The sequence below is a fragment of the Sus scrofa genome, chromosome X (genome assembly GCF_000003025.6).
Source record: "Sus scrofa isolate TJ Tabasco breed Duroc chromosome X, Sscrofa11.1, whole genome shotgun sequence".
In the NCBI taxonomy this organism is placed as follows: Eukaryota; Metazoa; Chordata; class Mammalia; order Artiodactyla; family Suidae; genus Sus; species Sus scrofa.
In genome coordinates this window covers 39,238,513-39,379,823 of record NC_010461.5, presented here as the reverse complement: position 1 = coordinate 39,379,823, position 141,311 = coordinate 39,238,513, and the positions used below count along the sequence as shown (strand labels likewise).

General features: G+C 44.5%; 1 pseudogene; it reads right to left on the bottom strand.

The window, feature by feature from the left end:
• LOC100621560 lies at window positions 50,773-121,438 on the bottom strand (annotated as a pseudogene).

The following is a 141,311-nucleotide window of genomic DNA, read 5'->3' as shown; positions in this document are numbered from 1 at the left end:
CCTGTTGAAGGAGAGCCTGGCTGGAATGATTGCTGTGTTATTTCTCTTTGACCTGGAAAAAAAAAGTATGCCTTTTCAGTAGGAACTAAAGAGGGGGAATCTTTTGTGATTACAAAACCATAAAAGGGCATTGTGTGCCCTTCTTAACCAGACAGATTGAGTTATTGCTTGAGCTATGCTGCATAAAATTAAGGAAAATAAAGATGTACATGGACAAGAATTTACTGGGCATATGGATATTTTTCATAAACAAAGAAAAATAATTAGCTTGAAGAGCAGGCTACGGTTGGCTACACCAAGGGATTTTTCAGAGTTGCTTTGTAGATTAAATACAAAGCTGTTGTAAAATGAGTAAGTACAAAACCTCATATCAGACAGAAAGACTAATGGGGCCAGTATTGGCCCTGGGCTGGAAAGAACAAATCCGCAGGGCCAGCTCGGCCCTTTTAAAGCTCCCATAGCAGAGGGGCCACTGATTGTGGCCATTTCCCTCCACCACGTCCTTGGCTTTTACAGCATTGTTTCTGGTTGTCATAACAACCAGCTGTGGAATGACCTATCTGGGTACTGAGTGGTCTACTCAGTTCAGTCATTAAAAACTAACACAGATTTTAACTATTTCAGTGAGTTTCATGACTTACATGAACAAATCTGGCAGCCATGGGTTTGATTGCTTAGTTGTCAACAGGAGGGTGGTCAGAGAACTGGGCAAGAGGCCCCAGAGATTGGCTAATCCAATTTCTTCTTTTTCTAGAACTGAGGCCCAGAGGGGAGAAAGTAACACCAAGTCACTTGGCTAATATAGAGTAGAAACAGAATGAGACTCCCAGGCCATTTTGCCCCTCGTCTTTCAACCATCTGGTCAACCCAAAGCACCTACTCTTTATTCACAGAAATAAAACAAAGCTATTTTTAAGAATTCTGCTTTTTTTTTCCAACAGAATTTGATCCCCCAAAGACATGTCTTAATTAAGGTAGCATAAGAAAAATAGCAGCAATCACTATAAAAATGATGCAAGATAAATATGGGCATTCTTTGCAGCTTAATTTATTATGACTTTAAAAGGGTTGCAAGAGCTCGCCTTTCTTCTGTGAAACATAGTGCATTTTTGCAATTCCCCTCAGTTATAAATTAATATAGGCCATTAGGGATGAGGCTAATGGTGGATGAAGACTCTCTCCTGGGGAATATGCAGCACCTGAGAAAATGAACAGCTGTAGTCTATGGACCCCCAACCAGTCCTACAAATGACACAACTTGTCACAAAACTAGTCCCCGCAGAGGCGTATTAATTTCTAATAAATAAACCCAGCCACTTAAAAAAATTGTTTTCCTCTATAGGCATGTTCCCATGTTGCTTTACCCAGAGGAGTTTTGGTATAGGTACCATAGTTACCAAGGAGCTCAATAGGTCCATCTTAAGCCAACCTGCATGAATCCTCTGTGCTGACACTTGGCTCTTCCCTCTTGGAAAGTCGAAATTCCCAGCTGAGATCATGCACTAATGAAAAGAAAGCTGATGTATTTGCAGGCTGGTTATTCATTACGAGCATACTCCAATTTTTCCCTTTCAAAAACATGAGGAAGCCTCGGAATCTTTCTAATTCCTGGTGCAATAAAGTAAAATCTAGGGAGCTTTAGGAAAACAGGGATTAGTTGAAAGAGTTTTTCTCCTTCCCTGGTACAGTCTGTTGCAGAGAGAGGCTGGAGGGAACTTAGCAATTTACTGGGGAAGGCTTGAGATGAAAGAACCTATGCCCCTACAGATTTCTGGTTAGAAAGTTTCACTTTGAAACTGAAAAACCGAGGCCAAATCTGAGACTTCCAATAGCCTTATGGACTCAGAAAAACAAGACTACGCTATGCCTGAGGAATGGAGATGCATGCATGGAGATGCGGACTGAATCCATCTCTGGGCAAGCCATGCCTGGGAGAGCTGGTGACTTCAAGGCCTCTTATCCCCCGTCCCCACCTCCACCCCCAGTGTGGCTTCATTCTTCCTTTGTGCTTTCATTAAAGTGATTTAAATGTCCAGCCTTGCCTTTCCTCACCCAGGAAAATAAATGTAGGCTCCCTTTGTGTGAGTAATAATAATAGTATCCTACAATAACGTAACACGGAAGGGTGAACATACATCCGGTGTTAGGGATTTTGATTTACTGCAGCAGCCCTGGGCTCCCAAACAACCCTGGCCACTTGCTTACACACACACACACACACACACACACACACACACACACACACACACACGGCCAAAGAGAAGGGCTAAGTGACTGGAGGTAGATGTGCCCTCGGAGAGCTGTGCTGTATCTGCTGGGCAGCTGTGGGTATCACATCATACCAGGTGATCATCTGGGCTGCTTGGAGTCTGAGCATGAAGGGAACTGCCATTTGGAATACTTTCCATTGAATGGAAGATGAGTTTGATTTTTCTCACTTTATTTCAATTAGGAACAATTGACTACAAAACAAGGCAAATGACAAATGTTGGTGAAGACATGGAGAAAAGAAAACCCTTGGACACTGTTGGTGGCAATTTATATGGGTACAGCTACTATGGAAAATAGTATGGAGATTCCTGAAAAAATTAAAAATAAAAGAGTTCCCGCTATGGTGCAGTGGGTTAAGAATCCAACTCCAGTGGCTTGGGTTGCTGTGGAGGCAAGGATTTGATCCCTAGCTGGGTGCAGTGGTTTAAAAAGGACCCAGTGTTGCTGCGGTGCAGTGTAGGTTGCACCCATGGCTTGGATTCAGTCCCTGGCCTGGGAACTTCCATATGCCACCAGTGCAGCCATAAAAATTTTTTTAAATTAAAAATAGAACTACCATATGATCCAGCAATTCCACTCCTGGGTATTTTTCCAAAGAAAACAAAAACACTAATTTGACAAGGTATATGAACCCCTGTGTTCATTGCAGCATTATTTATAATAGCCAAGATATTGAAGTATCTATCAATATATGAATAGTTGAAAAGTTTTATATGTATATATAATATGAAATATATGGAATATATATTATGTATTAGATATAATGGATATCTATTGTATACATTATATAATATATATTATGATATATACATATATATTACAATGGACATATATCCATTATAAATAAATGGAATACATATAGTATTCCATATATATGTGTGCGGAATATTACTCAGCCATAAAAAAGAAACGAAATCTTGCCACTTGCAGCAACATGGATGGACCTGGAGGGTATTATGCTTGGCAAAATAAGCCAGAAAGAGAAAGACAAATACTGTATGTTTTCACTTATATGTGGAATCTAAAAAGCAAAGCAAATATAACAAGACCCATAGATACCAAGAATAAGCTGCCAGCTGCCAGAGGGAAGGGGGCTAGGGGGATGACTGGAATGGGTGGGGAAGATTAAGAGATAAAATTTTCCAGTTATAGAATAAATGAGTCATGGAGATGTAATGTAATGGATAGGGAATATAGTCAATAATATTGTGATAACTTTGTATGGTGACAGATGATATCCAGACTTATCATGGAGATCATTTTTGTAATGTGGAAAAATATTGAATCACTATGTTGTACACCTGAGACTAATATAATACGGTGAGTCAGTTATACGTCAATGCAAAGATAAAATAACCAGCTCAAAATAATCCTATGCCAAAGAGGCATATTTTGGGTAATGTATTCTGCTCCCCTTCAGAATTCAATGTAACAATGATCTACTCCCACAACAATGCCTAGTGCAGCACTGCTACAGTAGTTATTGTCTCTGAAGTCCCAGTGTTTTTCCAGTAGCAAGCACATAGGAGACTTTGATGAGTGTCTATTGAATGAGTGGGTCCTTGGGTTCAAAGGGAGCTCAGAGATCACCCATCTTGTCTTTTGCTTCCTTATTTCAGAGAAGAGGAGACCAGGGTGTTTGTGTTGAGGTGGAGTTGGTTTATCAACGATGAAAGCCACCTGAGCAGTGTGGGGCAAAACTGAGGCCGGAACCAGTTCAGCCCATCATCTATCCAGCACTCTTTCCACCACCTCGTAATGCCTTTGCCATCAAGTTCTGTCATTCATTTTAAACCTGCTATCCTGGAGTTCCCATCGTGGCTCATTGATAACAAACCTGACTAGTATCCATGAGGATGTGGGTTCAATCCTTGGCCCCACTCAGTGGGTTAAGGATCCAGCGTTGCTGCAAGCTGCGGCATAGGTGGCAGATGCAGCTCAGATCTGCTGTTGCCACTGTGGGCTGTGGGGTAGGTCTCAGCTGTAGCTTCGATTTAACCCCTAGCCCGGGAACTTCCATATACCACAGGTATGGCCATAAAAAATAAGTAAAATAAAATACCTGCTTGCCTAAGCTTTGCTAAAATGAGTTAGTTCTCTATGACTTTGCCTAGTCTTCTGTTTCCTTGCTATCCCAAGTTTCATAGTTCAAACTGTCACCATCAAAACAAGATTCAAGCTTTCTTTGGATGAAAGATATATTCCTAGACTTTTTTTTTTTTTTTTTTTTAATAGCTGCACCCGAGGCATATGAAAGTTCCCTGGCCTGGGACTAAATCCCAGCCACAGCTTCTACCTACACTGCACCCGCGGCAATGCAGAATCTGGGGATCAAACCCATGCCTCCACAGCGACCCAAGCTGCTGCAGTTGGATTCTTACCCCCCCTGTGCCACAGCAGAAACGCCTGAATTCCTAGATAGGACTGACTTCCATTTCAGACCTTCTCTGTGAAGCGGCTTGGGCATGCTAAGTATCCTCATGGCTTGCTACCTGCAAGCTGGATCTCACAGTTGTGTATTTGTTTAGGTTATAATTCATACTCTGAGTTGGAAGATACTTCTGATACCAATCAAGCCCTTGCAAAAACTGTTAACATGCTAAATGCATTAGGAAAGAGAAAGGCACACTGAGGCAAAACCTCTGCTCTCAAGGAGCTTATAAATTCGTTGGTAAGACAAGACTAACACACGTGAAACAGGGCTCAGTTGCGCAGCCGAAAAAGGATAGAAAGAACCACTCACCGTCCGCTGCACCCCGAAGTTTCACATATATGGTCACATCTATTCCTCTGAATAGTGCAGATGAGCTGGTTGTGCTTCTTCGGATTTTAAAGATGAGGAAATGGAGGCTCAGAGAATTCAAGGCGGTTCCCTAAAGTGGTGTAACCAAGCAGGGCCCCGTAGGGCTCCTGGGCACACCAGCCATCCTGCGTCCTCCATTGCTTGTTTCTGGGGAAGAGGCTTCAGCCCGTGTGACCTTGCCTGAGTTCCAAAGGGCAGCTGCTAATCAGGGAAGGGAGGGGAGACCAGGGAGGAGCAGTCAAGAGACAAGAGTTTAGACTCGGGGCAGGATCCTGGTTCCTCCTTAAGGAATAGACATAACAGTATCTTTGAGCCTTTCTGAAGGACGAAAACCCCCAGCAAATGGAAGAGCTACTTGATGAAGCATCCTTCATTCCGGGAAGAAGGAGGACCACCGGAACCCATCCTGGGGCCACTGAACGCCACCTTTGAAAGACAGTGCAAGCTGGCCTCTACCCCGATCCTTATCTACGGCCCTATGTTCCACTCCCCAAACTATAAAACCACCTCCTAGTCTGTGCCAAGGCGGGGCACAGTCTTTAAGGCCTTAGCCTGCTGTGGCCGCCCCCCTTTGCCTGGCCAAGTAATAAAGCTGTCTTTTTCTCCTTCACCCAAAACTCTGTCTCCACATTTCTTTTTCTTTTTTTTTTTTTTTTTTTTTTTTTTTGTCTTTTCTAGGGCCGCACCCACGGCATATGGAGGTTCCCAGGCTAGGGGTCCAATCGGAGCTGTAGCCGCCGGCCTACACCACAGCCATAGCAACGCGGGATCTGAGCCACGTCTGCGACCTACACCACAGCTCCCGGCAACCCCGGATCCTCAACCCACTGAGCAAGGCCAGGGATCGAACCCACAACCTCATGGTTCCTATTTGGATTCGTTAACTACTGAGCCAGGACGGGAACTCCTGTCTCCACATTTCTATTTGGCCACAGTGGACAGAGGCCAAAGAATTTCGGCAACAGTAGTAGAGCTGGAAAGTCAAGTGCAGGCAGTCTCACCCCAACGTCTAAGTGAGCTTCGCCACCTCACATTGCCTTCTGGACCTTTGCAGCACAGGCCACGTGCATGATGGGACCCCAGATGGCAAGGAGGTCCCCTGAAACTTGGAGTACAACATCTAGGGAAGGTCACAGAGAATGTGTGCTGTGGAGGAGGAAGATATTTACACAGGTGGCTGTGGAAATCCCGATATGGGACCATAGACAGAGAGGGGAGCCTAGGGGACTTTGGGAGATCCCTGTGGGTTGGCGATGGCTCAGGAGCACTGTCAGAACGAGGCAGGCTTGCTTGACAGTGGAGATGTGAGATGTGCCTCAGGTCATTGGGTGGGGGATGCGGTGAGGCCTGCATCCAGGAGGATTTTTTTTTTTTTTTTTTTTTTTTGCTTTTTAGGACCACACCCGAGGCATATGGAGGTTCCTAAGCTAGGAGTCAAATCAGAGCTACAGCTGACGGAGGTTCCCAGGCCAGGGGTCGAATTGGATCTGTAGCTGCCGGCCTACACCACAGCCACAGCCACGCCAGATCCGAGCCGCATCTGAGACCTACACCCCAGCTCATGGCAATGCCGGGTCATCCACCCCCAGAGCGAGGCCAGGGATCCAACCCACAACCTCATGGTTCCTAGTCGGATTCACTTCCACTGCGCCATGACGGGAACTCCAAATCCTTGTTTTTTAAAATTTAGAAATTGTTCTCTCTTGGCTTTGTCCTGAAGCCAGCCCCAGTCATTGATCTGCACTGTAGTGGCGAGAATGTTGGTGGTGATGGCGACACCTGAGCCTTGTCTCTCTGACTAGCAGCACAGGAAGAATGGGTCCTGCGTGTGAAGACTGTGGGAGATATCCCCATGTTTTCTCTTACCACTTCACCCTGAGAGTGGCTTCAGTGACCCAGAGCTGTACAGCTGTGGTGGGGGAGAGGAGAGCTAAAAGTCTGAGAAAGTCCATTTTTTTCTGGCCAAAGGAACTGGGAAGAGGGAACCTTGGGAACCAGAGAATGTGGAGAAAATCCCAGAGAGAAAAGAGTTGGAAAAGGGAAGCCCTCTAATTCTGTGTCTGAACGAACCCAAGTCCTGGGCTCACCCCCAAGCTGTGCACAAACAGCATAGCCCCAAAAGGAGTGGAGTAAATTCTCTGAGAACTGAGCTATGAGACACACCACTCCTAAGTCCCACACACACTTGTGAGTGTCACGTATACTGGGACAATGGAAACAGTGGCATTGAACCCGGAAATGTTATTTGAACCACTGCCCACAGAAATTAAGACCAACCTTGCATTCTTCACCTCACTGTATTTATTTCCTGCTAAAACAACAACGAAATCTGGTGACATTCCATCCTCAGGAAGATTTCAAAGGGACCCAGTTCCATCATAATAGTTTATGTCCAGAAGGCAATCTACAGTTATTTAACATACAAAGAACCTGAAAAATCTAATTCTCAAGGGAAAGATCAATAAACAGATGCCGACACCACGATGATCCAGATGTTGGAATTAACAAAGACTTGCAAGCGACTATCATAACCACGTTCCATGAAGTTAAGAGTGAACATTCTTGAAATGAATGGCAAGAAAGAAACTCTCAGGAGGCAAATAGAAACTATTCAGAAAAGAACCAAATCACAACTTTAGGAGTGAAAAATACAATATCTTAAAATTAAAAAAAAAAATCACTGGAGAGCTTCGACAGCAGAATGGAGATGATAGAGAAAAAAGTAAGTGAACTTAAAAATGTATAATTAGAAAATTGGGAGTTCCCGTCGTGGCTCAGTGGTTAATGAATCCGACTAGGAACCATGAGGTTGCGGGTTCGATCCCTGGCCTCGCTCAGTGGGCTAAGGATCCAGCGTTGCCGTGAACTGTGGTGTAGGTTGCAGATGCAGCTTGGATCCCGCTTGGCTGTGGCTCTGGCGTAGGCTGGCAGCTACAGCTCCGATTAGACCCCTAGCCTGGGAACCTCCATATGCCACGGGAGTGACCCTATAAACGGCAAAAAGACAAAAAAAAAAAATATATATATATATATATATATAAAATTATAAAATTATCCAATCTGAAGAACTAAAAGAGGATTAACATTTTAAAAGAAAGAGAATCAACAGATGGTGCTGGAACAATTGGACACCCAAAATGCAAAAAAAAAAAAAAAAATTATCTTGACTATACCTCAAGCTTTATAAAATAGACCTAAAGGTAAAAACATAAATCCATAAGACTTCCAAAAGCAGGTAAAGGAAACTGTCTTGGTGACCTTGGTTTTTGCAGTGAGTTCTTAGATATGAAACCAAAATTATGCTCTGTAAAGGAAAAAAAAAATGATAAACTGGGCTTCATCAAAATTTAAAACTTTTTTTCTGCCAAAAACACTTTTAACAGAATAAAAAGATAAGCTACAGACTTGGAAAATACATTTACAAATCTTATCCAACAAAGGACTTGCAAGCAGACTCTATAAAGAATTTTCCATGCTCAAAAATATGGAAATAAGTAACTCAGTTAAAAATGGGCAACAATTTTAATGGCTAGCTCATCAAAGAAGATATTTGTATGGAAAATAAGCACGTGAAAATACACTCAACATCATTATTCATTAGGGAAATGCAAATGAAAACCACAATGAGATACTATTATACACCTATTGGAGTGGTTACAAAATAAGTGAAAAAAATAATTTTCCTCTGATATAGAGGAAACACAAAAGACTACAGCTGCTCTGGAAGACAGTTTGGCCTTTTCTTATAAAGTTAGGCATATAATTATACTGTATGACTCAGCAATCCTACTCGTCATGATATATCCAAGAAATCTGAAAACGTTACACAAAAGACCATGAATGGTGATACCAGCTTTATCATAATTGCTAATAAGGGGAAATAACACAGATGTCTTTTGGTGAGTCAATGGGTGAACAAATTACATCCCTATAGTGGAATACTACTCAGCAATAAAAAGTAATGAACTATTGGAGTTCCTGTCATGGCGCAGTGGAAATGAATCTGGCTAGGAACCATGAGGTTTCGGGTTCAATCCCTGGCCAAGCTCAGTAGGTTAAGGATCCAGTGTTGCTGTGAACTGTGGTGTAGGTCGCAGACGCAGCTTGGGTCTGGTATTGCTGTGGCTGTGGTGTAGGCCAGCAGCTACAGCTTTGATTGGACCCCTAGCCTGGGAACCTCCATATGCCGTGGGCTCGGCCTGAAAAAGATGAAAAAAAAAATGCACTATTGATAAACATGACATGAAGGAATCTCAAATGCATGATGCCGAACAAAAGAAGCCAGATTCAAGTTGCTACATACTGTCATGATTTTATTTATAGGACATTCTGGAAGAAACAAAACTCTAGGGCTGGAGAATAGATCAGTGGTCCACCAAGGGCTGGGAATGAGAGGTGAGTTTGATTACAAAGGGATGACATGAGGGATTTTATTTGGATGATGAAGCAGTTCTGTATCTTAACTGCAGTTTTCTTTTTCTTTCTTCTTCTTCTTTTTTTTTTTGTCTTTTTAGGGCTGCACCTGTGGCATATGGAGATTTCCAGGCTAGGGGTTGAATGGGAGCTGTAGCTGCCGGCTTATGCCGCAGCCACAATGGCTATTCATTTTTCAAAGCTCATAAAGCTGTACAACAAAAAGAAAGATTTTTTTTTTATGTTAGTTAAGAAGTAAAGCTAAAAATTCTTCCAAATATAGATCTCCAGATCAGAAATCTCCCCTTCTGTCATATATCTATCTGATAGCTGCGCTTGGATGCTTAACAAACATCTTAAATCAAACGTGTCCTAAAGCAAACTCCTGATCTTTTTTCCCAAATCTGTTCCATCTACAGCCTTTCCCATTTCAGTTGATGGCAGTTCCACTCTTCTAGCTGCGCGGGCCAAAGTGCTAGGAGCCATTCTCTACTCCCTCTTTTTCTTATATCCCATATCCAATCTATATCATAAATCCAGTTGTCTCTTTGCCTCAAAAACATACTCAGATCATTTCCTGGGAGCTCCTGCTGTGGTGCAGTGGATTAAGGACCTGGTGTTGTGGCAGCTGCGGTGTAGGTTGCGGCTGTGGCTCAGATGTGATCCCTGGCTCAGGAACTTTCATATGCTTCGAGCGAGTGGAGAAAAAAAAAAATCTCATTTCTTTCACTCCTATCAACCTGGTCCAAGCCATCATCATTTTGTAATGACATTTTACTGGACTCATTGCTTGGGTTGGGCACAGAGATGTGCCATTCAGTTGACTCTTCCAGGAAGAGTGGGAGGTGCTGTCAGCAGACAGCCTTCAGCTGTTAACTCCTTCAGAGCCGGCTCCAGCTGCAGAGCCCATTACTCCCTCCGCTGCAAAGACGACAGGCTTCCTTTTTGCTCTTGTCTACGCAGACGAGTAAAAGACCTGCTTCGGGGGCCTTTGTACCCGCTGTTCTCTTGCGTAACCACCTCTTAGATACCTTCTGTATTAATCTCCTAGGGCTGCCATGGAAAACACCACAAGCTTGGTGGCTTAAAGCAAAAGAAATTGATTCATCGTTCCAGAGGCCAGAAGCCTGAAATCCAGGTGCCACGAGGCCGAAGTCCCTCTGAAGGCGCTAGGAGAGCATCTGTCCTTGCTTCTTCCAGCTTCTGGTGGTTCCAGGTGTTTCTTGGCTTATGGCCGCATCACTTCCATCTCTCTCTCTCTCTCTCTCTCTCTCTCTCTTTTTTTTTTTTCTGACGGCAGCATGCAGTGGCTTGATGTGGGATCTCAGTTCCCAGACCAGGGAGGATTGAAATGGGGCTGCAGCAGGGAAAGCGCCAAATCCTAACCATGAGACCACCAGGGAACTCCACCTTCACACAGCTTTCCCTGTGTCTGTAAAAAGGATGCTTGCCATTAGATTTAGGGCCCACTTGGATAATCCAAGATGACCTCATCTCAACAACTTGAACGTCATCACATCAAAATTGATCGAATCTGAGCTGCAGCTGCGAACTATGCCAGAGCTGGGGCAACGCCAGGTCCCTAACCCGCTGTGCCCTGGTGAGAACTCCCCAGAATTGACAGGGTTTTTTAATCTGTTGTGTTCGCTGCTGTATCCCCATTCCCTAGAACAACTCCTGGTGCAGAAGTTACGTTGGATGCATGGTTACCCCCGTTTGACAAATGCGTAAGCAGGCTTAATGAGGTCCAGTCATTTGTCCACGGATGGCGTTCCCTGCAAGGTTTCTCATCCCAAAACCCTCATGGGATGATGAACCATCTGGACCAGGACAATTCCCTAATCCATGGCAGTGACCTCCGGGAATGTCTGTTTGTCGCAGGGTTGAAGAAACATTGACTGACTTCTTTTTGTGTGTTTGTTTTTGTCTTTTTGCCTTTTCTAGGGCCCCTCCCGCGGCATATGGAGGTTCCCAGGCTAGGGGTCTAATCGGAGCTGTAGCTGCCAGCCTACCCCACAGCCACAGCAACACGGGATCCAAGCCACGTCTGTGACCTACACCCCAGCTCACGGCAATGCCGGATCCTTAACCCACTGAGCAAGGCCAGGGATCGAACCCGCCACCTCGTGGTTCCTAGTCAGATTTGTTAACCACTGTGCCACGACGGGCACTCCGCATGACTTCTTACCCTTAGACTCTCTGGAACCCACAAACGACTTCCCTCATCTAAAGATCTTCCCTGCTCTCGATTTCTCTCGATAACAGTCCCTGTTAAAGACGTTTCCCTCCTCACTAGCCTAACTCTGAAATGCTGCAGTGGAGGTTCGGTCCTTCTTCCGTCCTGAGCGGCAAGAGGGAGCAGCCTCTCTTTCCACTGACCTGGCGTTTGGAGATTATTATCAAGTTGCCCAGTGGGCATGGCTTGTCCAGGCAAAACAGGCCAGACAAGTTCCTCTAGCTTTTTCCAGAAGTCTCATTTTATGGTTTCCCTCCCTCTCCTTTTCTCCCCTTCCCTGCAATGGGTTTCTGATAAAATACAGGATGAGATTTTTGGCTTGTAGCACACGCTGCCCTTAGGTGATGTTCTATAAATAATGAATGGAACAGAACAACATTTTTTAAAAATGCGTGTTTTGGCACAAATTCAATTAGTGGTGTTTGGCACTTGCTCGCTTAGCAAATAAATGCATTTTCCCTGGCAACCAATGCCGCACTCCAGCTCTTAACGCTTATTTTCCGGGAGTCCTATTTACCAAGTGTACCTTTCAGAAGCAGTGGAGAAGGCTCCCAGGGAGAAGGGAGAGGCAGGCGATAGTCTTAATTCTCAGGTAGGAAGACTGAGGTGGGAAGGGACTTTGCCCCTCGGGGATGGACAGACAGCCTGGGGCTTCCCATACTGGGTCACCCTGATTCACAGAGCTCCAGAGGCCAAAGGCATTTGCTCACTCCATCATGCAAGCTGCTCTGGAAATCGAGGCCAGATAAAATCCAAGCTGATGTTTGGATGGACAGGATTCTGTGCTCTGTCAGCCAGATTCTCAGCCTGTGAAGCTTTGTGGCAATGTGTGCAGGCGGCTTGATGGGAATTTCTACAATAAGTGAAGCCAAAGCCAAATTCTCAACCAATATAGCTCTGTGAATTCCCATCGAATTACGTCAGTTGAGAATCTGGCCTATGCGTACATGCATGTATATAACTCACATTATTTTATGAGGTCCATCATAAAGATGACCATAAAAGTCTCTTCGTTATGTTACTTTCTTTTTTTCCTTTTTTTCGGGAGGGGTCGTGATCTTAGTCTGAGATTCCATAGTGGAATAAAAGGGAAATTATATGTGTGTCTGTACGTATACCCATGTGTGTGTGTGTGTGCGTGTGTGTGTGTGTATATATAAATGCATACACACACATGTACACGCAAATACATTTATAAATAAATGCTGGATTCTGTACAAGAAAGAAATTCTCTATTATTCGAATCCGCTGGGGGCAGTTGCAACCTTTATTTTATTTTGTTTCTGTCCAGGAAGTTTTCTTTTCCTCCATTTTTTGTTTGTTTGTTTGATCGAGGCACGAGGAGCCCAGTTTTGGACAGTCCTCATCAACCCTGGACAGATGAGTTCTTTAAATTGTTCAGAAAGCGCTTGAGAATTCCATTCAGGAAGTTCCAAACACTAGAGCAATTTAGAGTTGGCTGTGGGGGCGGCGGTGGGGGGGGGGCTCCCCCAGGGCAGGTGGCTTTTATCTTTACTATGGATGGTTCAGTGAAACATTTTGGTCACTTGAGTTTATTTTCAGTGTAACATTTAAACCTGTAAAGAATAAATCCCATATGTGCAAGAGGGAATAACAGCAGAAAGAGAGACATGGAAAGTTCCACCTTCTCCCTCCAGCCATTGGTTCAGGGCCAGCCCCCCTCTGCATTGGCAGAACATATCAGCCTTTCAATGAATGCCATGTCTTGTGCTGTGTTTAAAAAAAAAAAAGAAAAAAGAAAAAAAGGGTTGGTGGTCTTGGCCTGATGGGTCGATGTGGGTAACTGCCTACATCATTGGCCTTGAGCCCAACAGAGCTGACTCCTGGGCACAGAGGCTGAAGAGTGGTCGGACCCAATGGAGAGCGTCTCCCGTGTCTCTAGGTCAAGGCTGATGCGAGGCGTCCTCAGATGGTCTTTGGGCTTTTCACCACCTCCTCTCATCTGACCGTAGAGACAGCTTTTCTTTCCCAGGGGATGTGGGTGGTGTCTCTCCTCTAAGGTTTCCAGCTTCTCTCACATTTCAAAGGCACGGGACTCGGCCAATTGCTTTGCCGATTCTACATTCTCCCCCACCCCCACCCCCCAGGTTGGGCTCTAATCTGAAAGAGAGTCCAAGTCTTAAGGAGCTCATAGCCCGGCAGGAAGGAGGAGGCCAAGGCCATGGCCAGCTCATGGCATCCTGGAGTTGAGCAGCCTTGAGATGCAGTGAACCATGGCTTGTGGGGCATTGAGGGATCCGGCGGAGAGGGCATAGCCAAAGACGAAGACCGTAAAAGATGAGTAGGACTCATCAGGAGGTAGGGGTGGGGGAGAATGTTCCAGGCTGACAAAACCCCATGTACAAAAGAACAAACTAGTCAAATATGGGTGTGATTTGGGAGATCCCTTGGTTGGCTCCCCTTAGTTGGTGTGCTAAAGGTCAAACAGGGCAGCATGCCTACAAAGCCCCCTTTGACTGGCCTCTTGGCTTCTGGGGTTTTTCTTCATTGTTTCTCTCCCTATCTCCCTAAACATTCTTTTTTTTTTTTTTTTTTTTTTTTTTTTGCCATTTCTTGGGCTGCTCCCAGGCTAGGGGGCGAATCGGAGCTGTAGCCACCGGCCTACGCCAGAGCCACAGCAACACGGGATCTGAGCCGCATCTGCGACCTACACCACAGCTCACGGCAATGCGGGATCCTTAACCCACTGAGCAAGGCCAGGGACTGAACCCGCACCCTCATGGTTCCTAGTCGGATTCCTTAACCACTGCACCGTCACGGGAGCTCCTCCCTAAACATTCTTAACACCATGAGCCAAGCCTTCCCACACTGCTGCATATTCGCATTTGCTACCTTAATCACCTTTTCCCTGCTCCTTTTTCTGGTCAATTCTCTTATGGTTAGAACTTCTCCCAAGCTTTTCCAGGATTCCCTCCCTGACTCCTTCTCCCTTTGAGCAAAAAACAAATGGGCACTTAAGAGAAGCGAGGGGAGATATGGTAGTTTTATGCTAATACCTGTTTAAGTGATTTCTTATCCAGATGCTGACTTGTGTTTACTTCACCTCTTCAGTGATAAGAGCCCATTGTCCCTGGTTGTGAAACTCCTGGGAGGAGATGTACGACCATTGACTTATTTGGAGAGGTTTTGCTTTTAGCAAGATAAGGGGGAGGCTAGACAAAGACTCTTCCTGCCGCTGTCAAATCTCAAATCTTGCCAAAACAATCCTTATGTCACGGGCCCATATTCTGAACCCCTTCACTGGCACATAGTAGATGCTCCAAAAACCTTTGCTGTGAAAAACAGAACAAAACAAAACCCCAACCCCCCCCCCCAAAAAAGAAAGAAAACAAAAACCAAACAAGTAAAAAACCTACAAAAACCTCTGGTGAGCACACAAGTATTCCAAACTTGCTCCTCTTCCAATGTTCTCCCTCCACTAAATAGCAAGTTGCCCAAGCCATAAACCTAGGAGTCAGCCTTGATTTCTCTCCCGCGCCTCAACCAGTTCATGAGCTGTTCTTGTCAGCTCTGCCTCTAAGACCCAGCAGGGATCTCTCCACGCCCCCAACCCCAGCACTATCCCCTCCTCTCCTGAACGTCGTCGTCTTCTGCCTGGACAACTGAAAGAGCTTCATCACGTGTCCCTGCATAATCACCACCTGCGTAGAAGCCACAGTAACCTTTGTAAAGGGCAAATCTGCCCGTGTCTGTTTTAGCCCCAGATTCCCCCAGAAAAATAGTCTGTGGTAAAGGCCACATGGTACTGAGATATGAGGATGTGCGATCCCAGGAAGTTGGAGGGAGGGACAGAGGAAGCCAGGCAGGAAGGAGGGTGAGCAAATGGAGGCTGTGTCACAGAGTTAATAGCAAGCAGAACTGAAACCGAGCCGGACCCTGTGGTGCTCCCAAGCAGGGAAGCGGAAGCCTTCCTGTATCCTCTGCTTCCTGTTTGTTAGAGAATAGGTTTCAAGCTCCATGACCTTCCCTGAGGGCAGATGCAAACAGTTGCTAATTAGGGCAGGGAAGGGATGCAGAGACGAGGAAGGAGCAGTCAAGAAACAATAGTGCAGCCTTGGGGCAGGGTCCTCATTCCTCCCCAAGGGATACATATAATGATATCTTTGAGCCCCTCTGCAGAACTAAAACCCCCCAACAAATGGAAGATGTTAACTCCTTTTTTTAATTGTCTTTGTAGGGCCACACCTACAGCATTTGGAGGTTCCCAGGCTAGGGGTTGAATCGGAGCTGTAGCCACTGGCCTAAGCCACAGCCACAAGCCACACCAGATCTGAGCCGCGTCTGCGACCTACACCACAGCTCATAGCAACGCCAGATCCTTAACCCACTGAGCGAGGCCAGGGATTGAACCTGTGTCCTCATAGATACTAGTCAGATTCGTATCCACTGAGTCGAGATGGGAACTCCCAAGATGTTAACTACTTGATAAAGCAGTCTTCATTCCAGAAAGAAGGTCATAGTTTGATAGCCTCTGGAGAACCGGGAAGCCTATCAGGAGACCACCTGAGCCTCCCGGGTGTTTGAAGGCGTGAGCCCGCCATGTCCCCCTTTGTCTGGCAAAGCAATAAAGCTCTTTTTTTCTCCTTCATCCAAAACTCTGTCTCCGAGATTCAATTTGGCATCAGTGCACAGAAGCTGGGGTTTGGCAACAAAACTGACGTCTCAAGCTGATGGGCTGGCTTCCAAGAAGCCGTGTGAGGGTTGCATCTCAAGACACTCTGTCCAAGAGGAGGACGGAGGCAGAACCTATCAACTTTTGTGGTTCACAAGACATCAACTCCCCATAAGATGTCAACTCCCCGCACTTAGGGGCCGCCCATGCCTTAGAGGTGCCTCCTTGTCAAGGGAGGAGAAAGCCTGGGCGGGGGGGGGGGGGGGGGGTGGAGGTGAGAGGCAGGTGGAAGAGACAGAATGGGAGGTGATGTTGGATTGTGTCTATATGAAGTTATCACAAGGGTCAGACAGAGCCCAGTCACAGTTGTACCAGGGCAGGCCAGCCTGCCAGCAGCGCAGTCATGGGGAGGCTGAGAAGATCCTAAGTGGTGTCTAAGAGGCACCTGCTTCTTACGTCACCCTCCCATCTCAAGCCCTCCAGTGGCTTCCTATTCATTTTATCTAACAGGCCTGCCCTCCAAGGCTCCTTCTTATTCCCCAACTTGTCTCCTCCTATTCCTTCTTCAGACACCTACCTCTGCCACACTGACCCAGCTGTTTCTTGAAAATACCAACCTTGTTTGGGCCCTCTGAGCTTCATGTTTATTGGTCACCTTCCCTGCAAAACTCTCCTCTCAAGAGTTCCCATTGTGGCTCAGCAGGTTAAGAATCCGACTAATATTCTTTTTTTTTTTTTTTTTTTTTTTTTGCTTTTTTTAGGGCTGCATTCGCGGCATATGGAAGTTCCCAGGCTAGGGGTCTAATTGGAGCTACAGCTGCCGGCCTACACCACAGCCACAGCAACACTGGATCCTTAACCCACTGAGCGAGGCCAGGGATCAAACCCACAACCTCATGGTTCCTAGTCAGATTTGTTTTCACTGCACCACGATGGGAACTCCCCAACTAATATTCTTAAAGAGGCAGGTTCAATCCCGTGCCTTGCTCAGTGGGTTAAAGGATCTGGTGTTGTCGCGAGCTACAGTGTAGGTCACAGACTGAGCTGGGATCTGGCGATGCTCTGGCTGCTGTGTAGGGCGGCAGCTACAGCTCTAATTTGACCCCTAGCCTGGGAACCTCCATGTACTGTGGGCGAGGCCCTAAAAAGACAGAAACAAAACAAAACAAAACAAAACAAACAACAAAACCCCTCTCCTCTCAGATTCACATAGATGCTTCTCCTTGTTGTCATGGAGGTCGTACTCCAAAAGTCTGGTAAGAGAGCCCTTTCCTGATCACCTACCCCCACCCGATCACATGGTTTTATTTTCCCCACAGCACTAACCTCCATCCCTAATAACCCCAGTCATCCCTTTGCTCACCCATGACAAGAACGGAAATGTCTGGCAGGCTAGGAGCTGGAAGTTCAGAATGCTGGGCTCAGGAGGAAAAGACCTGTTTTTATCTCACCTCAAGGTCAGGCTTTTGATCCAACCATCCCACTCCTGGGCATCTATCCAGAGAAAACCATGACTCGCAAAGACACATGTACTCCAGTGTTCATTGCAGCACTATTTACAATAGCCAAGACATGGAAACAACCTCAATGTCCATTGACAGGGGAGTGGATCCAGAAGCGGTGGTACATATACACGATGGAATATGACTCAGCCATCAAAAAGAATGATATACCAGCATTTTTAGCAACATGGATGGACCTAGAAACTATCATGCTAAGTGAAGTCAGCCATACAATGAGACACCAACATCAAATGCTTTCACTGACGGGTGGAATCTGAAAAAAGGACAGAAGGAACTTCTTTACAGAACAGATACTGACTCACAGACTTTGAAGAACTTATGGTTTCTAGATGAGACAGGTTGGGGGCTGGGGGGATGCACAGAGGGTTTGGGATGGAAATGCTGTAAAATTTGGTTGTGATGATTGTTGTATACCTATAAATGTAATAAAATTCATTGAGTAATTAAAAAATGAATAAGTACCAAAAAAAAAAAAAAAAAGATCAGGCTTCCCGAGGTGTTGATTAGTGAATCAGATACGGTCATTGGAGACAAAAGGAGAAAGCCCCACCCTTCCTAGTCCACCATAGCACTTTTATTTCCACTAATAATAGTAATTTCTAATTTTGGTTCTTTGTCCTCCCCAGTTAAAATTCTTTGGCAGGGGAGTTCCCTGGTGGTCTAGTGGTTAGAATTCGTCTCTCACATCACTTGGGCCTGAGTTCAATCCCTGGTGTAAGATCTCAGATCCCACATCCAAGCCCTGGCACGCCTTGGCCAAATAAATAGATTAATTAAATAAAACCATTAATAAATAAAAACACAAATAAATAAATAAAATCCTTTGGCTGTTTCCCATTGCCTCTAGGATGAATTTCCCCAACCCTCAGGATTTTGTAGAAGACTCTCCTTTTTTTTCTTGCTTGCTTTTCAGGGCCATACCTGCAGCATATGGAAGTTCCCAGGCTAGGAGTCAAATCAGACCTACACCATAGCTCACGGTAATGCTGGATCCTTAACCCATGGAGCAAGGCCAGGGATAGAACAAGCATCCTCAAGGATACTAGCCCTGTTCTTAACCCACTGAGCCACAATGGGAACTTCTTCATCTGAGCTCTGGCAGTATCGTTGCTGAGCAGCTCATCTCCCTGCTTTCTTCCCCAGGTTCCTTCCTATGAAAGGACTGCTGAAGACGGATGAGCAGGTTGTACATGGCGCCACTGTCCTCTTGCGAGTGGCATCCTCTAGAGCTCAGAGTGCACAACCTGAACCAGGCAGCTGTGCCCTCCTCTTGGCAGCAGCTCTCCAAGACATCCTGCTGGCTTTTGCCCCCACGGCCCTGAGGCTTTCGGCTCACTCAGCCTGGAAGGCGGTTCATGATGCCTGCCTACCTACAACCCATCAGCTCCTCCAGGAAGCCTCCCCCCTCCACCATGCCCTCAGAGCGTTCTGGGGCATTCTGATCGCAATACCCGCAATACACTGTGCTGTAACTGAAGCAACCGGGCTTTGACCTCCTCTAGCGCGGGAGATTGGATCAGACATGGCTGCAACACATGGGCAAGGCGTGCAGTGCGATTATTATTCAGCCTTCAAATGGAAAGAAGTTCTGACGTGTGCTACAGCATAGGTGAACCTTGCGGACATTCTGCTAAGGGAAATAAGCCAGCCACAAAAGGGCAAATACTATGTGGTTCCACTTCTCCAAGTTTCCTAGAGCAGTCAAGTTCATGGAAGTAGAAAGTGGCATGGTGGTTGCCAGGGGCTGAGGGGAGGAGGATTGGGGAGTTAGTGTTGAACTGGTACAAAATTTCAGTTTTGCAAGATGAAGAGAGTTCTGGAGATTGGTTGTCCAGCCATGTGAATGTAATTAGGGCCACTAACTATACACTTAAAAATGGTTAAGATAGTATGGGGTTCCCGTCGTGGCGCATTGGAAACAAATCCAACTAGGAAACATGAGGTTGTGGGTTCGATCCCTGGCCTCGCTTAGTGGATTAAGGATCTGGCATTGCTATGACTGTGGTGTAGGCTGGCACCTGTAGCTCTGATTCAACCCCTAGCCTGGGTACCTCCATATGCTGTGGGTGGGGCCCTAAAAAGACAAAAGACAAAAGACAAAAAAAAAAAAAGGATAAGATAGTAAATTTTATGTTTTGTGTTTTTTACCACAATTTAAAAACTTAAAACGGCCACCCAATATATTGCATGCCCATATGTTCTGGTCAATCCACCATCAAGTGATGGAGTCTCTCCTGCTCCCCTTGAACTTGGAAAGGCTGCTGTGAACTGCCTTGGTCAAAGAGAAGGTGGAGAAAGAGCCTCTATGTGGCTTTCTGAAGCTGGGTCATTAAAGCAAACGTAGCTTCTGCCTGACTTTCTTGGGAAATGATGGGCTTTGGAATTCTGGAGGTATCATGTAAGAAGCCCGGCTACCTGAAGGCCACCAATAGAGAGGCCATAGAGAGAGACACAGGAGACAGAGACATGCCAGAGGAGTCACAGCTGTCCCAGCACACAGCTGTTGGTAGTCTCCCTATATCTGCTGCCAGATGTTGAGTGAGCCTAGGATGGGTCCAGCCCCCATCTCTTCACACAATCCCTGGCCTCATTCAGTGGATTAAGGATCCGGCATTGCTGTGAGTTGCAGTGTAGGTCACAGATGCAGCTCCCATTTGGTGTCATCGTGGCTCTGACGTAAGCTGGGGGCTACAGCTTCGATTGGACCCCTAGTCTGGGGACCTCCACAGGCTGTGGGTGGGTGGGCCCTAAAAAGACTTAAAAAAACAAAGAAAAGTAAAGAAAAAAGAAGAGGAGATGAAGACACAGACAACACATAGACTGAGGGTGACTATGTGGGGATGAAGCAAGGGGACAGCCACCTGCCAGCCAAGGAGAGAGGTTAAGAAGAAGCCAAGCTTGCCGGCACCTTGATCTCAGACTCGGAGCCTCTACCACTGTGAGAAAATAAATTTCTGTTGCTTAAGCTGCCTGGTCTGTGTTATTTGTTACAGCAGCCCTAGCAAACTAGTACGGTTGGCCACTGTTGGGGAGTAAATGAGTCCTCTCACCCCAGTTCATATGTTCCAGTCCTAATTCCTCATGTGATGGTTGCTGGAGGGGAGGCCTTTGGGAGGTGATTAAGTTAATTTAATTTTTGTATTTTTTTGCTTCTTAGGGCCCCACCCGAGGCATATGGAGGTTCCTAGGATAGGGGTCCAATGCAAACTACAGCTGCCAACCTATACCACAGCCACAGCAAAACAGAATCCAAGCCACGTCTGCGACCTACACCCCAGCTCACGGCAATGCCGGATCCTTAACCTGCTGAGCGAGGCCAGGGATGGAACCCGCAACCTCATGGTTCCTAGTCGGATTTGTTTCCACTGCACCACGACAGGAACTCCAAGTTTATATGATGTCATGAGGGTGGGGCCCTTCGTTAGTCCCCTTATAAGAAGATAAGAGGGTGAAATTTCCTTTTCCAGGCACACACAGAGGAAAAGCCATGTGAGGACACAGTGTAAGCCAGTAAGGGGGCCCTCACCGGGAAACAAATTGCTGCCACTTTAATCTTGAACCTCCAGCTTCTGGAACCATGAGAAAGAAATTTGTTTTTTTTTTGTGCCTACGCCACAGCCACAGCCACAGCAACATGGGATCTGAGCCGCCTCTGCAACCTACACTGCAGCTTGTGGCAATACTGGATCCTTAACCCACTGAGCAAGGCTAGGAATCGAACCTGCATCTTCAGGGATATTACATTCTTAACCCACTGAGCCACAAAGGAACTCGGTTGTATTTTTCATTACTTTTCCAGCACTTCGCTTCATGCATCAATATTCTTCTTCCTTTTTTCAAAATTTTCAAATATCAGGACCGGCTGAACAACTGGATGCACTGGGGCCGAGGACAGTCCTGTCCCAAATGGGCAGCGTCTTAGGTGAATTCCATCACCAGGCCTTCATATAGCAGAGTACGTAAAGCTATGTGACCAAACAGTCTTGCCTCGAACAGCTTCACCCCGGCTTTTCCCTTCCGGCGAGCACAGGCAATCTGATCGCTTCTGCCTCTGCAATTGCTCAGTGGCCCGAATGTAGTTACCAATCAGCCCTCTCGCTTATTTCATCTCCCACCCGGCAGGGGCTATCGGAACATATAAAAATCATCCTGGCTTCCATCTGCTTCCCCAGTCGTCCCTGGCTGGGATTTTGGACCATCATCTGTCTGTAATGATGTCTCACTTCTCTCCACAGTGTCCAGATTTATTGAATGTGAAAGTCTTGGATCCTTCGAGCTGAGGATAAACTTTCCGGGGTTTTCAACTCCTCACCCGGGCCTCCGTTCAGAGTCACCAGCAGCTGCTCAGCGCGCACTGTTTAGGCTGCAGGTGTACTTTGCTAGTAAAATAAACACCCAGTTCACATATGCGTGTGATCCAGAGTGTTACACAGATGCCAGGACACATGCAATGGTATCGTCTGTGAGAAAAACACATGAGCTGCCGCGATGGGCAGAGGCCCTGGCCAGAGTTGACGTGCAGCCTGGAGTGTGACGCGCTAGGGTGGTAAGTGCCAAAAAGGCCACACCAGTGGATCCCACCCTGGAGCCACAGCCTGACTCTGTCATGGCTGCAAGATTGTTGATTTAGGGATAAACGATCTAGATTAAAAGAAAAAAAAAATCGCACAGCTCTCTGCCCAGTTTGGAGCTAGACTCTGTTTGTAGTCTTGGGAGATTGATAGTCAGTAGAATTGTCTTGGTCCCGGCAGACAGGCCATGAGACGCCGAGTCCCTTCCAGCCTATGTACAGCTACCTGAGTGGAGGGCCATGGTGTGGGGTTGGGGGGGACAGTGAAGAGGACCAGAGGGGTTTCTGGACTCGTCCAGCTCCTGACTCAGCAGTGTCGTGTCAAAGCCCCCACTCTCCCAACTGCAGAGGGAAGGAGGCAGCAGCTGAGGAAGAGAAGGTAATTTTTATGTTGTAAATATTTCAGCGACGTATAGGCAAAATTGAAAAGTCCATAAACTATACATGTACACATTGGGACATTTTCTCAAACGGGACACCCTCACATACCGCATCACATACCCGGATCGAGAAACAAAGCATTGGAGTTCCCACTGTGGTACAGCAGGATCAGCGGCATCTCTGCAGCGCCAGGATGCAGGTTTTAACCCCAGCCTGGCACCGTGGGTTAAAGGATGCAGCGTTGCCACACTTGGGGGCGCAGGTTGCAACTGCAGCTTGGATCTGATCCCTGAAACCGGGAACACCATATGCCATATGCCAACAAAGAAAAAAAAAAAAAACAAAGCATGACCTGCAACATCCCAGAAGCCCCCTCAAGCTCTCTGCTCACTATCCCCTCCCTGAGAGTGGCCTGTATCCTGACATTGACCGGTATCAATAAGTTTCTTCTGTTTGGGGGACCTTATTTTTTTTTTTTTGGCTGTGCCCATGGCATACAGAGGTTCTTGGGCCAGGGATTGACCCCGTGCCATAACAGCAACCCAAGCCTCTGCAGTGACAATGCTGGATCCGTAGCCCCCTGTGAACATCAGGGGAACTCTGATGTTCTATAAATTCGATCGTTAATATACAGCCTTTTGGGGATCTGGTTTCTATTGCTTGATGTTATATCTGTGGAATTCATCACAGATATAATGTGTGAAGTTATAGCCCATTCTTTCTCATGGCTGTATACTATTCCTCTGTATAAATGACTACATCACTTTATTTATCCATCCTGTTGTCACTGTTTTTATTCTGGCCATGGCATGCAGTTGGCTTGATGTGGGATGTCAGTTCCCAGACCAGGGATTGAACCCGGGCCACAGCAGTGAAAGCACCGAGTCTTCACTGCTAGACTGCTAGGGAACTCCTATTCATCCCATTGTCAGTGGGCATCTGGGCCATTCCTAGTTGTGACTATTATGGGGGTGCTGCCATGAACACTCGAGTACTGACCTTTTGGTAACATAAGGCAACTTTTCTGTTGGATGGAGAGTTAGGAGGAGAGTTGCTAGATCCCAGGATATAGCTTGTGGCTGTTCGCATTCCTTCGGAAGTTTGATTGGAAGAAGTGGAAGCACAGACGCTCGTTGTGTTGGTGTGTTGCCATCCCAGAGCTAGTCTGCGAAAATTCCAAGAGGAGAGTAGGAGAAAAGGCGGTCTTTTCCTCTTTGCTCTACTTCTTATGCTTTCTCGAGCACACACACCCAGGCAGGAGCACATGGTCTTGGCTCTCACAAGGTGAGTTGCAAAGAGAAGCCTTCTTTTTCTCTCTCTCTCTCTTTTTTTTTAAGGGCCACACCTGCAGCATATGGAGGTTCCCAGGCTAGGAGTTGAATCAGAGATGTAGCCACAGGCCTACACCACAGCCACAGCGATGCAGGATCCAAGCTGCATCTGCGACCTACACCACAGCTCAAGGCAACGCCAGATCCTTAACCCACTGAGCAAGGCCAGGGATCGAACCCTCGTCCTTGTGGATACGAGTCAGTTCGTTAACCACTGAGCCACGATGGGAACTCCTGTGGGAACTCCTGTTAGCTTCATTTTCTGATGTTTCTAGATTTTCTGGACACTCTAGAGTGTATTTATAAATTTAGAAATGTGTGCTTCTGAATATACTCTTTTCTCCACGTTTCCTGACATTCTACGCTTTCTGTAATATAGTTATTATCACATATTTCATATATGATATATTAACTTTTTCCCAGATTAGCTATTGGACCCATTGCTCTGAATTTAGGGCTCTTTCACCTTAGAAGATTTCTGAAGTTTGCAAAAAAGGTACCAAGCATATTCTTTGAAATAGAAACAAACATATTGTTTAAATATGTGTGTATCTTGTAGACTCTTGATTTGGGGGTACTCTGTGGTAATTAGAAAAAAACCCCATCTATTTATTTGAGTCATCAGCGGTGATGTCAAGTTTTGGGTGGCGAGTGTTTTAAAGGAGACATCTGCTGAAACAGAGCGTCCAGGGACCCCTGTGTTGGAGCAACCTGGTGAGATTTATTAAAAGAGCATGTTTCTGGGCCTTACTCCAGTCCGGCTAAAGCAGAGCCTTAGCATCTTCGTTTTTAGCAAGCTTCCCTGGTGATTCGTGTATACCCAAGTGTCACTGTGTAGAAAGCAAAAGATTTTACAAGTCCCCAGTGCCACACATGATATGTGCTGATGCGTGGTGTGTAGCAAACGCAATGAGACCCCTTGTCACTCAGGCCAACAAATATAAACAGCCAAGTGGACAGAATTGCCCTGGGCCCTGGCAACTGCCGGCTTAGAGCCCGGAGCATTCTTTCGGAGCTGCTTTTATGAGAAGCGGGAATTGGCAGCTTGGTTCCTGGAGGAATTGCCGTGTAATAATAATAATAATAGTCATAACAACAACAACGATAACCAAATGGCGAGCAGTCATTGCATGTTTACTGAATGTGAAATGAGGTACTAAGAATGTTATGTGAACACGGATTGAGTCCCCCGGGTGCCGCTAAAAGGTAGGTACTTTTTTTTTTTTATGGCCTCACCTGCAGCATATGGAAGTTCCCAGGCCAGGAATGGAATCTGAGCCGAAGCTGCAACCTACGTGGCACCTGCAGCAACACCGGATGAAAAGGTAAGTACAATTATTGTCTCCATTTCACAGATGAGAAAAATGAGGCCCAGAAAGGCAGTTCGCGCACCTAAGATCACACAGCCAGAAAGAAGCAGAGCTGGGGCTTTATACTCAGACGGACCAACCTCAAAGCCCAGCTGTGTGACCACTGAGCCTTACAATCTTTGTTCTTCTCACTGAAGAGCAGAATTTGGATTTATAAAGACAGTAATTGAGAGGCTTGGCTTTGAGGGCTCCATTTATAAATGAGTAATGTGAAATATGCTTCAACATATGCCAGGCACTGGTTTTGTTTGTTTGTTTGTTTGTTTTTTTCCAAAGAGTTTCTGCATTTGTTTATTCCCACCAGACTTGCATGAGAATTCTGGTTGCTTGCAGAATAGCAGCACCAACATGTAATATGGTCCGTCTTCCAAATTTTAGCCATTCTAGCAAGTCTCTAATGGTATTTCATGTGGTTCTAATATGCATTTCCCTGATGATAAAGGATATTGAGAACTTTTTCATGTACAATGTCTATTTAACTCCTTTGTTCATTTTTTATTGGGTTGTCTCTATTAGTATTGATGTCTAAGTATGGTTCGTAGGTTCTGGGTACAAATACCTTGTCTAATATATATTTTGCCCATATGTTCCTCAGTCTATGGCTTGTCTCTTAATTTCTTTGAGTCCTGACGAACAAAAGGATTTTGGTGGGGGGGGGGGAATTTGGGGAAACTCCATTTTATCAACTTAACCTTTCTGCTTTGATTTGCTTGACTGAAATCAAATCATGGTAAACATATGATCTATCCCTGCACTGTCAATTGACTTTCACTGATCTGTTTCACTTATTATCGTGCTACAGGCATACTGTCTTCATTAATATAACTTTAATAACCCTTGGGTTTACATTTTTACCAAAGTTGGGAAATTCAGACCTTATCTATAAACAATTTTTCTGCCCTAATCTCCCTCTGCTTTCTGACAAGCTCTTCACGTATGATTAATCTGTTTAATATGATGCATGTGATCTTGTGTATCTCTTTATATGCCTATGCCAGGTCATCTTTTCAACCCTGGGTATAGAGAAATGAACAAAGCAGGAGTTCCCTTTGCGGCTCAGTGGTAACGAATCCGACTAGGAATCATGAGGTTGCGGGTTCAATCCCTGGCCTTGCGCAGTGGGTGAAGGGTCCAGCATTGCCATGAGCTGTGGTGTACGTCGCAGATGCAGCTCGGATCTGGTGTTGCTGTGGCTGTGGGGTAGGCCAGCCACTGCAGCTCCTATTTGACCCCTAGCCTGGGAACTTCCATATGCCCAAGGTATAGCCCTAAAAAGCAAAATAAAATAAAATAAAATAAGAAATGAAAGAAGCAATGTGTCTCTGCTCTCGAATAGCTCTCAGTCCTTAAGGAGGAAAGCAGGAGGCCCTTGACCATGGCGAGCCTGCAGCTCCCTTTCCTGTTACTCTCTCTGTAGGTGTGAAGCAGAGAATTGGATCTCGGTGGGGAAAGCAAGGAGTTTGGATGGGACATGGTGGGAATGGCTTGTCCCTGTTCCGTGGTGTCTGGGGCTTCACCTGGAATGGCTTGAAGACTGGGGCTGCAGTCGTCGGGCGATTTCTTCGCTCACGCAGTTGGAGCCGGGGCTGGGATGCCTGGAAGACTGGGCTCGGCAGGGTCTGTTAACCGAGGCCCTTACACGTGGCTTCTCCCTGTGGCTTGGGCTCAACAGAACAGAGCAGCTGAATTCCGAGAGGGAGCATCCCAAGAGGGTCATCAAAGTGTGAACATTGCAAGAGAGCCAAGCACCAGCTGTGTGACCTTTTTGACCCTGCCCTGGACATTGCCCAGTCTTCCATTCACCTTGTCCGTTGGTCCAGATGGTCATCAGCCTGTCCAGGCGCAAGGAGAGGGGGCCATAGATGTCACGCCTCGAAGCGCTGCATTCCATGATTGGTCAAAGTTTAGAAGTTCCTTGATGGCGTAGCAGTTAAAGGATCTGGCCTTGTCAGGCTGTGACTCCGTTTACTGCCAGGGTGCATGTTCGATCCCTGGCCCAGGAACTTCCATATGTTGCGGGTGCAGCCAAAAAAGAAAGAAATAAAAGGGGAGTTTTTAATCAAGGGAAATGACTCTTCAACTCTGGAAATTTATTTGCTGTGTTTGGTGGAGCAGAGTTTTGTTTCGTTTTGTTTTTTAACGCGTCTTGTGTCACACCCACCAGCCGCTTTCAATTGCCCAATGGATTTGACTGGTAGAGGCGAATGTGGAGGCGAGACCCAGCAAGGTGTATTGACACAAACCCTCCAGGTAATTTTTTGTGAACTGAAGTTTGAGAAACACATCATGCTCTACTGCATAGAACTCCAGAAGGGCTGAAGAATTGAAGCTCGCATGCCAAATCACGAGACTCTCTTCTTTTCTCTATCCTACTCCAAGGCTCATTCTTCTTCCCACTCTTTACCAACAAACAGGTGGAAAATTAGAAGATTCTTTCTCAAGAAACTGGGTGATCCTAGAGCAAAGTTCTTTATATTAATGGGTATCTCGGAGTTCCCGTGATGGTGCAGCAGATACAAATTCGACTAGTATCCCTGAGGATGTGTGTTCAATCCCTGGCCTTGCTCAGTGGGTTAAGGATCTGGCACTGCCATGAGCTGTGGCGTAGGCTGACAGCTGTAGCTCCGATTCGACCCCTAGCCTGGGAACCTCCGTATGCCATGGGTGCGGCCCTAAAAAGAAAAATAATAATAATAATAATAAAATATTAATGGGTATCTCCAATGAAGTAGGTCGGTATTAGCCAGATTTCCCTACAAATGAAGGCTACCAGCTAATAAGTGTTGCACTCACACATGGAACCTCCAATCAGCTTTGCTCTGTTAATTGCAGACGGACAGCCAAGAATCAGCTGACATTTGAAGAAAACCACCACACAAAGGACAGAGCTCAAATGAGCAAACTCATGGAATAAAGAGACCGAGAGAAAATTCAGGGGACAGAGAATACTTCCACAAGGACAACAATTTTTTTAAAATCCAGTCATAATTCATGTTCCTAAATATATAAGAGAAGACACCGGATTCCTGAATCAAGAACATGACATGATAAAATAGAGCAAATGGAAGATAAGCACAAGTTCTTGGAATCTGAGATTGGGTGCTTACAAGTTTTAGCAGAGGGTTGCGAAATAAAGTTGAAAATCATTTTCCCGGAAAAAAACAACAAAAAGACTAAGAAATGAAAGCCGGGCGAGAAAAATGAGAAAAAGCAGGCACTTTTCACCAGCCTTGCCACTTCCCCGTAAAGCAGAGCTGGGATTCAGCAGATATTAAGGTGAAAGCAACCTCTGTCAGTAACTGTATGTGCCATGCAGCAAGCTTGCCCTGTGTGTGTCTGACCGACGTGGGGCTCTAACACGGCGACCAGACCCCCCCCTCCCCACCCCGACAGAAATCCCGGAGCGTGAACTTGCTTAGAAGAGCGCATTGAAGCGCCAATGAAATGTCAAGACTCAGGTTCAAGGTGGGCTCCCAAAAGGAAGGTCAGGGCCTCTAAAGAGCTAAACTGATACGAGTAAAGGGATGCAAGAGATTTTTATTATTTTATTTTATTGCTTTTTAGGGCCACACCTACATTCCCAGGCTAGGGGTCGAATCGGAGCTGCAGCTGCCGGCCTGCACCACAGCCACAGCCACGCGGGATCTGAGCCGCGTCTTCGACCTGCAGCACAGCTCACGGCAACACCGGATCCTTCACCCACTGAGCAAGGCCAAGGATTAAACCCGCAACTTCATGGTTCCTAGTCGGATTCGTTAACCACTGCGCCACGACGGGAACTCCCAGGAGTGGCCTGATTTTTGAACGTGTGCTGATACACCGGGAAGAACAGGGATGACCTAGGTCACAGATACAGGGGGGAATCCGGAACAGGACTTATTCCGGAGGTGGAAAAGCTTGTGGCCAGCCATGGCTGCGACAAATGTTAAGCATCCCCATTCATTTATCCCCAGTCCCTCCTCGAGTCCCCAGAGAGACTGGGAGAGACGTGGGATCTCTCTGCACACACGGGATGCAGTTGGAACAAATGTTGTCTGAAATTCAAGGGCAAGGTTACTTTCACTGACCTTGTTTCTTAAATAAACTTGACCTCATTTACATTCACGATAAATCTGCAAGTTAGTCCTTATTGCCGTGATTTTACAGAAGAGGAAGCTTAGAGCATTTACAGTGGAGGTTAGAAAACCTAGCCCACGTGTCCCAATCTTCAGAGCCAGGCTCCACCGGTTCCAAAGCTCATGCTTCTCCCAGTCTATCAGGCCCCAGAGCAACGAATGATGTGCCAAGTTCAAGTCCTTCAACCCTTTGCTGAGGGCATTGGGCTACAGAACTGCTAGCTTTGATGGGGCTGAAAAGACGCTCTAGCCTGGAGCAGCTTTTGGTCTCTAGAGTAGGCATTTATTGTTTCCTGATGGCTTGAGGCTTTCTCTTCTCTTTTCCCCCTCCTCCCCCTCCCTCTGCCCCCCCCCCCTTCTTCCTCCTTCTTTTTCAATTGCAGAACCTACTCCGTTTCCTCTCCTAAGCAAAAAACCTGGGCCATAGACAGCCTCATTTATTTTAACTTAAAGGAGGAGCCCTGGGAAGTTCATCAGACTGCCAGGAATCTGGAATTTGCTGATGAATGGACGTTTGGCTGAGCATAGTAAATTCTCAGCTAATTGAAAGCAGATAACAACAGCGATGCATCCACCTTGAAGAACATCGCATTCCTAATAAATAATTGGAAATGGCAATCTTTGGACATATGAACTGCGGGGATCAAGTCTTAAATAAATTCTGGACTAATTCCTGCCACATATATTATACTGTATTTAGCAGTTGTGCCATATGAGAAGATTAAAAGCTATAAATCTCTTTGCAACACCACCCATGACCGTGTTTTAAACACAGAGTAAGTAGGAGTGGGGTTCTTAGAATGCCTCATAGAACACTGACATGCACGGTTCCTCGTCCTGTCCCCTCACTCCAACCGACTCCCTCCCCCAGGCTCTCTCTGGGGTCCCAGACTGGGATCCAGTCCCGGATTGCACAGCCCTCCTCAGCCTCCTGGGACTGCAGCCCTGCCCGGGGTTGTCTCAGACCCACGCACCTATGGGTCCTTGCCTGCTGTCAGCTTCTTTGGTTTTTGGTTTTGCTTTTTAGGGCCGTGCCCGCGGCATATGGAGGTTCCCAGGCTAGGGGTCGAATCAGAGTTACAGCTGCCGGCCTACACCGCAGTCACAGCAAAGCAGGATCTGAGCCGCATCTGCAACCTACACCACAGCTCCCGGCAACGCCAGATCCTTAACCTTTAATCCACTGAGCGAGACCAGGGATCGAACCTGCAACCTTGTGGTTCCTAGTTGGATTCGATTCTACTGCGCCACGACGGGAACTCCTCAGATTCTTTTTGATAATAGGTTTTTACAAGATACTGAATATATTTCCTCGTGCTGTACAGTAGCTCCCTGTTGTTTTTCTGTTTTATATAGATCAGTGTGTGTATTTTAGTCCCAAACTCCTAATTTATCCCTCCCTCCCCTTCCCCTTTGGTAACTGTAAGTTTGTTTTCTATGTCTGCAAGTCTATTTCTATTTTGTAAATAAGTTCATTTGCATCTTTTTTAGATTCCACATATAAGCAATGTCATATGATATTGTCTTTCTCAGTCTGACTCACTTCGCTTAGTTTAAGAATCTCTAGGTCCATCCATGTTGCTGCAAATGGCAATATTTCATTCTATTTTATGGCCGAGGAATATTCCGTTGTGTATTTATATATAGCACATACATATACACATAAATATACAAAACACATCTTCTTTATCCATTGGCTCGTCGATGGACAGCTAGGTTGTTTACTTCTAAGAAAGATGTTTTAGCCATTATTATTAATTTTTTTTTCCTTTTTGCCAATACATTTGGCATATGGAAGCTCTTGAGCCAGGGACTGAATCCGAGCCACAGCCGTGAGCTACACCATAGTTGCAGCAACACTGGATCCTTTAACCCACTATGCTGGGCCAGGAATCAAACCCATGTCTCTGCAGCAACCTGAGCCACAGCAATTGGAGTCTTAACCCACTGCACCATAGTGGGAACTCACTTTATTTGTAAAAATGAATTCTGGGGAGTTCCTATCGTGGCTCAGTGGTTAACGAACCTGACTAGTATCCATGAGGACGTGGGTTCGATCCCTGGCCTTGCTCAGTGGGTAAGGATCTGGGGTTGCCTGGAGCTGTGGTGTATGTAGGTCACAGATGCAGCTCAGATCCTGCCTTTCTGTGGCTGTGGTGTAGGCCAGTGGCTACAGCTCCGATTAGACCCTTAGCCTGGGAGCTTCCTGAAGCTGCAGGTGCAACCCTAAAAAGCAAAAAAAAAAAAAAAAAAAAAAAAAAAAAAAAAAATTCTGAGCTATTGTTCTCTGCATTCAGAGAGTCTCTTTAATTCTCATTGACGGCTGCCCTGACCTGGCTTGTGTTAATGAGTTTCTGTTTTCACATGGATATAGGTTTGTGATGTCCAGCATTGAAGGAGCTCTTCAGAGGGGATTTCATCCAGGCCTCCTCGGGGGGAAGTGTCCTCAGGTGACCCCCTGGGACAGAGCAAAAATGGAGCCCCTCAGAGGCAGAGACTGCCTCCCTGAGGTGACATTGGGGGATGTGATGGTTAATTTTGTATGCCGATTTGACGGGGCCATAGGACGCTCAGATCTTTGGCTCAACACTGCTTCTGAAGACGTCCGTGAGGGTATTTCTGGTAGAGAGTAACATTGGAATCTGTAAAGCAGATTGCCCTGCCCACCATGGGTGGGCATCGTCCGAGCCACTGAGGGGCCGAAAGGAACCCAAAGACGGAGGAAGGGAGTATCGGCCTCCTCTTTCTGGCTGAGCTCAGGCATCAATCTTCTTGCCCTTGAAATGGGATTTTATTATCGACTCTCTGGTTGTCAGGCCTTCAGATCTGGGCAGGAACTCACACCATTAGTTCTTCTGGGTCTCTGTCTTGCCAACTGTACATCTTGGGACTTCTCATCATCTCACGAGCCAATTCTTTTTTTTCAGGGCTGCACCCACCCCAAGGCCTATGGAGGTTCCCAGGCTAGGGGTCCAATCAGAGCTACAGCTGCCGACCTGCACCGCAACTCACAGCAACGCCAGATCCTTAACCCACTGAGCAAGGCCAGGGATCGAACCCATAACCTCATGGTTCCTAGTCGGATTTGTTTCTGCTGTGCCGCGATGGGAACTCCTGTTCTGCCTCAACCATTTTTGCCAGCATTTCCTGAGAAGAAATGGCCTTTATTGACCCGAAGAGAATGAAAATGCCCACACCATCTCTCTCACAGAGTTTGCTGGCTGATCAAATGGAAGAAGAAGGCAAAAATGATTTCTAAACTGTAAAGTACTTTACAAAACGAAGCTGTTCTTGCCGTTCTTCACTCTTGGTTTCTGGGTTGCTTCAGAGTGAAACTTAAACCAAAAGGATAAATTAGAGCCTAATCCTCCATCTGCAAAGAACAATTTGACCACACTGCTGGTGTTGTGTGATTTTGTTCACTCTTGGGCCTTCTTTTTATGAATAGAAATATCCACATTTTATTACTTTTCATTCCTGCACGACTCTCCCCCAAGATAACCTCGCCAATTAGTTTCCGTTGTTCTTTGAACTTTCAAAATGGAGAGACTAGGAATGTCGAGTACATTAACCTAATTATTAAAGAATTAGTTATACGGAAGAGTTGCTTTCTCACACCATTCCAGGGAAAGAATAAGAAAGTCTGGAATTTGGGTTAAGTGGAAGAAAATTTCCCTGGTGGGGCTAATTATTTAATTACAATGAATTAATATTGAAGATCATGCTTAGCAAAATTTTTGTTTGCTCCTCCAGCTGCATATCTCCACCAAGATAAAAACCTGTAATTTCTTGAGAGCCCATTATTAAATTATTTCTATTTTTCTTTTTGGCGATTGTAAAACTTTCTTTATTTTATTTATTTTTTATTTTATTTTATTTTATTTTATTTTATTTTATTTTATTTTATTTTATTTTATTTTTTGTCTTTTTAGGGCCATGCCCACTGCATATGGAAGTTCGCAGGCTAGGGGTGGAATTGGAGCTGTAGCTGCCAGCCTCCATCACAGCCATAGCATCTTGGGATCTGAGCTGTGTCTGCGACCTACACCACTGACCACAGCTCACGGCTGGGCCAGATCCCCAACCCACTGAGCAAGGCCAGGGATGGAACCCAGGTCCTCATGGATACTAGTCAGGCTCGTTACCACTCGGCCATGGTAACGAACTCCTTTCCCTTTTTTTTCATAGATCGTATAGTGGGACTGTTCAGTCATGTCTATGGCTTTTTGGGCAGACTTTCTGAATTCTGAAACGGTGGAAATCAAGAGGGGCTACTCTACAGTGAAAAAAAAATTCTTTTAAACCCTGTATGCAGTATTCCTGCTTATACGGTCTCTCTTGGACGTTGGCTAAATAATAGAGCTCCTTAGCTAACATGCTTAGGAATGAAGTCTGCAGGTCTTTTAGGCATATACGGGCATGGCTGTTGAATGGAATTGTATTAAATGCTAGTGATGACCTTTGCTTATCTCTTTCCTCCTGCTTTATAGGGGTTTCCTGAGTTTTACTAGGGGCCTTCAATACCCTAGATTCTCCAAGAAGCTTCTTCCCTGGAATCCTCCATGTCCAGGATGCCATTCTGTGTAAACATGTGGAGCAGACTTGTTCTGTCCCCCGGGTCGCTGATGCAAAGGCTAAAATCTAATGGATTCAAGACTGACCTTCGGGGTCACCGTTCAAGTGTGAGGTCTCATCCGACCTTCCCAGTGGCGGGTAGAATACAGTTGTTAAGAGCGCTGTGTTTATTTGTTGAGTATGTGGTGGCTCTTGATGGGCAGTTTAGATGAAGGAGCTCTATAAATGTGATGCCCTTATGCTGTTTCCAAAAATGTCAGGAGGCAGAGTGGTGTCCAGACGTGGACGGACAGACCTAGGGTTTAAAAGCAGGCTCTGCCCCTTACTGGCCCAGGGACCTTGGGCAAGCCACTCAGCCTCTTTGAGCCTCAATTTCCTCATCAATAAAGTGGAGATAATAACAGCCATCACGCAAGGTTGTCGGGATTCTTGGAGCTTGTAAAGCGCTTGGCACATCCGAGAGATTGCTAGTTGCTGACCGTTCCATTCATAATGAGTCTCTGGGTATGAACTTGTGCCCTTCCCCCAAAACTGTGTGGTTTGGACCACGTGGGTGTATCGAGTTTGCTAATGAATCTGTTGTTCCAAACAAAATCAAAGGCTCTTTAAAGACAAGAGCAATTACGTCTATGCGGTGATTAAGATGGGAAATTCTGTTGCGTTCCTTCCTTACAGAGCTATGGCGATGGCTTTCCTGTATTTCCACTTTGTTCTTAGAACAGTTTCTCTTACTCCAAAGTTAGTCCTATATTTTCCCCAAACTGGAAATGACATGTGTTGTTCTGTTCACTTCTGGGGCCATCCCGCTTCAATTTTTGTTATATGTAAGATTTGCACAGGTTTTTTGTTTTGGGGTTTTTTGTTTGTTTGTTTGCTTTTGGTCTTTTTAGGGCCATGCCCAAGGCATATGGAGGTTCCCAGGCTAGGAGTCTAACCCGAGCTGCAGCTGCCGACTTACGCCACAGCCACAACAATGCAGGATCTGAGCAGTGTCTGCCACCTACTCTGCAGTTCACGGCAACCACCAGAGCTTTAACCCACTGAGCGGAGCCAGGGATTGAACCCGAGTCCTCATGGATACTAGTCGGGTTTGTTACTGCTGAGCCACAATGGGAACTCCTGCATAGGTATATTTTTTGATAATGATTTTAATTTTTTCCGCTGTAGCTGGTTTACAGTGTTCTGTCAATTTTCCACTGCACAGCAAGGTGACCCAGCCACGCGTACACGTATATATTCTTTTTTCTCACGGTATTTTAAAAAAAATCATTTCCACATAGCTTTTTCAGTCCAGACCTCTCTCCAGCCATTTTCCCTTATATCCTAGGATGAAGCAGTAGGTCTGGCCCATTCCCTGGTAACAAGACCATTGTATGATGCACCTGTTCGCATACAACATCTCCATACATTGCTATTTTCCTCTCCATTTCGGGTGTGACCTGTCCTTATTCCCAGTTCAGCCATCAGTCGCTCATAAGTACTTTGATCTACTCAAGGTCATTAGGAAAGATGTTAAATAAGGACTTTATCTGACGGCAACACCCCCCCCCCGCCCCCGTCCCAAGCTGGCTCAATTAGAAAGCCCTGGGATGGTGAAAAAGGATACTTTATGTTATCACAATGTACTGTTCCCTTTCCGTAACTTATAGAAAGGGTATGTTCCAGGAGTGTGGAACATGTCACCTGTTTAGTATTTAATGATGAGTTTGCACCAGAGCCTAAGGAAATGTTTGTATGCAACTCACGAAATTTGATTTGGATCTGGACTTGGAAGTTGTTTCAATGAATTCAAGCAGATTGAGAAGTCATGAGCAAAAGGATGCTGGGATAATGCAAAGTATGCTCACCCTTCTAGGGCTTTCCAATTTATGCCAATTTATGAAAGAGGCATCAAACAGAGCTACTGGGGGTTAATTTCTTTCCTTTTATTTTTTTGTCTTTTTTTTTTTTTTTTTTTTTTTTTTTTTTGGTCTTTTTGCCATTTCTTGGGCCGCTCCTGTGGCATATGAAGGTTCCCAGGCTAGGGATCAATCAGAGCTGCAGCTGCCGGCCTACACCTCAGCCACAACAACGCAGGATCCAAGCCACGTCTGCAACCTACACCACAGCTCACGGCAACGCTGGAGCCTTAACCCAGAGCAAGGCCAGGGATCGAACCCGCAACCTCATGGTTCCTAGTGGGATTCGTTAACCACTGCGCCACGACGGGAACTCCTGGGGGTTACTTTCAGATGAGTTCTTCTTTAACATTAGTGACCTGGAATGTCAGTGTGCACAACCTAGGAAATTAATGGATCTAGCTATTGACCATCAGTGGCTGGTAACATCACAAAAGACAACCGTGTATTATGTACTTCCTGATAGAAGAACACACTGTCGCCTATGAAGTAGTCTTGTCAAAAAGAGCAAACCTGAGAAGTTTTTATTGTGGCTCAGCGCCAATGAGCCTGACTAGTATCCATGAGGATGCGGGTTTGATCCCTGGCCTTGCTCAGTGGGTTAAGGATCCGGCGTTGCTGTGAGCTGTGGTGTAGGGTGCAGACCAGCTTTGATCTGGCATGGCTGTGGCTGTGGTGTAGGCCGGCAGCTGTACTCCGATTCAACCCCTAACCAGGGAACTTCGATGTGCTGCAGGTTCGGCCCTAAAAAGACAAAAAAAAAAAAGAAACAAAAAAAAAAAAAAGAGAGAGAGAGAGAGAGAGAGAGGGAAAACCTGGAGTTCATAAATGGGCTTGTCTCTATGGCAGCACCAATTTGATCTCCCAGCCTGGTGCAGTGGGTTAAAGATCTGGCACTGCTGCAGCTTTGGCTTAGGTTGAAGCTGCAGCTCAGATTTGATCCCTGGCCTGGGGAAGTTCCACATGCCGCAGATGTGGACAAAAAAGAAAAAAAAAAGAGCAAACCTGAATCTGATCAAATCTCTAGATCCTGCTACCAATTTATAGGAAAAAAGAAAACAGAAAATATATTAAATGACACCATGAAGATGCAATCAGCAAAATCTAGACTATGGGGAGTCTATAAGACAAACAATCCAATGTCTTCACAAATTGAAAAAAAAAAAAAAAGAAGGGATATCTACAGAAGTAAAGAGATTTAAAAGACAGATTCTGGAGTTCCCTTTGTGGCTCAGTGGTTAACAAATCCAACTAGGAGCCATGAGGTTGCAGGTTTGATCCCTGGCCTTGCTCAGTGGGTTAAGGATCCAGCGTTGCCGTGAGCTGTGGTGTAGGTCACAGACATGGCTTGGATCTGGTGTTGCTGTGGCTGTGGTGTAGGCCGGTGGCTACAGCTCCAATTAGAACCCTAGCCTGGGACCTCCATATGCCACGGGTGTGGCCCTAGATAAGACATAAAAAGGCAAAATAAATAAATAAATAAATAAATAAATAGCTCAATTACAATATGATGACTTTATTTAGATACTAGTTCAGTCAAACAAATGGTTAAAAATGATTTATGAGCTAAATGGAAATTTGAGCACTGACTGGAATTGCTAAGGAATTGCTCATTTTTTAAGGTATGATGATGGTGCTGTCTTTATGACTTTTTAAAGGGGTACTTATAATTTGGATATGCATATCAAAGTTTTCAGATAAGATGCTTTTATGCTATTTTATTTTTATTTTCTTTTTCGTCTTTTTTAATGGCTGCACCTGTGGCATATGGAGGTTCCCAGGCTAGGGCTCAAATCAGAGCTACAGCCGCTGGCCTACGCCAAAGCCACAGCTACGCCAGATCCGAGCCACCTCTGTGACCTACACCGCAGCTCTCGGCAACACCAGATCCTTAACCCAGTGAGAGAGGCCAGGGATCGAAAAGGCATCCTCATGAATAGCAGTCAGATTCATTTCTGCTGAGCCACGACGGGAACCCCTCAGGTTAAGAGGCTTTTATGTGAGTGCTTTGCTGCCAAATAATATGGGAGAGGAAGAAGCGAGTGAGGGTACAGATGGAAGAAAAGTAGTAGCGGTTGAAGCTGGGTAGTAGGGGCTCAGTATACTAGTCTCTCTCTTTTGTACTCATTTAAAGTTTTCTGTAATTAAGGAGTTCCTGCTGTGGCACAACAGGATCAGCAGCGTCTGTGCAGTGCCAAGAATGCAGGTTCAATCCCTGGCCCCGCACAGTGGGCTAAAAGATCTGGTGGTGCCACAGCTGTGGCATCAGTCTGCGGCTCAGATCTGATCCCTGGCCTGGGAACCCCATAATGCCCCGGGGTGGCCAAGAAGAAATCAACAAGTACAGTTTTGCATAATTTAAGCAAATGTAAACCACGGCCCTGTGAGATCCTAAATCTCGAGAGAGAAAACCAAATCAAGAATAGATGGACGACGCAAGGGTTAGTACAGTGAGAGTCACAGTATCTATTTATTTATTTATGTATTTATTTATTTATCTTTTGGCTGTGCCCACGGCATGCGGTAGTTCTCAGGCCAGGGATCGAGCCTGCACCACAGCAATGACCTGAGCCACAGCAGTGACAACGCTGGATCCTTAACCAACTGAGCCACTACAAAGGGGATTACTGTACTCTTAAGAGTCCACACGGGTGGGGCCCACTGCCCCCTGAGCATCTATATATTTGCTGGATGCTGTCATGTAGCCGCTGTTATTGGAAGCTCTGCCTTGGGGGTGTGAGCCTAAAGCTCCAGCTACCAGGCTGGCTGCATTCCCCTCCTCACAGACACCGCTTCTAGGGCCCACTCCTCTTTGTGGGAGCAGGGCAGTTATCACAAACAGGATTGGGGGAGTTCCCATCTCGGCTCATTGGTAATAAACCAGTGATCGTTGTAGAACTATAAATGTAATAAAATTCATTGAGTAATTAAAAAAACAAACCAAAAAAACCCTTAAAGCTACCAAAGGGGAAAAGAGGGTGGGGGAGAGATAAATTAGGAGTTTGGGGTTAGCAGATACACACTATTGTATATAAAATAAACAATGAGGAGTTCCTGTGGTGGCCCGCAGAAACAAATCTGACTAGGAACCATGAGGTTGTGGGTTCGATTCCTGGCCTCGCTCAGTGGGTGAAGGATCCGGCATTGCTGTGGCTCTGGTGTAGGCTGGCAGCTACAGCTCCGATTAGCGCCCTAGCCTGGGAGCCTCCATATGCCACGGGTGCAGCCCTAAAAAGACAAAAGACAAAATAAAATAAACAATGAGGTCCTACTGGGAACTATGATCAGTATTCAATAACCTATAATAAACCATAATGGAAAAGAATATGAAAAAGAATATGTACAAATATGGATAACTGAATCACTTTGATGCATACCAGAAATTAACACAACATTGTAAATCAACTATGTTTCAATAAAAAAATTTAAAAAGAAAAAAATAAAAACAATCGTTTCTCTTTAAATCGAGGTATAATTGGTTTACAATAGTATATTAGTTTCAGGTATACAACATCATGATTCAGTATTTTTTCTAGAGATTATACTCCATTTAAAATGATTATAAACAATTGATTGTAGTCCCTGTGCTGTGCCATACATCCTTGTGCCTTGTTTATTTTATACCTAGTTTATACCTCTTAATCCCCTAAACCTGTCTTGTCTCCACTCCCACCACCCGGCCCTCTCCCCTGTGATAACCACTAGTTTGTTTTCTGCATCTGTGAGTCTGTTTTATTGCATTCTGTTTTGTTATTCATTCATTCTTTTGTTTTATTTTTTGGATTCCACATATAAGTGAAAACATACACTGTTTGCTCTTCTTTGTCTCATTTCAATAAGCATCATATACTCTAGGTCCATCCATGTTGTTGCAAATGGCAAGATTTCTTTTTTTTTTTTATGGCTGGGTAGTAGTTCTGTGTGTGTGTGTGTGTGTGTGTGTGTATCACATCTTCTTTACCCATTCATCTGTTGATGGAAACTTAGGTTGATTCCATATCTTGACTGTCACAAATCATGCTGCTGTGAACATTGGGGTGCATGTATCTTTTTGAATTAGTGTTTTTATTTGCTTTGGGTATATACCTAAGAGTGGAATAGCTGGATCATATGATAGTTCTATTTTTAGTGTTTTGAAGAATGTCTGTATTGTTTTCCACGGTGGCTGCACCAATTTACATTCCTGGCAATGTACAAGGGTTCACTTTTCTCCACATCCTCACCAACATCTCTTATTTGTTGTCTTTTTTTAAATTATTATTTTTCTTTCTTTTTTTTTTTTTTGTCTTTTTGCCTTTTCTAGGGCCCCTCCCGAGGCATATGGAGGTTCCCAGGTAAGGGGTCTAATTGGAGCTATAGCTGCAGGCCTACGCCAGAGTCATAGCAGTGTGGGATCCGAGCCGCGTCTGCAACCTACACCATGGCTCACGGCAACGCCAGATCCCTAACCCACTGAGTGAGGCCAGGCATTGAACCCACAACTCATGGTTCCTAGTCGGATTCGTTAACCACTGAGGCAGGACGGGAACTCCTATTGTTGTCTTTTTAAAGACAACATTCTGACAGGTGTGGGGTAATTTCTCATTGGGGTTTTGATTTGCATTTCTCTGAGGATTAGTTTTGTTGAGCATCTTTCCATGTGCCTGTTGGCCATTTGCATGTCTTCTTTGGATTATTGTCTTCTGGCCGTTTTTTAAATTGGGTTGTTTTTCTTTTGATACTGAGTTGTATGAGCTCTTTATATATTTTTGGATATTAACCAGACATACCATTTGCTAATATTTTCTCCCATTCCATAGGCTGTCTTTTCATTTTGTAGATGATTTCATTTGCTGTGCAAAATTTTTTAAGTTTAATTAGGTCCCCTTTGTTTATGTTGTATTTTATCTCCCTTGCCTGAGGAGATGGATCCAAAAATGTGTTGCTAAGACTTATGTCAACGAGTGTACTGCCTATGTTTTTTTTCTGGGAGGTTTATGATCTCCGGTCTTACATTTAGGTCTTAAATCACAATTGTTTCTTAAAAAAAAAAAAAAAAAAAAACCCTACCATTTGTAACCTTGATCCAGCTTCCAAGTCAATATTCTTGCTTTCCTTTTAATTTAAAGATGCTTTTGGCAGTGTCAGCTTCATGTCCACAGGGAAGCTGGGTCCTCATAGCAGTTTCTAGATTTCTTCACAGGGCCTTTGAGGGTTTGGGGGTGGGAGAAGCAGATGTAATCAACAAATATCTTCTCTCTCTGTGACATAGGCCTCTTCACATCTAGAACAAACTAGAACCCGACCTCCTGACAGAACCAGCCATGATAGGGGGGTTCTCTTTAGGATCACCTCAGAATTCTCCTAGCCTCTAGGGCATAGAATCACAATATTAGAATTACTGACCAGCACAGTGCAATTTTTTGGTAACTCATATTTATGAGTTGTTTGGACTCAAAGATACTTTGGGGACAAAAGTTTAAAAAAAAAAGGCTTTATATAAATCTTCCTTTCTATATGATCTCGGTAGATAGTTTTCAAAAGTAAAGCACACACATGGTTAGAAAATTCAAATGGTACAGAAATGAACAAAATTAAAGGTGAACATTTCTCCCTTTGAACTTCTGGTCTTTCTCCCCAAAGGCTATTACTGTTAATACGTTTTGTCTCTTGCTTCCCACCCCCCAAATGTTTTAGGCATCTACCAAGAAATTGATCAATCAGTCTATCTATCGTTAAAAAGTCTACTTTTATTTACACAAAAAGAGTCATTCCAGGAGTTCCCGTTGTGGCACAGCGGAAACGAATGCGACTAGGAACCATGAGGTTGCGGGTTTGATCCCTGGCCTCGATCGGTTGGTTGAGGACCTGGTGTTGCCATGAGCTGGGGTGTAGGTTGCAGAATCGGCTTGGATCTGGTGTTGCTGTGCCTGCGGTGTAGGCCGGCAGCTGCAGCTCCGATTGGATCCTTAGCCTGGGAACCTCCATATGCCAAGGGTGTGGCCCTAAGACCAAAAAAAAAAAAAAATCATTCCATACACACACTCCGCACCTTGAATCTTGGAGATATTTTCATTTTAGCCCAGATAGACCTGAACCAACCTTTCCTGGTATTTGCAAAGGGACAAACAGGGAGCATAGTGTCATGGTTGAGACCATAAAGTCGAAGCCAAAGCAGGGAGAGGAGGAGGGATCCCCTTGGGCTGGGATAGATAAGAAATCCAAACCTTTAGAAGCTCCTGCTACTCCTAAGGTAATGCAAACGTCCTGGGGTATTCCGCGTGATGGAAAGGTGTGTATGTGGTGTAGGTCGCAGATGCGGCTCGGATCCCGCGCGGCTGTGGCTGTGGTGTAGGCCAGCAGCTGCAGCTCCCATTCGACCTCTAGCCTGGGAACTTCCATGTGCCGCGGGTGCGGTCCTAAAAAAAAAAAAAAAAAATCTCCATGGGATGCTCTTCGTCACCAACAGCCCTCTCTCAGCAGGCGCAGAAGAAAATTCAGTCCCTGGCTGGTCTTCATACTGGGTAGCGGCCCTGGGGCTGACCTGACCACGGGAGGAAGAAATTGGCATCTTCCAGCCCAGTGGCGTCCCAGCTCTAAATTTCCACCCCTTCCACATCCTGACAATCTTGGCGGATTTATTCCCCTCTGGTTTTTATGATCCAAGCCTTCTCACATTGCGAATACATTACTCATGTTAGCCATATAGACAGCGGGGTCAAACAAGTGACCTATCGGAGCTCACAAGTGACTGACAGCCGTGTCGCCCTGGCTTCCCTCCGACGGATCACCTCCTACCTCACTGTCTCGGGCAAATTTCTAACATTGAAAATGGTACGTTCCACCTTACGCCTCCCACCCCGCCCCTCGCAGGCCCCACCCCCAGGGGCTCGGTAAATTACACTGCCTGCTAATTGAGCGTGCGCTCCTACTGCTCGGTAATGAGTCAGAGGGGTTTGGCTATGTCTGCTCTTCTGGCTTACCCCTCTCATAAACATTCAGAGTGACAAACTTTTTCTTTGGCTTGGGGTCATAAAGAGAGAGAAACAACTCTTAGCTTTGCTTTTTTTCCAGCGGAGGACTTCAGTGAAATATTTTCCACCATCCTCAGCAAGACATCATGCTCCATGCCATGAATAAGTTAATGAGAAAAATATGGAAGCCCCTGCTCCCTGGGGGCCCCCGTTGGGCATTCTGCCCCTCTGAGTACCAGTTATCCTCTCTCTCTCTCTGTCGTTTGGCCTCACGGAGAAGCCTCGGGTTTGAGCCTGGTTCCAAGGTGCTGGGGACCAGGCTGTCTCTTTCCGATGTCTGCTGGTGCCTTTACCTTGACCTTGGACACCCCTCCCGACTGAACCACTCTGAGAACTCCCTGAGGAGCTGTCAAGTGGGTGAATGGCCCACAGCGAGCAGCAACAAGGGCCAACCACCAAGCACTTCGATAGGGCCAATTTCATCTGTTATTTCATCTCTGGGTCAAAAATGTGCTTACCTAAAGAGGAGCGTCCAGACTCTTAGCCTGGCATTCAGCTGGTTCCCCACCATCTGGCCGCAACCTGCCTTGGCAGCGTTACTTTCCACAACCCCCTTTCCAGCTCTAAGCTCACAGTTCGGCCCCCATTGCCTGCACTCTCTTCCTGCCTAAAATACCCTTCTCTTCGCCTGGTCTAAACCCTTTTCCTTTGGAGGAGGTTGGTGGAGACCATGGGATACCACTTGCGTGCTTTTTCACCCTGGTAGTCAATAAATATTTATTCAACATTTTTAGTGTGTGCGATGGAGGGAAAAGCTAGTTTTTTGAGTAATAAAATGAATAGGAAGAAGGAGTTCTTTTTTTTGCTTTTTTTTTTTTTTTTTTTTTTTTTTTGCTTTTAAGGGCCACGCCCACAATATATGGAAGTTCCTAGGCTAGGGATCGAATTGGAGCTATAGCTCCCGCCCACACCACAGGCCCAGCAACGCCAGATCCAAGAGGCGTCTGCTACCTACACCTCATCTCACGCAACGCCAGATCCTTAATCCACTGAGCGAGGCCAGGATCGAACCTGCATCCTCATGGATGCTAGTTGATTCGCTTCCACTGCACCACGACTGGAACTCCTGAGGGAGTTTCCACTGTGGCTCAGCGGTAACAAACCCAGCTAGGATCCATGAGGACGAGGGTTTGATCCCTGGCCTCACTCAGTGGGTTAAGGATCCTGCGTTGCTGCAAGCTGCAACTCAGTTCGCAAATGTGGCTTGGATCCGGTGTTGCCGTGGCTGTGGCGGAGGCTGGAAGCTACAGCTCTGCTTCAACCCCTGACCTGGGAATTTCCATATGGCGCAGGTACGGCCCTAAAAAAAATAAAATAAAAAAGCATATGAAGAAACATTCAGGTTCGAATTCCTTTCCACGTGCTAAACACTCACCTGCCCCTTTGGACACCGGGGCTCTGGATACCTCCACGTGGAGCTGTTGTACTAGAGGTGTTTGCTGTGCAGTGATCTCAGTGGGGAGCCGTGGGGGGAGGGCTGCCCCCCCCCCGATGCAGGGCCCTTCACCTAATGCTCTTCTATCCCACCCTGCTCCCTCCAACTTCTCCTGGGCCTCTGCTTTGCCCAGGCCAGCCAGGCTCTGCTGGGGAGTGAAGGGAATAAAGAAAGGAGCAGGAAGAGCAAGCAGAGTTCGAGCCTCAGGAACTCTCCCCAGCTCGATTCCCGCCCCTCCCCGCTGTTTGAGCCAAGAATACTGACTGGAGCCAAGGGAGCTGCAGTCGTTGTAATGACACCTCCTTCTCTCTGACCTCCTTCCCCCCTTCTCTCCTGGGGACACCAGCCAGCAGGTAATCCCACCCTTCCCTGAGCTGTTGCTCCACCCTGATGCTCTCAGCTCCGATTTGATTTGATTTGATGTTTTGGTCCTTTTAGGGCCGCACCCGTGGCATATGGAGGTTCCCAGGCTAGGGGTCCAATCGGAGCTGCAGCTGCCGGCCTACACCACAGCCACAGCAATGCGGATCCAAGCCGCATCTGTGACCTACACCCCAGCTCACGGCAACGCCAGATCCTTAACCCACCGAGCAGGGCCAGGGATTGAACCCTCGTCCTCATGGATCCTAGCTGGGTTTGTTACCACTGAGCCACAACAGAAACTCCTCAGCTCAGATTTTATAAAAGTAAATTAAAAACCTCCACCTGTGAAGAAAAAAACAACCAAATCTTTCGGCTTTTCAGTTATTTCTGTCCTCTCCAGTTTTCTTGTATGATTTCCCAAGTCGCCAAACTTTTTTGGAAGCATAGCATGAGGTTTAATATGCAGCTTATTAAATGTATCACTCTTTCCCAGGAGAAAGTCCTCACCAGATTTCCCTCAGGTTCAGAAGTTCTGAAGGAATGTAAATTAGTCTTAGATGGACAGCAAGATCTGGGAGGTTGTGCTGGCATGTTTGTGTCACAAAACAGTCAGTGAAAACAGATCAGCAAGGAATAGGAATCTGTGGATATACATGTGTGTATCTGCAGTATACGTCCACACCACTGCTTACCGTACCAGCTTCTAGATGTTTCCTGGGCCTCCCTACTAGACTGGGAAAAATGTCATTTTCTTCAAAGGGAAAAAATGGTGTCTTAGTCCTTTCTCTCTCCCCAGCACCTAGCACAATGCCTGGCACACAGTAGGTATCTCATGAATGAATGTTTGTTTTCATTAATGAATGCATGTTTGTTCCCAGGAATGAATGGGTGTTTGTTCCCATGAATGAATGGAGGTTCATTACCCTTGTTTAATCATCTCTCATCAGTCCCTAGGCAATCAAGGCTTGGGATAACTGGGGCTTTCAGAATCGGCGATGAGCCACCCACACTTATTAGGAACCTGTGTGGCAGATGGCATCCCCTTCCATAAATGGCTCATGGCTTCTCCACTGGCTGCCTTCATCCTTCTCCAAAGCTCCCAGTCACCTTCTCCATCCTGTCTCTGTTTTGTTTCACTCCGAGTGCAGGAAAGCATTTTCCTCTCCAGTACTCATAGTTTCTAGCCATCTGGAGTGGTTTAAGCACGGCTCTTTTTAGGTCTTCAGAAGTCACCCTTATCCCCCCAACATCAAATGCTTGTTTATCAAGCAGCACAAAGCAAGTTTTAGGGGGCTAGAGCCAAAGAGTATTGGAGCAATGACCAACATATATCGGAAAGCCAAATACATTTCAGCTCTGTCCCTCTCCGGAATGAGTTCCCAGTGACAAATCCCTAAGTCCCCACACATAATCCAGAGAGAGATTGATGCGGTTTTCTCCTCTTTTTTGTCTCGATCCTTAATCCCAGTAACCCAGGAGGCTGTGAAGCCCTCACGCAACTAGAACTAAAGTCTTGCCCTGAAAGCCCAGATTTCTGAAGGTGGAAAGCGGATTGGGCCCCTTGCCTAATTGCATTTGATACCTCCTGCAAATAGATCAACCCAGGAAGTCAGGAGTTGTTGGCTTTATTAGCAAAACCTATTTGGAGGGCTCAGTTTCCTTTTTATTCTTCATTGGGTTTCATAAGAATGGACAGTTCTGTGTTCTGTCCTAGATTACTTGCTTTTTGTCTTATTTAAATACACTTTTTACAGTAAATTAAGAAGCATTTTACTTAAGAAGACACTTTTTGAATTTCCACCTGGAGGATTTTTGCCCAAAGGGGAACTAGTATTTTCGAAGTTGTCCTTGCGAATTGCACTTGAGGTCAAATTAAAAACAGCCTTTGGAGCTCAATTACAGAATCTTAGAAATCACAGGCCTTGAAGGAAAAATTGCTCTTTTACTTCGTGGAAAAACTGTCAAACTTAAGCTTCTCAAGGTTGAGCTAGAGTGAGAACTATGAAAAGAATATTTTCTCTCTTATTCCAGGGCTGGGTTCTGGAAAAAAAAAAAAATGGACCGACCAATCTTATACCAAAATACCCCTAACACCTTTTCTGTGCCCAGCTAAGTGCTGTGGAAGAGAGTGCAAAACTAGAAAACATGATGTCTGTTCTTTAGAATTTACAAGTCACACACTGGAAGCGACCAGAAAGAATACCGTATAGAGAGTTCTAATCCCGAGCTTCTTAAACTTTAATGTGCGTACAAATCACTTCTGATTCAGGAGTTCTGGCGTGGGGCCCAAGAGCTTGCATTTCTAACAAGCTCCTAGGTGATGCTAATATTGCGACTCTGCAGCCCACATTTTGAATAGCAAAGTTCTGTTTGTGGAACATTCCAGAATATTGCATAGGAACGTCAAAGTGAAGGAGATAAGAAAGGTGAACGTGGTGATGAATTCTTTTTTTTTTTTTTTGTCTTTTGTCTTTTTAGGGCATATGGAGGTTCCCAAACTAGGGGTCCAATCAGAGCTACAGCTGCCAGCCTATACCACAGCCACAGCAACACGGATCCAAGCCACGTCTGTGGCCTATACCACAGGTCAGGGCAACACCAATCCTTAATCCACGGAGCAAGGCCAGGGATCGAACCCGCAACCTCATGGTTCCTAGTCGGATTCGTTAACCCCTGAGCCACGATGGGAACTCCGATGATGAATTCTTCACAGAGGAAATACACGGGTCTGGGACAACGTGCATCTTGCAGCGCCAAATTCCCACCAAAGATACTCACTTACAAAGGCCCATGAGCAGCCCAAATGGATCCTAGAGGGAATTATAAACATGGTGCCTGAGGAGCCCAAATGGATCCTAGAGTTTATTACAAACATGGTGCCCCTTAACTCAGGTTTGCTCATGCATATTCTCAAGACATCAGGGAAATGTAAAACCAATTCTGCTCCCACCTATGAAGACAAGACAGGGTCCTCCTAATATTACATATCCTAATATTAATATCCTGAGGCAGCGTCAGGCAAGGCTTTCCGATGATTGATCCTGAGTCTTCACCCCCTCTTGAGAGCTATGATCTTGCCACTTGACTTTGCAATTCTTCCCACAGAGTGCGCTTGCCCACACTTTGACCATAGACTTGGCCATGTGGCATACTTTGCCAATGGGATGTTGGCAAATATGACTCATGCAGGGGCTCAAAATGTGCCTCTATGGTTGGGCTTGCACTCTTGTGCTTTAGACGCCACCATGGGAAGAACATGTCCCAGGAAGAAGATGAGACACCCTTCCAACACCCTGGAGCCCTCCGGACCTGCAGCTAGAAATGGAGCTTAGCTCTTCAGCTGACTGCCACCCCAGCAGAGGGGTAGAGGCAAGAGGCAGAGTTGGGTACATGCAACTATGAAACACTCACGGACTTCCCGTTGTGGCCCAGTGGAAACGAATCTGACCAGTATCCATAAGGACGCAGGTTTGAGCCCTGGCCTCTCTCAGTGGGTCAAGGATCCCGCGTTGCTGTGAGCTATGGTATAGGGCGCAGATGGGGCTCGGATCCTGCGTTGCTGTGGCTCTGGCGTAGGCCAGTAGCCACAGCTTTGATTCAACCCCTGGCCTGGGAACCTCCATGTGCCACGGGTGCAGCCCTCAAAGACATGAAAAAAAGAACATTCACCCTATGTAAGGCACTGTCTCAGGGTCCTAAGCATGGGAACGATGGGAAGAAGAAGGTGCTAGATCAAAGTATCTGCAGCTACCACTATCGGGCGCACAGAGTGGCCATGTTCAACAGCCAGGACTTGTGCGGAAAATCTCACATTTTTCTCCTTTTGCCTTCACAACCCCCCTCTAGTAAGTACAAGTAGCATCCTCCTTTTACAAATGAGGGGTCAGCAGCTCAGACAATTTTGCAAAGTACTTGGGGTCACAAAAAGCATCAGGAGTAGAGCAGGGACCACAACCTGACTCTGACTCAAAAACCTCAATCCTTAACCACAGGAAAGGGGGCGAGAAGGCCCAAGTGGCGACTTCACTCAGGCCTCAATGTGTCTGTTCGTCCCCGCCTGGCTTATCTTTACCCCCCTTTGTGGGCTGGATCCCGCAAAATTCTGGACTCCTTGGAGGCTTGGCTTGGTGGGGGAACTCCCTCACCAACAGTTTGGAGGACTGGATATAGCATCTTTTTTTTGTTTTTTGGGTTTTTTTTTTTTTTTTTTTTTTGCTTTTTAGGGCTGCATCCTTGGCATATGGAGGTTTCCAGACCAGGGGTCAAATTGGAGCTGTAGCTTCTGGCCTACGCCACAGCCACAGCAATGCTGGATCTGAGCCGTGTCTGCAGCCTACACCACAGCTCATGGCAATGCCAGATCCTTAACCCACTGAGCGAGGCCAGGGATCAAACACGTACCCTCAAGGTTATTAGTCAGATTCCTTTCCACTGCGCACAACGGGAATTCCATAGCATCTTTTTTTTTTTAATTTATATTGGAGTATAGTTGACTTTCCATGCTGCGTTAATTTCAGGTGTACAGCAAAATGAATCAGTTATACATACATATATATATATCCATTGTCTTTTGGATTCTTTTCCCATGTAGGTTCTTGCAGAGTATTGAGTATTGACTAGATTTCCCTGTGCTATACAATAGATCCTTGTTACTTATCTATGTTATATATAACAGAGACATTACTGTATAGTGTGAATATAGCATCTTATGCTAGGAATAGACATGCCATGGGGAATCCTTATGTGTCAGGTACTGTGCACATGCATTAACTAAGCGAAAGCCATATCTGTTTTAAGTACCACTCTTTGATTTGGATACAACTGTCATTGTACCCACTGGTACTCTCGCTTTGCCAGCTGGGGAGCCCCAGTCATCTTGTTCATCCTACACATTGTTCTCAAGCCCCGAATGTTTACCTGACTATGCAGAGGGGAGTGCGAAAGAGAAACAGACGGGACCCCTGCCTTCATGGAGCTTATAGCATAGAGAGGTTCTGCCCTTTCCCCAGCCTGGCTCCTTCTTTTAGACTCCTTTCCGTCTGCTCAGATAGGCACCCTTCACACTGCAGCTTGGGAGCCTAGTCGCCTTCCTGCCCTATGTTTTGGTCAAATCTGGATGATTACGCCCGTTTCTTTCTTTTCTTTTCTTTTTTGCTTTTTAGGGCTGCACCTGCCACCTATGGAAGTTCCCAGGTTAGCGGTCCAATCAGAGCTGCAGCTGCCAGCCTACGCCACAGTCACAGCAACGCCCAATCCAAGCTGCGTCTGTGACCTACACCACAGCTCATGGCAACACCGGATCCCCGACCCACTGAGCGAGGCCAGGGATCGAACTCATGGATACTAGTCTGGTTCATAACCCACTGAACCACAACAGGAATTTCCTGCCCATTTCAATTTAGAGATTTGCTCTAACATACCCTCCCTGTCAAGAGAGGCACATTTGGAGCTCCCTGGTGGCTCAGCAGATTAAGGATCCAGCATTGCCACTGCTGTGGCTCGGGTCAGAGCTATGACGCAGGCTCAATCCCTGAACCTGGAAATTCTACCTGTCCCGGGGTGAGGCCAAAAAAAAAAAAAAAAAAAGGAGTTCCCACTGTGGCTCAGCAGGTTAAGAACCCGACACAGTGTCTATAAGGATGGGTGTTCAATCCCTGGCCTCACTCAGTGGGTTAAGGCTCCTGTGTTGCCTCGGGCTGTGGCATAGGTCACAGCTGCAACTCTGATTCGACCCCTAGCCTGGGAACGTCCATATGCCGCAGGTGCAGCCCTAAAAAGAGACAAAAGAGAGAGCGGGAGGCACATTTGCTGGACCCAGAGGATTTTCCCCTCCATTCCCACACTAGCCCTTCTCGGCTTGTGCCTTCCTTGTGGCCAGGCGTTCCCAGTGTGCCCTGGGGTTGGGCCCTCTGCAGAGATAACAAGCACAGATCACTTCACCCTACTTCCCTTGATTTTTTTTTTTTCAGGGCTCCGAGCCACCTCTGCGACCTACACCACAGCTCACAGCATCGCCGGGTCCTTAACCCACTGACCGAGGCCAGGGATCGAACCCGCATCCTCATGGATACTAGTCGGGTTCCTAACCCACTGAGCCACAACGGGAACTCCCCCTACTTCCTTTGAAAGCAGCGATCCTCGGTGGGCGCTCTGGTCATTGTACTTGGCAGCCGTGTGGGAGGAGGCACCCTTGCCCCCACTTTGGGTTAAACCTACCCCAGCCTCAGGAATGGAAGCCAAGTCGATGCCTGCTGCCGAGCACCCGGCCAAGGACAGCGCTGGCCTCCATCGGCACGCCCTTCCATGCCCGAAATATGCACGTGGGAGTGATCTCCGAAGAGTCCTCCTGTACCCCGTGTGCCCTCCGAGAACCCATTCTCTTTAAAGCAGCTGGATCGCGAGGCCTCTGTCCCGGTGTCCTTTCTGGAAATGGCAACTTGCCTTTGATTCACGAAACTTCCCGGGACCTCTGCCTCAAGCGTGGCCTTTCTCAGAGTCCTTCCAAAGCGGGGCGGCCAAACGTGGCCCCGGCTGCGGAGTGCTGAATCCAGCTGGTTTCGTGGGACTCGTTTAATATTCAAACAAGCAGTCGTTAAAGAGCGAGTCTTCCTCCGCTCTTCGCCCTTCCCTCCCCGACCCAGGGCGCTGCTAGAAGGCTGGCCCTGCCTCCTGCGCTGGGGAGGCCGAGGGGGGCCGACTTGATTGCCAGCACAGCGAAGCCAGGCGGCGGAGGAGAAAGTCTGATCCGGCTCCCTGGGTCGTAATACCTCGTAAATCAAAGAGCTTTTTCCCGTGATCAAATGCTCGTGCCACCTTCTGATTTCCACTTCGATTTACGAGCGTGTTCTCTACATGAGATACACACCACGATGGACTAACTGGCACCGAACACAAAGAAAGCCAGAGCACTTAGGAACCAAAAATATAAGAAGCCCGCTGACCCCAGGCAGGCTCTTTTTCTCTGACATGCGAGTTAGTTTGATTCCCATTTGGGGACAGCTCAGGTCACTAATAGCTTCTTAGTGTCCTAATGAAAGGGAGGGAGGGAGAAGGCCCCCTGCCTTGTTGAAACTATCTTTCATGTGATTTGCTTCTTGGAAAGTGATTTTGGCCAGCTCAGGAGAAGTCAGCCTAGTTCATCGGCTGGCCTGGGCCAGTAAGGAGTTCAGAGTCACCAAGAAGAGAAAATGACCTTTGGGTCTCGGCTCAAGATGCTCTGGCATAGAGATCCTGTGGGCACCTGGATAGTACCCTCAGCCTCCTGCCAAGCTGAGTCAGGATGAATTCTTGTCCTACTTAGAGTTCCAAGGTTTTGTGAAGCCAAAGAGATTAAAAAAAAAAAATTGCGTTGGGAGGAGGGACAAATTATGACAGTGATTGGAGGAGGGGTATATGGCTGCTTTTCTTTTTGAGCTGGGTGAGCAGAAATCAAACATAATTACTTGATTTTTCCAAAAAGTTGGGGGAACCGCTTTAAAACCAGAAGGAAAAGGGAGCTCCCACTGTTGTGCAGGGGTTAAGAACCCGGTATAGTCTCTGTGAGAATGTGGGTTCAATCCCTGGCCTCGCTGAGTGGGTTAAGGAGCCGGCGTTGCCGCAAGCTGCAGCATAGGTTGCAGATGCGGCTCGGATCCAGGATTGCTGTGGCTGTGGCGTCGGCCGGCAGCTGCAGCTCCGATTCCACCCCTAACCTGGGAACGTCTATATGCTGCAGGTGCGGCCCTAAAAAAGCAAAAAAGAAAAAAAAAAAAAAGGAAAAGGGAGAGGCTTCAATCCACTTAGGGACGTGTCAGCACTTGCTCAGGCTTTTATCACCTTGGATGTCTTGTCCCATAGGTTGCACGGCACTGCCTTTTGCTTTGTTCTTTGGGCTTCGATTAAAAAATAAGTAATACATATGGAAAGCCTGGTTTACCCCAAGCTGGGAGGCAATTAATAATGCATTGCGGGATTGTGGCAAATTCTGGACTTCTGACAAGACGCCATCATTCATAGCGCCGTGCATTTTGCTAAAGGCTTTCGTGGATGGAGGCATTCTAATTGAACCAATTTGCTATCCTAGATTTACTACTCCATGGTCAGTGAGGTAATGGGCAGGGCAAAATTTTCACAGCGCCTAAGACTTGAAGGCCTTTGGATAGTCTTCGGGGTTGGGATTTGCAACACGCAATAGAACACGACCTTAAAGAAAAGACATAAGGGTGAGCACCTGTTTAAACACCAGGACGAAGTATCCCCTCCTTCCCTCCCTTCGTTTCTCGATCTTCTAAACACGGGCATTTTTGTTAGCTTAAAACGAGGTTAAAAGAAACCTCAGACAACTTCCAAGCAGATGAAAACCACAGGAATGGCTGTCGCTGGAAGGGATGTGCCAGGGAGCAGGGGCCGTATCCGCCCACCTGGCCTTGAGGGTGAGTCCGGGGGCGAGGGTACAATTGCCTGTGTCTCCAGCTATTTTTAGCCCCAGCTGATAGAGCCTCGTCCTTCGGCTGCCCTCTCACAGCCCCTGCGTCACTGTAGCATGAGGCGCCCCCAGGCCATTGCCTCCAGCGCATTCATTAAGACAGGCTCTGCCTAGGCTCCTCTCGTGGGGGGGAGAAACGGTCCCCAAAATCTCCTAAAAGGAAGTTCTCCCGTTGGCGTCCAGCTCTTCTGGATGATTTCTGTTCCAGACATAGACTCGTGTGGCCGCAATACCCTGATTGAAATGAAGCCCTGCAAACATTCCCGGGTTGTTTGCATGCACAGGGACTGTGCGACAGGAAAAAATCCGCCCAGGTCCAGCGGGTGGGCTCAGCCTCTGACGGCTGCATGACCGCTGAAAGGACAAGGTCCAAGGGGGTTCTACCTTTGACAGAACCCACACGACCCCAACTGGGTTGAACAGTTTCCAGAGACATACAATGGAAAGAACGACATATTCGTTCGGAAGATGAACGGCTGTTTCTGCGGGGTTTCTCTGAGAAAGGAGTGTGTTTTCGCCTCGGCATCCCTATGACACAATAACCATCATGTCACAGAAAATAAGCAAAATGTAATGCTGTTGGGGGCACAGTAACCTCCCCCACCCCCACCCCGCCGCCGTCTGCTACATAATCTAGAAAATTCGAAACACTTGAATAGAGGGATGTTGCGGGCAAGTCAAAGGAATGTTACAGAATCCCTCAGGGGGTCAGGTACACCCTCTCAAACAGGGTGATATCTTTTTTGGGAAGGGAGGGTCTTTTTAGGGCCCCGCCCGTGGCATATGGAGGTTCTCAGGCTAAGGGTCGAATCGGAGCTGAAGCTGCCTGCCTACATCACAGCCACAGCAATGCTGGATCCTCAACCCACTGAGTGAGGCCGGGGATCGAACCTGCATCCTCATGGATGCTAGTCAGATGCGTTTCCACTGAGGCACGACGGGAACTCCCTTTTCATTTCAAAAATTTTAAGAAGGAAAAGAAAGAAAAACTGAACGGAAGATGGTAACACTGGTGACCTTTCAGAGGTCCCCAGCCTGGCGTGCACGCGAAGCGTGTGTCCAGTGCAGTCAAAGGCCTTGTTCTTTCTCTGGCCTCAGAGCAACGTCCTGAGAGAACAACCTCCTGAGAGTTAAAGGTAGTTCTTACGGAGTCCAGGGAATTTGTACATGGGCCACAGAAGGTGTTTTTGACTAGACAGGCCATCTAGCTTCATCTCTAAATTTCCTGAACATTCTTACGTGCCAGCCTAAGACAACCCAGAGTTATCCCGTCCTCATGGGAAGAAAAAAAAAAAAAAAGGCAAGTCCTCACTCTCAGGACTGGAAGAATCAACAGTTGATTCTGTTCACTTGCTTGCCTGCCAACTGTGTGACTATTTCAGGCCCCGCTGGAAGCCTTAGCAGTGCTAGAAAGGGCAATTTTTTTTTCACAACTTGATGAGGAGAAGACACCCAAACAGATGGCTTTTCCTACTCAGATGGCTGCTAGAGTGAGCGCCCGAGTTTCCTTTGGAGAGGCCGAGATGAGCGGTACCGCGGTATGGAATTCCTTGAAGATTCTCACCAAGAGCAGTGATATTTTATCCCTCTCTTTCCGGACAATTTGTAACCCCCACAGAGAATCAGCAAGGGGAATGGCTGGAGGGCTCTCTGTATCTTCCCCCCCCCCCATAAAAGACAGAAAGAAGTTCTACTGACTTGCATTAACTGAAAAAGAAAATCAAGCCAGGCGTTCCCGTCGTGGCACAGCGGAAACGAATCCGACTGGGAACCATGAGGTTGCGGGTTCGATCCCCAGCCTCACTCAGTGGGTTAAGGATCAGGCGTTGCCTTGAGCTGTGATGTAGGTTGCAGATGCAGCTTGGATCCCAGGTTGCTGTGGCTGTGCCATAGGCTGGCAGCTACAGCTCTGATTTGACCTCTAGCCTGGGAACCTCCATATGCCATGGGTGTGGCCCTAAAAAGAAAAAAGACAAAAAAAAAAAAATCAAGCCAAAGGGTTCCCAACCAGGCTGAACTCTATCTAGAAGCACCCACCCACCCCCAGGGGGTGGGTGGAGGTGAGGTGGGCAGGCCTCATCTCTTCCATTACCACATCTCTGGGCCCCCGGAGGCAGGTGATGCTCTAACAGCAAACAGACCCTTTGCCATGGTCCCTTTAAACACGGTCAAGACGGATTGGAACTTAAAAGTTTCATAGAATTCAAAGGAAAAACAAAAGGAAATAAACACAGAGAGTGGTACGAGGTTCACAAACAGTTTTATTGACCTTGGTTTGGTCAGCGTGTTTCCAGGGCTTTTCATCCATATGCCTTTTCATGTGCTGCCTTAGGACTTGTATACCGAAGCCCAAATTGTCAAGCTCATGACTGACTCTTTTTTCTTCTGTTTCTGCTGCCATATGACTGGCATGAAGCCCTGTTACCCAGGGCCTCGGTTAGCCTATAAGGCATCATCGTGTGAATTTGACAAAGTGCCCCCTCTGGGCAGATGTAGCTCTGCAGGATCAGCTCTTGGGGAGTAAGTAGAGGGTGGCTTGAATTTCAGCCTCTACGTCCTCCCCCAACCAGGCACTTTTGTGCAGTGAACAACCTGCCCAACTGTATTCAGTGGCCCTGCCCATCAGCCAGGGCTTTTAAGATATCTTGATTATCAGTACTAAGTCTCCTCTACCTACCTAAAACCTAATTTTTGGGTCTGGCTTCTAGTTTCAAGAAATACTTCTCCAGGTAACTGCCAATAGGGATGACACCCCAGTAGTCCATGTCTTATAGTCTTCCTTGCTAGCCTACAAATATGTCTTAGTTTCCTATCATGACTGGATCATTTATATAGTAACTATATATTCAGAGTCATAAAGAGGTTATTCCTGCGCTAAGGGGAGTTTTTACAAACAAGGTTAAAGGTCACTGGATAAGAAATAGTTGAACTCAGTTTGGACTTGCCAAGGGCAGGTCCCCTAACACCGCAGCTTTGCAGTCAAATAGCATTCACAGTGAGCCGGTGCGTGGAATCCCCCATGTTGCTTGCAACTCAGTGCTACAAAAGCGCAGAAATATGTTTTTTTGAGCAAAGCAGATAAGCTTTGTGTCTAGGATCAACATACTGATAGTCAGCAAAACACACGCCCTGCTGGGCCCTGCTGTATTCACCCTCAACACACTTGGAACAGACTACCTTACCAAAGCAAAGGATTGTTTCCTTGCAGAAAAGCATCTGGCCTTCGGTATTCGTTGGTATGTACGCAGTGCTTTGCGGGTAGCTTCTCCTGGCGGGGGCTTCCCTGAGGCTAAAGAGACAGAGTGACAAAAACAGCCCATAATTTCAACTCTTGGTGATCAACAGCACAGACGAGGAGTTCTACCGTTACAGTTTGTGCTCTGCAGTATTTTCTGTAGAAGCAATGCTATTATTGGGGTGCTCTGATTCCCAGGTTAGTCCGCACCCCCCACCCTCTGAAAAACAACACTTGTGATAATGTACATTTTCACTGGAATCATTTTGAATATGTTTAGCAGAAAAATTTTGGTTGGAATGGTATAAGCAAAATAATGGTTTTTTTGTGTTTTGTTTGTTTGTTTGTGTGTTTGCTTTTTAGGGTGGCGCCCGCGGCATATGGAGGTTCCCAGGCTAGAGGTCCAATCGGAGCTGTAGCCGCCGGCCTACACCACAGCCACAGCAACGCAGGATCCAAGCCTCATCTGCGACCTACACCACAGCTCACGACAACGCCGGATCCTTAACCCGTTGAGAGAGATCAGGGATCGAACTCACATCCTCATGGAAACCAGTAGGACTCGTTTCTGCTGAGCCATGATGGGAACTCCCAAAATAATGCCCTTTTAATGGGAAACAAAGCTTTTACAAAATGAGTTATTAAGGACAATATTCTTCCTTTTTAAAAATTAATTTTATTGGCATATAGTTGACTTCACAGGGTTGTGTTAGTGTACAGCCAAGTGAATTAGTCATACATAGAAATATATTCATTCTTTTTACCCATATAGATGATTGCAAACTATTGAGTAGATTTTCCTGTGCTATATACAGTGGGTTCTCATCAATCGTCTATTTTATACAGTCGTGTGTATGTGTTATTTCCACCTTCTCAATTCTTCCCTGCCACCAATGGTTTCACCTCTGGTAACCATAGATTGGTTTTGAAATCTGTGAGTTTGTCGGAAACAAAATTTTAAAGGTGTTTTGTTCAGGGATGAAAGCAATTAAAAGGTACAAATTTCCAGTTATAAAATAAGTACTAGGGATAAAATGCACAGTAGGATAAATATAATTAACATTGCTGTATGTTCTATATGCAAATTGTTAGGAGAATAAATCCCAATAGTTCTGTTCACGAGGAAAATTCTTATTTTCTATTTCTTTACTTTTGTATCTTTATGAGATGATGCATGTTCACTAAATTTATTGTGGTAACGATTTTATGATATATGTAAGACAAACCATTATGCTGTACATCTTCAACTTATGCAATGCTATTTGTCAATTATATCTCGATAAAATTGGAATTGAAAAAGATATATATTTTTTGGTCTTTTTAGGGCCGCACCTGAAATACATGGAGGTTCCCAGGCTAGGGGTCTAATTGGAACTGTACCACCAGCCTACGCCACAGCCGCAGCAGCCACAGCACAGCTCGTGGCAACGCCGGATCCCTAACCCACTGAGTGAGGCCAGGGATCGAACCCACTTCCTCATGGATACTAATTGGGTTCGTTAACCACTGAGCCACGACAGGGACTCTAAGGTACATGTTTTTGTTTTTGTTTTTTAATAACTTTAGAATGCTAGTGTTTGGGGTAAAAGCATGCTTGGAAGCATTTGAAAAGATGGAGTGTGATTGGGGACATCTTCCAGGTGTATTTTAAGGTCTCTAGAGGTTAATGATGATAGTTTTCCATTTTGCATTCTTTCACTTTCTGTATCTCTGATGTGGCTGGCCAACTGGTATGAAGGGGCTATTGGGAGCTCACAAAGGTGGGAAGGAGAAAAATAGAAGAGGGCTCGGAGGAGAAACAGAGAGCAGGAGAAGTAACAGAGACGAGGCGAAGAGGTGCAGGCTTTCCCAAAGCAGAGTGAGTAAGATGCACATAATCTAAAAGACAGGAAAGGAGGCAGTGGCTAAGCACCACTGGCCCTGGTGCCTGTCACTGCTGCTCCTAACCCGCAGTCACCAGGCGGGCAGACCAAGGAAACGTAAGGAACCAATCGCCAGCAGTACAGTATATATGGGGGCAGGGATTTTTTTTTTTCTTTTTCGCCACTCCCTTGGTATGCGCAAGTTCCCGGGCCAAGGTTCGAACCCATGCCACAGCAGTGACAAAGCCGGATATTTAACCCACTGAGCCACCAGGAAACTCCACATGGCCATTCTTTCTTTTTTTTCTTAGGGCCACACCCGCAGCATATGGAGGTTCCCAGGCTAGGGGTTGAATCAGAGCCTCCGCCACAGCCACAGCAATGCAGGGTCTGATGGGCCTCTTCGACCTACGCCAGGGATCCGATTGGCGTCTGTGACCTACACCACAGCTCACGGCAATGCTGGATCCTTAACCCACAGATCGAACCTGCGTCCTCACGGAGGACTAGTCAGATTCGTTTCCCCTGAGACATGACGGGAGCTCCTGGAAACGGATTCTTAAAACAGAATGCTGTCTGGGTAGGAAGCCAAGAATGGTAAGAAGGAAACCTCACCTGGTTTGGGGCAAGTAAGATTTCTACACCAACATGAAGGATGAGTAGTAGGGCTGCAGATGGACAGAGAAACACGTTTGAGGTAGAGGAGCCAGGCGTGAGCCAAAACGCAGAGGATCGTTCCACCGTTTCTCTTTGGAAGCGGAAAGTGGTCAATTTCATGTCACTCACTGGCGTGCTCCCTGCAAGTGGAGCCCTTGGGGTTGGGGAAGGGAAGGGCCGTCCTCTGGTGTCTCAGGGCCGGCTCCACATTTCTTCCCAACTCCACACTGACCGAGGTCAGGTTGACAGTTTGAAATGGAGTCTTGATAGAAGTACTGATGCCCTGGAAATTGGCAACCACTACAGATCAGGGATTTTTATTTCCTGGATATCTGGGTGTTCAAACTTTACCAGCACACCCCTGGACCCTGGTTCCAGAGGCCATCCTACTGCAAATATGTCTGTGATACAGCTTTTTTTTTTTTTTTTTTGTCTTTTTAGGGCTGCACCCGGGGCATATGGAAGTAGGGGTCCAATCGGAGCTACACCACAGCCACAGCAACTCAGGATCCAAGCCACGTCAGTGACTACACCACAGCTCATGGCAATGCCGGGTCCTTAATCCACTGAACGAAGCCTGGGACCCGATACGCATCCTCATGGATGCTAGTTGGCTTCATTACCATTGACTCACAACGGGAACTCCAGTGATACAACTTTTAATGCTGCTCTTTACCTAGAACCAAACATATTTTTCTCGATCTTCTGCCTCACCCACAGGCAGCTGCTCTTGGGCTGAAAAGGGTGGAGATGAGCAAGCGGATGCTGCTGATGCAGCAATGGTTTCATCACCCTGGTCTCCTTTTGACTTGCTACATTCACACGTGCTAGCATCCTGTGTGTTTTCCCACACTCGCAGCTTTGAAAGTCAAACATTTTTCTTTAAAGACACTGTTTTCCTCAGACATTAATGCTCCTTAACACACATCTAGACTCCCACAGCTTCGTTTTCACACCTGTAATCTGATTTACATGAATAACCAAGTCTTCGCTTATATCTGCTTGGAATGATCCAGAAGAAACCAACATTTCCCGTTCAGGATTGGATTCCTGCCACACAGATATCAGCAACCTGCTCAGAGTATTATCAGAGATGCATAAGACGTTCAGAATCCACTTTGCCACACTGACCCAGTTTCCACGGCAAAGGTCACTTGGGCTGGGATCTTATAGGAAATAGGGAATAGACCAGAGGTCGGCTGGGTCAAGCACAGGACACTTTGTCATTTTCAGTCATTTGACTTCCCTTTCTTCCCTCTCTCTTTATTGATCTGGCACAGATTTATATGCCCAGAGCAGACTGGGCAAATTCCTTTGTGTCCTGCAGAAGGTGTCTCTCTCTGTCCTGGGAAAGGCAGCAAAGATAGATCAACTCACATTGCCTCAGTGAGCTGGAGCAGGTAGGAACGGGATCGGCTCCATCTGAGAGGCAGAGGCGCAAATTTGATCTAACTTGCTGCATGTTGGGAGCTTATTTTTCATATTCAATGCAAATTAGCCTCTTCAAATTTATCCATATGCTTTTTCAGCAGGAAGAGGAGCTTTTTGTCCTGGGATTCATACCAAATGTTCTGGAGGATTGCATGAATATCTAAATCATTTTATTCCTGCAGATTTAGATGTTAATGAACAGACACCAAAAACATGTCTCAGAACTGGAGTTCCCATCGTGGCTCAGTGGAAGTGAATCCCACTAGTATCCATGAGGACGCAGGTTCGATCCCTGGCCTCACTCAGTGGGTTCAGGATCCGGCATTGCCGTGAGCTGTGGTGTAGGTTGCAGACACAGCTCAGATCCTGCGTGGCTGTGGCTGTGGCACAGGCCAGCAGCTGTAGCTCTGATTCAACCCCTAGCCTAGGAACCTCCATATGCCATGGGTGCGGCCTAAAAAGACAAAAAAAAATTAATAATTAATAAATTAAAAAACATGTCTCAAAACTGAAGGAAAGGGAGCCACGCTGTCCCTTCTGGAGGGGGAGGGAGTGGGAGGGATCGGGAGCTTGGGCTTATCAGACACAACTTAGAATAGATTTATAAGGAGATCCTGCTGAGTAGCATTGAGAACTATGTCTAGATACTCATGTTGCAACAGAACAAAGGGTGGGGGGAACAATGTAATTGTAATGTATACATGTAAGGATAACCTGACCCCCTTGCTGTACAGTGGGAAAAGAAAATAAAAAAAAAAAAAGAAAGGAGAAGGCGAAACAGAGAGGAGCAGCCGGATCACCCAAACGCTTGGCGGGACAAGATGCCCTCCTCCAAATCTACTGTTTTTGCTTCCGAAGCAATTTTTGGTCTGTAGTCAAAAGCAACTATTAAAACCGATATAAAAATTTTAAGACACATAATGGCAAAGAGGATGATAAATAATATATCTATGTACCAATGAATCACTTTGCTGGACAGCAGAAATGAACACAACATTGTAAATCAGCTAACTGTTAATACAATAAATTAAAACAAAACACTACACAGAGTTGACGCTAACAATAATGAACAAAATTAAGATGTGGGGAGGGAGGGACTGGGGGTTTGGGACAGGCATATGCACACCGTTGTACATGGAAAGGCTGGTCAATGGGGACCTGCTGTGTAGCACAGGGAACTCTGATCAATACTCTGTGATAATCTATATGGGAATGGATATGCGTATATGTATAACCGAATCATTTTGCTGTATAGCAGAAATGAACACAGCATTGTAAATCAACTATACTTCAATAACTTTTTAAAAAAGAAAAAAAAGAAAAATTAAGAAAATAGCCAGATTTTTGCAAAAAATATTAAAAGGGTCTATAAATTGGGAGTTCCCACTGTGGCAAGCAGCTTAAGGAGCTGGTGTTGCTGCAGCTGTGGTGTAGGTGGCAGCTGTGGCTCAGATTCGATCCCCTGACCAGGAACATCCACATGCTGTGGATGCGGCCAAAAAAAAAAAAAAAAACAGGTTTCCATAAATCAACTTTCCAACCATGCCAATTATGTGACCCCCATGCCCTACCCCCACCAACCTTCGTTCCCATTTCCAGTTTATAAGACAGTGTGGAGTAGTTGATCAAACACAAATGGGCTCAGACCCCAGTCCCATGAGGCTTTGAGCATTTCACTGATCCTCTTTTTTGCTTGCTTCTTTATTTGCGAAATTGAGGCAGTGATAGGTTAGCCTAAAGTTGCTGTGAGGATGCAGGGAGCTAGTGATTATACAGGACCTGTTCTGTAGCAAAATTTCTATGCTCGGAAAGTTTCATTTCCTGTGTCCAGTTTGGGAGTTCTAATTTGTAAGTGTGGAAATAAAGAAAAAAATGCATCGTTCAAATCTTTATAGAAGGGGTTGCAGGATAAGGGTGGTGGAATAGTCACCATACCCTGTGTTTTTTTCATGATGCGTGTGGAGAAGATGTGGCCATGTTTCTAGAGAGGGTTTTTTTTTTTTTTTTTTTGGTCTTTTTAGGGCTGCACTTGCGGAATATGGAGGTTCCCAGGCTAGCGGTTGAATGGGAGCTACAGCTGCTGACCTACACCACAGCCACAGCCACGCAGGATCTGAGCCACGTCTGCAACCTACACCACAGCTCCCAGCAACACCAGATCCTTAACTGACTGAGCGAGGCCAGGGATTGAACCCTCGTCCTCATGGATACTAGCTGGGTTCTTTACCACTGAGCCATAACGGGAACTCCTGCCGTATGTTTTTTAGTTGTCATCTTTAACAACCAGGGTTCTACAGAAAAGAGATGGCACACACTCCAGGAGGGACTGAAGAGAAAAGCACTATTAATAAAATCGTGGGCAGGGTTAAGGGGGTCCCCAAGGTGGGTGATGCACCCAGGGATTAACAGAAGTGGGAAGCCATGACCACCCTAGAATTAAAGGGACAGGTGGCGGGCACTGTTCCCAGAACCCAGAGAGAGCTGTGGCTGTGGAAGAAGGGCTACCTGACCGACGCTGCCATGTCGATAAAGGAAACTTGGCAGGGAGGTGGGGTCCGGGTGGGAGACCCTTCCTGGCTTCTCTCTTCCCACCGTCTGACCTCCAGTCAGGGCCTCACGATGGCCCACCCCAATCAGAAGGCAGAGGTCTAATGAGCCCTACGGATGCGGCTCCAGGGAGGGCAGCCGCAGGGCACAGAGGAGGACAGAGAAGGGAGGGACATGGATAGGGAAGAGCAAAGAGGAAATCTCCAGAAGAATATCTTAGGATGCCATAGAAAATAGGACATAGATGAGCAGGTTGAGTATTAAGGAAAATAAAAGTTGAGTGCTGGTCAGCAGAAAAATAAGTAAGGAAGGGATGAATTGAGCCACGAGGGTCAAGGGGTCCTCTCTTCCTGGCTGCTTCCCGGAGTGGAATTCTAAAAGTTGCAGCTAAATAAGTCCTCCTTTGGAGTTCCCACTGTGGCTCTGTGGGTTAAGGACCCGACACAGTGTCCTCGAGGATGTGGACAAAGTGTCTGCGCAGATGCGGGAGTTCGATCCCTGGCCTCGCTCAGTGGGTTGAGGATCTGGCAGTGCCATGAGCTGCGGTGTAGGTCACAGATGGGGCTCGGATCTGGTGTGGCTGTGCCAGTAGGCTGGCAACTCCAGCTCTGATTCGACCCCCAGCCGGGGGAACTTCCAGATGCAGCAGATGTGCCCCTAAGAAGACTCAAAAAAATAAAAATAAAAAATAAAAAATGATAAAAAAATAAGTCCTCTTTCCATTGTACCCGTGTAGAGACCCTACCCCAAATGACCTCACTGTCCAATCCACAACTGGAAATGCAGACTTCAATTACTTCTGCAACACCTTCAGACCACCCCCAATCAGGTGACTGACTCCTCTATGTAAAGACTATTGTATTACATGTTCATGTTTTAAGGTGGGGGCAGGAAAGGAGGAGTGGCCCAGATATCTCCTACTGCCTAACAAATCACACCAAAATTTGGTGTAATATAACAATGATTTCTTTACTGATTTTTCCTTTTTGGCGGTGCTGGGGGCATGGGGAAGTTCCCAGGGCCAGGGATCAAACCCCCACACGGCAGTGACAATGCGGGATCCTTGACCCGCTGAGTCACCAGGGAACGCCACAACAATGATTTATTATTTCTCACAGTTCTCTGGGTTGACAGGGTTCAGCTGGGGCCATCTTATGCTTCGTGTCCTGTGGTTGAGGTCACTCCCATGGCTGCGTTCAGCTGGGAGCTTGGTTGGCAAGGCAACGTCTAAGCGGGCCTCTCATTCTCCAGGATTTTTTGGTGTGTGGCCTCCCAACGTCCTTTCAGTCACCTAACCTGGGCTTCTTCACAGCCTGGCAAGGATCTTCCAAGGGGTGTTCTAAGAAGATAGGTCTTTGCTTCATGCTTGCTCATATCTCCTTGGCCAAAGGAGGTTGCATGGCGCATGACCAAACTCAAAGGCGTTGTGGGAGGAGTTTGCAGGAAGTCATAGGTACAGGGAGCCACTAATCTAAGTCCACCACAAAAAGTGAGAGACTCTGGTCCCTAAAGAACAGAAGGAATCAGCACCAAAGTGAAACGATGTGGAAAGGAATCAAGAAATCACAGTTTGCTAGAATCATCCTGTTACCTTAGTTTTACGAAGGTAAATATATGACATGAAGAATCTGTGGCTGTGAGTATGGGCAGCGCTGCTTCCAAGTCTTTGAGGGTTTGTTTAACATGCAGTAATAATGCAGTTCTTTATCCAGGAAAGTCATTATTGGAGCTTTCAGGATAGCAGGTCTGCTCTTTAGGTTTAGAGAAAGGGCAAGAAGTGTCTTGGGGAGGGAGGGGAGTGGCCGGAGGGAACAGGAGAAGGCAGCTCAGGGTCATTTTGCACAGACTAAGCAGTTAGCACTAGAGAACTAGTGCCCAGCTTCTCACCTCCAGCCCCGGACCTAGGAAAATGGAGCTTAATGGAAATGACAGTTTTGTCTGTTTGTTTTTGCTTTTTAGGGCCGCACCCATGGCATATGGAGGTTCCCAGGCTAGTGGCTGAATCAGAGCTGTAGCCACCAGCCTACACTGCATCCACAGCAACGCCAGATCTGAGCCGCGTCTGTAACCTACACCACAGCTCATGGCAACGCCAGATCCTTAACCCACTGAGTGAGGCCAGGGATGGAACCTGCGTCCTCGTGGATACTAGTCAGATTCATTTCCACTCAGCCACGACGGGAAGTCTCCTTCTGTTCCAACATGTCCCAAACTGGCTTTATGCTTTCTGTTTGCCCTGGAGTATCGGATACTGAGTAAGATGTGTAAACTTACTCGGTAAGTGTAAGCTACGAAGGATGCAGATTGCAACTCATGGCTCAGTGGTTAATGAACCCGACTAGTATCCATGAGGAAATGGGTTCAATCCCTGGCCCTGTTCAGTGGGTTAAGGATCCGGCATTGCCATGAGCTGTGGAGTAGTTCACAGACGTGGCTTGGATCCCACATTGCTGTGGCTGTGCCATACGCTGGTGGCTACAGATCGGATTGGACCCCTAGCCTGGGAACCTCCATATGCTGTGGGTGTGGCCCTAAAAAGACAAAAAGACAAAAAAAAAAAAAAAAAAGAAGGAAAATCTTCCGATGAGTACCAGATTTTAAAGATGCAAATGAAGGTTAAATCAAAACAATCCTTTTTGGATGCTGCCGTCTGGGCCAATTTATGAGCACAAACGAAGACTGACCTTTTTTATTTCGTATTTACAAAAGCTGAGAGTAAAAATAGCATTATTGACCTTGATCACGAACCTTATTTATCTGAATAATTATTAACTCTTTCTATCATTCAAATGTGCCTGCAAAGAAAAAAAAAAAAGATTAACCATAAGTTTGGACTGGGTTGAAACTGGGGGACTGCGAAGGAGGGAACGCACCCTAGACACTAAAGGCAGCTCTGAAAAAGAATTTTAAACATTGATCAGAAAAATCCTGGAGCAAGGGTGACATTGCTGGAATAGTTAAAGACTTCTATGTGGTCTAGTTCAATAGGGACAATGTACATTTGCTTCAAGTTCCAGTATGTTTCTATAAACATACTTTTCCACCTTATGCCCTATTTTATTAATCCGTTAAACGACTCCTGTCAGGCAGTCTCTAAAATCCTCACAACGCTCTCTGCCTGTTATTATCCGCATCCTTGAGTGGGGGCTGGATCTAGTGACTTGCTTCGGATGAATAGAGTAAAGCAAAGTTGATGGGATGTCACTTCAAGACGGGGTTACACAAAGACGGACCCTTATTTTTTCTGATCTCTCCCTCTCTCTCTCTCTTTAAGGGCCGCACCCGCGGCATATGGAGGTTCCCAGGCTAGGGGTCGAATCGGAGCTGTAGCCACCAGCCTACACCATAGCCACAGCCACGTGGGATCCGAGCAGTATCTGCGACCTACACCACAGCTCATGGCAACGCTGGATCCTTAACCCACTGAGCGAGGCCAGGGATCGAACCTGCAACCTCATGGTTCTTAGTCGGATTCGTTTCCACTGTGCCACGACGGGACCTCCAAGACAAATTTTTATTCCCTATTTCCCTTTTTAAATCTCCACTTCCTCTTGAAGGGGAAAGTTATCGTTCACTAACTTGATCTCAACAATATTGTAAAAAATCAATTTTTCATCAGCAGAATATACAGGAATGGCTTGCAGCGAGGATATGAATGACAGCGGTCACGTAAAGAGAATGCTAGCTTCTCTGACCAAGTCTTATTTCCTGCTCGTGCTCATTTCCACATCCTTTGGAGGCAGCCTCTTTTCCAGGAGTCACTCTAGGCCTGTGTCACAACTGGGAGAGGACCACGTCGGCCCTTGGCCAGGAGCTTGTTGGTAGGATCCTCTCTCCCCCTCTCTGGCCAGCACGTTTTTCCGACTGAAGCTGTCTGGTCCCACAGAGAGGCAGCTGGATGAAGTCATGGCTGTGATTCAGCCTGGAAAGAGCCCGTGATGGTTTCTCACAGGTTTGGTGCATGACTGTCCGTAGAAGGGACGGCTCCCCATCCGAAAGGAATTGTGTTTCTTCAGCTGAGACTTGGAACATAGATACAAGCTGGGCTTCTCTCCTACCCTTTCTTTCACTAGTGGCTCGTTAAATAAACGGAGTTGTTAATGACAGAGGGATTTCCCTGTAGGTCTTAGAGTTGGTAACAAAACACTCAATGTATAAACCCAAACCAAGGAAGTTTATGTTATGGGTATGTGTCTTGGCAGATGATAATTAATAATACAGACACGAGGCCCTCTTGTACAGTCTGCAGCTAGAGTTCCGATGGCACCTTCATTTCCGCTACAACCCATAATTCTTGGGGTCAAATGGCAACAAAGGAAGAGCCTACCCTGCAGGGTCTGGGAAGGGTAAGTTGGTGATTTTCCTGACTCAGGCTTGGATGCACGTCTTCACGCAAGTAAGACTAAAGATCAGATTTCTAGAGGACTCAATTGATTTGGAGTGAGAGATGCAACTCCTGATTTCTGTTGTTGCAAGTCTGGTGATTTGCATTTCTGGCCGTCAACAACTCTGCCAGGCCTTCTGGCCAGTCACTGTGGGAAACTTCCACAGTTTTCTACTGAATGGCTTATATGAGAGCATTTGAGAAGGGCTATTTGTGGGAGAACCTTTTGTGGTGTCATTGGGAGCTGCCTCAGGGTGAATAAAATGTCTCTGCCCAAAGGCAGCTCTCGTCTGTCCTGAATTTAGTCGAACGTGGGCTCTTAAGAAGCAGCCATCTGACTTAGACCATGGATGTCAACTCAGTTGTCTTGGGGTGGCTGGACAATAGCAGGGTGCTCTGTCTCAGAGGGTGGCTCCCACTCTAAGGGTTGGAACTCTGCTTCGTTGGCAAAGTTTACTGATGATGTGTGGGTTTACTGCTGTAATTGATGAGGACATGAATGAGCACACCAATCGGAGCTGGAAATTTTACAGATTAGAGATTGAGCCTAGGGCTAATGGGGTAGTAGATTGAATTTTGTGTTTCTAATTCTTTTTTTCTTTTGTCTTTGTAGGGCCATACCCATGGCATATGGAAGTTCCCAGACTAGGGGTTGAATTGGAGCTGCAGCTGCCAGCCTACGCCACAACCACACCGGATCTCGGCTCACGGCAACGATGGATCCCTGACGCAATGAGTGAGGCCAGGGATTGAACCTGTGGCCTCATGGATGCTAGTCAGGTTTGTTACCGCTGAGCCACAACAGGAATTCTCAAATAGTTGGATTTTAATTCCATCTGAAGAGGTCATTAGATATCATCTATCCCATCCTCTCATAAGAACACCTAAGCCATGTCAGAGAGATAAGCCCCGGGCCTTAAGGTGACAAATTCTTGAGGTATCTATGTTAGGTAGCAGGGTTAGGGCCTGATCGCCAACCTTTTTATTCCCACGTCATGATAAAATAGATCCTTAATTTTATTTAGAAAATAGCTTTCCAATCAAACAATCCATGTGTCATATTTGTATAAACGTTGGATATATACCTTAGTAGAAATTAACCAAGATAATCTGTGGACAGGCCAGGAAGCACCGTAACAATTGTGTACTAGTTTCAGAAATTCCTCAGACATTTATCATCCGCCCAGATGTAATATATATTTATATTTTTAAAAACACGAGCAGGTGTCTAGTTCCTGAATTCCAACGCTGGAGGGGCGAGACAGGAAGAAAAACATTCTATTAGAGATTGAATGTTGATCTGGCCTATCCCATAGTCACCACTTATACAGGCTCAGTTGCAAAACTAACTGGTTTTATTTTATTTTTAACAGCTGCACCTGCGGCTTATGGATGTTCCGAGCCCGGAGATCAGATCCGAGCCAGAGCTGTGGCACCACTGGTTCCTTTAACCCACTGTGCTGGGCTGGGGATTGAAATGGCACACCTCTATAGCGACCCAAGCCACTGTAGTCAGATTCTTAAACCATTGTCCCAGAGCAGGAACTCCACAAAAGTAATTGTTAGTGCTTCATTTCTGTTTCATTGCAGACCTGGAGGGAGCAAGCTGACTCAGATTGATTTTTCTCAACTCTTTTTTTTAATTAATTAATTTATTTTTATTGTATTTGTTTGTCTTTTTAGGGCCGCACTTGCAACATATGGAGGTTCACAGGCTAGGGGATGAGTCAGAGCTGTAGCCACCGGCCTATGCCACAGCCACAGCCAGGCCAGATCCGAGCTGACTCTGTGACCTACACCACAGCTCACGAAAATGCCAGATCCTTAACCCACTGAGTGAGGCCAGGGATGGAACCTGCGTCCTTATGGATACCAGTCAGATTCATTTCCACTGAGCCATGACGGGAACTCTGGATTTTTCTCAATTCTTTATTTCAGTGTCATTAAGAAATTATCTGGGGAGTTCCCTTCATGGCTCAGTGGTTAACGAACCCAACTAGGATCCATGAGGACGCAGGTTCAATCCCTGGCCTCACTCAGTGGGTTGAGGATCCAGCATTGCCGTGAGCTGTGGTATAGGTCGCAGGCGCGGCTGGATCCTGCGTTGTTGTGGCTGTGGTGTAGTCTGGCACCTGTAGCTCCGATTAGACACCTAGCCTGGGAACTTCCATATTCTGTGGGTGTGGCCCTCAAAAGATAAAAGACTAAAAAAAAAAAAGAATTACAAAAATTGGACTAGCTCTCCCTGCTGTTCCCACTGGCATTCCCCCGCCCAGTCGCCACCTCCCACACGCCACATTGATCCTGGGAGTGGTTGGCACTTCCCGTTTATTGCATGCACTGCCCTGTAAGTGTCCTTCAGAGACCCTGAGGCATCCAGACGTTCTAGTCTATGGGTGTATCAGTCAGAGTTCTAACAGGAAATAGTTGACATACTCCAAAAAGGATGATTTAATTTTTTTTTTTTTTTTTTTTTTTTTTTAGGGCTGTACCTGTGGCATATAGAGGTTCCCAAGCTAGGGGTCAAATCAGAGCTATAGCTGCTGGTCTACACCACAGCCACAGCAATGCCAGATCTGAGCTGCCTCTGTGACCTACACCACAGTTCACAGCAACACTGGATCCTTAGCCCGCTGAGCAAGGCCAGGGATCGAACCTGCGTCTTCATGGATGCTAGTCACATTCATTACCTGCTGAGCCACGATGGGAAGTCCTAATGAATTTATTGGTATAGAGAAACCACAAAGGATAGTGCAGTAGCCTCCAAGTAGTAGACACCAAGTCGTTACCATTTCTTGGCCTGAAAGGTTGAGGGAGGGGAATGGTTCGTAGAATTGGGAAGGGATGAGTGCGTCTTAGAGTCGTCAGAAGGTTAGCTACCTGGAAAAGGTGGGTGAGGGATGCCCAGCCAGGTCGAGGCAACGCTCGAGGGAGAGAGCCAGGACCATAAACAGCCTGACGTCACTTGCCTTTATCTCTGATCAAGCAGATGCTCTCCACTGGCCAAACGCCACTGGGAGCCAGAGGGTATGGAAGCCCCATGGATGTAGTCCAGACCTGCAGGGTCCTGGCACAGAGCAGGGCAGAGAAAGCTATAGAGTGGAGATGAGGAGACACAGGGAAGATACCTGATTAGTGTATTGACTGATGCATCCTGACGGTCCGCAGGCCCCAGGAGAGCTTTGAGTGCATAAAAGGTTTCTAAGCCATTCATGTATAACTTAGACTTGGTAGGAAGACTCTTCGTTCTTCAATTATTGATGCTCGTATGAATCATAGGGCTAATTTTATAGCTCTTTTGAATATGTTGGTTTGCAAATGTCTTCACTTTCCTGCCTCCAGATATTTTACAGTTGGGAGTGGGTGAAGCTTATGCGGTTTAAGGTGTGAAAAATGACTATCCTTGCCAGGACCATAATATAATTCTCTAACTGACCAGCATCCCAAGGAACCATGTCAGACTCTGAGATGGACTAAGATTTTCATGGAAACTGTTAGGGGTGTGTATTTTGTGTTGCTGAGCGTTGTCACAGCCACGCAAAATTTGTGTAAGACTTATTTTAGATTTTGCTTTTGTACCTAGAAGCCAGCATTTCCTCTGGATAACAGCACAAAAACACGTTTAGCTATCTCACCTCTTGTTTCCAACGAAGGCATAATAAATTTTAATTGCCCTTAAAAATATCAGAGAAACAGGAGCTCGCATTTTTTTCTGGGACAAAGTCAAGTCAGCCAGACACTTAACTCCGTTGCCTTCACCTCCTGAGCTACATTAGGACAACAATACCGAAGAATCATCCCTGGAAAACACAACAGGTAATGGACAAACTCTGCCAAGTTCATCATCTACGGCGATACATATGGTATCACAAGGGGACTGCCCCTTGTCTTCTTGTTGCAGACATTCTGGCTTGCTAGATGTTGACTTTAGCAGACAGAATCAAATATATTTGAAATTGGAGTTTTGGTAGGATTAAACTGGATGAAGGTAAAAATATGCAGAAGTCGTTCTCTGCACATACAGAGGGTCTTAAGACACTCTGTGTAGGTGGAATGTCTGGCATCCTCTGGGAAGTGATTATTAGTGTTGTGGGACATTCAGATGCAGAATTTCCATGACAAGTAGGAAATGTGCTCATTGTCATTTGTTCTTTAAGTATGCCTCATGTGCCTTTGTCCCCAGTGTTGTCCTACCTAGCAATGAGAGAGGCCAAAGACGCATGCTTGCCCTAAGAAGACAAGGAAGAGGTTGGTGGCCAGGAAACGTATTTGCAAAACAGATTGAGGACAGGCCTCCAAACGGGATATAGTTGGTCCTGCCTCAGAAATGCAAAGTGAGTGGGAATGAACCAAGCCAAGAAAAGGTAGTGGGATCAGTGGCTATTGACAAACATGATGTACATGGATGGGAAAGCAGGGTCAGAAAATGTGTGTATGTGTGTCTTTGTACTAATTATGTAAAGATGGACCTAAGTCCCAAACAGACGCACGGACATAGAAAACAAATGTGTGGTTACCAAAGGGCATGGGACTGGGCAGTAGAGACAAATTAGGAGTTTGGGATTAACATGTACACACTACTGTACATAACATAGATCAACAGCAAGGACCTACTGTAGAGCCCAGGGCACTACCCTCAAAATCTTGTAATAACCCATAATGGAAAAGAATCTGAAGAAGACTGAGTCCCTTTGATGCATATTTGAAACTAACACAACATTGCAAATTAACTGTACTTCTATATATATGTATATTAAAAAGAGAATAGGATCTAAAAGAGGGAACTGACAGCTGCCCTCTTGCCCGTTCTTCCTTGTTATTTCCTTACAGTTCTTTCAAATAGGCAATTCTAATCCCACACTCCTCATACAAAAGGAAATTGAGTGTAACAGAAAGATCAAGGGCTTGTTTGGTTTTTGTTTTTGCTTTTTGTTTTTGTTTTTGTTTTTTCCAGATGGCCATATTCTTTCCTTCATGCAAGCCAGGGAAACATTTCTCAACACTTACCCTGTGCCAACCACAAAGTCCTAAATCTGATTTCCCTCTAAATCCAATTTTTCAAGAAGAGCATATCCAGATGTTACTCAGAGAGTACAACCGAGGTGCCTGCCTGAGAGGGGCTGGTTCACAGACCTTCAGCTTCTCGTGTCTTTAATATGACATAAGCGGGCCTTGAAGTAAGTACGAAAAGAGTTTTTTTAACACCAAGAAAAATATGGCAGTCTTTTGTGTATGACTTCGATGACTTCGATATATATATATGTCTACCTTCGACTTTCAAATTACAGAGTTCTGTTACTATTTGCACTTATTATGTGTGCGTATGTGTGTGTGTTTGTGTTTTATTTATTTATTTGTTTATTTATTTATTTATTTAGCTTTTTAGGGCCTGTGGCATATGGAAGTTCCCATATGCCATACCTGTGGCATATGGAAGTTCCCAGCCTAGGGGTGGAATCTGAGTTGCAGCTGCCAGCCACAGCCACAGCCACAGCAACGCCAGATCCAAGCCTCATCTGTGACCTACACCACAGCTCACAGCAACGCCGGATCCTTAACCCACGGAGCGAGGCCAGGGATTGAATTCACATCCTCATGGATACTAGTCGGGTTTGTAACCCACTGAGCCACAGCAGGAACTCCTATAATATATATATATATATATATATATACACACACACACACACACATATATGTATTGTTTTATAAGGTAGAATTTTTTTCCAGCCACACACATGGCAGGCGGAAGTGCTGGGGCCAGGGATCAAACACTTGCCCCAGCATCAGATCCTTAACATGCTGAGCTACCAAGGACCTCCTAGAACATTTAGATAAAATTAACACCAAGAAAAATATGGCAGTCTTTTGTGTATGACTTCAATGAATCCTGCCTCTTTCCTTTAACCTCTCTGAGTCCCTTTAAGGGTCTTAAACTTGGGGATATAAAATGATCTTGGACAAATAAACAATCCAGGATGGTATAACCAGACTGGAAGGGTGTGGAATCCTTCATGGCACATAGGGGTCCTTCTGGGTTACATGGTCACTCTCTCCTGATAGCAGAATTCTCAAGATCACAGAGCAAAAGTCCTCAGTGTTCCAGAGGACTGCTAGACAGAGAATCTAGGAGGGGACCATGGTAGGGATGTAGATGAGTTGTGGTACTACATTCTCCTCTCAGTTGTGAATGGAGATTTTTCGATGGGAAATAAAACAAAGGCGGACTCAGTTACTCTGCTTAACACCACCTTGTGTATTACCAAATATTTCCCCTAGAATTTGATGGTTCTTGCTGATTTAGGCTTTCTTCAATGATTGGGACAGAGTTTCTAAAGTTAAGACAACAAACGAGTGCCTTGGGCTGATCCAGAACTGGCATGCGGACAATGTCAGAGGTAGGTATGCCTTTATAAACATATAATCAGACCGAAAGCAGATAACGTGTTTCCTTCATTCACAGGAGTGCATTCCTCAGATGAACTAGGGCACCGCATCCCATACAGACCTCAAAGGAACAGCTGTGACAATTAAGACTGAGCCAGGAAGAAATGAGGGCTCAGTGCCCAGCAATTTACCAGTCTGGAGCTAGAGCTAAGGGACCATAATTTTCCCACACTTGCCTTGGTCGGTTCCTTGTCCACAAGGACCACGGGATGGCGGCTGAGTGTACACAGGTGAGGTTTCGAACATGGATGTTCTTCTGATCTTTAGCTTTAAAAATGTTGGTCCTAGAGTTTCTGCCATAGAGCCATGGGTTAAAAATCTGACTGCTGGGGCTCAGGTCACTGTGGAGGTGAGGGTTCGATCCCTGTCCTGGCTCAGTGGGTTTAGGGATATAGCATGGACCGCAGCTATGGCTCTAATTCAATCCCTGGCCCACGAACTTTCACATGCCACGGGTGCAGCCATTGAAATAAAACGGGGGCGGGAGTTCCCACTGTGACTCAGTGGTAACGAACCTGACTAGTATCCATGAGGACATGGGTTCAATCTCTGGCCCTGCTCAGTGGGTTAAGGATCTGGCGTTGCCATGAACTGTGGTGTAGGTCACAGACACGGCTTGGATCCTGAGTTGCTGTGGCTGTGGTGTAGGCTGGCAGCTGCAGTTCTGATTCGACCCCTAGCCTGGGAACCTCCACATGCCGAGGGTGTGGCCCTAAAAAGCAAAAAAGGAAAAAATAAAGACCAAAAAAAAAAAAAAAAAAAAAAAAAGAGAGAGAGAGAGAGGTTGGTCCTGACTTCTATTTATTCTAGAAAAATAAATCCTCAATAATTATTTGATAGGATTCAGCAAAGCAGCCAGGTGTTTTTGTAGGGAAGGGGAAGACGAATGCATTTGTACTAAAAATTATGTCATGATATTCTTCAGATAGTTTCTAGGCAGTTCCGTTCCTATCGTATGTTGTTTTGAAATGAATCTTTAGTCCAGGAATTTCACAGCCTGTTTACATGGTTCACTTCGAGGCCTTTCTCTCACAGACTTGAAGCTCTTGGAAGAGGGTCTTTTGAAAACTTGCTTCCTTGGCTCACCAAGAGATGTGCTTCAGGGATTTTCCTGTGGTGCAGGAGGTTAAAAATCCTTCATTGTCCCTGCAGGGGCTTGGGTTGCTGCTGTGGCGTGGGTTCGACCCCTGGCCCAGGAACTTCCATATTCTGCAGACATAGCCGAGAGAGAGAGAGAGAGAGAGAGAGAGAGAGAGAGAGAGAGAGAGAGAGAGAGAGAGAGAGAGAGAGAGAATGTGCTTCAGGTACTATTTACGGGCAGGTTCTAGAGTAATAGCCGTCAGACTCCAATATCTGAAAAATCTCTATTCTTATCATGAGCTTTCACAAAAGTAAACGAAGCTCGAGCCACAGTTTATCAGAAAGTGGCTTTCTGATCGGCAGGTCCCTCGACACATCTCCTGAAATTGGGTCATGGGCTGTACAGAACCAGCCTCCACCCACTCGTTCCTTTGGGAACTTCAGCATTATTTGTAACTAAGTAATGCGTTTTTCTTGGATAAGGAATCAGCTAATTGCTTATTTTCCTTGGTGCCTTGCAAATCTGACTAATGTTGACTCAGGTAGATATTATAAAGTTATTTATGCTGTGGGTGATAATTACTTGCAAATGCATTTATAGTCAGAGCGAACTTTCAACATGTTTATACAATTCAATTATCCAGCCCTGGGTAATGATTTCTCTCCCCCCTTTTAAAAATGCTATTCATTGTTTTTAGTTTACTGTTAATGAAGTGGTTTCCTGAATTTTACGTCTCTAGCTCATTACACAGGTCATCCATGTGGAAAACAGAGACAAGGGTAATTTATATTCCTTTTTGAAATATTAGTCTGTGATGGCTTGGATCTTCCCTTTGCAATAATTTATATATAAGGCATCCTGAATGGCACCAGCTTTGGCTCGTGAAATCATTAAGGATGCTATTATCACTCGCTTTCGATACTTTCAGTGAAACTTTAAAATCCCATAATTCTGTATTCAGAAAACTATAATTTCTGGAAGGAAAAAACCGCCTCCAAGTTGGAGATGAATTTATTAGTACTTCACTGCCAGGACATGCCTGCTATGTCGAACAGGCTACAAATGACTTTTAGAAAAGATACGTACTCGAAGCATATCTTTTAAAAGGTTAGTCCTAAGTCATTGGCTTTTCTTTGGGTAATGGTGAATTATTTTTCCCCACCCAAGATTTTGGCTTGTGTCTCAAAATATTTTCAAACTGAGCTTCACCACCAGTCATAGTTTCCACAGGAAACTACCTCTGTGGTAAAATCACTTACAACACACATTTTTTGGTACAGCACTACCCATCAGTATTGATTTTCATTTAACTTCTTCTTCTTCTTCTTCTTCTTTTTTTTCCCCAACAGAGAATTTGAAATAGTATTTCCTTGGGAACATTACTTAGGAATGTGTGTGAACGATCCGACCTGCGGTATTTCTGAGTTTTATGGAATCTAAACTCGGATGAATTAGACAGAAACCTTAAGGTATTTGAGATGAACGTTGTGCCAGATTCCCTCACTGGAAAACAAAAACAACAATGCGACCAGTGTAAGGAGTGTGGTGTATGTGTGGGTGCGTGGGCGAGGGGTAAGGGAAAGCATCTGGTGGGAAGGCAAGAGAGACCCCACAGCTGTTAACGCTTTTCCTGGCTGTGCCAAACTGGATGTGCCCCCAGGATGACCCAGCAACGTCCATCTCTCGAGCCCTGCTACCGTGTGGCTTTGACGCTCCTCCCATCAAGAGGTGGGGCTCTGAAACGGGGTGGGCAGGTGGAAGGGTTTCAACCCATCGAGAACAGCAGGAGTGAACATCACGGAGCTTCTGAAGTTAGATCATCAAAGGCAACTCACTTGCCACTCACTGCCACACTTATGGTCACAGTCCTGAGCCTTCGCTGAAGCCGATCTTGAGGTCCCCACATTTTAGATGAGGCCGCGTGGAGGGGCCATAGAGAGAAGCCCTGAGACTTCATGCAGAGAGAGAGAGAGGCTTAGCCAGGTCCCAGGTGCTCCGGTCCCTCCGTTGTTCCATCCCAGGTCGCCGTCTGACATTTCACACCAGAACCACCCAGCAGAGCCCTTCCCGAATTCCTGACTTGCGGAAACTAAGAAAGATTATAAAATTATTGTTTTAAGCCAGAGGGTTTTTTTTTTTTTTTTTCGGTGGTTGGCGGAGGGGTGTTGTTTTGCAGCAGTGGTGACTAGAATCTGAGGACATTGGCTCCAGATGAGGCACCCGAATGGAGTGGGGATGGAGGGGGGGAGGAGGGGACGAGGGCAATTTCTCATCTCTGTCTTTCCTATTTTCACCCTGTTTCCTTAGGGCTCTTTCCCCTCCACATCTAGTTCCTAGGCAGCCTTCTCCTTTAGTCCTCCACTCTGGCTTCCTTCAGGGAGAAAGGCCCCTGCCCTACACTGGCTGGGACTCTCTTCTAGGTGCCTAAGACCCAAGTGGCAATATCTCTGTGAGCCTCCGTGAGGCGCCAAGGGGCAAACTAGCTAAGAGAGCCAGTTGAAGTATGCAGGCTTTATCAAGCAGCTGGGGGACGCCACACTGGCTTGGGAAAGGAACTGTCCCTGCCCTCAGGGAGCTCAGAGTCCTCATAAGAGAAATAAGGAGACAAGTGGTACCTTGAGGAGAAGTGCTGGAGGGAGGGCTGTGCCCAGGGTGACAGGAACACAGAGGAGCGGAACATGTGATCACTGACTATATTCTGTCATGGTCCAGGCAGGTTGCCACAATTCTCTCTCCCTCTTCTCCTTTTCAGATCATGAATTAAATCATTCCCCAATATGGAGAACCTCCTTTAGAATTTCTAATACATTTCAGACATCTGATATGGATGCTACAACTAACTCTCCGGCAATTTAGGGAGCAAACGCTGATTAAAATATATTTAGTGCAACAAATACTCAGCTGAGATCAACCCATTTCTGAATTATTATTATTATTATTTTTTTGGTTTCGCCTGCAGCATATGGATGTTCCCAGGCCACAGCTGCGGCAGCACAGAATCCTAAACCCACTGCACCACAGTGGGAACTCCTGAAATATTTTTTCTTATCTCCTCCCTCTGCACAGGCAGTTCTATTTCCTTACACAGGCAATATCAAATGGTGGTTGAACTGAATTAAACTTAGGTGTAACCAGTACATTTACAGGGTTATACAATCCCTTAACCGTAAGAGACAAACATGTGATTATGAAAATGAAGGTAGAGCTCTCAACACTTAGCTCAAATGACAAGAAGGAAAAGCAGTGTGTGTAATTGGGGGTGCTATATCCAGAGACTGCTGATGGTATGAAGAGTGGGAGAAAATGTGTTTTGAAACTTAAAATATATTCCAAAGTTTTTGGCTTAGAAATGCTAGGTACAAATCAGGCCTTTTTCAAGCTATGCTTTGTTTGCACTGGGTCAAGTGCAACTTCCTGTTGTGGAGAAAACGTTTCAGTGGGTTCATAAGGTCTCTTGGGGACTCACTCGTCTCCTACCAACATCACATTTGAACAATTTTAAATGTAAATTAGGGGAAATATGGATTGGATTTCGCTTGCAACATGACTTAAAGAAGAGAAAGGAAAAAATATATTTGGAAATTATCGCAACCATTCAAGAGCTCCAGATCCTGGTCAATTTCCATTCTCCTCCATCACTAGGCTGCCCGCCAGGCCCTAAAGCTGAACTTTCATTCCTCTGTCAGGACGATGGGCATCGGTTTGGCTTCTTAGCCTCACTATAAACAAATACCCAGTTACGGCTCCTCTCCCTTGATTCAGATGCATAGAGGAGACAGTTTCTCAGAATTCGTCAAAGAGTTCATAAACAGACTACTCAGAAAGAAAGACAACTCTATTTCTTGTGAGTGTAATTAAGAACACTCACGTATCTAGCAAACAACTGTTTTCTGGTGCAGTGTTCTTGCACTCCAGCGCCCATCAGAAGCCCCTAGAGGGCTTGTTAAAACACAAACAGCTGAGCTCCACCCCCAGAGTTTTGGATGCAGTAGGTCTGAGGTGGGGCCCGAGAGTTTGCTTGTTTAACAAATTCCCAGGTGATACTGATGCTGCTTGTCTGTGGACCACAGGGAGGACCACCATCCAGGCACTCCTGAGCCTCTTTAGGGGTCAAAAAAGCTGCACGCTTTGCATTCATAGATTCACTGATTGAGTCACCAATCTGAACACTTAGCTCCCTCTGTGCCCACAGCATGAGTTAGACACAGTTGGCTTATGATGAATGTGCTGAAGTTTCTTATTCTTTTACTTTTTTTTTTTTGGCCATGCCTTTGGCATGTGGAAGTTCCCCAGGCCAGGGATTGAACCTGAGCCACAGAAGTGACTCAAGTCACAGCATTGACAACACCACATCCTTAACCATCAGGGAACTCTCCAAGTTTTGCCAAACACATCTTTTGCCTGTGCAAAATGAAAATGCTTTCACCTTTTCTTGTTTCTACTATAGCATTTGCCTTAGCACCTTCTTTCTTCGAGAAAATGTAGAGGTAAACATCGGCCTGACCTAGATGAAACCATCATGAATTAATGGACTCCAAATCAATAAAACCTCCCTGCATTTAATGAAGACATTTTGTACACTTAGTTATTCGATGTGGGAGCACTTTGCTAGTGCTGAATTTTACTAATTAAAAAATTTTCCCATCAATCCTTATTTGCATTCTCTTCGATGTTCTGTATTAAAATGCGACCGAGGGTCAGTTATTCACGAGATTCGCTTCAGACTAAGAGAGGGAATCCCTAGTCTAATAAAAGTATACTTCCTTGCATATTGAAAGATAACGTCACTTCTCATTAAAAACTGCACCGAATAACGTGAAATTATAGGGAGGATTTTTAATGTATTCTCATCTCCCTTCCTCATACAGGAACCTTTTCAGATCTATACAGCTCCAGTCAACCTGATGCTCTGGAAAGAGGCGATCACGTTCCCCTTCATATCCACTGTCACAGTTTGATATCCATTCATTTTTCTTGCACTCAATCCATAAACACAAGCCTTTGGAACAAATGGCTGCCAATCTCTTTGTGAAAAAAAATCTTATGTTTAATCAAAATACTTTAAGAAGATCTTAGCAGCTGAGGCTCTTGGGAAATGGCAAATTCGGAGAGGCAGCAGAAGTAGGGAAAGGGACATGGGCCACGGAGTCCACGAGCCTAGGTTTGAAATGTTGGCAACTAACGTTCTTTACTGCCTTTCTCTGATTTTTCTCTTTACTATCTTGACGATTAGAAATAAGAAAAAGCAGCTGCCCCAAGGGGGTTCTTATAAAGGGTGGACCGAAATTTAAGCTAAACCTATAGCAAATTATGAAAATGCTATCACACATAGTAGTTATCTATGGCATTAAGTTTCGTTATATGTGTTGGACTGTGTCACTGAAGATGATGCATTTATTATTTTTGATTGATGGTTTGGGGACGGTGCCTCACTTTCCACAATATTCAGATAGGTCTTCTGGGCTTGGTTTTCAATGACTGGTATTTGACCAGGACACAAGGTAAATCTCACGTGGCCTAAACCCAGAAAGAAATTCTTCACTCTAACTTCCTTCATGCCACACTTTATGGCATACCTCATGCCAGGTTACAACCAAATGGACCTCTATTATGTCTGAAGACACAGCTTACACCGCAAGGAAAACCGCTGTCATCTATTGACTGGGCTCACAGTCCATAGTCTTTAGTTGGCCAGGGCTTCTATTACAGAGTAGCACAGACTGAGTGGCTTACAACAGGAATTCATTTTCCCACAGTTCAGGAGGCTGGGAATCCAAGCTCAAGACGTTGGCAGACGCGGGAATGGCCCAAGAAATGGCAAAAAGACAAAAAAAAAAAAAAAGTGTTGGCAGAGTTGGTTCCTTTGGAGGCCTCTCTGCTTGGCTTGCAGACGGCCGCCTACTCCTTGTGTCCTCACATCATCTTCCCTCTGCACACGTCTGTGTCCAACTTCCCTCTTTTTACAAGGATATCAGTCATGTTGGATTAGGGCCCAACCTGCTGACCCTCTTTGAACTTAATTACCCCCTTTAAGCCCTCATTTCTAAATGTTGTCACATTCTGAGGAACGATGGGTTAGGACTTCAATGTCATAGCAAAGCCTTTTATTTTTAGTTTATCTTAATGGGATGGAACTGGCAATAATCTTATATGAGTCTTTTTTACATTTAAATAAAGATAGTGTTTTAAGCAGGCTCTAGAAGTGGTTTTGACCACCAGAGGGCTCCTATTTTTATGCAACGAAACATAATTAGAATGACATGTTCAAAATTAAATATAAAGGTGATTATGAAAGCTAAACGACTGCTATTCTGTGCGTCCTCAGTGAATCAACCTATAAGCATCTATTAATTAACCTGGTGGTGATGATGGTGATGATGATGGTGGTGGTGATGGTGGTGATGCTGGTGATGGTGGTGGTGGTGATGGTGGTGATGATGGTGATGGTGATGGTGGTGATGCTGGTGATGGTGGTGGTGGTGATGGTGGTGGTGATGGTGGTGATGCTGGTGATGGTGGTGGTGGTGGTGATGGTGATGATGATGATGATGGTGGTGGTAGTGGTGGTGGTGGTGATGGTGATGGTGGTGATGCTGGTGATGGTGATGGTGGTGGTGGTGGTGGTGGTGGTGGTGGTGGTGGTGGTGGTGATGATGATAGCTGCATTTATTCCATGGCAATGATGTGTCACTCACTGTACCTGGTGCTTTACATATATGATCTAATTTATACAGTGGTTTTATTATTTCAGTATTACAACTGAAGAATTTTAAAACTTGGAGAGGTTAAATAATGAGGCTCGGGTAGCAAGCGGCTAATGGGAACTATGACTCATTAGCATCTTCAACACTCATGGCATGTACAGCCCTGGGAAAACAGTTCTAATTAGCTTCAAGAAGTTCGTGGACTTCCTGAAATGCCATGTAAAATAGCAAGGTGTGTATGTACAAGTGCAGAAATGAAAGGTCCAAATTTGCTGTCTGACTGAAAGTTCAGCTTTTCTCTATAGTGGACGAAATGTTGATTCTATATATCAGTGTATATCAATGTTGATTATATATGTAAGAAAGACTCAAGGTGGCTCTAATCTATCCTCCACCCTTTTTGTTTTCATTGTTTGACTCATAGTCCCCATAGTCCCTCTTAAAAGTTTCTCTACTGGATGTTTGGCTTGGAATTAGAATAAAACTAATTCCCTTTAGTTTTATCAATTGTTTTGTCCCGAGTGTACCCGGCTGAATCTTCTCTCCCTATTAGTTAGAACTCTGGGCTGCAAGTGACAGAAATACAATTCACAACAGGTTAAGATCCAAGAAAGGTAGAGCAGGTCCCAGGGACCTTGAACCAGGGACTTGAACTCCATCAAGACCCTGATTCACCTTCTCTCCTGGTGTCCACTTCATTGTCTTCCACGCCAGATGGGCCTTCTCCATCTGGTAGTAGCTGAGCCATAACTGTTTTAGGTTTATGCCCTCACAATCTTGAGGCCAAAAAAGGAAAGAGAGCTCTTCCTTCCCAGCTCTGTTTAGAAAAATTCAAGGGAAAATCTGATTGGCCTGACTGGAAACACACACCTATTCCTTGAGTAATGAGTGTGTCCAGGGAGAAGTGGTACCGTGGATGTCCAAGCCTCACTTACACACTCTTGTATGATTAGGTAGGTGGGATATCACGAAGGGTGACCCCCCAAAGAATCACACAGATGGGGTCAGGGAGGAGCAGATCCCTGAGTCATATATAAATATTAATTGATGACTCCACAAAAACATCTAAGATCTACCACAGCAATGACTTTTTTAAGAAAATAAAACATCATTTTTATTTGGTTTTGGAATATTTTGGTACATAATATGAAATATGGCTGCCTAATGTGCTGCATTCAACAAAAGAGTACTCAGCGAAGGACCGGAAAATTATCCGTCTTTCTCAATATATGGAATTATTCCTTAATCTTATTTGGGGGGGGGGTTGGTAGATGCAAACTATTACATTTGGAATAGATAAGCAATGGGTCCTACAGTACAGCACAGGGAACTATATCCAATCTCTTGGGATAGACCATGATGGAAGATGGTATAAAAAAAAGAATATGTGTGTGTGTGTGTGTGTGTGTGTGTGTGTGTGTGTGTGTGTGTATGACTGGGTCACCATGCTGTATAGCAGAAATTGACACCACACCATAAATCAATTATACTCTAATATAAAAATAAAAAAAACACATACACAAGCAATGGTATTTAACCAACAGAGGCAATCCTTTCTCCTTTCTGACTCAGAAAATAGAGCACAGCAGAGGTAGGCAGCCTGCAAGAACCTAGACCTCGAATTAAGGGCCAAGTTGACCCCAGCTCCTGAATTTGCAGAATTGTTGATCGTCATGCCCAGCAAAACTGATCCCTATTCATGAATTTTAGTATTTTGTTTAGTTTACTAACCCAAAGTGCTGTCATTAATTGTACAGAAGGTTGTTGTCCTGCGAGCTCTCTCTGGGTACACACATCCGTTATTTATTGACACAAGTGGCTGGTGTGGATGAACTGATTTTTTGTTGTTGTTGTTGGACACATTCTTTAGTTCCTGAGGGTCATTGTGGTGCATACGCACTCCTCCCCCATTGAAGTGGCTGTGGGGACTTTGCAAAGAGACCTTGGACGTAAAGACTCTTCGGGAAAGAAGTTGAGGGAAAAGGGAAGGCCCCATGTGAAAATCTCTGTCTGCCCTTGTTTTCCGCATCTCACATTCTCTCTACTTCCTCTTCCTTCTCCGCATCTAGGTCTTTGGGTCTCCTCCTCAGAAATCTTCCTAGCCCCTCTGAGCTTGTGTTAAATCCTCTCCACTACACTTCTGGGGATAGAGGTTGGAGAGAAGCTGCTCGTTTGAGCTTTGACTCTTATCCATTTGCTTTTGGCCAAGTCAGCCTTCACACTGGTGTCTATACATGTACAATCAGGTAATACGCGAATCTTTCTCCAAAATTTACTGTAAATGTACAGGAAACAATTTTTGGGATTCCATATGGTGCTATGCTGGAGGGTATACAGGGCTCCACAAATGCTAACAGGAAATACATGCGAAGTTAGAATAATATATGAGAATAACCACTTATGAAAAAGTTACTTTATGCCAGCATTGTACTAAGCATTTTCTCAGTTGAGCCTATTAGGAACTGTCAATGATAGATATTATTATTATTTCCATTTTACCGATGAGGTAACTGAATGCCCAGTAGTCACCCAGTTAGGAAGATGCATGGCCAGGATTTGAACTCAGAGCTCACTGACGCCAAAGCCTTAGCATATAGCAAACTCTCAAGACTTGTAAATAAGTTCAAGTATAGTACAGCCCTGTTATAAAGCTCTTCACGGTCCTATGTATTTAGGTATACTCGGGGTCTATCTGGCTGGGCCTTCTCCTCGGTGAATTTGGTGCTATTTGGAAGCTCTTTCTCATTGTAACCCAGGAAGCATATTATGTGGCTCCTTTTCTTGTCTCTCCCAGTAGCGTTAAAACCAGAGTCTGTTGCTCACAGACATAGAGGATAGACTTGTGGTTGCCGAGTGGGGGGAGAGTGGGAGAGGGTTGCACTGGGAGTTTGGGATTAGCAGATGCAAACTATTATAATACAGAATGGATAAACACAAGGTCTTAGTGTATAGCACAGGGAAGTATATTCAATATCTTGTGAGAAACTGTAATGGAAAAGAATATAAAAATAATATATATGCATAGCTGAATCACTTTGCTGTACCGCAGAAATTAACACAACCTTGTAAATCAACTTTACTTCAAAAAAATACATTTTTTCAAAAACTAGAGTCTATTGTAGTATTGTCTTGTATCCCGTCTTTGCTGATGGAAGTCTTACACACACATTCTTGGATGTGTGAGGAAAATAATTAGGTCCAGACAGACTACAAACCAGCCTGTTTTTAAAAAAATTGCAGAACATTATCTGGAATTAAAGGTTGGACACATAGACATGATACGCCTTATTTAGTGTGACGAGTGATTTTCTAGGGGATATGAGTGAGCCCCCCCTGCCGTGCTACAGTTTCCCCTACCCTAGCTTAGCTTGACCACTCTAACTTTCAAGGCTGGGAGTTAATTCTCTCCTTGTTCCCAGCCTTCCTTGATGATCTTTGGCTCACCAAAGCACAAGGGTCAGAAACACTTCACATTTTCATTTTGGAGAGGTTGTTCGTGCTCCATTTTCTATCTTTCTTTCTTTTTATTTTTTAATTAAAAAAAAATTTTTTTAAGGGCCATACCCATGGCACATGGAGGTTCCCAGGCTAGGGGTTGAATCGCAGCTGTAGCTGCCGGCCTGCACCACAGCCACAGCATCACAGGATCAGCCGAGTCCGTGACCTACACCACAGCTCACGGCAATGCCAGATCCTTAACCCACGGAGTGAGGCCAGGGATCGAACCCATGTCCTCATGGGTCCTAGTGGGGTTCGTTACCACTGAGCCACAATGGGAACTCCCATTTTCTTTCTTTTTAAAGAAAACTTTATTGGAGTAGAGTTGATTTCCAATGTTGGGTTAGTTTCAGGTGTACAGCAAAGTCATTCAGTTATACATACACACGTATCCATTCTTTTTCAGATTCTTTTCCTATATGGGTTACTACAGAATACTGAGTAGTGTTCCCTGCGCTGTCCAGTAGGTCCTTGTTGGGTCTCTATTTTATGTATAGTCGTGTGTGTATCTGTTCATCCCAACCTCCTACCTTATCCCTCTCCTCAGGTTTTGCCTTTGGCAACTGTACGTTTGTTTTTGAAATCTGCGATTCTGTCACTGTTTCTGTAAATAAGCTACATTTTCAATGGCAGCTTTCATCAGTTATAAAACTAGGGACCAGTCGACGTAATTTAAACTGGGATTTAAATAGTGGCTGTGCATTTCATTAACAAGATGGTCTTTGCCTAAGTCAAAAGGTTTGACCAATTCCCTCATCTCATTTTCATGTTGTTTAAGTTCTCCCTTCCAAGAACTTTAGACAAAACACACACACAGGGTGGCATATCATACGGCGAAATGAGCTACAGGTCAGGGATGCCAGAAGTCTGAGGAAAGAAAAAAAAAAATCAAATGAAAACAAGTGTGTTGGGCCAAATAATAAGAAATAAACAGAAATGAAGTAAAAGTCACAAACCAGGCCAGAAAAGAAACAGAAACCCCCTAAGAAAACACACTTAAGGAAATCAACAAACTGTGTAGCCAAAGGAACATCAGGAAGGTTGTTCCCAGATGGCCATCTCTCCTGAGCCGTCTTCCCCTTGGGAATGGAAACTCTTTAGCAGGCAGCCAGACTCCATGCTTTGGGCCCGGATCAGGGCACTGCCTGTGGAAGGGCCTGGGCCTTGTTAACCTTTGGCAGCTTTGAGTAAGCAGAGGGGAGAGGAGTCTTTCCTCCAAGCCCAGCACTTCCTGGGGAGGCCGCACTGCTGAGGCTCCAAAGAGCCGTTTGGGGGAAATGGAGAGGGAGGTAGAAGACTAAGGGGTCCCCGCACTTCCCGAAGATGCTCGGGAGGCAGGAGAGGCTGTGGCGAGGACTTGGGTAATTCTCAGTCAGGGTCCTGCCTTCCTGTTCCTTCTATGACCTTGGGGGGATCGCGGCAGCTCTCTGCATCTCACTTTGGTCTCTGCAAAAAGGGGAGTGCTAAGGGCACTTATCTAACAAGACCACGGGGGAGAGAAGTGAGACAAGGTTGGCAACCACTTAGAATGGCGCTCAAAGTGGTATCTATTATTATGTTAATTAAGGTGTCTGTTAACGTGAGCGATTAGATTGGGGGTTGGGTGGCGGGAGGAAGGACCAAGGGGTTACCGGGAAGACAGCGGAAATCCCATAAAGCAATGAAGGGATACTGGCTTGCCCAGGAATTTTTGCCCTTATAAACATGTTCGTCATAGTATTCTTTTTTTTTTTTAATATAATTGTTTGAGTATAGTTGATTTACAATATGTTAATTTCTGCTGGACAGCAAAGTGACTGTTATCTATCTATAATTTTTCATATTCTTTTCCATTGTGGTTTACCACAGGAGATATATATATATATATTTGTCTTCTTAGGGCCACACCCACATCATATGGAAGTTCTCAGGCTGGGAGTCAAATCAGAGCTCCAGCTGCAGGCCTCCGCCACAGTCACAGCAATGCAGGATCTGAGCCGCATCTGTGACCGACACCACAGCTCACGGCAACGCCGGATCCTTAACCCACTGAGCAAGGCCAGGGATCGAACCTGCAACCTCATGGATCCCAGTTGGGTTCGTTACCCTTGAGCCACGATGGGAACTCCCACAGGATATTGAATATAGTTCCTGGTGCGATACAATAGGACCTTGTTGTCTATTTAGTCATGGTATTTTCATTCAAAGCTTATGAGTTCTAAGTTTTTCGGAGGAGCAAGTCCTCTAAGATCTTCTAAGAACCACTCTGCCCTTCCAGCATGTCCTCAGAATTGTCTGAAACAAATATATAGATCAGGTGTGGTGTGCCGTTCTCTGTGATGGATCCCAAAGAGCCTGGCATCTCTGGAATTTCCTGGGTACCCAGAGTTGGATGCAGTGAATCAGCCACCCGGCAAAGCCGGCTGCAAAACAGCCACAGGCACCAAACAGAGAATGGAAAATCACCACCGCTCCTGTGGGGTTTCCCTGAGCTTAGCTGAAACTTCGCGGTCTCTGATGACTGAATCAACACGCAGTACAGGGATGTAAGAAAAATAATGATAAAGTAAAAGAAAATAAACATTAATTCTGCCTTAGTCTTAGCCGATTCCCCAAGGGTCCATTCACATATCCATTTGTCTCAGTTGTCTAATAACAGAGGTGACACAGTTCCCGCACACTGGGCGACTCCACCATTGGTGAAATACCAGGGGCTTCTCCCTTTCATTTTCCCTGTCCTTCCTTTTATAGGAACATGGCTGATCTCTTAGTTAAGTTGATATTGTTCTCCATCAAGGAGGAATATAATGGTGGGATGTGTGGACACTTTGGAGTCCAGTTTTTAAAGTCCCATATTGCATTATCTACCTTTTTGGCTTGGAGATTGTTAGATGCTCAGAAATTATTTCATGTCACACACAGTGTGGGTCATGTGGACATTTACCTTCCAAGTGCAGCATTTATTTTTCCTGCTTTGTAGGGGTGAAACTGCAGCATATGGAAGTTTCTAGGCTGGGGATCGAATCAGAGCTACAGCTGCCAGCCTACGCCACAGCAACACAGGATCCGAGCTTCACTGGCGAACTTTACCATAGCTCATGGCAACCCCAGGTCCTTAACCCACTGAGTCAGGCCAGGGATCAAAGCTGCATCCTCATGGATCTTAGCTGGGTTCATTTCTGCTGAGTCACAGTGGGAACTCCCAACTGTATCATTCTTAATCAACAGTCGTTCGTGGTGAAATAGTTAGGTAGGCGCATTTTTTCCTTGGCACTCTTGTACCTTCTTTGTAGGTTATTCTCCCTGCTCTTGCAATGCTTTCCTTTTCGACAGAGCCACAAACAGGACCCCCCCCCCCAACACACACACACACACACACACACACACACACACACTTGCACGCCCCTGCTCAGTTAACATTTCTCTTCCCAACCTCTCTTTCCTGAGTCCCGGTCCCTCAAAGCCAGGAGACACTTTGTTTAGCAAGGTGATGCCTAAGCAAGTAGTTCCATCAACGAATTCCTGCTAGTGTGTTCATGTTCATAATGATTTCATATATAATCATTCTTAAGGAACATATTTCCATTTTAACAGGAACTTTCTGGGGTCTTGATATCTTAACTCAAAGGAGGGGGGAGATATTTTACATTCATTTGGGGGCACTGGCTATTGCCTTTATGATGCTGATTGAAACCATCAAACATCTCGATGTGTCTTGGAAAAAAGATCTGTTACACCCCTGGATCGGGATACTATGCTTGGACAACAGCAGTGATAGCTTGGCTGTTCTACAGAAAATAATTCAGAAGCTCTTGTCTTTTCAAGCTTGAACTATTTTATTTACGCTGTCAGAGGCTTGTGGAGTTACTGCTCTAAGGGTGGCCTTGAGAATATTAACAGACTCACCACTAGAGTTGAGAAATTCAACGCTAATCTATCAACAGCCAGCTTTGTGGTCCTGGGAGTGTCCCTTAACCTCTGTGCCTTGGTTTCTTCCTTTTATAATGAGGAGAGTTGGACTAGCTGGTCTCGAGTGTCTTTATAAGCTTGAAAGCTCTATAATTCGAAAAATCCATCACTGACGTTGGCTGGGGTGTTGACTGTCGACGCGTTGAATGCTGACGTATTTTCAGCAAGGTTACTTCAGGGCATTGTGGTAATATCTCACTGGGGACATTGTTTTTTGTCTGAAGATTGCTGTCTTGCTACAGAGGGTTCTTTTGCGTTGCTCCAAGGGCTGTGTTACAAACCTATAAACAATGTCTTAATAGTTTTATCTTTCCAAGAACCATTGGATGTTCAGTGAGTATTTCTTCTACACGTCTTCACTGTACTTATTTTAGCTTCCCTTGATTACAATCCAAAGTTTTTTGGTTAGAGTATTTGTCTTGATGCTTATTTTAGGCAGCGATTCTCTCTGTCCAGTCTGAAAGGCCACAGGGTTGAGCAACTGCACTTTTTCAGACTTAATCCTTCCCTGTTACGTCTCTGACCCCTCAAACCGTCAAGGTAGGTAGCGTCCTAACAATTGCAAACATCGTGTGATGGCCCAGCATGGACCATGCACCTAGAAGTGTGATCGAAAATAATTGTTTCCTCCAGCAATTCCACTTCTGGGTGTGTAACCAAAACAATCGAAAGCAGGGGCTCAGAGAGATTTTGTTACAGCCATGTTCGTAGCAGCTTTATTCACAATAGCCAAGAGGTGGAAACAATCTCAGTGTTCACCTATGGATGAGTGGATAACCAGAACACACTTTAACCAGACAATGGAATATTACTCAGCCTTGAAAAGGGGAAATTTTGACACATGCTACAGCATGGATGGAACTTGAGGACATTGTACCAAGCAAAATAGACCAGTCACAAAAAGACAAATGCAGTGTGATGCCATGGATTTATAAAAGGAATCTAGAGTAATCAGATGCATAGAAATAGAAAGTAGGAGGCTGGTTGCCAAGGGCTTGGGGGAAGGGAAATGGCGAGTTGATTCATGGGTACAGAGTTTCGGGGATTTTGTTTTTGTTTTGTTTTTGGCTTTTTAGGGTTACGGCCAAGGCATATGGAAGTTCCCAGGCTAGGCGTCAAATCAGAGCTGCAGCTGCCAGCCTATGCCACAGCCACAGCAACACGGGACCTGAGCTGCATCTGCAACCTACACCAGAGACACAGCAATGCAGGAGCCAAGCTGCATCTGCAACCTTTCCCATAGCTCAGTGCCGGATCCTTAACGCACAGACTGGGGCCAGGGATCGAACCTGCATCTGTGTGGATACTAGCCCAGTTCGTTACTGCTGAGCCATGACGGGAACTCCAGCGTTTCAGTTTTGCAAGATGAAAAAATCCTGGGGACTGCTTGCAGGACAATGTGAATGTAGTTAACACGACTGAACTGTCTACTTTAAAATGGTTAAGATGGTACATTCCATGTTTTATGTATTTTACCAAATTAAAAATAAAATTAAAGTCTAAAAAAAATTAATTGCTTTCTGTGACTACTTCAGTAATTCTGCCACAAAAGCTTACCGGTTTGCTGTTTAGGCAAGTTGTTGAGAGCTGTGTCTGGTCATCTTGTTCTCTGTAGCCTGTTTACAGGAAGCCACCTGGGTAATATATTCTGCATGTCAAGTTGAGCTCACAAGCTTGTTGTTAAGTCTCAGCTGTACAGATCTTGTATTTTTCCCGATTTGATTCAAGGGCTTGCACCTTTGGGGAGAAGGCGTATCCCGGGAGGGCTAGAAATTCTCTTACAACTTTAAGCATCATTCCAGGCAAGTAACTCTTCTATTGGAAGCAGGGGCCCAAACTGCTCCTCAAAGCCTTAAAGGATGGCACTTGGCCTGTCTCATTCACTTTTTTTTCAGATATATCTGATCCTCAATGAATGTTGACATATGAAAAGAAATGCCCCCCAGGGTTGGCTTCAAAGGTGTCCAATCTGTGTAGTTACACAGGGCCCACGCTCAGAAAGGTCCTGCATTTTGGCTTATTGTCTCACTGTCACCTCTTGACTTTCTTAATAACATTACTTTTGAACTTGGGTGTTTTTTTTTTTTTTTTCAGCGAAATTTTATGGAACAAGGGAGCATGAGTGCGGTCAGAGAAGATACCAGTGACATGAGTATCCGATGTGCCTCGAGGCCTCATCAGCTTAGAGCATCGTGGTGCCGCATGAGCACCGAATTCCAGTGAACCCATGGTGTGAGTTCAGCGAGATGCAAAGTGTGTTCCATTTACAGCTGAGTAAGTGGCGGAGCTGACAGCTCTGTCCGGTGATGCTTTCCGTTTGAAGCAGAATTGGCTTCCATCGCAGACTGAAGACAGTGGTGTTCTAAGAAACATGAAGGAACTGGCCACCCTGTCGTGTTCTTTCTTACGTGTGTGACTTCCCTGTATTAGCCAACCACTCACATGGAAAGTGATGAGATAGAAAGAAAGAGAAAAATAGGGTAACTCGTTTGCAGCAACATGGATACAACTAGAGATTCTCATACGTGCAGTAAGTCAGGACGAGAAAGACAAACACCATAGGGTACCACTTTATATATAGAATCTAAAATGTGGCACAAAGGAACCTATCTACACAACAGAAACAGACCCGCGGACATGGAGAACAGACTTGTGGTTGCCAAGGGGGAGGTGGGGAGGGAGTGGGATGGACGGGGAGTCCGGGGTTGGGAGATGCAAACTGTTCCATTTAGAGTGGAGACGCAATGAGGTCCTGCTGGACAGCACAGGGAACTATGTCCAATCTCTTGGGACAGACCAGGACGGAAGGTACTATAAGAAAAGGAATATATATGTATGTATGACTGGGTCTCGTTGCTGTATAGCAGAAATGGGCACAACATTGTAAACTGACTATAATTTAAAAAAAAAATAGGGCAGTCCATCGTTCCTTCACCTTCCAGGCCTTCCTTACTTATCAGAAGCCAAAGATTGAGAAAGTTTTTTGTTTTTCTCTTCTTTGTCTTTTATCGAGGCAGAGTTGATGTAAAATATTGTGTAAATACAAGGTGTACAATATAGTGGTTCACAATTTTTAAAGGTTATACTCCATTGATAGTTATTATAAAATATTGGTTTTATTCCCCATATTGTACAATATGTCCTTGTAGTTTATTTTATACCTAATAGTTTGTGCTTCTATTTTTTTATTTTTTATTTTATTTTGTTGTCTTTTTGCTTTTTCTGGGGCCTCCCCCACGGCATATGGAGGTTCCCAGGCTAGGGGTCGAATCAGAGCTGTAGCTGCCAGCCTACACCACAGCAACAGCCACAGCCACGCGGGATCCGAGCCACGTCTGCGACCTACACCACAGCTCACAGCTACGCTGGATCCTTAACCCACCGACCTAGGCTAGGGATCGAACCCACATCCTCACAAAGACAGCCTCAGGTCCTTAACCTGCAGAGCCACAATAGGAGCTCCTGTTGTTTTTTAAATTATTTGTTTTCTTTTTTCTTTTTTAAAAATTATATTATAGTTGATTTACAATGTTGTGCCAGTTTCTATTGTATAGCAAAGTGACCCAGTCATACATCGATGTAACCTCCTTTTTTTATATTACCTACCTTCCATCATGCCAGGAAATTGGATATAGTTCCCTGGGCTGTATGGCAGGACCCTATAGCACAGGACCTGTGCTATATGGCAGGACATCTTCACTCTAAATGCAATAGTTTGCATCCACTAACCCCAAACTCCCAGTCTATCTCTCTCTTTTCCCCTCCCCCTTGGCAACCACAAGTCTGTTCTCTATGTCCGTAGGTCTCTCTCTGTTGTGTAGATAGGTTCTTTTGTGCCATATTTTGGATTCCACATATAAGTGATGCCATATGATGTTTGTCTTTCTCTTTCTGACTTACTCCACTTAGAATGAGAATCTCTAGTTGCATCCATGTTACTGCAAATGGCAATATTTCATTCTTTTTAATGGCTGAGTAGTATTCCACTGTATATATGTACTATATCTTCTTAATCCATTCATCTGCCAATGGACATTTAAGTTGTTTCCATGTCTTGGCTATTGCGAGTAATGCTACTATGAACATGGGGTGCATGTATCTTTTCAAACCATACTTTTGTCTGGATGTGTGCCCAAGAGTGGGATTGCTGGATCATACGGTAGTTCTACATTTTCTGAGGAACCTCCGTACAGTTTTCCATAGTGATTGTGCCAGTTTACATTCCCACCAAATTTGTTATATTTTTTAAATTCCGCATGGAAGTGATATCATACAATATTTGTCTTTCTTTGACATTTCACTTAGAATGTGTGCATATGAAGAAGTGAAATAAAAATGGGTTCGTTTGGGGTACTCTTTCTACTCTTCTGATAAGGTCAAAATATCCAGGTATGTATTCGCTAAGGAATCTCAAGTTCAGCCATTTCCCCTGTGGGTTAAATGTTCTTATATTTACACTTATAAGGGGCATTGTGCAACAGAAAATCAATGGTAAATTCGTGCTACTATTTAGCACTTTTAATTGTTATTTACTTAGAATGACATTAAATAGCAAATAAAAAACATCAGGACACAGCAAGAGAGGCATTGCAGAACAAAGGAAAAGGCTCTATATTTTGATTCCATTAATGGCACCTTTTTTCTCCCCGCGTGTTTTGAACAAGGGGACCCGCACTTTCATTTTGCACCAGACCCCACAAATTATGTAGCGGGCTCTGAGGTTCCCTACAGCATTTGGCTGGAGAGCATTTCAGGGAAGTGGGGGGAGAATTGTCAAAGGGCCTCTGTGTTCGAGGGGTCTTGAAATTAAATTCATGTCTCTGGTTCCAAGGACTAAGAAAACCACAAGACATAGTCTTTGCAAGTTTATTCTTTGTTTTTGCTCCTCACCCATACTGGATGTGTGGTCAGGCCAAAGGGATTTGAATGAACCACTCACATCCTTAAAGGTTGCCTGACAATCACTTTTGTGTCTCTAATATTAACCAACGGCACCTGTGTGAATAGTTACATGTGAAAATTAAGTCAGGAACAGATGGAGGTCTAAGGCCAACTGTGGCCAGTCATGGAAAACCTGCCCTCCCTAAAGAGCCTCTGGTGTAACTGTCTGCCCACACTCTGCCCACTTTTCAGGTTTAAATACAAGGCGACATTTGGTATGCATTTCCTGTAATAAACATACATGTGATGATTATTCCCAAGATGTTATTTTTAAAACCATTGTTAACTGCGGTCTCTCTTTGGTTTCTCAGTGAAGGAAAAAGCAACTTGACTCAAAACATCATTTGATGCAAGTTGGGCAACCCCAGCAGAGCAAATCCCCTGAAGGAAAGTGAGCGAGGACACACACACACACACCCCTCCCACTTTGTAGACACTGTGAGGTGCGTTGGTGACCCCTGAGAGAGCCCAGATCTTACAATCCCATGTACAATGCTGGGCAGGCCACTAACACATGAGGCTGTTTCTAGAGCAGTTGTAAATAAATCTATGGTGAGTTGACCAGACCATTTCGAGGACAGACACCTGCAGTCACGTGTTTTCTCTCTTTTGGTTTCTGCTTCTAGTGTGAAAAATAAGTTGGCAATCAATCCTGTTGAAAGTTAATAGCTTATTTTTTCTCTCAATATGCAGGAAGGAAATACAACAGACATAGAAGCCATTCGTTAAGAGAAAAAGACCATGTTTGCATTTAAATTGGGAAGGAGTTTGTAATAGAAAAGAAGTCTACAGAGTTCCTGTCGTGGCTCAGTGGGAACGAATCTGACCAGCATCTATGAGGTTGTGGGTTCCATCCCTGGCCCCGCTCAGTGGGTTGAGGATCCAGCGTTACTGTGTGCTGTGGTGTAGGTCACAGACATGGCTCAGATCCCGAGTTGCTGTGGCTGTGGTGTAGGCCAGCGGCTACAGCTCCGATTCCACCCCTAGCCTGGGAACCTCCATGTGCTGCGGGAGCGGCCCTAAAAAAAAAAAAAAAAAAAGAAAGAAAGAAAGAAAGAGAAAGAAAAGAAGTCTACGGTCATAGAATTGGAACATGGTTGATTCGGATTCATGCTTAGGTCTTCCGTCTTGTGTCCCCAGTGGTGGGGGCCAAAATAAGCAGCGGGAAGGGTTCGAGTAGAGGCTAACCCTCCCTGGGGAATGCTAAGATATGCCCTCCAGGCTCATTCCCATTAGAAGTGAGATGGTGCCTAAAGGGTGAAGAAAGACCTGGGTTCACTGCAATTTCCAGGAAGGCTTTGAATCTGTGAAAAGGATTGTGATCCATTTACTTAGCCCTGGAGTGGACATTCCCAGATAAGGGTGTTTGAAATTAAGTGCAGTTTATTTAAGAAGGTATCTGGCCAAGGTTAAGAGTGAGACAGGGCCTCTTTAAATCTATATTGTATCTATAAAATCTATAAAACCCAGCCAGTGTTCATAATTAGTGTTAGGTTGAACCGTATGAAAATGCTGATGGAGATTTCATATGGTTCAACTTAATCCTTAAACATTTCTACCGGTTATTTTCACAAAAGGATGCTTTTATGCTGCAAAGGGAGACCTACTTGGATTGTACTCGCCTCTGGCTCCCCCTCTGTTAATTGTGCTTGGGGTGAAATGAGTTGGTTTTCAGAAACGGATTCAAAGATTTCAAAACCAAACTGACTTACGGTTACCAGAGGGGAAAGTTCTGGAGGAGGGAGAAAGTGGGAGGTTGGGATTGACACATGCGCACTGCTAGATATGAAATAGATGAGTGACAAGGACCTACTGTATAGCCCCAGGGGGGTCTACTCAATACTCTGTAGTGACCTATATGGGAAAAGAATCCGAAAAGGAATGGATATGTCTGTATAACGGATTCACTTTGCTGTACACCTGAGACTAACACAACATTGTTACACCAATAAAATTTTTTTAACGAACTATTTTTTTCATGTAATCCCATTCTAAGTCTCAAATGGTTCTGTATCACCCTTTTGGGCCATTCTGGTTGTAGTGATCCATTGTAGAATACGTTATAATAGTTTATAATGAATAATAGCAAAAGTGCTGATAATTGTGGCTTTTTAACTCTCTTATTTTTAATAAACCAGAATTGAGCTTATGAGTATAATGCGGATACGCTCAACCACTTGCGCAATAGGCTTTCCGGAATGGAGAAGAAAAGGCTGCCCTAAGGGTGATGCCCACAGGCGAGAGTCGCATGTGTGATCCCCATAGGCTAAGAGTTGTGGGAAAATCTTGGAAGCAAGTATCGTGATGCTTGAATAAGAGAGTGCCGTATAAGAGATGCTTATACTGCTTATACATAATACTTGGAAGCATTGGATGCAGTGATGCAGTGGAAGAGAGGTGAGCACAATGGTGGTTTGCGTTAAGAAGATAGCGATGGGAGTTCCCGTCACGGCGCAGTGCTTAGCGAATCCGACTAGGAACCATGAGGTTGCGGGTTCGATCCCTGGCCTTGCTCAGTGGGTTGATGATCCGGCGTTGCCATGAGCTGTGGTGTAGGTCACAGACGACACAGCTCGGATCCCGCATTGCTGTGGCTCTGGTGTAGGATGGCAGCTACAGCTGCAATTAGACCCCTAGCCTGGGAACCTCCATATGCCGCGGGAGCGGCCCTAGAAATGGCAAAAAGACAAAAAAAAAAAAGAAGAAGATAGCGATGGGAATAGAGCAAAGAAACTTGCATGGCGGTCTCCAGAAGTAGACACTGAGATGGGGTTGGTGTGCAAGTGGATGTTTCAGGGAACTCTCCCGGAAGAAGCCAGTAAGGAAGTGGTGGAAAAAAGACAGGGAAGGCGAAACCAAGTGAGGGGGGTTTGTGCCATGGTCTATGGCTCTTTCTACCCAATCTTCCTTCCTCCCCTCTCTCCCCTCATAGACTTAAAGCTTGCTTCTTGGCTTAAGCCTCCCCACACCAACTCCCAGTTCCCTTTTCCCTTTGACTTTCACACACATTTTCCTCAATACATCTCTGACATAGCCAGTCCTACCTGAGCATCTGATTCTTGGCGGACTCAAACTGACCTAGCGTCAGTTTTAGGTTAGTTTAGTTTAGTTTTAGTTTTTAGTTTTTTAATGTGTTCACTTCTTTTTTTTTAATTTAATTTAATTTGTATTGAGGTAGAGTTGATTTACGATATTGCATTAGCGTCAAGTGTACATCTATAAAAAGAATACATATATATACACATATATAATATGTACAACAAAATGATTCAGTTATGTGTATACACCCCTACGTTCTTTTTCAGATTTTTTTTTCCATGTAGGTTATTGCAAAATATTAGGTATAGTTCCCTGTGCTATACAGTAGGTTGGTTACCTATTTTATTTATTTATTTATTTATTTATTTTGGCTTTTTGGGGCCACACCCTTGGCATATGGAGGTTCCTAGGCTAGGGCTCGAATTGGAGCTGTAGCCCTGTAGCCGCCGGCCTACACCACAACTACCGTGACACCAGATCTGAGCCACATCTGCAACCTACACTGTAGCTCACGGCAACACCATGTCCCTAACCCACTGAGTGAGGCCAGGGATCGAACCTGCATCCTCATGGATTCTAGTCAGGTTCATTTCTGCTGAGCCACAGTGGGAACTGCAGGTCATCTATTTTATATGCAGTAGTGTGTATATAAAAATCCCAACGTCCTTATTTATCCTCTCCTCACCCTTTCGCCCTTGACCATAAGTCTGTTTTCTGTGTCTGTGCATGTATTTCTGTTTTGTAGATGAGGTCACTTGTACCTCTTCTTTTTGATTCTACGTATAAGTGACATCATATGGTATTTATCTTTGTCTGGCTTACTTCACTTAGTATGATAATCTGTAGGTCCATCCATATTGCTGCAAATGGTTTTATTTCATTCTTGTCTATAGCTGAGTAATTTTCCATTGCATATGTGTGTGTGTGTGTATATCACTTCTTCCTCCTTTTTTATGTTTTTTTAATTTTTAAATTTACCTTTTATTGTTTTTCTACTGTACAGCATGGCGACCCAGTTACACATACATGTATACATTCTTTTTTCTCACATTATCATGTTATATCTTAAGTGACTAGACATAGTTCCCAGTGCTACACAGCAGGATCTCATTGCTAATCCCTTCTGAAGGCAATAGTCTGCATCCATTAACCCCAAATTCCCAGTCCATCCCACTCCCTCCCCCTCCCCCTTGGCAATCACAAGTCTATTTTCCAAGTCCCTGATTTTCTTTTCTGTGGAAAGCTTCATTTGTGCCGTATATTAGATTCCAGATCTAAGTGATATTATATGGTATTTGTCTTTCTTTTTCTGACTTACTTCACTCAGTATGAGAGTCTCTAGTTCTATCCATGTTGCTGCAAATAGCATTATTTTGTTTTTTTTTATGGCTGAGTAGTATTCCATTGTGTATATATGCCACCTCTTCCTAATCGGACCATCTGTCGATGCTTTTTAGGGCTGCACCTGCAGCATATGGAAGTTCCCAGGCTAGGGGTAGAATCGGAGCTGCAGCTGCTGGCCTGCACCACAGCCACAGCGATGCAGGATCCAAGCCACATCTGTGACCTACACCACAGCTCATGGCAACACCAGATCCTTAACCCACTGGTCGGGGCCAGGGATCGAACCTGCATCCTCATGGATACTAGTTGGACTTGTTTCCTCTGGGCCACGATGGGAACTCCTATCACATCTTCTTTATCCATTCATCTGTAAATGGACGTTTAGGTTGCTTCCGTGTCTTGGCTATTGTAAATAGTGAATGCCTAAATGTTATGTAAAGAACATATTGATCCTGAGTGTAGACTCATCTGTAGAGTTGAAACTATCCATTTGCTTTCCTTTTCTGGGACAGTGAAAGTACACTAGGAGGAAGAAAAATCATGGGTCTTGGAACCCGTTTTTTTTTTTTCCTCCTATCTAGGATCCCAATACAGTAAAATTGTTCTAAATTAATTCAATGGGAAATGATGCTTCTTCGGCTAATAGAAAAAAAAACTGGTTCAATCAGAGAACCATAAAAGTGGTTTATACATTTCGTAAGCTTTTTATTTTAACTCAAAACATCTAAATGTGCATTGACCCCCCAACCCTTCAGTGAAAGACCAAGGCTTTATCTTGAGTATCTCTCTGCTTGCACAAACTGCAGTGTTCTGTAGTCTCCATTTGTTTCTTTAAAATGAAGCAGAAACTAAAAGATACCTGTCATGCAATCAGAGTGTGGAACTTTTGCATATTTTCCTTAAACTTCTACAGTTGTATAAAATATCAACTTGCCCTAATTAGGAATCTGAAAAGAGTTCAACTTTGCTACTCTCTTTTTATGCTCATATTTAATGAAATTTTCATGTCCTTAACCCAGTCACAGAAATACAATACCCTAGCATGAACAGGATGGGCAAGAACCATCGCTGAATCTTGGTAGGAATCAATGCCATGGGCAGGACCAAAAGTGTGAGAAAGTGCTGGGCTCAAGGAAAGAGGCAGCAGGGAATGCATTTTATAGATGAAATGGAGAGCATTGGTTAATCTGGAGAGTTTCTTAAGGAAGGGTTGATCCAGAGGACTTTTATTATATGATGCCTGATATAAAATGCTTTAAATGATTAATGATATTCCTTCTGTAGTTCCTTTGGCTCCCAGAGCTCCTCCATCAGAGTGGACAGTGATTGATGCTGACTCTCTGGATTCTTTTTTTTTTTTTTTTTTTTGTCTTTTTGCCTTTTCTAGGGTCGCTCCCACGGCATATGGAGGTTCCCAGGCTAGGGGTCTAATCGGAGCCGTAGCCACTGGCCTGCACCACAGCCACAGCAATGCCAGATCCTTAACCCACTGAGCAAGGCCAGGGATCAAACCCGCAACCTCGTGGTTCTTAGACGGATTCATTAACCACTGCGCCACGACGGGAACTCCCTCTCTGGATTCTTATACACTAGTTAGCCTTATCCTTTTTTAGCTCGTGAGTTCTGTTGGAAATCTGATGTGTCATAGATCCTCTTATAAGAAACATATGCATTCACACACACATCCACAATCGTAGGAGAGGTTTTGTTCCTGAACTTCTTTTTCTTTCTTTCTTTTTTTTCTTTTGTCTTTTTAGGGCCACACCTGTAGCATATGGAAGTTTCCAGGCTAGGAGTCAAATCGGAGCTGTAGCTGCTGGTCTACACCACAGCCACAGCCACACAGGATCCAAGCCATGTCTGCGACCTACACCACAGCTCATGGCAGCGCCAGATCCTGAGCCCACTGAGCCAGGCCAGGGATTGAACCTGCCTCCTCATGGATGCTAGTCAGATTGTTGTCTCAAATCTGATGCTAGTCAGATGTGAGCCCCGCCGGGAACTCCAGGTCCTGAATCTCTTATTCATAAATTACATAGGCTAATAGACTGAACATTTGCATCCCCACCTCCCCATTCACGTTAAAAACCTGATCCCCAGTGTGTTAGTACTTTGAGATAGGGCCTTTGGGAAGCAATCACATCTTGAAGGCTGTGCCCTCATGAATGAGATCCGTGCCTTCATAAGAGAGATCCCAGAGCCCCCCGTGCCCCTTCCACCATGTAAGGACACGGCACTGTCTGTGAGAAAGCAGCCCCTCAACAGACACCAGATTGTCTTAGTGCCTTGATCTTGGACTCTTCAGCTTCCAGAACTGAGAGAAACAAATGTTTGTTGTTTATTAGCCACCCCGTTGAAGGCATTTTTGTTACAGTGGCCCAAACAGATGAAGACACCATATTGCTTTATTAGAACATACAGAATAAAATGTAAATAGTCAGTACACTGGCTTGTCAGTTTCTAACTGAGAGAATAATGTAAGGCCGTGGACTCTATTTGCCTGATAAGATTGATTCATCATAAATGTCCATTGACAGATGAATGGATTAAGAAGGTGTTGTACATATATACAATGCAAGACTACTCAGCCATAAAAAGAATGCAATAACGACCTCCGCAGCAACATGGATGCAACTAGAGAGTCTCATACTAAGCAAACTAAGTCAGAAAGAGAAGGACAAATACCATAGGATATCACTTATATGTGGCATCTAAAATATGGCACAAAGGAACCTATCTACACAACAGAAACAGACTCACAGACATGGAGAACAGACTTGTGGTTGCTGAGAGGGAGGGGGAGGGAGTGGGGTGGACGTGGAGTTTGGGGTTAGTAGATGCAAACTATTTCATTCAGAACGGATAAGCAATGAGGTCCTACTGTGTAGCACAGGGAACTATATCCAATCTCCTGGGATAGAACATTCTGGAAAATAATATAAGAAAAGGAATGTATATACATGTGTGACTGGGTCACTTTGCTGTACTGTAGAAATTGGCCTCACACTATAAATCAACTATACTTTAAGAAAAAATCTATTTAAAAAGGCTGATGCATCATAAATACCACCGTGTAATTCTTGGGAAAAGACACACCCACACACACACTCACATTTGTTTAGTTCCCACAGAGAGCAGCAAGAGTCATGCCAGTCTGATTCATCTTTCAGGAAGGAAGAGGGAAGTACAGTGTAAAGCCACATCCAAGGCCACAGACAGGACTTGGTCCTGGAGAGCAGCGGAGGTCGGGGCCATGCAAGGGCAGAACAGTGGCTGTCAGCTGAGTAAGGCTGTATCATCGAAGCCCAGATGGACACAGCCTCACAGGGCCTTGGAGATTATCCAGGCCAACTCATCCTCTAACTCGGTCCCATTAGAGGCAAACTATTACAGAGTTCCAAGCCAAGAGCCCATTCTCTCAAATCTACTACCCACTCCAGGAGGAGCAAGAATGGCTTTCCTGGCCTAGATTAGCACATAGGTGCCTGGCGCCAAGTGTCTTTCTCCTGGTCCTGAAGATAAAACTTGAAGGCGTCATGGTTCGTGTCTACAGGTTGGTGATGAAGGCTGGGTGGGAATCCAGCCCTTCTCCTTTTCCTCCCATGTTCTTGCTACCAAATCCCACGGCTCCAGGCCTTGAGGATGCGTTTGTAATTTAGCTAATCTTGTTCAAATGATTTGATTATGAAAACATGTCAAGGGTATTTTCATTCCATCCTCCCGCTCCTCACTTGTTCCTCTGTTCAGGAACAGCCTTGAGGCCACAGGCATGAGTTCCAAAATCACAAATGATATCAAGGCTCCTATTTTGCAGACTTGACAAATCAATCTGAATGATGTCGAGTTGCATTTCTTAAGAGCTGCTGCTAACTTTGTACAGAGTGCCAAAGCCCCAAAGTCGAGTGGTTAAAACTTGTAATCAAGTGCAAGGCAGCTTAAAAGTGGTTAGGCTGGCCTCCTCGTTTTGCTATCTTTTTCTAAGGCATTGAAGAGTGATTCATTCATTTACAGACTGACTTAAAAGGAACAACTGATTATGTAGAAAGCGAAGTGATAATTGGTAGAAAGCTTGTTTCTCAAGTACCCATCCTTGAGCTGAATAATGACCTGATTTAGGAGGAGGCATAGAGGAAGCCCGGTAGGAGAGGGAAAGGAGACTTTTATTTGCTCTTCTGGCCACAATGGAAGGAGAATAAAAATGGGGGTTGTGGAGTTCCTGTTATGGCGCAGCAGAAATGAACTAGTATTCAGGAGGATGCAAGTTCGATCCCTGGCCTCACTCAGTGGGTTAAGGATCTGGCGTTGCCATGAGCTCTGGTGTAGGTTGCAGACATGGCTCGGATCCTGCATCGCTGTGGCTGTGGTGTAGGCTGGCAGCTATAGCTCCAATTGGACCCCTAGCCTGGGAACCTCCATATGCCGTGGGTACTGCCCTAAAAAGAGAAAAAAAAGGGGGGGAGTTGTGGCTGGCAGAATTATGTCTCTCCCAAAGCTGTCCACATCCTGATTCCTAGGGCCTGTGAACATGTTGTGTTAGATGGTAAAGGAGAATTAAGGTTGCAGTTAGAAGGTTGCTAATCAACTGATCTTAAAATAGAAAGATTATCCTGGATTATCAGGTTGGCCCCATGTAATCACAAAGGCCCTTAAAAATGGAAGAGGGAGGCAGAGTGACAGGATGTGAGAAGAATCTGACTGGTTACTGCTGGCTTTGAAGATGGAGGAGGGGGCCATCAACCTGAGAATGCAGGTAGCCTCTAGAAGCTAGAAAAGACAAGGGAATATATTCCTTCCCTAGAACCTGTAGGATGAATGAACGCCTGGGCACATTTTTTTCTTTTTATGGCCACACCAGCAGTATATGGAAGTTCCTGGGCTAGGGGTCATTTGGAGACTCAGCTGCAGGCCTATACCACAGCCAGAGCGACAGTGGATCCTAGCCACATCTGCAACCTACACTGCAGCTTGCAGCAATGCTGGATGGTTAACCCACTGAGCAAGGCCATGGATCGAACCTGCTTCCACATGGATACTAGTCGGGTTCTTAACCCCCTGAGCTACAATGGGAACTCCTAGGCATGTCTTCACTTTAGCCCAATGAGACCTATGGGGAAGAGAGGGTTGGTTGTTCCCCATATTTGTTTTCCCCTACTTCCATCCTAATAAAAATTTTAAGCTGGCACAGGACCACCCAGGCTTGTGAATGGGAATGACATGTGGATACCTGTAAAGGGAAGAGTTATACCTGTCACTTTTCTCCTCTCCACTGGCCAAAACTAGGATGGGGTAGCAAATTGTCTTGGACCCTGTAATGAAGGGTCCTGGACATGGTGAGACAACAAGACAGAAGGAAAGCGGACCCTGATGGCTTCTTAGAGAGCCCTTTATGTACTCAAGTTGTATATGACAGAGAAATTTGTCTCTTCTTGGCTCCACTATTATTGTGGGTCTCATTTTCCATGCCTTAAACAATATTGAGTATTTCCCCAGATAAGTTGGGTTGAGGTTCTTTCGAGTCAAATAACTGTGATGCTCTCTGCTTTGCGTAGAGGTACCGTGGACTTTCACAGGCTCTGACTTGACAAAAGAGTTTTGTCAGTATTAGTTTGCTATGGCTGTTGTAACAAATTACCACCAGTAGTGGTTTAAAGCAACACACATGAATTACAGTTATGTAGCTGAGATATTCCGACATGGTCTTACTGGGTTAAATCAAGATGTTGAGGAGTTCCCGTCGTGGCTCAGTGGTTAACGAATCTGACTAGGAACCATGAGGTTGCAGGTTCGGTCCCTGGCTTCCATCAGTGGGTTAAGGTTGCAGCGTTGCCGTGAGCTGTGGTGTAGGTTGCAGATGCCACTCAGATCCTTCGTTGCTGTGGCTGTGGTGTAGGCTGGAGCTACAGCTCCGATTCAACCCATGGCCTGGGAACCTCCATGTGCTGCAGGTGCGGCCCTAGAAAAAGAAAAAAGACAAAAAAAAAAAAAAAAAAAAGAAAGAAAAAGATGTTGGCAGAGATGTGCTCCTCTCTGGAGACTATAGAGGAGAATCTGTTTCCTTGTCTTTCCAGCATTTAGAGGCTATCCACATTCTTTGGCTTGTGGAGCCCTCCTCCACTTTCAAAGCCAACAGAGTCAGGCTAAATCCTTCTAATGAATCTATGTCTCTTCTGCCTCCTCCTCTTTGCTTTTATGGATTCTTGTGATTACATTAGGCCAACCTATCAATCCAGGATCATTTCTCCTTTTCAAGGACAGCTGATTAGCTACTTTAATTCCATTTACAACTTTAATTTCTCTTTGCTATGTGACCCAAGATATTTAATTTCTGAGGATTAGGTCATAGACATCTTTGGCAGATCATTATTCTGCCCATCTCAGTTTTTTTTCTTTTTTCTTCTGTGTACTCCCCACCCTCCAAAAATTCTGCTTTATGTGTATGTATTTTTAATAATGTATATTCATATTCATATGTATATACATACATTGATTTATTACCTCTATCCAATGAGAGGGTCTGGAATCAATTATATTGTAGTATCAATTGAGTATACCTTGCATGAGAGCTTTGGTTTCTATCCCCCAAAAGAAATCTGGACTTCTTTAAGAAATAGGTGATTTCAGGTGTCAAGCAGAGAAAGTACAAGATGAGTCTGGAATATCTTTTTTTCCTTCTTCCTTCCTTCCTTCTTTTCCTTTTTTTTATTTATTTATTTATTTATTTTTATTTAGCAGCATATGGAAGTTCCCAGGCTAAGGGTCAAATCAGAGCTGCAGCTGCCAGGCTATACCACAGCCACAGCAACACCAAATCCGAGCCACATCTGTGACCCACACCACAGCTTGCGGCAATGCCGGATCCTTAACCCACTGAGCAAGACCAGGGATCGAACCCACTTCCTTATGGAGACAACATTGGGTCTTTAACATGCTGAGCCACAGTGATAACTCTGAGTCTGGAACATCTAATGCTAGAAGGCAACAAATGGTCAAAGAACTATGGAGACAGATCAAGAGGACTCAAGAACTACCTTGAAAGGCCTTCCATTGGCTATTCTGAGGCAATGTGAGTTTAAAATAAACAATGATAGTAAAGGATTATAAACTGTTAAATAAGAATCCATGTGTTCATGTGTCTGGGAAAAACTCTGGTTTCCTTTATTCTCACACTGAATGTTTCTGACACCATATGGGTGGAGATTTTCCCACATTGGCCAATTCTCTGACACGAGCTGGAAAAAATTCAATTCAGTTCTGACCCTAACCAGAGTTAGCACAGACCCCACAGCTTAAGGGCTCAGTTCCACAACTGAGATGCCAATTGCAAATAGTAGATCCCCAGGTTACTCACAACTTCTGTCCAACTCAGTTGCATTTTGGAGGTTCCCACGACCCCCTCCTTGGGTTCAATAATTTGGAGAGTGGCTCACAGAATTCAAGACAACCATTGACTTCTTATTGCCAATTTGTTACAAAGGCTATTTTAGAGGCTACAAGAACAACCTGATGAAGAGATCTATAGAGTAAGGTTCAGAAGTGTCCCAAGTGAAGGAGATTTTGTGCCTGTGGAGTTTAGATACAGCACTCTCCCAGCCCGTGAATGTGTTCCCCAACCTGGAAGTTCTCTGGACTCCATGCTTTTGGAATTTTTGTGGAGGCTTCATCTGGTAGGTGTGATCCATCATGAACTCAATCTCTAGCCTCTCTCTTCTCCTGGAATATGGAAGGTAGGGCTAGAAGTCCTAATCTTCTAATCGTGGCTTAGTCTTTTTGATAACCAGTCCCCCATCCCGAAGCGAAAGCAATCTACAGATTCAAAACAATCCCTATCAAAAATACCCATGGCTTTTTTTCACAGAGCTAGAAAATTTATTTATGAATATTTATGAATCAAAAATTCATATGGAACCATAAAATACACCCAAATGCCAAAGCAGTCTTGAGAAAAAAGATAAAAGCTGGAGGTATCACCCTCCCAGACCTCAGACTACACTACAAAGCTGTAGTAATCAAAATGGCATGGCACTGGTACAAAAAAAGATACATAGATCAATGGAACAGAATAGAAAGCCCATGCACCTATGGTCAATTAATCTATGACAAAAAAGGCAAGAATCTACAAACACTACACAGGCAGAGGCTTGAGAAACATTGGCACAGTGAGGCTTTTCTGGAAAGCCTCACTCTAAGAGCCAACTGACCATTGTGTAAGAAGCCTGACTATCCTCAGATCACTGAGCTGTCAGAAAGCTGAACCCAGCTATGTACAGCGGCCAAGGTACTCACTGTGTTAAACAGAATAACGGCCCCTTGATGAGGTCCATGTCCTAATCTTTGGAATCTAGAAATATGTTATATTACATGTTTGGTTACATGTTGTGTTACACATTAACGTCATACAGCATGTCCCCTCTTCTGCTAAGAACAACATACATATATGTGTAACAAACTGTAAAATATAAATTGAGTAATATTAGTGATTTCGCATCTGAGTTAAGTGCTTTTGTATGTGCATTAAAAACTGCTACTGCCCAATATAAATGGTGAAATTCATGACAAAAATTTCATGTTTTTTTATTAAAGTATAGTTGACTTACAATGTTATGCCATTTTCTGCTGTTGGTAAAGTGACTCAGTGATGTACATATATACATTCTTTTTAAATATTCTTTCCCATCATGGTCTTTCCCAGGAGATTGGATAGAGTTCCCTGTGCTATACAGTAGGACCTTACTGTCTATCCCTTCTAAATGTAAGACTTTGCATCTACTAACCCCAATGGCCCAGTCCATCCCGCCCTCCCCCTCCCCCTTGGCAACCACAAGTCTGTCCAAGTCTGTGAATCTGCTTCTGTTTTGTAAATAGGTTCACCTGTAATTCCACATATAAGTCATATTATATGGTATGTATCTTTCTCTTTCTGACTTACTTCATTTAGTATGAGAATCTCTATTGCATCCATGTTGCTGCAAGGGCATTATTTCATTCTTTTTTATGGGTCAGTGGTGTTTATACACACACACACACACACACACACACACACACACATCCATCACATCTTCTTAATCCATTCATCTGTCGATGAACATTTAAGTTGTTTCCATGTCTTGGCTATTGTGAATAGTGCTGCAATGAACATAGCAGTGCATGTATTTTTCTGAATTATAGTTTTCTCTGGATATATGCCCAGGAGTGGGATCATGTTTTTTGAGACATACCAATAATTTTATTTTATTTTATTTTATTTTATTTGGGGAGGGAGGTGGAAGGATTTATTACTTGCAGCAAGTAAGGAGAACACCAGGGAATCTTTCCCAGAGCCTTAAATTTTAATTTTTAGTGACAGATCCTTTGATTGCAAGTAGCAGAAAATTACATGAGCTATTTTCAGTCAAACAAAATGTATAAGGAGGATTTATTATAACAATGCAGAGGCATCTCAGAAATGAAAAAATGAAGGTAGAATACAGGAGGGCCTTGAACCAGGACCTGAAAAGCCATCAGGGCTCCTTTGTCCCTCCAAGGCTATACGATCTCTTAAACTGACTTTCTTTATTTTGTTTCTCCCTCTCTCTCTCTCTCCCCCGATCCCACTCTCTCTCCAGGATGACTTTGATTTTTCAGACATTCAGGGTCAAATAGGATATTCTCAGTGCAACCTTTCCTTCCTTTGCAATCTCAGCTTCCAGTACAATGACCAGTACCTCTGAGCCTCAATTCTAAATTCCTTGGAGAAAGAAAGTGGCCCAGGAGGGTCAATTATGCAGCCATAATCTAATCAGCAGTGGTCAGAAGCAAAGGGTCGGCTAGTATAAACATGGCCAACAGGGCCAGTGTGTGTGTGTGTGTGTGTGTGTGTGTGTGTGTGTGTGTGTTAGGGGGTGCCTGCATGTGTAAGTATGGTATATGCTTGAGCATGATGGTATTTTGAAGCAGACAGACACACTAGAGATGTTCCTATAACCCCGACCCTCCAGGCAATAGTTACCTATTTGCTCCTGGTGCTGTGACTTTGCAGAGTCAGAAGAGCAGGACAGGTGGTCCTAGATGCCAAAGCCAGGAATTTGGGGAGTTCAGAACCAGATACACATCTAGGGAAAGCCTGAGTCAGAGCATGGGCTCCTGGGATGCTGTTTTTCCTGTAACTCGCACACCCCACCCACTCACACGCAGATCGGGGAAATCCAGACCAGTGGGACATTTGGGACATGGGCATTCAGGAAACTGCGTGTGTGATGTGGGGGGTGAAGAAATAGGCTGTCTGTGTTGAATCTGCCTCGAGACAATGTGCTTTTTTGTGTTTCTCCACTTTTTCTTGATGTATGTCTCCAGTGGAGGAACCCCACACCCTTCTAACTGGGACTACATCTTCAAAGTGAGTTAATTGTGGTGCCTAAAATCAAATCTGTAATTATCATATTGATCATTCACTTTTAAAGAGACATCCCTCCTGGAGAGTCCCACGCATCTGTCTGGGAGAAGGGAGCGCCCCCCCTCCCCTGCTCCCCCAGCAACGGTGTCCCAGTTGGCCTGGTTGAGAATGACTGATTTCAGTCGTAAATTAGTCGATTCCATTCCACCCACATTCTTATTGGTGGTAATTATTATTAAATCAACTCTTTGGGAATCTGGAAATGGCCTTAGAGTGGAGGAGATTCATGAGGATGCATTTGCTGGCAATGAAGCAATAGCTTTGGGCCATTTCATTCTATTAAATTGCCATTGTATTGGACATTTTTATATCTGCTATTAAAAAGTCAGCTCTTTTAGATGTGCCCACATACTGTGTCATATTTTCTGAAGTATACGGAAAATGCAATTTGTGCGAATGAATAAAGGCTCAAATTATATGGCTAGCTGATCTATATAGGGCTGGGATAATAAGTTTTCCTAGTGTGGCATTCCTGCCTACAAACCGTGTGGCGGTAAAGAGCAGTATTGCCTTTATTATTCTAACTTCTCATCATTCATTTAGAACTGGGGGAGTTCCCGCCATGGCTCAGGGGTTAACAAACCTGACTAGTATCCGTGAGCACACAGGTTCGATCCCTGGCCTCACTCAGTCGGTTAAGGATCTGGTGTTGCCATGAGCTGTGGTGTAGGTCACAGACACACAGGGCTCAGATCCCGCGTTGCTGTGGCTGTGGGGTATGCCAGCAGTTGCGGCTCCAATTCGACCCTTCGTCTGGGAACCTCCATGTGCCTCAGGTGTGGCCCTAAAATGAAAAAAATAAAAATAAAATAAATAATAGAATTAGGTTTATTAAGACCACCTATTGTTGTCTTGAGCTTTATCAAAAGACTTCAGAAATCAGGTTATTTCTGCTTAAAGGATGAGTGGTTTTCCACAAATACCGAGAAAAAATTGTTGTGTAAAAACCTTTTTCCTAGAACAATGGAAACAAGAATGAGTTGGGGGCGTTTTCTTCCTAGAAAGGTCTAAAGTGTTATTTCCCCAAATGGGCTCTCTGTGATGTGATCAGAGATGATGCAGAGAGCAGAGCAGGAGGGTCCTTGAGCAAACAAACACTAAGAGCTCTCCTGCAGGACAAGTCAAAGCTTTTAATCCACCGAGGCAGAGGAGGATAACCCAGAAGAGGATGCACATGCATCGCCTCAAAACAAATTGGATCACAGAAGTCTTTTTCGAGGACCCTGCTGGGAAACTCTCATTCCATGCCATGGGTGTTGGAAGACACTCATCTTCTGTAGGGTGGCTTTTTCCAAAATTGAGGTGAAATTTCCCATAACATGAAATAAACCTTTGTTTGTTTGTTTCTTTTTTAGGGCCACACCCACAGCATACGGAGGTTCCCAGGCTAGGGGTTGAATCAGAGCTACAGCTGCCGGCCTACACCACAGCCATAGCCATGCAGGAGCCAAGCCACGTCTGCGACCTACACCCCAGCTCACGGCAACACCAGATCCCCCACCCACTGAACAAGGCCGGGGATTGAATCTGCAACCTCATGGTTCTTAGTCGGATTCGCTTCCGCTGCGCCAGGATGGGAACTCCGAAATAAACCATTCTGAACAGTGGCTTTTTGTATGTTCACATTGCTGCACCACCGCGGCTTCCATCCAGTACCAAAGCATCTTCATCATCCCCCAGAGAAAACGCCGGACCCTTTCAAATGGCAATCTTTCCCTGTTCCTGCTTCGTCCAAGCCTCTGGCCACCACTCATCTATGATTTCTACAGATTTAGGATGGTGGTTTTATTTTTTTAATAGACAATTTTTTTTTGAGAGAAGTTTAAGGTTCCCAGCAACACAGAGCAGAAGGTACAGAGACACTATAAAAATAATAAAAAATGTTAAATACTCAGGAAAACAAACCAAAAAACCCCACACAAACAAACAAAAAGAAGGTACAGAGAGTTCCTGTGTAACCCCTGCCCCCACAGGCTCTCTTACCATCAACATCCAGCGAGAGTGGTGCATTTGTCACAATCATATGTTGGATTTTAAATGGGATGTTGTATTTGCTTTGATTTCATTTCATTTATTTCTGGCTGTAGCGTGCCGTGGCTTGATGTTGGGATTTCAGTTCCCAGGCCAGAGATTGAAAGCGCTAGACCAGCAGGGGGATATTTTCACTGGTTCTTTAAAGCCTTGTTTTCATAACGCAGATATTTTTTATAAGCAGATATGCATGGCAGATTTCTACAGATTGTTCTATTGTCCCCCTTGTAATGCTGTTGTCGCTAATCCCCCCAGGGCTGTCTTTTTTCCCTACTCATCTGCATCAAAACATTCTACTGCATGACTGTGATAATGAACAGATCTTTCCTTACAGGTGCTCAGATAACCCTTCGGGGTGCCCTCATCTCTCCAAGGTTGGCATTATGACGTCCGTAAAAGTAGAAGACTAAGGCTAAGATTTAAGACTAAGATGGCATATGTTACATCCCCTCGTCTCCCTGCAATAAGAAGTCTGTTTTTTTTTTTTTTTTTTTTTCCACTTCTTGGGCCGTTCTCGCGGCATATGGAGGTTCCCAGGCTAAGGGTCTAATCGGAGCTGTAGCCACCAGCCTACGCCACAGCCACAGCAACTCCGGATCCGAGCCACCTCTGCGACCTACACCACAGCTCACGGCAACGCCAGATCCTTAACCCACTGAGCGAGGCCAGGGATCGAACCCGCAACCTCATGGTTCCTAGTCAGATTCGTTAACCACTGCGCCATGACGGGAACTCCGAGAAGTCTGTTTTTTGAGTAGACTAATGAGTGGGTTATAAGAGGGGAGAACATCTAGTTTTTAAATGTCATCCTCTTCATCTTTGGGTGATATGCAGAACCTCTGGATGTTGCTGTTTTAATCTTTACATAGCCACTAATTTTGAATTATTCAGTTGATGGTTCAGTCATTCAGAGATTATTTATCAGGCATTTTGAAGTCTTCTAGATGCTTTTTAGGAAAACCAAAAACATAACAAACAAACAAACAAACAAAACACTGTCTTAGTTTGGGAGTTGTTGCATAGCAGTGAGTAACGCTCCTTAGTCTTAAACCCCAGTCTCCAAAACACACACCTTGTATTGATTTGTTGTCGTTTCCCAAATCTCTTTTCTATAACTACTGTCTCTAGCTTCCATTCTGCTCGGTAAAAGAAACTCAACCGTAGTTAGGCTCACATACATTGAGTCAAACCAGGCTTTTCCTGGTTTTTTCCAAAGTTCTCCCTCTCAGCTTGGGTCTTTGGGGTGGTGGCCAAGTTCCAGCAGTCTCCGCAGGAGGCAAATTGGGGGGAAAGAACTTCAGCAACAGAGGCAGGGTGGGCCTGTTCCCACTGGTCCCTGCACAACACTGGCATTTGTGCTTCTTGGCACCTGCCCAGACATTTCCATCTGGCTTCTGGTCAATGATGCCTGCTGGTCCCTAGCCTCCTCTTTATCCAAACTAAAATACTCAAGTCCCACCCTTGTTCTCTCAGCTACTTCTCTGCTTGGGAAGACGTAGAATGGCTTCTTGGGCCATGCTGGTTTATGGGGACCTTGCAGGTCCTTCTGCCTGGACATCTCAAACTTCAAGAGCCACGGTCGCTTGTCCATGTTCACTCCATAGAGGAGAACACGGGGAACCTTCTCACGAGAGTTTACTCCAACTGGAAAGGGAGTGCAGGTGCCATACTCATCTCTCTCTCCCTGCAAAAGCCACTTCCCTTCCCTGACTCTTTGCTTTGTCCAGCTCACGTCATTGTACTGCCGGCCTACGCCACAGCCACAGCAATTTGGGATCCGAGCTGCGTCTGCGACCCACACCACAGCTCACGGCAACGCCAGATCCTTAACCCGCTGAGCGAGGCCAGGGATCGAACCCGCAACCTCATGGTTCCTAGTCCGATTCGTTTCCACTGTGCCATGACGGGAACTCCTTTTAAATGGGAAAAGACTGTACTCTTGGCACTCAGGTCTTTGCTCTCAAACTATTGTCTCTGCCATAAGTTTCAAACATTAATTTTTTTTTCTTTTATGATTCCACTTATATGAGGCACGTAGAGTAGCCAAATTCATAGAAATAGAAAGTAGAAGGATGATGGCTGGCAGCTGGTGGTGGGGGGGGGAATGGAGAGTTGTTCTTTAATGGGTACAGAGTTTAGGTTTTACATGATCAAGAGGTTTTGGAAACTGGTTCCACAAAAATGTGAATATCCTTAACATTAGTGAACTGTATATTTTAATGTTTTAATTATTTTTAAAAATTAAACTATAATTGATTTACAATGTGTTCATTTCTGCTATATAGCAAAGTGATTCAGTTCTATATATATATACATTCTTGAAACATTGATTTTTATTTTTATTTTATTTTTTTAAATATTATTGGCATATAGTTGACTTACAGTGTTGTGTCAGTTTATGTGTGAATCAGTTATACATATCCATATATACATTCCTTTTCAGATTCTTTTCCCATACAGGTTATTACACTGTATTTTTTCTTTTTTTTTTTTTTTGTCTTTTTGTCTTTTTAGGGCCACACCCATGGCATATGGAAGTTCTCAGGCTAGGGGTTGAATCAGAGCTGTAGCTGCTGGCCTATGCCACAGCCACAGCAACATCAGATCTGGTTGGTTTGTAACATGTAAATCAGCGGAAAGGCACATCTAGTGGAGGCCATGTTGAACCACAGAGATGGGAATAAACAAGATGCAGCCATGGAGGGCATGTTTACCATTGTAGAAGGATTGCTGTAACAAAGGGGTGTTACAGAAGCTGGGGGCGGAGATTTCAAGAGGAGATGATCAACGGTATGGAAAGCTATAGAGAAGTACAAGAAAACGCCTGTTGAGAAAAGGCTCTTGTGTCGGTCGGGAAATTCCCACGTGTTGGTGTTGGGAGGGCATCCAGTAACATTCCCGGCTCTTTCAAAGTTATTGAATTCTCAACAGGGCTGGATATATGGAGACTGTAGGAGTGGACCAAGAAGCGTAAGACTTTTAAAGTCATGTTGGAAAATGGTCACTGACCCAGAGAAGACTTCCTCTTGGTCCCCGGGGCTTTGTACCCATCACCACATACCTGGGGGGAAGGAGGTCTATTTGGCTTTTAATAAGCATGCACATGAAAAGTGAAGAGTCATAATATTAGCATTCGAATAGGAACTGGCAAGGTAGTATGTTCAAAATCAACCTGACTTTTAAGCTGTGCTGGTGACTGAGAGTTCTATCAGCTGTGCTCAACCATCACTTATTTATTAGTATTCTAGATGGGCTCTCAAAGCCATGTGTCTACAGTAGACATGTGCAAAAGGATTAGCAGAGAACCAAGCTGTGTTATTAAATTTTAAATTGCACGGCATATTCATAATATTCTGAGATCTCTCTTTTTTTCTTTTTAAAGAATTCCTTTCTATTTGACTTATTTAAAAAGAAAAATGACTTTCGCTAGGTTATTTAAAAATGAGCTTTGGCTTAACTAGGCTATCTTGAAGCCATTTTAGTCTTGTCTTTGTACTGCATGTAAAGTCAATGCAGAAATCTGCTCAAAATCACAAGTTAAAACAATCTACAGATTTAAAGGACAAACCTATGGCACAGTAAACATCAATTTTGAAGTAACTACAGGGTAGACATTCGCTGCTAAGCATATAAGGATTTGGGGGACTTAGTGATAAGAATAAAATCTTGCTCTGAGTCAGGACACTATTAGAGCTGAGTTAAGTGCCTGCCTGCCCAAGGGCTGGATAATGGCTGCATGGGGAGATTGAGAGACCTCATGGCAAAATGAAATGGTGTGTCCTCAGTAACAGAAAGAGGGGTATGTATAGTTGGATGAGTGAACTCGAGGGGTTGATGGATGACTGTGGGGACATGAAGAGAATGAAATTTATTTCGAGAAGTTCCCAGGTGCAAACTTCCATCCACACGTGTCCATGGGGTCATGGTCATTCCACTTACTTTCCTTATGCTGAGCACTGACTTGGTGGCCGCCCTCCTTCATGCATTTCATCAGGATCAGGCAGCAACCTACAAGTGTAAGAGGCACAAGGAGGTTTCAGGAAGAGGCAAAGGGTTTGAAAAGTACAGAGGATGAGTATCATGAAGCACACTTTTACCGAAATTAAGAATAACTTCTGAAAGATTTTTCTATTCTCATCACCAGGTTTTTGGATTCATACATCTGTGATTGAAAAGATTTGTGTGTGTGTGTGTGTTTTTAGGGCTGCACCTGTGGCTTATGGAGGTTCCCAGGTTAGGGGTCCAATTGGAGCTGTAGCCACCAGCCTATGCCACAGCCACAACAACGCCAGATCCAAGTCGCATCTGCGACCTACACCACAGCTCAGGGCAACGCTGGATCCTTAACCCAATGAACGAGGCCAGGGATCGAACCCGCAGCCTCATGGTTCCTAGTCAGATTTGTTAACCACTGAGCCATGACGGGAACTCCCGAAAAGATTTTTTTAAATTGAAGTATAGTTGATTTACAATGTTTCAGAGGATCAACAAAGAGATTCATATTTATATACTCTTTTTCAGATTCTTTTCCATTCTAGATTATTACAACATATTGAATTTAGTTCCCTGTGCTATACAGTAAGTCCTTGTCTGTCTCTTTGATGTATAGTGTATGTTAATCCCAAGCTACTAATTTATCCTCCCTACCCCGCTATACCCTTTGGTAACCATAAGTTTGTTTTCTATGTCTGTGACTCTATTCTGTTTTGGAAATAAGTTCATCCATATCATTTTTTAGTTTCCTCATATAAATGGTATCATATGATATTTGTCTTTCTCTTCCTGACTTACTTCACCCAGTGTGAAGTCCATCCATGTTGCTACAAATAGCAAATAGCACTATTTCATTCTTTTTAATGGCTGAGTAATATTCCACCATATGTGTGCAAGTGTGTGTGTGTGTGTGTGTGTGTGTGTGTGTACACACAACATTTTTGTTGCTGGACATTTAGTTTGCTTCCATATCTTGGCTATTGTGAATAGTGCTGCTATGAACATTGGATGTATGTATCTTCGAATTGGTATTTTCGTTTTTTCTGGATATATGCCTAGGACTAGGATTGCTGGATCATATGGTAACTCTATTTTTAGTTTTTTAAGGAGCTTCCATACTGTCTTCCATAATGGCTGCACCAAGGTACATTCCCACCAAAAGTGTAGAAGGATTCCCTCGAAAAGATTTTTCACATTGGAGGACTCAATGAAAAACGCAGGTCAGTAATAAGAGACAGAGCCCGGGAGTTCCCGTCGTGGCACAGTGGTTAACGAATCCAACTAGGAACCATGAGGTTGCGGGTTCGATCCCTGGCCTCGCTCAGTGGGTTAAGGATCCGGTGTTGCCATGAGCTGTGGTGTAGGTTGCAGACGCAGCTTGGATCCCGCGTTGCTGTGGCTGTGGCACAGGCCGGCGGCTACAGCTCCGATTAGACCCCCAGCCTGGGAACCTCCAAATGCTGCGGGGGCAGCCCTAGAAAAGGCAAAAAGACAAAAAAAAAAAAAAAAAAAAAAGAGACAGAGCCCACACTGGGGACTGAGAACTCATGACCCTTCACCACACCTGTTTGAACACAAGAGACAGTAGACTCTGAGTAGGTTCCCATTGTCTGTTGTCAGTGCCCTCCTTATGGGACCCATTCACCCTCACCTGATTCTTAAATTCTCAAACCAGCTCAATCCCTCTGCCCTTGACCTGCATGTGTGCTACCCCTCTACTTGGGATGATTTCCCATCTTCACAGACCATTTCCTTCTCATCCTTCAGGTTATAGCTTCAACTGTACTTCCCCACAGCAGTCTTTCCTGAATCCTCTATCTTGATAGTCCACAGTTTGTACTTTTGTTTGTTTGCTTGCTTGCTTATTTGTTTCTTATCCGCCCCCCCCCCGACGGCAGGTGATTTTGTTTGCTAAGACTGCTGCAAAGAGTACTACGGACTGAAAAATAGAACTACCATATGATCCAGCAATCCCAGTCCTGGGCATCTACCCAGAGAAAACCATCGCTCCAAAAGATACATGCACCCCAATGTTCACTGCAGCACTTCTGACAGTAGCCAAGATATGGAAGCAACCTCAATGTCCATTGACAGAGGAATGGATAAAGAAGATGTGGTATGTATACAATGGAATATTACTCAGCCATAAAAAGAATGAAAATAATGCCGCTTGCAGCAACATGGATGAACCTAGAGATGATAAGTGAAGTTAGACAGTGAAAGACAAACATCATATTGTATCACTTATATGTGGAATCTAAAAAAAAAAAGGATGCAAATGAGCCTATTTGCGGAACAGAAACAGACTCACAGGCTTTGAAAAACCTAAGGTTACCAAAGGGGACAGATTGTGTGGGGGGGGGATGGACTGGGGCTTGGGGATTGGCACATGCACCCTGAGGCATATGGACCTGCTGTATAGCACAGAGAACTCTATCCAGTATTCTGTGATAATCTTTCTCTTTTTTTTTGGCTTTCTAGAGCCGTACCTGCAGCATTCCCAGGCTAGGGGTCGAATTGGAGGTACAACTGCTGGCCTACACCACAGCCACAGCCACGACGGATCTGAGCCACATCTGCGACCTACACCACAGCTCATGGCAACACCAGATCCTAAACCCACTAAGCGAGGCCAGGGATCAAACCCATGTCCTCATGGATACTAGTCGGATTTGTTTCCATTGCACCACAGTGGGAACTCCCTATTCTGTGATAATCTATGTGGGAAAATAGAATGGATGTGTGTACATATATAACCCAATCACTTTGTCGTACAACAGAAATTATCACAACTTTATAAATCAGCTATATACTTCAATAAAACTTAAAAAAAAAAAAGGTACTGCAGACTGGATGACGTCAACAACAGAAACTTGTTGTCTCACAGTTCTGGAGGCTGCAAGTCCTAGATCAAGGGGTAGGCAGGGCTGGTTTCTTCTCAGGGCTATGAGGGAAGGAATTGTCCCAGGTCTCTCCCTTTGGTTGGTAGATGGCCTTCTTCTCCCTCTGTCTTCACATTGTTTTCCTTCTCTGGATGTCCGTGTCCAAATTTTCCCTGTTTATATGGACATTGATCGTACTGGATCAGGGCTCACACTAATGACCTCATTTTAATTAGATTATTTCTGAAAAGACCCTATCTCCAAATACAGTCACAGTCTAAGGTTCCAGAGGTTAGGACTTTGATATATGACTATGAAAACACATGAATTTGTGGGAGGGGGTGAGGAAACACAATTCAGCCCATAATAGCTGGAATTGTACAATTTTCTCATCCTTCACTGTATGGCTTCTCAGCACCCAGAACAGTATCTGGCACATAAGAGACCTCAGTTAATGTCAGTTGCATGCATGAATGATCTACTCTTCCACAATTGTTTAGGGATGAGTTCTCTTGTGGGTCTAGCACTGACCCTTCTCTGCTGGGCCCTGTGGTTCTCGCATGCTGGGGGATTCTCTTATTGCTTCGGGGTCCTTAGTGGGTGTACTTACTATTTTATACACATCCTGCATTTTCCCCGGAAACACTTAAGCTGACTTATTGGAATACACTAAGGACAAGATGACAATGTTCTTAATTGGAACCATTGCTTGTGACATAGATTCATACCCTTGTTTACAGGGGTGGACGTACTTTGTCACCAAGCTTTCTAGTTTACATGGTTCACAGGGTCCATCAGATAAAAGCAGGCCAAGTAGTCAGATCAGGACCGATTATCATTGGTTGATATTGGAGAATGGACAGGAATTTCTCCTGGATGTCACCCTGAAGGAGACACTGTGTATCATGACATACATGTGCCATGACATAACATAAGGCACCCAAGACTGCTTGTTTCTCTTTTTAAAATTTTTTTTAATTTTAATGTATTTATAATTTCCAATTATAAGAGTACATTTTCATGGATGAAAACATGCAACTTGCAAGTAAGCAGAAAAAGGACATTATAAATAACCTAAAATCCCAGCATCTATGAAAAAAAAAAATCATTGCTAACATTCTGGTGTATATTTTTCCTGTTTTATGTTATGCATGAATAAAATTTTTAACAAAAGGTTCAAACTGCGTGTTATTCTCCAATCTGTTTTTAATTAAACTGTATATCATACACATTTTCCCAAGCCATTAAACATTCCTTTAAAATATTTTAATAGCTTCTACGTATTTCACTAGATAAAGGCATTTATTTATTGAGCCAATCCTTTATTGCTGGATAGTTAGTTGGATTCCAAGTTTGGCTACTATAAGACATGATACTGTGGACATACTAATAGATAAATCATTGCAAAAATTTATAATTACATCCTTAGGACAAATTCCCAGGAGACCAATGGTCGACATTTCAAAGTTTTCAAATATAAATGACCACTTTGCAGTGCAGAATATTACGACATGTACACTCTGGCCAGCTGTGTTCAAGTTGTTGCACACTTACCAAAACTTTGTATATAATCATTTTATTTAATTCGTGTCAGTTTGGTACACAAAAGGCAATGCATCCCTCATTGTTGTTTTAATTTGCCCTTTATTATCAAAGAAGCTAAAGTTTTCTTAAAGATAAAATGATCGGCTTTGCGGTTTTGTGAATTACACATTCATGGCCTTTGCCAATTTCAATCTTTTTTTGATTTGCGAAAGCTCTTTATTGTATATATTTATTTCTTTTTTACTTCATGTGTAGGAGCGATGTTTTCCCAATTTTGTTTATGTTCTTCCAATAGAAAAGCACAACATGCCTAAGTTTTTAATATATATTATTTTCCCTTTATGCCTAGGAGAGTTAGCAACTTTATGTAGTCAAATAGACCATTTTTTTTTTTTTGGCATATGAAAACTTATTACTATCCTGCTTTCACCATCAAAACTTATGATCTTGGTCTCCTTCTTGCTTTTGTAAAAGGCCAAAAGAGAGACACGGGCTACTTTGACAACCTTAAAGCGGACTCCAAAAATGTCACCAACAGCATGACCTTTGCGACCAAATCCAGCAACCAGAATTCGTCATTTTCCTCAATGAAGTTCACACAACCATCATGGGCACAAAGGCTGTGATTTTTCTGCTACTTTTGCCATTTTGCCTTTGCTAGACCTGACCATTGCTCGGTACATAAGGTTCAAAGTTTCCTTTTTTTTTTTTTTTTTGTCTTTTTTTTTTTTTTTTTTTTTGCCATTTTTTGGGCCGCTCCTGTGGCATATGGAGGTTTCCTGACTAGGGGTCAAATCGGAGCTGTAGCCACCGGCCTATACCACAGCCACAGCCACACCGGATCTGAGCCGAGTCTGTGACCTACACCACAGCTCATGGCAACGCCGGATCCTTCACCCACTGAGCCACGCCAGGGATCGAACCTGTGTCCTCATGGTTCCTAGTTGGATTCGTTTCCGCTGAGCCCCAATGGGAACTCCTCATTTCTGTAACTGCTTCAGTCTTCTTCTGGGGAGGAGACACATACCAAACCAAGACCGTTGCTGCAACCACCCTCCATCATAACCTTTGCACTAGTGATTGTACCAAATGGAGAAAGCTCCTTCCGGAGACATATATCATCAAAACCATCATCAAGATTTTTCACATAAAGGTTAACGCCCTGGTCTCTGGTGATCCCATCTTGCTTCATCTGTTCAAATTTGTGCTGAAGTTCCCTCTGCCCTTCCCTTTTTTCTGGGCTCAACCAACATACATGTGTTTTCCACTGAGCTCCTTTCCATTCATCTCATCCACAGCTTTCTGCGCATCGTCATGCCTTTCAAAGCTTGCAAATCCAAAACCTTCGGATTGTCCACGCTCATCAGTCATTGCTGTCACAGGCAAGGGAGGTCCAAACTTGCCAAAGAGATCCTTAAAGAGCTCATCATCCATGTCTTCTCCAAAATTCTTGATGTAAACTTTGATGAACTCCTTTGCCCTAACTCCAAGGTCTGCTTCTCATTCCTTAAGAGACTTAACTCGTCCAACAAATGCTTTGTCGTCATTTAGAAGCATCCCATTCATTTTTTTCAATAGCTCTTTCAGTTGCTTCGTGTGTCTCCAAGCGCACAAATCCATAACCCTTGGGACCGTTTTCATCACAAACCACCTTACATGAAAGGATGTTACCAAGAGCAGAAAACATCTCATACAGTGCTTTATTATTATCAATGGATCTGTCCAAGTGTTTTAAATGAATGTTGCCCACTCCACTTTGGCAAAGTGATGGATCACGCAGAGACCACAGGATGCGTGCTGGCTTGCCCTTTATAACATCAAAGTTCAGGGTGTTCAAAGCACGCTCCGTGTCCGTCGGCTGCTGGAAGTTCACCTCCGCGCCCAAGGAGTGGCGGGTGGTCACGTCCCTGCAGACCCGGATGGAGAGGATGGGCCCGGCCGGGCTGAACTTCTCCTAGAGCATCGCCTCGGTCGCTTCCCAGTGCAGGTCCTGTGAAGGTCCCCCATGTAGAGCGAGGCCATGGGGTGGCTTGGGGTGCTAAGGTCCATCTTGGCACAGCTGCCCGCAGGGCCACAGGCTGCGACCTATCCGTGAGAGGACCACAGCAGGTGCTGGGGCGGCGGGGGGGGGGAGCGGGGACAAGCACAAAGGGACAAAAATCAACCGGAATCGAAAACTACAGTGGCCACAGAATGGAGTGGATCTGCTTGCCGCTGGCTGCTGGTGGGCGAGAGAAGGTGGCGGTGTCGGGTCCAGGTAGCGGGAAGGCCTCCTGGGTCTCTTAGCTCCTTTCTTGGAGCTGCTGCAGGGCTGCAGGTGGGCAGGTCAGTCTCAGCCGCTTCTCAGGGTTATTTTATAAATGAGGAAGGAAGAAAATAAAAGTCTCTGGAGGGGGAGACGTGGATTAAGGGGGAGATGTGGATTTTTGGTAAATTTGGTGGGTTTTTTTTAAAGATTTTTAAAATAATAAATGTGTGCGCCGATTCCAGAGCACACACTGCACACTCTCAGCACTAACTGCTGAGAAGAACGGGCCAAGTAGACCACTTTGTTTTTTGCTTTTTCAGGCTCACACCCTGGGCATATAGAGGTTCCCAGGCTAGGGGTCGAATTGCAGCTGTAGCTGCCAGTCTACACCACAGCCACAGCAACACAGGATCCAAGCTGAGTCTGCGACTTACACCACAGCTCAGGGCAATGCCAGATCCTTAACCCACTGACCGAGGCCAGGGATCGAACCTGCTGTCCTCATGGATGCTAATCAGATTCATTTCCACTAAGCCCCTCCAGGAACTCCCCAATAGACCACTTTTTAAAATGGCATTGCTTTCAGTGTCAGGATTAGAAAATCCTACTGCACTCCGAGGTTACATAAATGAGTGTCTATATTCTCTTCTGGAAAGTTCATTTATTTTTTCTAAACCTTTTCACTTTTAGCCCCGCTGAAAATCTCTTCTAAAATAGAATGGAGTAAATTTTTCCACAAATATTTAGTCAAATTATATAGGAAATATCATTTAAATGACACTACTATCACATGCTAAATTCTTAAATAGTGCTGCCTTTGTTCTGGACTTTCTATGTTGCTTACCTTGAATTGTTTGCCTAGTCCTGTGCCCATACCACATTGTTCAAATTATTGTGGCCTTATAATATATTTCAACATTTGGTTTCGCATCCCTTCTCATTTTTCTTTTTAAAACGTTCTTGGTTATTCTTGCATGTTTTTTCTTCTGGATAAACTTTTAAAAGCATTTTGTCAAGTTGCAAGAATGTTCAGTTGGTATTGGATTCAATTAGAAACGTATCACATTTATAAAGTAAACTGGGAAGAATTAACACTTCAACAATAGTGGATTTTCCTGTCCAGAAATACTGTGTTTTTCTCCACTTTGAACACTTTTTGAAATATTTTTTAATTTTCTTTACACAATATTGCACATTTCTTAAGCTCATTTGAAAGTATGGGCTTTATTGTTCATTTTGTGATGAAATATTTATTTGTTACTGTGTAAAAGTCATCGATACTTGTATACTTATATTGTTATCCACCCCTTCCTGGTAGTTTTAACTTTTTTTTTTTTTTTTTTTTGTCTTTTTGCTATTTCTTGGGCCGCTCCCGTGGCATACGGAGGTTCCCAGGCTAGGGGTCCAATCGGAGCTGTAGCCCCCGGCCTACGCCACAGCCACAGCAACGTGGAATCTGAGCCGCGTCTGCAACCTACACCACAGCTCACGGCAACACCGGATCCTTAACCCACTGAGCAAGGGCAGGGACCGAACCCGAACCTCATGGTTCCTAGTCGGATTCGTTAACCACTGCGCCACGACGGGAACTCCAGTAGTTTTAACATTTTCATGAATTATTTTCTTGAGGTTTTAAGATAGGTTAAAAAAAAATGAAAATAGCACTAGTTTTCTTCCCTTTCTAGTATCTATACCTCCAATTCCTCTTGTTTTATTATATTGTTTAGAACTTATAAGAAATAAACAAAGAATAGTGATTATTTTAAGCATCATTATCTTATTCCTGATTTCAGTTGAAAAGCCTATCAGAATGATGTAAATTATTGCTTTGCAAAATATGTCTTTTACCATGTGAAGAAATTTTCTTGGGGAGTTCCTGTCGTGGCACAGTGGAAACGAATCTGACTAGGAACCATGAGGTTTTAGGTTCGATCCCTCGCCTTGCTTAGTAGGTTAAGGATCCGGCGTTGCCGTGAGCTGCGGTGTAGGTCGCAGATACTGCTCGGATCCCGCGTTGCTGTGGCTGTGGTGTAGGCCGGCAGCTACAGCTCCGATTCGACCCCTAGCCTGGGAACCTCCTTGTGCCACACGTTCGGCCCTAAAAAGACAAAAAAAAAAAAAGTTTTCTTCTAGTCCCAGTTTACTATATATACTTACAATTAATGGATATTTAATTTTATCATCTATTAATTAATTTGGGGACATCTACTGAAAATCTGGTTTTTCTCCCTGGATGTGATAAATCATGTTAGTAGATTTTTAAATATTAAATAACCCTTGCATTCCTGGTATAAACTCTTTTTTCATTGTGCTGTACTATTCCTTTATTTTCATTCTGGAGTCAATTTGCCAATGCTATGCTTAAGGTTCTTGTTTCTATATTCACCAGACTATTTAATAAGCTTTCTCTCTGAGTGTTCAGTCTTTATCAGGTTTTAATATTAGATTTTGCTAACTTCATAAAATGAATTGGAAACTTTCCATCATTTTCTCTACTTTGTAATTATTTAAATAGCCTTGGAATATTATTAAAAGGAAAATAACTCAGTAACTCATTTTTGACAAGGTTTGTGATTTCTTCCAGTTTCTGGTCTATTCCAATGTCTCACTTCTTGAACCAGTTCACAAGACTCTTTCTCAGAAAAGTGCTTCTGGAATGTTCCGGTGCATACAGATCTCCTGGGATCTCATTGGTATGTAGATTCTGATTCGTTAGAGCTACACCAGGGGAGTTCCCTTCGTGGCTCAGTGGTTAGACGAACCCGACTAGCATCTGTGAGGATTCCGTTCAATCCCTGGCCTCGTTCAGTGGGTTAAGGATCCTGCATTGCCATGAGCTGTGGTGTAGGTTGAAGACACGGCTCAGATCTGGTGTTGCTGTGGCTGTGCTGTAGGCTGGCGGCTGTAGCTCCGATTAGACCCCTAGCCTGGGAACCTCCATATGCCGCGGGCATAGGCCTAAAAAGACAAAAAGACCAAAAAAAAAAAAAATGTCTTAGGGTCTGTTCTTCATAAGCAGACCCTAATTTGAGGACTCGTGGACATGTGATTTATTTAAAAAGTGTTCTCAGGAGAAACTGGCCTGGGCGTGGGGGGAGGAGGACAGAGGAGAAGGCGAAGCTGAGCGAGGCTGTGGTTCAGGCGGTGACCTAGCCTCAGCCTGATCCCGGGGCAAAGAAACTGGGCTTTGTTCTCCTGTGCCCATCAATTATTGGCTAAGGACTGTGGGGGCCAAGGGTAAGGTGAGGGTGAGGTCAGTTCCTTGGTAATTCCTGTTCTCATGCCTGTGGGCAAAGTGGCTCCAGTGGCCCCAGGTGGGTCCTTGCCAAAGGAGTTGCAGAAGCAGGGGTGGGAGTGGGGTACACACTGTTAAAAGGTATCCGAGGACATCTGGGCAGAGCAATGACTGTGCTGGCTTGCTGCAGGGTGGATTCTGTATCCCTCAAGGAATCCTCCAGTTTCAGACAAACATGAAGTTTAAAACAGGGCAACAGAGAGTTTAAGACTGCAACAAGCACTATTCACAATAGCCAGGATATGGAAACAACCCAAATGTCCATCAACAGATGATTGGATTAGGAAGATGTGGTATATATACACAATGGAATATGACTCAGCCATAAAAAATAGCAAACGAATGCCATTTGCAGCAACATGGATAGAACTAGAGACTCCCATACTGAGTGAAATGACTCAGAAAGACAAAGACAAATACCATATGATATCACTTATAACTGGAATGTAATATCCAGCACAAATGAACATCTCCACAGAAAAGAAAATCATGGACTTGGAGAAGAGACTTGTGGCTGCCCGACGGGAGAGGGAGGAAGTGGGAGGGATCGGGAGCTTGGGCTTATCAGACACAACTTAGAATAGATTTACAAGGAGATCCTGCTGAGTAGCATTGAGAACTATGTCTAGATATTCATATTGCAACAGAACAAAGGGTGGGGAAAAATATATACATGTAAGAGTAACTTGATCCCCATGCTGTACAGTGGGAAAAAAATAATAATAAAAAAAAAAGAAAAAAAGATTGCCACAGTCGGCTCTTCCACGTTGGAATTTTTTTTCTCCTATGGCATATGGAGGTTCCCCGGGGCCAGAGATTGAATTGGAGCCACAGCTGGGACAGCAACACTGGATCAGATCCTTTCACCCACTACCCGGGGCTGGGGATGGAACCTGCGCCTCCTCGGAGACCTGAGCAGCTGAAGTCAGGTTCTTAACCCACTGTGCCACAGCGGGAGCTCCCATGTTGGAATACTTATACAGAAATCAGTTGATAAGTCAGCTGGGGGTAGGGTTGATATCCTCCGGTGTAAAGGGAGGAACCATCTCACAAGAATGTGTGCCTGAATGGAAAGCCATCATAACCTTTGCTTTCGGGTGAGACGTGTGAAAATCACAGGCAAGGTCAAGACTCTCCTAGCAAATTGTTTGTCATTTATGACAGTGCATAGACACAGGGGAAATAAAAACCTGAAGCCCGACGTCATGTAATTTGACAAAAATATCTTTAGACTGGGATTTTTCAAGGCTTTGGACATTAAAAAATATCTCCATAAGGACCCAAACTAAGTTATTTCCAACAGTACAAGATAACCTAAATAAAACAATGCATATAGAAATTTAGCCTAGGAGTTCCCGGCGTGGCTCAGTGGTTAAAGAATCCGACTAGGAACCATGAGGTTGCGGGTTTGATCCCTGGCCTCGCTCAGTGGGTTAAGGATCTGGCAATGCCGTGAACTGTGGTGTAGGTTGAAGAGGCAGCTCAGATCCTGCGTGGCTGTGGTGTGGTGTAGGTCGGCGGCTACAGCTCTGATTTGACCTCTAGCCTGGGAACCTCCATATGTGGTGGGAGCGGCCCTAGAAATGGCAGGAAAAAAAAAGAAAAGAAATTTAGTCTATATACTAGTTTGTAATTTGAGGAACGTCTACCAAAAATCATGTCTTTAATGTTAGAAAAGATTATTTGCTGCATCTCTTCTTTATACAATTATTAGCGTTTCAAACCCTACCTGTTACATAAGAAAATATTTGTATTCTTATCTCTACAGTAGGAGGGAATACATTCAGCTTGTCCAAAAGTGGTGTCAGAGCTTCAACAAGAACCATTTGCAGATTGTACTTTCCAAAGGTGACTGCTATATATGTATACATATACCTCTATATCTTTCTATCTATATCCCGTTCTTTATTCTTCTACAATATGCTATGGACTCTTGTCCCTGAGGAGGTGGCACCTGTGTTCCCTCTCTCAAATACGGCTAAGGTTTGTAACTGCCTTGATCCACAGGATATGGCAGAAGTGATGCTGTGTGGCTTCAGAGGCTCAGTCACAATAGGGCGTGAGAGCTCTTTCTCTTGCTGCTTTTAGCCTTAAAACCCAGCTAGCATGTTGTGAGGCTGTCCAGGCTATTGGAGAGGCCACCCGTGGGGGTTCCAGCTGACAGTCCCAACGAGGCCCCCAGCTCACGGCCAGTATCGTCAGCCTCAGATACACAAGGGAATGAGCCTTTCGAGAGTGCCAGCCCTCAGCCTTTGAGCTGCCCAGCTGAGCCCCAAACATCATGAACAATGTGGAGATAAGCTTTTTCTGTGATGGTCTATCAGAATTCTTGACCCATCAAATCTACCAGAAATAATAAGCAATTATTGTCATTTAAAACCACTAAATTTGGGGGTAATTTTCTTAGCTGAGACACACACCAGTAATCCATCTTTCCCCACTGATTTGAGACGTCATTGTCACATATTAAACTTCCAAATAGACCAAATAGACATGAGTCTATTAATGAACCCTTTTACATTTCATGGATCTGTTTAGCCATATCTATTGAGGTAAAAAAATTTTTTGGTTTTTTTTTTTTTTTTTTTTTTTGGTTTTTTAGGCCCACGGCCTGTGGAAGTTCCCAGACTAGGGTTTGAATCGAAGCTACAGTCACTGGCCTACGCCACAGCCACAGCAACACGGGATCTGAGCCGTGTCTGCAACCTATACCACAGCTCACGACAACACCAGATCCTTAACCCACTGAGTGAGGCCAGGGATCGAACCCGCATCCTCATGGATCCTAGTCGGGTTCGTTAACTGCTGAGCCACAAAGGGAACTCTGAGGAAAGTTTTCTTTCATATCAATGTACACATAGAGAATCCATGGTAAAATGCAAACTCAAATCCATGTGGTTTAATACAACAATTACGTAGGTCACACTAATAGGAACTCCGCTAGCGGTCTGGCAGCTCTCCAGGCCAGTTGTCTTCCATTTGGAGATCTGGTGATACAGGCTGTTTCTGTGTTGTGATGCCACGATCTCAGTATATGGCCTCCAGGTCCCTGAAGCACAGGAAGAGAGAATCGAACAGTTTGTGCATGGGATCCTGAATGGTTTCACTCAGAAGTGATACTTTTTCTGCCCATTGGCCAGAACTAGTCACATCTTTCCATCAGCACCAAGGGGGTTGAGAAATGTAGAAGAGGGGAGTTCCCGCCGTGGCTCAGTGGAAACGAATCCGACTAGTATCCATGAGGATATGGGTTCGATCCCTGGCCTCACTCAGTGGGTTAAGGATCCAGCCTCGCCGTGAGGCTGGCAGCTGCAGCTCCAATTTAGTCTCGAGCCTGGGAACTGCCATATGGCGTGAGTGCAGCCCTAAAAATAAATAAATAAATAGGTAAATTAAATACAGTATACCCATACAAAGGAATATTATTATTATTATTATTTTGTCTTTTTGCCTTTTCTAGGGCTGCACCCACAGCATATGGAGGTTCCCAGGCTAGGGGTCCAATCGGAGCTATAGCTGCCGGCCTACACCACAGCCACAGCAATGCCAGATCCGAGCCGAGTCTGCAACCTACACCACAGCTCATGGCAACGCCGGATCCTTCACCCACTGAGCGAGGCCAGGGATCGAACCCGCAAACTCATGGTTCCTAGTCGGATTCGTTAACCACTGAGCCACGAGGGGAACTCCAAAGGAATATTATTTTTAAAAAAATAAATGTAGGCGAGTACATGAGTATTGAGTAATAGATATTTTGCTCCCCATTTTATTATTCATTATTTATTTTCCAGAAATGTCTTGGCTATTCTCATACATATATTATTCTTGACAAACTTTAGAATCCAATATATTAAATTTTAATTCTTTTTATTTTTTAAAAAAAACAGCTCTTTCGGTTTGGAAGGAGGAAATACGCTAAAACAAAGAAGAACTAGAATGGTTCCCAAATTTTCACTGTTGGGCATTTGTTGTTTCATTCCTAGCAACTAAGACTCTTTCGGTTTCTGATTAAGTATTACTAATTGTGGTTTAAAGTCAAGTTCGTTTATCTTAGGCTAAATGGCTAAAATCCAAAAGTTGAGGGAAGGTCAATGGCATATTCAAATTCCTTTGATAATTTCTCCTTAGAGTAAGAATGAATATGAGTGGTATGCAGCGGAATAGCCATGTATGAAGCATCATTGCTCTGTAATTGAAACATTGGTCTTAGAAACCTAGACTTGAAACAGAAAATAGACATAGCCTGTGAGGGGAATGTCCAAAGATTTAATAGTTCGATAGTTTGGGAGGAGAAGAGAGTAAAATACAGCCGTGTTAAAGATAGGATAAAATGCTGCCTTCAAAAGAAACACAAACCCTGCTCAAAAGCTTTGAAATGATTGATACAATTTTATTTTCATTTTTATTTTTCTCCTTCTCTAGGGCTGCACCCTCGGCCTACGGAGGTTCCCAGGCTAGGGGTCGAGTCGGAGCTGTAGCCACCAGCCTACACCACAGCCACAGCAACACAGGATCCGAGCCTCGTCTACAACCTACACCTGAGCTCACAGCAACAACGGATCCTTAACACTGAGCGAGGCCAGGGATCGAACCCGAAACCTCATGGTTCCTCGTTGGATTTGTTAACCACTGAGCCATGACAGGAACTCCAGAATTGATTATATAATTTTAATTGAAGACTCTGGAAGAGTGAGCCAAGTAGGTTTATATTAAACCTACAGACTCTCCTTAGGAGAGTGAGAAGAAAGCCATGCTTTTAAAGTTTCATGTTTCTGTTTTGTATCTGTATGCAAATATTCACCCGCTACCTTGGAACAATGCACTTCAGGTCTACTTCGGGCCTGCTTTATACTGTAAATCACAGGTATTATTTTGAGATTATATTGTGCTCGAACATTCCTTCATTTCTGGACGTAGGCAACCAAGAGTCTGCCTGGAAAAAGCAGACATTAGACCTGATCCAGGCTTCTAAAAATATTGACATAACCCAGGCAGGGTTCAGTTTGCCAGTTTGTGGTCCTTTTTTTCTCTTATATTTGCTCCTAAATTGATCCAGTCCCATGGCTTTGTAAAAGAGAGCAAACCTGATTCCATATTGGGTCTATTCCTTTTGTTCTGTTGAGTATGCTTAGTCTTGCTGACTCTGCACCTTTGTACAAGTGTGTCGCCTATAGTCTGAAATTTGCTTGAGAGTCTATTCTCAACCCTCTGAGCTTTAAAGGTGTAACACATTTCCATCCATATTAAGATAAAAAGTTGCAGGACAGAAAAATATAAAGATAAAAAGTTGCAGGACAGAAAATAACAATTATCGTGATCAGACCTACATAGACAGCTGGATTCCTGCACCAAGAAACGTCCAAGGACCAGCCACACCCCCTCCCCTTTTAGTATAAAAGAAGCCTGAATTCCAACTCGGGTAAGATGGTCTTTTGGTGGCATCTTCCTGGTCTGCCGGCTGTCCAATTAAAGCCACTATTCCTTGCCCCCAACGCAACTTGTCTCTTGATTCCTCTGCCTGTCATGTGGTGAACTAAGCCTGGCTCATTAACAGCTTTAAAAGGCACCTTTATACTGATGACTCCAAAATGTATATCCTCCATCCAGGTCTCTTCCCCGAACTCCGGTGCTGTCCCACCCATCTCCTTGGATGTCAGGCATTTCCGGATCGGAAACTCTTTACTTCACCTTGACCCCCACTACCTGTTCCTTCAGCCTTCCTATTTCTGTTGATCACAACATGATTAAATCAGTTGTTCAGGATAAAAACCTATGCATACTTTTTAATTGCTCTTTTTCTCTTTAAATCATAAAGTCAATCCACCAGCAAGTTCTTTGGGAAATCTACACGCAGATATTTCTAGAATCCAACCACATTTCATCACTCCACTATTACCAACACAATCCAAGTTTTTACAAAGAGGTAAGTGTTAATTTGCTCATGAATTATCTCCTGTAGCGAAGGAATTGGCCTCCTGAAAATCTCCATAGAAATTGGCTAAGGAGAGCGCTTAAGGCAATCCATCCTGGTCAACCACAAGGCTTGGACCACAGCCCTCCCAGCATGCCCTGAAAGAGGTTGATACTTCTCCAGTCATGAGCAATGGTGTGGCAAATTGTGCTGTTAGCTTTCTTTGTCATACAGCTGCATCAGGTAGCTTGGAGTCTCCTCTTACTTCCACAACATTAGAAGAGATGCTGGCAGGCTAGGGAAGGAGCATGGTTCTACTGTGTTATGTTGCTTCCCTCCTTTTATCAGGGAAGATCCTGGTTCTTCCCTAACTCTTCAACTTAAAAGCCCCACATTCCGAAAATCAGGTCCCTCTCCCACATCTGGCATCTGTGGTGAAGCTACCCCAGAATATGAGGGGCAATAGGGAACTCACATATCTACTCTGGTCCTGTCTTCTTGAGTTTTTCCCAATGAACGATGTTCTTACAGGTCTGGTCTATGTGCCAACAAGTCATTTGTACTTGTTGCACAACAGATGCTTTAGTATGTCCAAATTAGAACTCCCGATTCTGCCTTTCCCATCCACTGTATCCATCCTTTAATCCTCCCCATTTCCGTTAAATGAGAACATCAGTTAATCACGAGCTCATACCAAAAACCTAAGTGTCTTCATCAATTTCTCTTTTATATCCAAACCATACATTCAATCCATTATCAAGTTCTGCAAGAGCCCTACTTTCAAAATATAGTCAGAATTCAACTAGGTTTCACTGCATTGGTTTCCTAGCCAGACTGCCTGTTTCTACAAAAGACCCAAGGTGATCTTTTATAAGCATGAATCAGGTCATGCCACCATCTAGTTCTAACCTCCCCAGTGGTCTCTCATTCCAGTTAGAACATACTGCATATGCCTTATCATGGCTACAAGGTCCTATGTGATTCGACCTTTGCCTCATTTTTTTCTACCCTTGCCCTTGTTCCCTCTGCCTAGCCATAGTGGCCTCCATTCTTCCTTGTGAACATGCTCAACTTGCTCCCATTCCAAGGCTGTTCCCTCTGCCTGGAATGGTCTTCTAGCCCTTCCATACCGTTCTTGTGCACTCAGATCTCTGAGTTCAAATGTCACTTCCTCTTGAGTGCATTTCCAAAAGTAACATGCTCCTTGGCTTTAGACTGTCTTATCCTTTCTTGTTTTTTGTTTGTTTTTTTTTGGGGGGGGGTTGTCTTTTTGTCTTTTCTAGGGCCACTCCCGCAGCATATGCAGGTTCCCAGGCTAGGGGTCCAATAGGAGCTATAGCCACCGGCCTACACCGCAGCCACAGCAACACGGGATCTGAGCCGAGTCTGTGACCTACACCACAGCTCACAGTAATGCCGGATCCTTAACCCACTAGGCAAGGCCAGGGATTGAACCCGCCACCTCATGGTTCCTACTCGGATTCATTAACCACTGAGCCACGACGGGAACTCCTGTCTTATCCTTTCTTGATTTTCGTCATTGTATTTATCATCACTTGAAAGCATATTGTATATTTATTTAAGAGCTTGTCTGCCTCCCTAATAGAATTTCAACTTCATGAGAGCTGGGACTTTGTCTGCCTTGTTTCTCTCTAAGGCCTAAAACAGGGTGTGGCACTGCTAAAAAATTATTTGTTGAATAAATGAATGAGTGGGACTAAAAAGTTCTGAAGATCATTTCTCGGCTATCTGGGAACGCTGAAGGCTGTTTCTGAAACTCTAACTATTCATCCATTAGGTAAGGAAAAGCAAGATTTTGTGCACTCAATAGGTGCTTAACAAATACAGAGTAAGTAAGTGGATACAATGAAGCTGCTTTTATTCATCGCATAGAACAACTGTGGACCACCTCTAAACCTATTATGTTTTCTTGACTCAAACCACCAAATACATCTTTTAAATTGAGTTTTAATTGAAAAACTCATAAATTTGGGGAAGACACACTGTTAAATATGTGAAAAAAATTCTTTTGGGAAACGTACAGAAGTGTCAAATATGATGAGAGGTGTCATTTGTGGTGGAGAGCAGATCAAAAAATATAATCTTTCTTTGAACATCCAGTCAATAGCCATTCATCCTTTCAAAAGCATACATTAATTACAAGCAGTCAGTACAAACTCTTACAATAATTCTTTCTGTGTGAAATCGACCTTAAGTAGGATTAAAACGGACCTAACACAAATTTGTTGAGCTATTAGTGAATGGAGTTTGTCCACGATCGCTGAAACATGCAAAGTTAATCAAAAAATGCTTATTTCTACATGAATGTCACCTTTTATACTAAAGGAAGTGAATATTTTTCAGGACTATGAAATTTAAGAATTGGAGAAAATAAGATTTGACAGTAGAGTCTATTATTTTATAGCAAGGACATAAGAAATTGAAGTTCAAATATGACTGAAACCATTCTGTTTCACTATGGAGAAAGTTATTACTTCCTAGCCTGCCAGTAGTTTTATAGGCATCATAATATGGGAGTCAAAGAACTTGGGCCTGTTTATAGCTGTGGCTGAGTTCACCGTTTCCTTAGGTGTTCTCCAGCAGGGCTCTGTCTAACGACGACACAGAGCAATAATCTTTGAAATCTAAAGCAATGTCAGCTCACTGTCTCAAAGAACCTTCACACCGAGCCTCTTAAATTGTTTTTCTTTACCCATAAAACAGATGAAGTAACTGAGGTTGTTAAGAAGTTAACAACTTTCCCCAAATTGCAGAGTTAATAAGACTTTCCAGGCTGGGGCCACTGTGGTGCAACAGGCTTAAGGATGCAAAAAAAAAAAAAAAAAAAAAAAATGGAGCAGCATGAAAGGAGAGGATAATCAGTTGGACTTGGTAACCCAGTGAGAGGTGCCAATGAAATATTTAAATGGTGAGTTCTCCGGAGTAAGTGGAAATTCTTGTTTTAAGGTTCAGAAAGTAGGCTAAAAGCTGTTCCATTTAGAATGGATAAGCAATGAGGTCCTACTGTACAGCAGAGGGAACTCTATCCAGTCTCTTAGGATAGACCATGATGGAAGATAATATGAGAAAAAGAATGTATATATATGTATGCCTGGGTCACTGTGCTGTGCAGCAGAAATTGGCAGAAGATTGTAAATCAACTATAATTTAAAATAAAATAAAAGTAGGCTAAGAACAGAAGTTGACCTCGAGGTACCATTTGAGTCATGAACTAGGTAAGCACTGGGGGGGGGGGGTAGTGGAGAAGAGAATGGAAGCCACCGAAGGAAAAGATTCCCCAGGGAGGAGTGGATCCCACAACATGATGCAAATTAAGAGGAGGAAGACTTTGAGGGAAGAGTTGCTCTTTTGTGTCAGATACGATTGAGGGGTTCTGTGGGGTGAGGAATAAGACCTATGAAATGAAATGGACCTTGACCTCTAGCATGGAGCACCCCCAGGGGTGTGGCAGAGCATTGATGATTTTAAGAGTCTGATTACTCGCCTAATTAAAGAAGGGGTCATTTTCGAACCATAATGAAGCAAGACAACACGTTTTGTTAGAGGATTTGCTTCCTCCTTAAATATAAGTCCTTTATTTCTCAAATGTTCTTTGGATGGCCTTGAGTCCTTGCCTTTTTAATTTTGTGTATAAAATAATTTTTGTTATCTTTATGGGGTAACTCATAGACAGAAGGATGTATTTTAAAAGAAAAAGGCTAGATAAAAATCTTAGTTTTTCTGTTACACTAACAATGTTGCTCTTAAAGTGATTTTTATACAGTTCAAAAGGTGCTTAAATTTAGAGCTGAGAGTCTTTTTTCTTTCGTCATCTTTTTATAAACCAAAGATTGTCGTGAGTTATGCCTTTGATGAGATGTACAGTATGTTGTAAGTAAAAGATGTCCTCTCAACGCTTTGAAGATGCTCATAAAATGGTGGAAAGGAGGCCAAAAAAGATCATTAGCTAAAATTAGCACATATCTAGTGGTTCATTAGCTTGAATTTACATTATAAAATTGTTTATTGAATTGATTGACGGGGTACCTTTATAATGGCCAAAGACTCTGACTGTGCTTTCAAATCACCTGGAGAGTTTTCTTTTTTTCCCCCTGAGGCTATCTCCTTTAATTGGGTCATATTTTTGCAGGGAGAAGGGAGCATGCCATTTTGTCGTATGGGTGTTTTTTTAAACGGATTTATTTTTTTAGAGCAGTTTTAAGTTCACAGCAAAATTGAGTGGAAAGTACATACAGTTCCCATATTTCTCCTGTCCCTACACATGCATAGCCTCTCCCACTATCAACTTCCTGTACTAGAGGGTACATTTTTTACAACTGATGGATCCACATTAACGTCATTATCCTTCAAAGTCTCTAGTTTACATTAGGGCTCCCTCTTGAGAGGAGGGAGCCCTAATGTAAACTAGAGAACATTCTATGGGTTTGGACAAACGTATAATGACATGTATCCATCATTATAATATCATACAGAGTATTTTCACTGCCCTCAAAACCCTCCGTGCTCCCCTTATTCATCCCTTCCCCTTCCCAACCCCTGGCAACTACTCATCTTTTTATTGTCTCCATAGCTTTGCTTTTTCCAGAATGTCCTATAGTTGGAATGGTAGAGTATGTGACCTTTTCTGTTTGACTTCTTTTACTTAGTAAGATGCATTTTTAAAAATTCAGCTTTATTGAGATATCACTGACATATAAAATTGTAAAGAAATATGCATTTAGGATCCCTCCATGTCTTTTCATGGCTTGATTTCTTTTCGGCATTAAGTAATAGTCCGTGGTTGGGATGTGCCACGGTTTATCTCCTCATCTCCTGAAGGACATCTTGGTTGTTTCTAAGTTCTGGCAATTATGAATAAAGCTGCTATAAATATTTGTGTGTACGTAAGTTTTCAACTCCTTTGGGTAAATACCAAGGACCATAATTGCTGGATCATATGGTTAGAGTATGTTCAGTTTTGCAAGAAACTGCCAAATTGTCTTCCAAGTGGCTATGCTATTTTGCATTCCCACCCATAATAAATCAGAGTTCCTGTTGCTACACATCCTCAGTAATGTTTGGTATTGTCAGTGTTCTGGATTGTGTGGCTTTTCCAGTAGGTGTGTAGTGGTATCTCATTGTTATGTTAATTTCCAGCTCCCTGATGACCTATGAGGTGGAACATCTTTTCCTATACTTGCCATCTGTATATCTTTCTCTCTCTCTCTCTCTTTTTTTTTTTTTTTTTTTTTTTTTTTGTCTTTTTAGGGCCTCACCCGCAGCACATGGATGTTCCTAGGCTAGGGGTTGAATCGGAGCTACAGCCACTGGCCTACACCACAGCTCACAGCAACGCCAGATCCTTAACCCACTGAGGAGGCCAGGGATCAAACCTGCAACCTCATGACTGCTAGTCGGAGTCCTTCCTGCTGCACCACGATGGGATCTCCTGTATATCTTCTTTGATGAGGCATCTGTTCGGGTCTTTTGCCTATTGTTTGACGCGGTTGTTGGCTTTTTTTAATTGTTGAGTTTAAGGTGTAATCGTATATTTTATGTCATAGTCCTTTATCTATTACGTCTTTGGCAAGTATGTTCTCCCAGTCCATGGCTTTTGTTTTCGTGCTCTTACATTGTCTTTTGTGGAGCAGAAGTTTTAATTTTAATGAAGTCCCACTCAGAAATTAATTATTGAATACACTGTGCCTTTGATGTTGAAAAGGGGACTTTATGTACTTATGTATTTATTCATTTATATTCCTCATCTTCTTCTTCTCTTTTCCCTAGCTGTATTGAACTATAATTGACAGATAACATCGTGTAAGTTTAAGGTACACAACATGATGGTCTGAGAATGTATGCTTTTATATTGCAAAATGACTACTTCCGTCACATCATATCTTTACCATTTCTTTTTCCTGTGAGAACATTTCAGATCTCCTCTCCTTGCAACTTTCAAGAATATAATACAATATTGTTAAGTATAATCGTACAGTATTGTTAACTATAACCCGTTCCTTTTATGACTGGAAGTGTGCACTGTGTGACCAACATCTTCTTATTTCCCCAAACCCCTCAGCCCCTGATAACCACCACTCGACTCTGTTTCAAAGGGTTTGGCTTTTTTAGATTCCACATGTACATGCGATTTTTCCATGTCAGATTTATCTCAGCATGTCTTCACATTGCATCAGTGTTGTACCCAGTGGCAAGATGTTTTTCTTTCTCATGGCTAATATTCCATTGTGTATATACACCACATCTTCCTTATCCATTTGTTTATTGACAGACACTTAGGTTGCTTCCGTATCTTGGCCACTGAGAGAAATGTCACAGGGAACTTGGGGGTGCACCTATCTCTCCGAGATCCTGCTTTTATTTCCTTTGGATAAATACCTAGGAGTGGGATTGCCGGTCCTATGGTAGTCCTATCTTTAATTTTTTGAGGAAGTGAAGAGAGCTTTTAAAAATATCAAATGCCCAGTGTCCACCACCACAGATCTATTTGGGTTAACCTGGGCAAGACTTGGGCATCGGCATTTTTTCACTCTCTAGCTAATTCTAAAATTGAGAAGCACTGGTCTAATGCTGTAGTTTCCTGTCTCTACTTTTAGGTAATAACCTTCTATAATTAAAACACAAAACAAACAAAAATGGTTACCTTGCTGGTGACAGCCCCGTATCCTGATTTTCCTCCCTTCCTCTCTGATCGCTTCTTTTCAATCTCACGCAACACATCTCTTCTTCAGCGAGACTCTCTTCCTCAGTGATCCCAGTCAGCCACTTAGATTTTAATACCCTCCATAGGTTGACAATGTCCATTTAAATGTCTTCCAGCTGTGAAATTGCCCCTGAAGTTTGTCTACCACATCATCTTTGCTACTTTTCAACTTGGATGTCTTATAAGGATGTTAAACTGTAGCCATTCGAAATTGAAGATACCAGCCCTAGCCTTCACCGAACCTGCTCTTCCCTCAGTCCACCATGAGGCAGGAACCAGACTGGAGTTTTCCCTTTTTGTCACCTCCCAGATTCAATTCAGAAGCAAGTCCTGTGCATTCTAGCCCCCATATACATCCCACATCTGTCCACTCCACTTGAACCACTTCAACCATAGTGTAAGCCACCACCTCCTCTTCCCTGGGAGGCTTCAGTGACCTCTCTCCTCTTATTCTTTGTCACTTCCCACCTCCTCACCTGCCCTGTGATCCATCTGCATATGAATCAGAGGGTTTCTTAAAAATGCAAATCAGCATTTCAAACTCACCAATGAACTCCTATCCTTTTGCCAACAAAATTGTATTTGTTTCCTAGGGCTGCCATATCAAAGTACCAAAACCTGGATGGTTTAAAACAACAGAAAAGTGTTGTCTCGGAGTTCTGGGGGCCAAGAGTTTGAAATCAAGGGGTCAGCATGGCCATGTTTTTCTAGGGGAGAATCCTTCCTTGTCTCTTCCAGCTTCTCTCGTTGGTGGGCCATCATAGGTCTTCCTTGGTCTATTGCTGCGTCACTCCAGTCACGGGACCGTCTTCTCCCTGTGTCTTGGCATCTTCTTCCCTCTGTGCCTAAAATCCTCCTTTTTATAAGAATGCCAATCATATCAGATTGAGACCCCCCCCCTTGAATGAACTTACTAATTTGTTTATCTCTATAAAAACCCTCATTATTTTCAAATAAGGTTATATTCTGAGGTACGGAGGCTTAGGATTTCAACATATCTTACTGGGAGACACAATTCAACCAACAACAAAACCCCAAACTCCCTACACTAGCCGATAAAGCTTTATGTAATACATATGGCCTCTGCTTTCATCTTTGACCAACATCTCACTTGCCTTTCTCACTCTGTTCCAGCCGCCTTGGTATTTCCGCTTGCCAGCTTGGCTCTTAGCATTTAAATTCAAATGTCAAGTCCAAGAGAAACTAACTCTGGTCAGTCACTCTATTAACTTGGAGTTAATAGAGTGACCTCTTCCTGAACTACGTCAGTTACTCTCTAGCTCATTACTGTTTCATTTTTCTCACAGTATTTGTCTTACTCTGAAGTCAGCTGGTGTTTATATTGTCTCTCACTGGTTATACTACTGGTTATCTACCCTACTGTTCATCCTCTTTCATCACTAAGAATCTGACTATATCTAGTCTGCCCTGCACCCAGCCCCAGGGCATGGATCATGATTTGCTCAGGCCAGTCATGACCATTGTGTTTTCCTTTGCACCGATTACCTGGGAATGTGGCCAGGTTCAGATCAATGGGATGCAAGGGGAAGCCCTTGGGGTTTCTGAAAAGATTTTCCTCTTGATTAAAAAAGCAGACAAAAAGCAAGCTCTTTTCTTCTTCTCTCTTGACTCCTGAATTTAGATATGCTTTCTGAGTTCCACCAGCCATCTTGTGCCCACGAATTGATCTGCTAGAGGAGAACGGACACCAACAATGTTGAGCAGGCTGGCAATGCCAGGAGCTTGAGTTTTTGATGATACCACGGCTACTGTACCAACCCTAAAACTATTACTTCCTGATCGAGCACCACAAATGCCCTTATGTTTTAAGCCACTGATATTCAAGTTTTGTTAGTATTTTGAAAGTGCCCTTATGAATACATTCCCCACCATTACCACAGAAACTCTGTTTGTCTTATCCAATGCTGGAGCCCAATGAGAACAACATCTGACAGGTAGGAAACACTGAAAGCATATTTGTTAAGTGAACAAATATTTGTAGGAATGAATGAAAGTACCTATTTACATCCCTGCCATGCTACTTATCTTTGCTCTTCCACTTTTAAAACCTCTCCTTTGTCTCAGACTGCCTTTCTGCTCTCTTCTCTTCTTTTAAACCTCATCTGGCCACAGCTCCTAGCCTGGCTCCTCCCCTGCTCCCCATATCTTCCTGACTCACCATAGTCTAAGCTTGGGCTCAGCCAAAAGTCTGACTGTGTGTCACTCCACAAACTCATCTTTATCCTCTAGTTCCAACTCTGTGCATTCAAAGCCCAGACCCAATGAGTTCTCTTGGGTGCACCACTCTCATCACATTATAGCTCGCAGTGTCTTCATAAGCGAACATCTCTTTCTTCCTTACAGTAGCACGAACACCTTAAGAACTGGATCTATGTCCTACTTTTATTTGCTTCTCCCAGAAATAATAGAGCATTACTATAAAAGCACTGTTCAGTGAATTTCTATTGGATAGGATCAGCATGAAATAGTGGTTAAGTCATGGTCTTTTAAAGACCAGAAAGTCAGGGCTCATACCTGCTGTTTGCTTGCTTAGTCAAGCACAGAGAAATCACCTATCCTTTCAGAGCTGCAGTGTCTCCATTTACAAAATAGAGAATAATAGTGTCTACCATAGAGGATTACTGTATACCTCTCTAAAAGAGATAATACCTATAGACTATTTGGCACAAAGCCCAGCAGAGAGTAAGCACCTATAAATAGTTACTATTATTATTAATAGATATGTTGGAAAGAATACCATTATATTCATGAGCATGGTAATGATTACTGTTCCCAGAGATAATTGTAAATCATGCCTAGCAGACTATGCTGGTATGTTGGGATTTTACACACACACATACCCCCTCCCCCCGACACACATGCACACATTCCATCTGTATCTGTGTAGATATCATGTCAAATGTCATTGACTTTCTTTTTTTTTTTTTTTGGCTTTTTTGCCATTTCTAGGGCCGCTCCCGTGGCATATGGAGGTTCCCAGGCTAGGGTCCAATGAGAGCTATAGCCTCCAGCCTACACCAGAGCCACAGCAACACCAGATCCGAGCCACGTCTGCAGCCTACATCACAGCTCACGGCAACGCCGGATCCTTAACCCACTGAGCAAGGCCAGGGATCGAACCCGCAACCTCATGCTTCCTAGTCGGATTCATTAACCACTGAGCCACGACGGGAACTCCTCGTTGACTTTCAAGTGGGTATCGTGATAAGTGTGTATATACTATATATATAAACTATGGATCTAGTTATATATCTACCTAGGCATTTCCTACTTCCAAAACATTGTAGCAGAGACGACAGCAGACTGACAATGAATCTAAAACCATTTATTTGTTTGGGAAAGCAGCTGGGCGGAAGTAGAGACTACATTTCCGTTTGTATGTTAATGTTGTTAGTTTACCTAAATTTGGAAAATGCGGTGTTTGGGTCTGGACTCCTGGTTGCCAACCTCGAAAATGGTTTCTAGCTAATTAAAACAGAATGGAATTTACTGGCAGGATCTTTGTATGTGTGCTGATGGGGGGCAATTCACAGAATCACCAGGAAAGCTGGAGATCCCTGCTCATAAAATGGTCACAAACACAGATGCAGCCCGGAAGACCGGACTGCTCAGAATGCCGTCATGGATGGACTCTGTGTCCCTGGGACACCCTTTGTCACATGGCTGGGCTCTGTTGCCCTTGACATTGGCTGCCGTAACCTCCGGGTCTCGATTCCAGTGCCACCA